The 144,179-nt window shown below is 45.0% G+C and overlaps 1 protein-coding gene across 1 annotated transcript; it reads right to left on the bottom strand.

Annotated features, from left to right (window-relative positions):
* Positions 1-22,970: 22,970 nt before the first annotated feature.
* Positions 22,971-88,564, bottom strand: SLFNL1 (schlafen like 1). Its single transcript, XM_078683381.1, has 3 exons — positions 87,254-88,564; positions 62,707-63,354; positions 22,971-23,536 (listed from the first exon to the last, which is right to left on the bottom strand). The coding sequence occupies exons 1-3, from the start codon at positions 88,562-88,564 to the stop codon at positions 23,363-23,365; spliced, it is 2,133 nt and encodes a 710-aa protein (XP_078539507.1). The 3' UTR covers positions 22,971-23,362.
* Positions 88,565-144,179: the final 55,615 nt, after the last annotated feature.

Below are 144,179 nucleotides of genomic sequence, written 5' to 3'. Positions count from 1 at the left end.
GCCTCCTCTGCCATTGCTGCAGTGAGATTGGTATTCCAAGTTGGCAGGTGTCCTTGCAGGAGCTCAGTGAGTCAGACGTGAAATTAGATAGCATCTAGTTTCATCCCTTTTGGGCACACTGGTTATATGTCTTTTATTGAGAAAAAAGACTTCCTCTCAGTTGTTTTAAGTTGCATATATAACTTCTTTAATGCTTTTGTTTGAATTTTTGTATTCACTTCATCAACTTCAATACATTTACATTTTTCATGTGACGTATAACTTTATACATTTCAGGCATTTGCAGGAGCTCACTCAGTTGCTGCCTCGAGGTCTGCCTCACTGTGGTGAATGGGGGTGGGAACTGGCTGCTTCCTGGTTGTGATGTCATCACTGTGCTCAAAAAGCGACTTCCCGTTTTCCCGATCACGTGTGCGAAATCGCTAATCCTACACGGATGTTGCCGAAAATAGCGAATAATCAGCGATTTTCGACACTCGCTAACGCTTTTTGCGGCTGCGTGCGATTCGCTTTTTTTAATCGCAAACAATCATGAATGCCGATCTGCGATTTCTAAAATGCGATTCGCAATTAATCGCAATTGGGAAATCGCAGATTCCGGTTTTCATGAATCAGGCAGCTAGAGAGGGAACACGTGTTGTGTATGTTACTGATTGAGAGACCGTGCTGTAGAACGTGGGAGAGTGAACCCTGTAATTAAGAAATGAACTGTACGCCTGAGAGGCAGGCAGACCCTGCCCCTAAGAAAGTAGCTGGACCAGCACTTCAGAAAGAGCCAGTATTTGAGAGAGATAAGAGAGGGAGCCTGTGGCTTGTACCTTAGAGAGGAAGAGAGCATGCGCTCTGCCTTAAGAGAATATAAGGTGGCTGGAAGAGGTGTGATGGGCCTTAGAGAGAAATAATAGTCAGTCTTTTGATAGAGAGAGACAACTTGCACTTTAGAGAGAGAGAGAAAAAAATATATGTGTGTGTATGAGAGAGGAAGAGAAAGAAAGAAACTGGGAGTGTGGTCTGTGCCCAATGAAGATTAGAAAGAGAGGTCAAGTGTGTATGTGTGGCTCCACTTGGGCTACAGAGGCGCTTTGGCTGTCAGACAGCCTCGCCAAAGCAACAATGAGCCTGTCTTTGATGAGTACCGGCACTCTCCTTGGCAGCAGAGAAGTGCCGGTACTCAGAGCGGTAAACATGAGAAGTGCCGGTACTCAGTACCGGTGAGTACCGCCCGGCCCATTTAAAGCACTGAATGCACTAGTGTTTCTTACAGAGTGGAACCGTGATTTGAACAGTGACGTAACAGAATTCAATGAATAATCCAAACAATATTAAGGATGTTTAAGGAGTGCGAACGTTAAGGCTGCGCTTAGTATTATTCAAACAGCCTGTCCACGTAGGAAAAAGCACATTCTTTTATTTCTGCAAGAATATAAATATATATTTTTTCCTTTGTTTCATAAATAATTATCTTTTTCACAGCGGGATGTGACCCAAGATTGAAGTAGGAGTGTACACACTAGTTATAGAGTACTCCCATTTTCAACATTCTCTGATCTCTGGACATGCTCGAGTTCCCTACAGCGAGACAGAAAGGTACGGTCTAGCACCTAAATTGTGGACTTGCGTTCTATAAGCTGCTTCCACACTTCACATTTTCACAAGCATTTTGTGCTATTGGTCAGATTACTCTACCCTCTGTGCCTTGTTTCATTAATTGTATATAGTTATATACCACAACCAGAAACGCTTAGAAACGGGCCGAATCTAGTGCTGTGCGCTATGTGAATACTTCCATGTCTGAAACCCAGAAAGTGGACAGGTTGCTGGTGTACAAAGCAGACGGTAACCTAGCCTAATGAAGTATGGTTCTCCGCTCCGGAAACAGTAACCGGGTGCCCGCAAGTCACATGATCGCCCCAATTCGGTTCTGAAAGTGCTCTCCTAAATCCTAAGGACTTAACTAGGGATGAGACGTTTTTAGGATGTTCTTGCCTCTGAGCGCTTGATAATGACAAACACGCGGACAAACAAAACAATAACCCTCAGATTGATATCCACTCGCACAATACAACCCCTCAATACATCTGTGCCCTGCCAAACAACCCCCATCAATATTCACTTTTCACAACTGCCCCATCCCCTGCACTCACCGCGCCAGCCTCCTTCATGATGAATGATCCTCTTAACCTGCATGATGCAGGCTCCGGGGCTGCGGTGCTTCTTGTCGGGGCTCATGCTACCAATCTGACTTACAGCAGCTGAAGACGGCCTAATGTGTAGAACTGTTGAGATACTACCTAAAAAACAACATCCTACAATGGTTCTGTGCTGTGTTGTTACCTCGACTGTCACTACATCAACCAGTCTGTTAATGATATCGAAAGGATCATAATTTTGACAAGGCCGCTGCCTCGACCTCCCTTGATGATACCTGACCCCTGACCTGGCAATTTAAGTGATACTATCTACATCTTCACTAAACGTATCTAAGATGGAAAAATATAGAGACAATCTCGCCTGTGAGAAGTATTGGCTTTCTCAACGTTGTTTAGCCATGTCACACAGCAGCGTGGCTGCAGGGCAGCATGACTGAAAGTAAAAAGAAAATAAAGCAATACGACATTGCTTTTATTTTTGTGAGAGATAGGGCAGGAAGTGAGACAACATGAGGGAGGAAGGATGAGCATGGAGGGCAGCATAGACAATGCAGGGTGTGAGAAAAGAGTGATATGATACGGGCAGCAGCGCCAGCATTATAGTGCCTTTTTTTTGTAATTGTGGGTGGAGGAGCAAAACAGACAACGGAGGAGCAGGCACAATTGACAATGGAGGTAGAGCGGGTTATTATGGCTAACGTGCAACAGAGAGAGGGCAGGTGAGGGGTTGAGACATGGACAACAGAGTGCAGTGGCAATACAGAAAATGGATAGGCAACACAACCATCAGAGTGGAGGGTGTGTTGGGGGTCAATACGGAGAACAAGGGGGTGGTGGGTAGAGGGCAAGCAACACAGACTGAGATAAGTGAGGGAGGGTGGTCTGGCGCAGCTTGGACAATGAAGGGAGAGCAGGTGGGATGAACATGGACATTGGCGGGCGAGCAGGTTAGGGCAACATAGGCAGTGGACAGAGGGCGGGTGGGAGGTCAACACGAATAATGAAGGAAGGGCAGGTGCACACATAATAAAAATAACGAAATGTTAAGTTTTGAAATAGTACATAAAACAGCAAATAATCCAATCGATTTTTTAACATCGGTTAAACTATGAAATAAGATCTGTACCGTTGCTGATCCATCCCAATATATGATCTGTGCAAATCACAACCCTGGGTTGTGTTACAAAATTGACTGCACAGATGGATCTGTTTATTTTTCATAATACCACTCCTTTATCGCTGTAATTGCAAGCACAAGGTCTGGACGTACTGCAGGCATATCGAATGGTGACTAAAACCATTGACTCCCTACAGCAACAGGGTCGGGATTTCAGCAGCATGATGGATGCTACAAATACATTCATCAATTGGGCAAAAGAAACATTGGTTCAGTGTGATAGCGACATTTGGATTCAAGTTGACTCCCCAGAGGTTCGAGTACGCAGGAAGAAGATGATGCCCGGCGAAACTGCGACTGATGAACCCATCAGGTCAGCTACTGATAAATACTGGATAGAAGTTTATAATGCTGCAATGGAAAAAGTAGTTACCAGCCTGCAAAGTCGATTCACAACTCATGGCCAGTTGTTTGCAGATTTGGCATGCCTGGACCCCAGAAACTTTAGAGACATCCTCCAGAACTTTCCACAAAATGCTCTTCAACGACTAAGTGGCTTGTTAACTAGATTTGATCCAGAAGCTTCTGTTGAAAAACTGCAGCATGAGTTGCTTGATTTTGCATCTTCTAAGTGGAGCAGACTAAAACTCAGTATTGAAGAAGAGTACAGTATCATCCAAGAAGTTGAAGATGAGCAAGACTTAGACACACATTATCTCAACTTTGATGATGAGATTGTACAGTCCGCTAATGTTGGGCAAAAAAAGTATAAGTGTAAGACTTGCAGGGACTGTATTGCTCGCTGCTATAGTTTATTATTGCGTTATAACCTGTACAGTAAAGCCTACTCTTCTCTCTTTAATGCCTATAAGTTGGCATTGACTCTTTCCTCCTCTCAGGTGGCTTGTGAAAGATCTTTTTCTAAGCTCAAGTACATCTTGAATAGGCTGCGTAATTCTCTCTCTGTCATGTTTGGAAGCCTTTATGATTATGTCTGTGGAAAAAGATGCTTTAATGCGAATAAGCAATGAGAAAATCATTGATCTTTTTGCCTCCAAAGGCAAATTGATGCAAGGGATGTTAACACTTTAAAATGTGAGCTCAAGTTACCACATTTCTAAGCTGAGCACTTCTAATAAAATATTTTCTTTGTTGGTTGCACTCTGGACATGAAAAGCATTTGACTTTTGCACGTTACCGTCAACATTTTGAGGGCCATTTATAAATATCAAACAATGCAGTGCAATAACCAGAGTTGACCTCCTTGCGTTGGCTCTCTTTGAGCCTGCTTTACACCACACGCACACCTGTGTACCATAGTGAAAGGCTGTGAGGATTATGTCTACTGTCTAGCATAGGTTTTGCACTGAAACAACAAGTAATATCCATCCACTACAAAATCCTATGCTTAGGAAAACTTTAAAATGTTTACTGAACTGTATTTATGCTGTACTTTAGAGCATACATGCATTCTTGGAAAACCTCAAGAAGGTATCAGCTTTTGTCTTAAATCCAGGTCTACTTTTGTTAGTAGGTAGGACTTTACATCAAAACCCATGGGTGGTTACTTGGGGACTTGCTCCGACATCTCATCTGTGAAACACCCTCTTGACACAAATTAATGCAAAGTGCAATTGAATATAACACTTGTTTTAGAAGAAGTACGTTGTTATGTTTTATAGTAAATAATATCATATCAAGGATTTGCTACTACAGGCAGGTCATATTAGCTGTTTACAATGTCAATATGCCTACAGTCATAATTTTGTGCACTGTTGCACTTTACATAAGATCCTTTATTTAAGCACTGTTTACAAAACTCAGGGTATAAAAATCATTTAATGTTTGCACATTGTCTTGTACACTTTTTACTCTGAACCTTTGCACAATTGTTTGAAGTTCAGTGCGTTTTTAAATGTCTTTATGCTAGTGTTCTCTGTAGGAATGTCTGTGATTTATGACCTGGTATCCTGGTGCTCTATAAGGTAATCATTTACTATGCATTAAAAGTGAATACAATCTAATATGTAATGAAAAATGTGTTGAAAAATGCTTTGTTTTGGCCTTTCTGTCTCCCAAATTTTCTTGGGGGTGGTAGTCCAACCCCCCCAAACTCCCCCTAGTGGTTGCTCACGGCGCTTGCTCGCTACACACCATGTGGGGGCTGGTCTCACTTTTACTTTGTTCTCTCTGATTCACTACTTGTGTCTATTTTTGGTGCTCTCTGAAAGAATCCCTATGGGTACATATGACTGGGTGGGTAGCCTTATGTTCTTTAAGGTCATCATCTACTGTTTAATGTGCTTTGAAAGTTGATACAATTTGAATATGTAATGAAAAATGTGCTGTAAAATTCACCATTTTGGTCTGTCGTTTTCCAAACATTTCTTGGGGGGAGAACCCCCCCCAAACCACCCTAGTAGCTGTCGGGCTCGCTCGCGACGCGCTGGACGGGGGCTGGTTTGCTACGCGCCGGACGGGGGCTGGTTTGACAAAATTTGCCAGGGCTGCTTTCAGTTCCCAGTCCGGCTGCATGTCAGTGGACAAGGAAGATATTCAAGAACTGATAGAAAGTCTGTCCTCATTTTAGCTTTTTAGAGCATTAACCACAATTTCTAATATTATGTTGACAGAGTGTTAGAAGTGTTCTATTTCCCCCCCCCCCCTCTTTTGCTTGCAGGTGTGTATTGGTAGTTTCCCTGTTTTGTCCTCATGTATAAATAAATCCTATGTACTGTCATGGGGCAGTAGTGTGCACGATGTGCAGATCATAACAGCGTGTCTGAGTATTCTATGCTGCGCAGCCTGCTTTGGGCCTGACACAACAACTTGACAACTAGAAGTTGGATAAGCTGCTTGCCCCTCTCCTGGACCTGCTATGGACAGGTCTACTCTGTCAGCCTTCCGCATCTGCTGATCCTGTCCATGCTGACAGCTGTTTCACTGTAGATGCGTGGTTGCTAGAAATGGAGGTCCACCGCCCCATAGTGGTGAAAAATCAGTACCACCATCCCGGAAGTGTGCTACACGCTGAAGATGCTACATGCCACTCCACCACATACAGATAGAGTAAACAACAACCTTCCAGCCCCAATTGCACCTAAACTGATGTACTACAACAGCCCTCATCGTGATCCAAAGATAGTGTCATGTACTAAAGGCATGGCAGCATTGCCTCTCCCTGGAGTAGGAAGAAATTAAAGGTGGGTGCTCCCGAGAGAATGCATGCAAAACCCCAGCAATGGGAAAAAAAAGTCCCACGTCTCAGAGCCTTATTGCGAAGAACTGGGAGCATAATTGTAGTGGCCAGATAGTGCAATAGATGGTGTGAGAGGGTTGCATGCAAGAGTTGAAAAGTGATTACAACAAAGCCAGGTGCTGAATCTCACTATGATGCACAATACTGCTGTAGTATTTTGTGAGTTAGAGATGATTGGACTCTTAGTTTCTGACGGACTTCCTAGAACAGTGGCGTAAGTGCATGGGTGTGGGTGATAGAATTCATGAGGTTGAATGTACAGTTAACGGTTACACGCTGACATGTAATACAAAGCTCTGTGTGTGGCAAGATACTTTGCATGTACACAGGCTGTGGAGGGCACAACAACTGGCGACAAGCTAGGGGATTACGTAAACCCTGCAACCTGAAGAACTGAAAGTGCTCTCCCGGAGAGTATGCTGTGGTCTAGCAAATTGCTCGTGCCACATCTGTGCCTCAGTCTAATTGAAATTCGACTGTTGCCATCCATATGTGGAGTCAAAGCTCCACTCCAGTCAGTGCAAGCCATGTAAAGAAAGTGAAGGCCTTACAGAAAGTTTGATTTGTCATCAGCTAGAAATTTGCTGGAGAAGTCGAGACAAGAGCTACTATGCCACAGCCTAACACGGAGCAGTCATTCATTCAGTATGACAACGCTAAAGGCAGCGACAACCAGGTACAGAGAGGCTCTAAAGACAATGATAGCCAAGTGCAAAGAAGCACTAAAAGCAGAAACATTTATGACGCAAAGAAATACTAAAGGCAGTAACAACCAGGTATGGAAAGTGCAACAAGCAGCGACAGCCAGGTGCAAGAGAATGCTGAGTACAAGCAGATAAATGCAGAGATGCATTACAGGTGGTGATAATCAGCTATATAGAGAGTACAATCATGCTTACCAGAACCTGAGTAAAAAGAGCCATCGGACCACAGCACCAGGTGCTGCAACCCAAGCAGAAGAACGGGGTTGTGCTTACAAGGCTGGTTAATCACATCGGACCAACTGAAAGGCAGTGAGAGGCAGTTGGAATAGTGACACTTTTCAATGGCTTATGAAAAGAGCCCAAAATATGGCGCACGGCATTCTTGAAACCACTGCCTCCTTTCAATACCACGCAAAAGCAAAACATTGGCAACAGAAGTAACTGACAAGAATATTACTTTTTTATTAGTATGTTGGGTTAACAGTAGGATAGGGTGAGAAGGTAATTAGGTTATAATTAATTACAATTTATTTTTTAGATTTTATTTAATTATATGATTGATATTTAATATGTAAATTAGGTAATACTGATTTATTTTTGCTATGTTATTCGCAAGCTGTTAGGTTTGTAGGGGTATGGGTTGGTTAGGTAGTTAAGTAATAATTAACAATTAATACATTATTTATTAGATTTTTAATGTAATTGACAGAATATTTATTTATTTATTTTACTTATATTTTAGTTGTGGGCTGCTAGGGTGATAGGGGTCTAGGGAGGGAAGTTAATTAGGTAATTAACAATGTATTAAATGTGAATTGATTTTTAATTATGTAAAGTATTCAATACTGATTTATTTTAATTCGATTTTAGTTGCAGGGTGCTGGGTTTGCAGGGGTATAGGATGAGAAGTTAATGAAACAATAACTAATTGATTAATATTTGTAAGTGAATTATTTAATTGAATATTAAATATGTACATTATGGAATAGTTATTTATTTTAATTATATTTCAGTAGCGAACTGTTATGTATAGAAGGGTCTCGACTGGGAAGGTGATGAAATCATAATTAATTACAAATGAATTATTAATTATTTAAATGATTTTAAATGTGCAAATTATGGAATGCTTATGTTTTTGCGGTATATTTTAGGAGTGGGCTGCTAGGTTTGCACGGGTATAGGATGGGAACGTAATAATTGAATAACAATTATTTATTAATTGATAATTATTTTATTGAAAAGTAATTGAGCAAATTAATTGTTTGTTGTTTTATTACATATAATTGTATTATAATACAATATAGTTATTATAATTAACATGTATTTTCCATGTTAATTATTAATTTTTATATTAAGAGTTTAATATTATTTCTACATTCATTGTGTTATTTGTACATGTAATAAGTTTAAAGTAAAGTACTCTGCCTACTCTTGTTTAGACTGCAGTAGAAATAGTAAAATTAACCTCTTTGCAGTTCAACACTTTCCCTACTGTTACATTGTTTGGAGTGGGAATAGTAAAGGTTACCCCTCAGAACTTCACTGTTCTCCATACTGTTCTCCTGTTTGGAGTGGGAAAAATAAATGTATCCCATCCAAAGTCCAATGCTTTCCCTACTGTTGAATAAAATAGAGTGGAAATAGTATATTTAATATTCTTAAACTACAACACTTTTTATTAAATTGGTAAGATAGAGTTTATAGCATTGTTTTTTATTTTACATTTTATATTATGTGTTTTTATTTTTTAATTTGTTTTAATGTTTATAGTATTTTTTGTAAATGTCTTATTTAGAGTTTTACACTTGTAATAGTCTATTTATTGTCTACATGAATTAGTATATTTTGTATCTATTGAATTGTTTATATTTTTTATGGTTTTATTGTGTCTGTAATATATATATCTATATATGTGTGTGTACATATATATATATATATATTTATATATATATATATATATATATTATCACCATACCACACTTTCCATCAAAGAAGGTGCTGACTCCGTGTATCTCAATTCAAACGTTTATTTCTCGATCAGTTTCTGCTCAGACGCGTTTCGGCGGCCTGCTCCCGCCTTGGAAATATATTTAAACGCCACCTCATATTACCAAGTGCACCCAAACGATTGGTTTGACAGATACTATCTTGCCGTGGATCGGCAATGGCAACCTTCATGGTTGCCTCAATGTCCTATTGTTTCCCTCTTTGACATAAGTTACCTTTCATAATCAACTGAGTATTAAAAAAAAACACTTTAACTGGCCATGTTTCATTGTCTCATAATCAAATTCACTACAATATCACATTACTGCACAAAGGAAATAGTTAAGCATTCAGCAATAGATAGTATTTATCAAACCAATCATTTGGGTGCACTTGGAGGTGGCGTTTAAATATATTTCCAATATAAGCCACATATCAGTGTTAACAAGATTTATGTAAAGAGTGAAATGGACATCGTTCCAAGATGGCGCTCACGATTTTGTGAGACGTGCGTAGTCCTGTGTTTGTTTCCATCATGTAAGAGTTACAAATGGCGCCGCACTGTGTGTTACGCGTTGACACAGAAGAAGGGAATTACTGAAACGCGTCTGTCAGTAAAATAAAGAGCACTGCTTTGTGAAATATTCCCGCGAGTGCTGCCCTTTTTTCCTGGGAAGTGGAGAAAATTTGGAGCTTGAATATCACGCGGTACACCAACGCGTGGTGGCACCCGTCTGGAGAGTGACTCGCTGTTTGGTGTATTGGAGCGGCAATATATATATATATATATATATATATATATATATATATATATATGTATATTTATACATTGTGTAACATAATGAAGAAAAATATTTTACATCATATTATTCTTTATAGTTGTAAATGTATTAGAACAAAAATATATACATATATGTTCATAGAAAATATTTAAAATATAAAAAGGTAATATAATGTAAAATAAATATTTGTTAATTATGGTTCTATATATATATATATGCACATATATGTGTTTGTGTGTTTATATAAGTACATAGTTATATATAGTATTAAATACTAGCGGAATATATTTAATTTCCATTAAATTGAATGTACATATTAAAATATTTTACATTTACTACTTTGAACTCTATATATATCAAAAAGTCGATATCTTTGTATATTTTTAGATGATATTAGTGTTAACAATAATTTGTTTCCGATATTTTTGTACTTCCCATTATAAGTATAGGAGCATGATATTATGGTAAACTATATTTTTGACACAATATTTTTGTCAACTATATTGTTTTCCACGATAATGTGTCCCTGATCCCACTCCACAACATCACTGACATTCTAAAACTGCACAACCCAAAAGTTTGTTTTTTTAGCAGAATTTTTAAACATAGGATTAGCATAGTACCATCAATGCCATTGAAAACGGATTTTTGATACGCATATACCTTTTGACCCCGTGAACCGATTTGCACAATATTTGGAAATCGATTAGCGTTGTCAGCAAATATTTGGCATGCCAAGCCTTATGATGATCCTTGCAGGGTGAGAAATGGTTACAAGGAGTGAAGAAAGGTAGGTTTTTCCATTTTAGTTTCTAAAGAAATTTTTGATCGTCCCCACACCCCAAACCACTGAATGTATTTAGACCAAACTTGACAAGAACGTTAAATCTATTCAATAGTTATTGAAGTGTAACCATTTATAAAAGATGCATGTGGGCTTGAAAGGGTTAACACTTTTTTATATCTGTGCCTTTTGGTATTTGGGGATCTTTGGAAGTGCAAAAATGTTAAAAAGCAAATCAAATCAATTGAACGAGAGAGTCTTTTCTCTCCATTTGTTTTGGATCTGGGGTTTCAAACTAGACACCTTTAATCTGAGACTTCTGATTGACTGCAGAAGAGAAAGATTTCTCTTACAGCAGTCATTTCTTGGTGCAAAGCATGGTCGAAGTGGTATGGAAAAAAATGAAAAGGCCATATAAGAGGGAAGGGTAGGTACACACTAACCCCATGCCTTAGTAAGGGACCCTCAACAGGCCTTCCCAGGGAGACAATGTTAAAAAGTAAACAAAAAGAGTCGCAAGATCTGCCTTTTAGAGAACTGCTAAGACGTTTGTTCCATGTAATTTTAGATGTCGGGGATCCATAGTTTCTAAAATGGGAACGTGGATTCAGGTCAAGCTTCATTCCCAGGTACAGCTGACCAACACAAAGATTCACTGACCTATTTATCTCTTATTAGGAGATTCATAGAACCAGAATGAAAACTTTTCAAAGGACCACATGGATCAGAGTCGCTTGCCCTCAGTTTGCAGTACAGGTATGATACTTGCTTTGGTTTTACTGTTACAAACTAGGATCTAGGAATCCAAAAACTAATTGAAAAAACTGGACCAGTTGTCCTGCTCTTTGGGCCAATTCCATCCTCTACAGTTTGGCTCTGGGGCCTGTTGAAGGCTATACATTGTGATCCAGGGGCTGGCCACCTATGGTAGGTTGATCACAAGGCCTGGTTGCAGGCAATGCCCAGTGGCCGATGTAATGTCACCTATGGTGGGTTGGGCACAGGACTCGGTGGCCCGGCAATCAATTCTAGCTGCAGGCAATGCCCTGTGGCCAATGTGAAGTTGCCTATGGTGGGTTGGGCACAGAGCTCGGTGGCCCTGCAGTCAATTCCCGCTACACATAGCCAGAGGCATGGCATAATGAGAGTTGGCCATCGATGTTTTGTTGGGTTGTGCAACCACCACTCATGTGCAACGAGGCCAACACAAGCCCACAACACACTCACACATCATACAGCCATGATCAAGACACCAGATTGTCAAAGCTACAGAAACAGTGAAGAGAGCTTATCAAGAGAATCATGTGGTGGGTGGCGCAAGTTGTGGCATATGTTAATTGCAGCAGTAGCTGTAAATGACGAATTTGAGTAATTTTCCCCATTTAAGCCAGAACCATAACTCAGTTTTTAACTGTGTATTTAGTGAAAAAAGCCAGATCCAGCCCTATATTCACAAATCCTTCCTGCCACAAGAAAAACGCAGCATACCATCACTGTGTAAATAAAAGGAAAGTTTCATTGACATGGCCAATGGGAGCACAGTGGCATTTATGTACAAAATCACCCCTGAACACTCGGAGCAACTTTATTATTAGTGTGGAAACAGAACTCTTTAGGACGGGAGACTAACGATGAGACTGAAATCGTCCTCTCCTGAGATCCAAATTATGAATGACTCTTTCTTCAAGTAATGGCTGATGGCTTTTGACTCAAAGGAACCAACAAGTAAAGGGAGTTGACGCAATTCCTTCTCTCTGTTGATGACATGAGTTTGGCAGACAGCTAAATCTTTATGAAGGCTAGCCTAAAAAGAATTAAAAGTCAATCTAAAGCAACACCAGGCCCTTTAATCACCGTACATTGCACCCTAGAGCATATTTTCTTTGGGCATGGTGCAAAGCTGAGGCTTTGTAAGAATGATGAAGCGTCTAATTGTTTTTCTCTGAAGAACAGTTGCTCGTACTCCTGCATAGATTTTGTATTTGTATGAATGTATGCATGCATGTGGCATTTCAGTAGTACAATTGAGCTAAAAGGCAGCAGGGTGACGTACAGGGTTAAAGGCAGGGGTACAGTCAACAAGTGATTTAAGAAGTAGCTGGTTTGTGGTTTGACATCACGAGTATTTCGGTTTATCTATACTGGTTTCACAGCCCTGAATTATTTGTTACAACTGTTAAAAACAAATATGCAAGGGAATGTGGCCAGCTAGAGGCCAGGATGGTTGTAATACTTGGGACTCCTGGCCGGGCCCCCTTCACCCACTTGCTGAAGCCTCCCAGGGGCTGCATAGAGCCCGCAGGAGTTCTGGTTGAGATGATGAGTAGCTGGTGGCCCTTTGACTACACTTACCACAGTCCTTAGGGGCGATCCCGCTGGTGTGTGAGTAGTGTGCGACCCCACCTCCAATTGCAATGTTAAAGCTCCCTCGAGCAGTTGGCTGACGAGCCTGGGACCCCGCACCTGCGCGCCTGAGTGGTACTAAACCTGGCAATATTTGGCAGCCACCGGCAACCCCAGAACATGGCCTAATCCCTGCTGATGAGGGGTAAATACCCCGAAACACGTCTCCAGGGATGGCGAAGATAGCGAAGATAGCAGAGAATCGAAAGAAGATGCATCGCGGAACACGAACTACACTTACCACAGTCCTTAGGGGCGATCCCGCTGGTGTGTGAGTAGTGTGCGACCCCACCTCCAATTGTAATTTTAAAGCTCCCTCGAGCAGTTGGCTGACGAGCCTGGGACCCCGCACCTGCGCGCCTGAGTGGTACTAAACCTTGCAATATTTGGCAGCCACCAGCAACCCCAGAACACGGCCTAATCCCTGCTGATGAGGGGTAAATACCCCGAAACACGTGTCCAGGGATGGCGAAGATAGCAGAGAATCGAAAGAAGATGCATCGCGGAACACGAACTACACTTACCACAGTCCTTAGGGGCGATCCCGCTGGTGTGTGAGTAGTATGCGACCCCACCTCCAATTGTAATGTTAAAGCTCCCTCGAGCAGTTGGCTGACGAGCCTGGGACCCGGCACCTGCGCGCCTGAGTGGTACTAAACCTGGCAATATTTGGCAGCCACCGGCAACCCCAGAACACGGCCTAATCCCTGCTGATGAGGGGTAAATACCCCGAAACACGTGTCCGGGGATGGCGAAGATAGCAAAGATAACAGAGAATCGAAAGAAGATGCATCGCGGAACACAAACTACACTTACCACAGTCCTTAGGGGCGATCCCGCTGGTGTGTGAGTAGTGTGCGACCCCACCTCCAATTGTAACATCTAGTTGCTGAAGTTTGTTCTGGAGGTTGTTGTCTTGTCTGTCAGTAAGAGGATGTCAGTGAGAGTATGAGTTAGGTGTCAAAGGCAATGAGATGATCGGATGATGTTGGCGAGCGGTATAATGTATTTGTTGAAAAGGGTGGGGCTTTGGGATGATTCATGTGAGACGCCGCATATTAGTTTCTTGGTCTCTGATGCGAAGGGTGGCAACCTGACCCTTTGGATTTTTCTTGTGAGGAAGGAACAGATCAATTTGAGAATGGATCCTTGTATGCCAATTTGGTGGGTGTTGTGGGAGACAGTATAGAATGTCATAGAGAGGTCAAGCAGGATGAGGGCAGCTGTTCTCAGTCGAAGATGGTGTGAATGTCATTGGCGGCTGCAATGAGTGCTGTGGTTCTTTCTGAATCCTGATTGATTTTTCTCTAGAAGAGGGTGAAGCTCGAGGTGGGCTGTGACTATCAATTGTTAGTCAATCGGAGGTCCTGCCTGCCCACACAACAGCTTTTGTTACTTTGCAGAGCCTTTATGTATGGTGGTCTGGCAGTGCCATTTCCCAACTCACTGCACTGGCCATACTTCTCAGAAAGTGGACAATCTCTTTGGTAATAAGGCAGACGCTCAACTATTCCATAGTTATTTCTTCTGACTGTCCCATCCTTTGGTAGTTGCTAAAAAAGCAACACACTTGTGTGAATGGGCCATTTTAAAACAACCAGCCCGTATTCATTACCAGAAGGTAGGAGCTAAGACTGCACGGTTTCTCTCCAATTTGAGTTAAGCATCAGGCTAAACACACGGAATCCTGTCATAGCTAGGACATGATGTAGGACATGATGTAAGGCTTGAGTCTGAGCAGCCATGATGTAGCATTACTCTGTAATAAAGTGTGGCACCACCACTAGGCAGGGAATGAGAAGTACATGTAAGACACTCAGCTTTGCTTACACAGTGGAAACTGCATGACACTCGTCAATTCTTGTGATGATGTGGGCATATTAGGCCAACCCAAGATGTATGGCACTTGGCAGTGTGGCTTTACACCAGTGAATGTTTATGTTGTTACTTCAGTGCCACAATATCTGTCACATTTTCACTGTGATTGTATGACATTTTCATGGTTCTCCTGTACATGTGTGGGATGTTGCAACATCTTACATTTGACGTTGAGTGACACTTTATCACCCGAGGTGTTAAAAAGTATGAAGATGTACATTACATGTGTGGCAGTAATTGGACAGTGGGGGCTCTAATTGGACAGCACAGCATGGGTCTTTGGTAAATGACGGCTGGTCTTGGGTGTGTGCTGCCTACATCCCTGACATGGTAGCAGCCCTGCTGGTATATATTTAATAAGTAGCATAGATTTGCACCTACTCTAAAAACATATTTTTTAATTTTATTATTCCTGGGCATATTGTTTAATTTTGCACTTATTGTGGTTTCTTATTTTGAGAGGCAAAGGTCATATGGCATCACTTCCTTTCATACCTCCAGCAGTGAGGTTATGTGATGTAACTTCCTGTGATGTAATCTGAGGTCAAAGGGCATGTGATGTCACTTCCGCTACTTATAGCATTCTGGTGAATTGACGTCCAACTAAGATGAAAAGAGAGCAGGAGGCAAAGAAACTGGGGCGCCAGTGGACTTTCCCGAGCAACTGAGGGTTACTTTCAGGGGAAGCAGTTCCTTTTACTCCAGGCGGAATGTACAAAATCCCTTCTGGATAATTTACCATTGGACACTGGTCAAGGATGTGGTCTAGTCTGTTTTTTGTGTCAAGATGAGAAGGGAGCACTCCTGCGGATGGACGGTGAAATTGAGAGTTTTGAGAATTTGGTTTGATTTTTATTTTCTGATGTTCTGTCACTCTGCGGTCTCCCGTTCCCCTCTTCTTACTCTGGTCTGCACCCCTTTTCTTACTCTGGTTTGCACTCGCTGGGTTGTCCATTTGGAATGTAATTAGTGAAGTATTATTGGTTGAAATGGATTTTGTTAAGTGTTTGCTACTGTGAAAATGTTGTGTAATATGTTGTCCCTGCTATCAACATCGCTTATTCTGTGAGTTGTCAATACCCAGATTCAAAATTAAAACAAATGTACAATTTGAAGAACATTGTATTCCTTCAACCTCTTCCCCCATAAACAGCAATGAAGGGGGCACACCATTATATGTTAGGCCACATCAGCTTTTTCACAACAGGCCCCAAATGCATCCAAGCAGACTTTGTCCACATGCCACTTCCCTCTCCCTTCGTTGAGGACCTTTTCATCTGCTAGAGGTTCCTTGTTTTAGGCATCCGTGTGACCGCTCACATTCAAGAAATACTTAGCTCCTTCCTCAGTTGTGGTATCAGCCAGTGTGGGAACTGAAAACTACACAGGCACACACGTCTGTAATTACTAACACATTGCACCCCGATAAAAGGACGGGACCACTGTACCTGAAGAGCAGGGGTACTTCCACCCCCTATGGACTCGCCCAGAGCTGCACAAGTGCAGCACTACATTCCTCACAAAATACAGAACATAATTTCAACAGTACCCAAAAGCACCTGTTGTTTCATTTACAGCACATTTACAAGGAAGTAGCGGAGCGCAGCTTTAGACTCCTTGGCTTATTGCCGCACTCCGCCACTTTTGAAATACAGGACTGCACCATAGTTACAAAAATACAGTGCAGCCTTGCGTTTTACCCTGTGCTGGCGCTAATTTAGCTGTCTAGCGCCAATGCAAACACCCTTGCACCATAGTGCAAGGGTGCCTGCCTTAAGGGGAATAATTGTTTATGTGCAGGAAGGTGTCCCGTACTGTACTAAAACAATCTGAAATGGCGTTTAGAAACATATATGTGTGTTTTGCTTAATACAGCACACACAGAAGTTGCAAAACGTAATTTTTTTTGTAATGATTGAAAGGACACCTTCCTTCACATAAACGATCAATGGCATGTTGCTGTTTCTATCTGTAATGCGAAACAGCAAAAACGAGGGAAAATTAAGAAAATTATCCTCTTTGCTGCAAGGTAAGACCAGGTTTTCCCTGGTCTTAATTTTGGCGCTGCCCCATATTTACACCACCCTTGTAAATATGGGGCAGTGCCAAAATCAATGGGTGTTGCGGTGGAACGCCCACCACAACACCCATTGCCTACCCCTTTCAGGCTAAGTATAGAATGAAAGGGTGCCTTATTCACAAGTGAATAAGGCGAAGCCCCTATCGCCACCACAACGTTGAGCAAAGTGACATTGTGGTGCGATAGGGTCTTGTAAATATGCCCCCCAGTCTCCGTATTTCTGAGACGTGTAGGATATGCTTAGAGACTGCTGAGCAGGTAGTTTCCCCACATACCAGTAGGCACAGGTGCTTCCCCTGTACCAGGATTAGTCTCACCAGCCGCTGGACTCGAGTCTGGAGAAGTCAGTCCCCTCACTGGATTCGATACTCTTCGGCCAGTCACCATAATGACATGTATCCAGACCACCTACCAGGAAGAAAGTTTTAATGGGAGTCAAAACTTGTTTAAATGCGAGGACCCGGAAACATCCGAACCTACCCAGTGCACTGCTGAGTCCCTGCGGTTTCCAATGTTTTTATCTAATTCCCACGGTTCTTATCCATATAATAAAATATTTACAACAATTAGTTTTGCAATTCTGTATTTCTTATTTCAATATCATATAGTTCAACTGAACGCAACAATAGCTGAGCATGTAAAGTAAATGGCTTTTCGCCAAGAATTATGTAACACAAACAACTTTTGTGCTATAACAATTTTTTGTACAACATAAGAGTTCAAAATGCGACCCAATGCATTTCGGGTTAGACAAAACCTTCTTCAGAGGTATATGCAATGAAATGTTGACAGTATGTTGATTGAAAGAAACAACTTCAAACCGCCTCTACAAAAACGGAATATGAAAATGTCTCAGTTTTTCTATGTACTTTGTAAAAGAATACACTTATGGAGTAGGATTTGCACACGACATGCAGTATCATTGACGTGAAGACATGCTGGTGAACAGAGACAGACTCAAAAGACGAGACCCAGACTGTGATATGAAGTTACACAAGCGTTACCTAATGTTACAGAAATTGACATTAACGTTTTCGGATCCTTATTATTGATTTCGAAATAGATTCAGCAGGTGTGCAGGTCTATTCACATACAAGGTAGTCAAAACTTGTTGCCAGGATAGTGGTCTTTTATCAATCCTCATGGGCATATTTACTAGAAACTGGCAGAACGTGTTGTTACGCCAAAATTGGTAATGCCTCTCTCTGTCAGTTTCAAAATGCAGGGATAATGTATTTACAAGAATGCGGCGCACCCCTGCGTTTCCCCCTTTGCTGGTGCTAAAGAAGCTGCCTAGCGCCAGCACAGGCACCCTTGTGCCATGTTGCAAAGGTGCCTGCGCTGTAGTGGTGATGGTTTATGTGCAGGAAGGGACAGCTTCCTGCACACAAACAATCTTTACAGGCGATTTGCTGTTTCTATGTGTGCTGCAGAATGCACCACAAATGGAAAGAGCAAAATGCGAGGAGAAATTAAACATTTCTCCTCGTATCGCCTACTTAAGACCAGGTATTCCCTGGTGATTTTTTTACCACTGCCCCATAAGCAAGGGTATTGCGGTGGAATGCCCACTGCAGCACCCATTGCATTTCCCTTTCACGCTAAGTACTGCATGAATAAGGGTATTATTTACAGGGCGGCATTCAGCCACATTAACCCTTCGCCGCGGGGCGCAAGCGCGGCGCTCCCTTACTCATGACAGCTCCACGCCGCGTGGGCAGAGCTGCAGTTGGATGACGCCTCCACGCCGTCATGACGGCGTGGAGGTGTCATGACCGTGGAAGCGCTTAAGTGGCTTAATGCCGACTTGTAAATAAGACGATGGACTTAACGTTACTAGAATGTCAAAAAAGTGACATTCTAGTGACGTTAACTCCTTGTAAATATGCCCCTAAATCTCCTACTTGCAGATCTCTCACTCTTGCTCAGTGATGCCAGCTGACATTGGCATTCTGACTTTTCTTTCTCTGTAGATGGACTCATCATTTGACATAGCAAGAGCCCACACAGGGAGATGCAGAATGATATTTACTGAACTGAAGCCCGGCTCGGCTCTTGCATAGCTGGCTCGGGAGCTGGCTGGTGGTTGCACAGAGTGCCTGTTGGTGCTTCCTGAGAAAAGCGTGGATTGCCCATTCTACATTTTGATGGTTGGCCTGTACAAACTACCAAAGTCTGTGCTGATTCTGACCCACAGTGATCTCATGATTTCACCTGTTCCACCATATTGTCCAAATGGGGGAACCATACTTTGTTCCGGATCCTGCTTTTGGTTGTTATCATTCCTTGCTGACTACAGTGGAAAGGGGGGATCACTTGCATCGCCTATTCCGTGGATCACTAGTCTGTCTCATCTCAACATACAGCGTTTTTCAGAGGCCACCAGCTCATGCCCGACATTGTAAAGAGATGATAACGTCTGTTGTCCCTCTGGGGTCCTTAGGAAGGCATGCAGTTTCAGAAGGCTCTGGTTTCCCTTTTGGACACCTTCAGGAGCCAACTGCAGACAATCATCTGCCTCAGTTGCACTTATTATATCCTCCAAAGCGCAAACAAAGGCAGAGAGTGGGTCTGCTTTACCACGAATCATATGTACTCCTCTGTTTTTCACTTATCCGATTCTTCTTCTGTGTCTGACCGGGCATGGCGTGATAGGTGGACCACAGGATTCTAAGATACTGGCTTGTATCCCATGAAAAAAGAGTACTCTTGCAGATGCATTATCCACATTTTGATCATGGGTGAAAGCTTGGAGGCTGATCTTTGGAATAGGAGGATGAGCTGTTTCTGGTTAGTGGGGACAGTGAAAGAGTGACCATACAACTGCAGATGAAAATGCTATCACTCACAGTGGGTAGTGATGACTTGCCTTTTGTGCTGGGAGTATCTTCGTTCAGTGGGGGTGAGAGTCCTGCTAGCATAGGCTATTGGGGCAATTTCTCCTCAGACTTGTCTTTGTGATAGAAACACCCCAGTCCTGTGAGCTTGGAATCCACCAATAGCTCTGATTCTTTCCTTGGATGAATGTAGGCCAGGGTAATTTCTGCCGACTGTGCTTTTTCACTATTTTGAAATAATGCTGCACGCTCTTCCTCCCAAATGGCAGAGTTAGGCCACTCCATCTGCTGAAAAGTGGTAACAGAAGATGCTGATGTGGAGGTCTCAGAAACTCACACTTATCTCAGTGGAGGGTAAGCCTGCAATCCTTGAGTCTCTGGAGTACCTTCCGGAGGCGACCATGGTGTGTCTCCACTGTTGTAGTGTAGATCAGTATGCCATTGCTTACATTGATGACCCCCATCAGCCCCAACAGGAGTATTACTGTGCCAGGATCTCGGGTCCAGTTAGATGTGGTGATATCCTGACCGAAGGCCCTTCTTGAAGAGCCAGTATGATCCTGTTATCACACTCACCAGAACCTCCACCATCAGGGTGATGTGCCTCTTGGTCCTTATTGCCAGATTTGGGAGGTGCATGCCAATGCAGAGTCTCAACTCCCCTGTTTTTTCTTTTTGTAAAACATTTTTTATTAAGAAAAAACAGACATTAGCAATACAATGACATCACAAGGGGAGCAATATAATAGGTATCGTCGGTACAGTAGGAGAATCACAGAATACAATCATACATGGTTGAAGGTCTAGGGCAAAGCTTTCCAAACTTTTCATGTTGGTGACACACTTCTAGACATGCATCATTTCGCGACACGGTAAAGCAGTTATTGTTACTGATGAGCCAACTCCTTTCTTCTTACTCTCAGAAAACGATCAGTGGTGAGGTGATCCTAGAAACACACTCTCCAACACACAAACTGCCCAGTCATCTTATTTAAGCCCTAGGTACATAACTATATGTCATCCATACAAAAACAATAATCAAAATGTGGACAGGTTACACACAAATATGAATTTTCATAAATAATGGCTAGATAACGATCTCATTTAAGGAAGGTAAAACTGTCTATATTTTAGAATTTTTTTATCAAGTGTAGGCATTATATAAAAGTAAAAGTAGCAATTGTGAATAATGCTAATTGCAACCTCCCATTGCCCTGTTGTGTAATTTAACGATTAATATAAAAGAAAGTAATCAAAGTACAGGCTTGGTATACTATTTTAAAAGAGTCAATTTCCTGCTATGACTACAGGACACAGTCTTTGAAACAGCAGCCTAAGTCACTATTGATGAACAATAGGAAACACGGAAAAACCTGTAATTGTGTGTATTCCCTGCTTTTCCTCAAGGACAGGCATCATGCAGGGAAAGAGTACTCAATCGATTGGGCGACTCAATTAACTGAATTCCTGCAGGGATTTAGCACAGCGCCAGCATGCAAAGCCGAAGCATTCTCTCAAGATAAAATACTTCTATCTATAGCACAGAATCACCTCAAGCACTCTGACTTTTAAGTAATTGTTAATGTTTATAAAATAGCTAAACTGTACTAGTCTGTTTGTATATTAGTGGCAGGAAACTATTAATGTGTTGACAAGATTTTAAATCAAGTAGCGGCTACTTGATTTAAAATCTTGGCAACACACCTTGAGGAAACAAAGAAAACAAAGAGCCCGGTTTTTCTGCTGCTGCTGCTTTCCTCAGGAGAAATTAGGGTGATGGGGGGTCCTCCATAGTAGGAGCCAAGGGAGGCTGACATATTTCTCCACGATAGGACTTCCCCGGGCCCCATACACGAGACAATTGTTTGGGACATCCATGTGACACATAAACAGTCTTTTCTCTGAACATTGCCCAGTCCACGCCTTTCTCCCAATCATGAACTGTAGGTGGGAGCGGCGCCCCCCATCGCTGGGCAATATTCCTCTTGGCCAGCATTAGCCCCAACATCACCCACTGCGTCAAGCAAACATTTAAATCAGTCGGTTCCTAGATGTTTAAGAGACACTTACGGGCCTCCACAGAGAGATGCACAGACAAAACGGTATTATTGATGTCATGAATATCGCGCCAGTGGGGTTGGATCTGTTCGCATTCCCAGACTATGTGGAAAAAGGTTCACAGCTGGCCACAACCCCGCCTACAGGCGCCCCCATCTGCCCTTCCCATTCGTACCAATTGGGAGCCTGTTACATAAATCCTGTGGAAAATTTTTAGTTAGACAAGTCGGAGACGAGCTGGTATCGCCACTACTCTGGGAGAGGAAACTGCCTCCTGCCACTCCTCGTCGTCCATTTCTATTTCCTTGGAGTTAGGATTGGGGCAAAGCCAGATCACGCTGTCTCAGTAAGTATGGTTTTGCAAAAAATTCTAAGGATTTTGTGCTGGGCTGCCTCAGATTTGCACCCTTGTATGCATTAGCAGGGAAATGGCGCAAAAGTGTTTGGTTGCAGCGTGAGGGTCAGTTGAAAATTAGGAATTGAAAGAACAAAAATAGGGTTTGTGTGTGAAAGCTGATCTATCTCCGCTGTTTGCAGCAATTTGAAATGCTTTGTGATTCTCTGCACCATTTAGATGTGTGCACCAGCACACACTCTTAGGAAATCTGACCCACCATGTCAAAAGTGTGATTGGGCCAACATGGATTAATCACTTTTCATTTGTCAGGCAAGAATTTCTCAGGTAATATTTTTTTCACAAGGACTCATTTTTGATAGGAAGATTGTAAATGGGTTACACAAATGTAGATATACCCGCGATTTAATTCCTATATCTGCGTGTAAAGGAATGTCTTAAATTTCGCTTCAGCTCAGGTAGTGGAGCCACATCAAATGCTTCAAACAGATTCAACAGCCTCAAGACTATCAACTATGCTTCTAATTGGCTAGGACAAATGGCTAAAGTGGATTTTGAATATAAATTTATTAATTTAATTATTTTAGCATTTATCAAATAAGAGTGCCGCCCTGGCCCAAAATTCTCGTCAAACCAAATACAGATAAGTATAACCAGTGCTGACAGCAACAGTGAAAATAAGGCAGTTGGTCTAGACAATGACGACATCCGGAACAACAAACACATCAGCTGCCAGGATTATCAAAAATATCCCAGCCCCTCAGAGGGAACTAGATACTATAGTGATTAACTGCACATTACAATAAAGAAACCTGTGAACTCACATATGAGTCACTGGGATCCATGATCCACAAGTTCAGAATACCTGCTATAAAATGCAAATATATGTGCCTAAAGATGAAAAAGACATATATTTGCAAATACAGTTTTATTTCTTTAACCCTTTTCATTCTTCCGGTCTGTGGCCCTTCACATGATGCGGCAGATCGTGGATTTTGCCTTCCTTTTGCTGATGGCCCCTGTCTGTTTGGGCTCCTGGAGGGCGTTCAGTGATTGGCTGTGCAGTGTTTCCTGCAGCTCCATCTTCTCGCTCAAAAGGACGCCTGACCGCTCCTCCAGCCTCCTCAGCTCTGCCATCCATTTCTGCAGACAAGCAAAGAAGCATGTAGGTCAATATTATGGAAATGAGACACCTATTTCTTAATTGACTGATTTTTTGTTCTCATATTTTACCTAAAGAGTTCATTTAAAGTTTATAATATTTTACCTAAAGAGTTCATTTGAAGTTTATAATTAGCAATGTTATTAGCAAAAATTATTTTGAAAAGCCATACTAATATAGAGAAACACAATCACAGCAATCTACATTATCATTGGGACAGGGAAAGATCCCCCATGTGGTTCTGCACCATAGCACACGTGACATTAATGTTTGTGCGCAGAAGACGTCTGTGTGACATGGATTCCGACCCATAGAATGGCTCTCTCTCCTGGTGGGGCTCACGAAGTGCACTCTCTTTATTGAGTGTGACTCTACCTGCTCACAAGATGTAGAGCACTCACAGCGGTGACAGCAATAAGATTCCAGTGGCAGAATAGTTGCCTACCAGTCTCTTCTGCATTTTCAAATTGATCTGTCAGACTGCTGCAACCTGCTCCTTCGCCCATCCTCCATGCGGGACATGGATGTTGCATGTCTGTGCATGCATTACTACTGTGAATAGTGTGTGTGTGTGTGTGTGTGGAGCATTTGGGACACATGCGACCTTTGCCATATTGGAATCCACTTTGTTTGTCATACATCCAAGTAGTACCTAATATGGGAAACATCCTTTACAACGCAACTTTTACCAAGCAGTGCCTTTACGACGCAACTTTTACAACGCAAACCATTCCAACGCATTGCGCTGGGGGGCGCTCTAGGATAGGGAATAGATTTAATTTACTATCCAACACCTTCCCTAGTGTCCACGGGGACTGGAGTTGGAATAGTAAATTAAACTATTCACTATCCAGCACCCCAAAGCGCTTTCCGTTGTAATGGTATGCGATGTAAAAACCGCGTTGTAAAAGCATGCGATGTAAAAGCATGCGTTGTAACGTCATACATCCACCTAATATGGATGTTTGAAGGGAGCTGCAGGCAACAATGTGATTCGTAGGGCTCCTCCAGGACATTTCATGGATCTTTTTTAGTGTGGAGAGGAGACATAGAGTCCCTTTGAACCTTAAGGAATTCCCTATTACCCTTCCTACCCCACTGGTCACTAGACGGGCTACCTGTTGCAAATAATTAAGTATGACAGCTTCCCTTTCTTTCAGGAGACTTCCTGCCGCGCCCCACATTTGAGCTAAAACGTGACAACAAAGACCATGCCTGGATCAGTCCTGAGTGGAATAAGCAGAAGGCTGGAACTACTCAAAATAATTCAGAGTCGTACCCGGGGAAAGCAGAGGCTCTGGTCCAGACCCCGCAACAATGGCGACTAAACGAAAGGCGCTGATAGAAGAAACGAGCAAGAATGAACCGGCCTGAGGCGATATGGCAAACAGAGCAGGTGGGCGGGGGTCCTGAAACGGAGCGGAGGACATTAGGATGTACCACACCACCCCCAAGTTATAGACTTTTTTTGCTGGTAAGGGGATGGCGATCCATTTGCTGTTCCCAACCCAGAGACTTTGGTTTACAATGGGTTTCGTATTGTGGTTTGTTTTTGGGAGCCTGCTAGTTAATTTGTTTACACACCTATGTTTCAGTCTGAATACACCTTCTTGGGCAGAGAACACGAGAGGGGGGCTCGCTATGTGGGGCATGGGATTTTCTCCAAACACATACACACATGGCAACCGTTTCACAAATTTTACACTTAATGTTAAAGGGCTAAATAACCGGACAAAGAGGAAGGCAATCTTTTCCTATCTTGAAAATGCGAAAGCAGACATATGCCATTTACAGGAAACACATTTACTGCGAGGGGACCGGCATAGACTTAAGAGTAGAGCTTTCCCACAACAGTTTTTCTCCTCATTAACTCAGAAAGCTGCAGGGGTACCAACACTGTTTTCTTGGTCTTTTTCAAGGGAAAATAGTAACAAAAATATCAGAGGTCAGTGGCCTCCTTTTTGGATACCGCATTCACATCGGCGCAAGCAGGCTACTGGTGGGGTCTATGTATATGCCACTAACGACACGCAAGAACAATTCATCCAGGACGCAGTAAGGGAGGTGTTGGAGGGTCAAGACAGTTGGATATTCCTCGGAGGGGATTTGAACTTGGTATTTACAATGACCTAGATCGCTCGACACAGAGGCAGGGAGTAACGGGGGCGATCAGTGAAGGAGGTGCCCAGTGGTTAAAGGAAGTAGGAATGAGAGATCTTTGTCGAGAATCCCACCCAGCGACTATAGACTATATATTTTATTCATACACACACAAACATATGCATGATTAGACCATTTTTAGGCACTAGGGAGGTGCAGCAGGCGGTGTGAACAATTAATATAGAGCCCCGATCCTTGTCAGACCACTCGGCGGCCCAATTGAAATTAGCCTTCCCGTCTCAGCAGTGAACTTCCTGAGTCTGGCGACTGAAGAGTCTATGCTCCGTCGTCCGAAGACGATTCAACAGGTAGGGAAGGCGATCATAGAATACTTGGAGCACAACGATTGCCCCAAGACGGCCTCCACAGTGGTGTGGGATGCCTTGAAAGCAGTAATTAGAAGGGTCTTAATACCAATTTCAGCAACTGACAATAAGGCCAGGCAAGAGAAACGTGAAAAGCTCCAAACCCGAGTGCAGGAATTGGAACTCATCCACCACCGCAACCAGGTCTGGAGGCAATTAGAGATAGCCAGAAAACAGCAGACGGGATGGGACTTAGACCATGTAGAATACTCACTTCTATGACTTAAACATGCCTACTACCATGGGGGAAACAAATGTGGTAGACTGTTGGCTTCTAAACTAAGGGGGCAATGCCAAACTAACACAGTAGAGGAATTTAGAACTGAGACGGGTGGGAAAATAACTAAAGATGAGGAGATCGAGAATAGATTTAGTAGCTTCAATAGGGATTTAGACACCGCCCAAGACATTTCCCCCAAATTAATTGACTCTTACCTAGAAACAGCTACAGTAACTAAGCAATTACACTAGATTGTCCCATTCAAATTGAAGAGGTCATAACTGCCAAATCGGAAGTGAAACTTAACAAATCACCACGACCGGATGGGTTCTCATCTCTATTTTTATAAGACGTACTACTCAATTCTGGCCCTCTTTCTTACCAAAGTCTTCAATACAATCGTCGGTGCGAATACACTTCCACCATCAGTGCTTCAAGCCTCCATAACAGTTATACCAATACCAGGCAAAGATACAGCAACCTGCGGGTCTTACGGACCCATTTCACTCCTTAATGTAGATGCAAAGTTACTCACTGGAGTATTAGCAGCTTGACTGGGCCCACTAATGCCTGGACTAAACGCAACAAACTAATCAAGCATCGTCCCTAACAGGCAATGTTCAGATAATACCAAGCGCCTCCTCCACTTGATAGACAAAGCTCCCCGCACACAACAGGAATTGATGCTACTAGCGATCGACACCAAAAGGCTTTCAGTAGAGTGCAATGGCCATACTTAGGGGGGGTGCTAAACCACTTCGGATTTGGAGAAAGGTTCTGCGCATGGGTGCTGAGTGGATACAAGCTTCCAAAAGCATCAGTACAGGTGAATGGCAAGACTTCGGGTAGGTTTCCAATCCGGAGAGGAACGAGGCATGGGTGTCCTCTCTCCCCATGACTTTTTGCCTTATATATGGAACCATTTGCTCAACGAGTCCGAGATAATCCCGATGTGCGAGGCAGTTGCTTGGGGGTGGGGGGGAGGACCACTGTATCACACTATTTGCAGACAATGTAATTGCTTCCCTAGATAACCCAAAGGTGACCCTTCCGTTTTTTTTAAGGATAAATCGAGCATTTCGGTCAAGTATCTGGTTTCCGCATCAACATATCTAAATCAAAGGTGCTGAGTTTGTCGCTCGCCCAAGAGACACAAATTCACCTATCTCAGACACACTCAATCACATGGCAACCAGCAGTCACGTACCTGGGGATAAGCTTAGCACCAACCATACAAGAAACTGCAAAGATTAACTATAAAGACCTAGGGCCAGATGTACAACTCTTTTTTGCCACCGCAAACGGGAGATCCTCCCGTTTGCGGCTGCAAAAAAGGGTAATAGAATGTACAAATGCTATTTTGCGAGTTACTGACTTGCAAAATAGCATTTGCGACTCTAGCTATTAGGAAGGGGCGTCACTTCCTAATAGCGAGTCAACATGCTATGTACTAATGTTTTGCGATATCATTTGCGGCCTCAAAACAATCGCAGTTTACCACCTATTTCAAGTAGGTGGTAAACCACTCGCAAAGGGGTCCATTGCCTGCCCTTAAAAAACTGAAACTGAAAAGTTTCATTTTTCTTTTTAAATGCATCCTGTTTTCCTTTAAGGCAGCGGCACCAATGGAGCGCTATGATTCGCTAATATTTTGCCAAACAGTTTTGTGCCCACATTCAAAAGCGATAGGGGCCTATAGGAGGAGCACTCCATTGGATGTTTACCCGGCTTCAAAAGTGTCATCATCAGTGCCTCCCTAATAGATGGGGGCATCTCACTGCCTTCCACCATCTCCTCAAACAGAGCAACTAGGTGTGGTATGAGTGGCTCCTTAAATGCTTTATAGAAGGACACAGTAAGTCCATCTTGTCCTGGAGCACTACCATCGCACATCGCGTTAAGAGCAGTGCGGATCTCGGAAGGGTCCAGGGGGCTCATAAGATGCTCTCTGTGAACATTAGTTAGCCACAGCATTTGTTTGTGTATTAGGTAATCGTGTATAGCGGCCTCATTTGGAATCACCTTGGAACTATAAAGCTCTGTGTAATATCTACGGAATCTCTCTACAATCTTTGAGGACTCATGTAGTACGTTGCCATCCTCATCCCTCAACTCAACAATTAAACTGGACTCTCTTTTGTGTTGGTGCAGGGCAGCAAGTGCTGAGCCAGGACGTTCTCCCTTGCCATATGTCTTAGCTGTAACGTTTTTGTTCATATGCTTTACCTCACTGTCCGCTACTTTTTGGTATTCTTCAAGGGTCTTTTTTAGTTCTCCGTGGATCTGGGCATCACCTCCCTGTAGAAGCGCGTGCTCCAAATGATCCAGCTGTCCCTCAAGTGTTGTCATCCTACTCCGCAGAGAACGAAGCACTCCCGCATGTTTGGGGATGACCGCCCCCCTAATAACCACTTTAAAGGTCTCCCACACTGTGGAGAAATAATCAACCATCCTAATATTGACACCGAAGAAGTCTTCGATGGTGGAGGCCAACTCCACTTTCAAAACTGAGTCTAGGAGTAGGGAGGGAATCTCCATGTGAATGGAGCACTGCTCTTTGTGGGAATATCAATGTCTAACAGCACTGGGAAGTGATCCGAATATGTACAGGGCAGGGGCTTACTGGAGATCAGCCAGTAATCAATTCTGATGTGTGAAGGGCTGAATAGTGGGTAAGCCCACCGTCACCTGGGGCTCTCACTTGCCAGACATCAAGAAGGTCCAGCTGGTCACTTATGTTCTTTATCGCTCTTGCAAGACACTGAGGGGCGCCTAATAGGGCCCCTTGAGCGGTCCAGAGCTGGGTCAAGGGTACCGTTGAAATCACCCCCCCACCCCCAGACCTGCGGTATGTCGAGATCGCTCATCATGCGAGCTGATAATTTATGATAGAAATGTGGATCGTCATAATTTGGATCATATATGTTAACTAAGTGCATATGTGAACCTTCCCTAAGGCACCTGGAAATCACAAATCTACCATTGGGGCAATTTCTAATTGTTCCAGTGTGATACCCGATTTCGGATTTACCCACGTGAGAACCCCCATGGCATTTGTAGTGAACCCAGCAGCGCTATAATGACCTTGCAAACGCTTACTAGAAAGCATGCTGCTTTTGGTGGGGAGGTGCTTTTTTTGTATAAACGCTACATCCACCATATGTCTCTTAAGAAACGCTATAACGTTACGAAGTTTTCTGAAGTCGTAGAGACCCCTAATGATCCATGTCACTAATCTGATTCTGTTGCGTGTATCGTGTACGCTGTTGTTAGAGGTCATTTAGTACGCCATTGATCAGCATTTGCCCACCCCACCCACTGCTGCATCATCCTTATCCAAGCATTTTGTATATCTAGCATGTATACTGTGCACTTATAAAGTAAATCCCCCCTCCCACGCCATGCTGCCCCCAACTTGGCATGGACGATACCATTCCCGCCATCCCGTGACTGAACATTGTCTAAATTGATACAATTACATCAACAAAAGAAAGAAACAGATCCCCTGTCATTTAGTGAGTAACACGCAGGGGCGGATGTTACAAGCAATACACTACCCCTTTAAGCTGGCTAAACGTAGTGAACAATTGAAGATACTTTCCAGTCGAAGCAAGATCACATAACAGTGCGGGACACGCAGAAGAGGGCTATTCGAGACCTATATACAGAGGTGGAGACATGGCAACCAAAGACGGTAGCCCAGGGTCCTAAACTAAAGAGACATTTTATAGAGAAACCACAGCTGTAACAACCAAGGATTTATCAAAGTCACACATTGTCCACATTAGGGCCATATTTGGCTCATCAGAGTGTCAGCGCCACATCAAGTATATCCCAGGTTACTCCCCCCTGCTAGGGTCTTGTTCCTCACTCCTCCACCAGACGGTATTTGAGAGGCTACCGTGGCAGCCCTCAGATGCGATGCCCACGCCACCTCCAAGAAGGGATTCCCTGAGTCTGCTACATTGGCCGTGGCGCACAGAGAAATCGCTGCTAATGGTCACCTGGCTCATCACCCCCCACATCTATGGGGGAGCCCGCTTTTCCTTTATGAGGATTGTCATTCTCCCTTTTTTTCTATAAAATGCAGACCTGCTTCAGATCCATGAAAATTTGCCTTTTCCTCTCCACCTGTATGTGTAATTTAGCAGAATACATCATGTTGTAGTCTAAATTCAACTCTCAGAGCTTCCTCTTAATCGGTAGAAACTGGCGACGGGTGTCTTGGACCTGCTGGGTAAAGTAAGAGTATATCGATATGTCCATGCCTTCATAACGCAGCGACTTATCGTCGCAATTCCTATAATTAAGCAGCTTTGCCATGATAGGTTTGGGATGCTCCAGGAATTGGTCTGGGAGTCAATGACCTAAGAGCCCTCTCAACAATAAATACCGTTGAGAAAGTGTCTCTGCCAAAGAGAGTGACTAGTAGGTGTTTTACAAAGAGTTCCATGTTCGGGATATTGGTAGATTCCGCAAAACCAATTAACCTTCTGTTGTTGTGCCTTGAGCACGCTTCCAAATCCTCGGCCTTATTCTGTACAATCTGTAGGATTTTGTCCATCTTTGTACAATCCTGCATACCAGAGGCAAGAATGTCTTCCGTAGCCGAGATCTTTTTCTCCACAGCATCAAGCCTATCAGTATGTTTGTCAAGGCGCTCAGACATTCTATCCATGCAAAATGACAGAGCATCACTTTTGCCATCTATCTTGGTCAACTGTGCTGCATAGCTGTCAAGATCTCTTTCAGGTCTGGGTCTGCCGCATTGTCGCCCGCCTCAGAGCCAGACTCTGTTGCATTCTTATCCATGTCCTGCTGTCTAGAGGTTTTGTGGGGTTCAAGATGGAGCTTCGATTGGGACTTATCTGTACGCTCCATAATAGACACGGTTTGTGCACTGCTTCCAAACACAGTGCACCCTCACCAGAAATGAAAGCGCAATATGACACTTCCACCACTAGCACTGAAAGCAATCAGATGAGGTGAAAGGCCCACAAGTCACAGATGTCTGCCCACGTAGCCAAATCAAAGAGAGTGAGGTCCTGTGCTATTAAAAAGAGATATACGCGATATGCCTCACCAGACCATTGTCGCTTTTCTCCACTCCGCACTCGCACATTTATATATAGAGAAGCAGGTTATGTAGGCCAGAACCCCTCCCTTAATACTCGTTGGTGGAGAGGCTCTCCCCATTCTGCAGTTACCAAGGGGAATCAGTGCAGGCCCTTCTCGATCTCCGCTTCTTGTGCACTGTGGTCCCCACACTACTTTACTCCAGAGCCGAAGTGAGGCCTGGGAGGGCACAGGGTCCGGGCTCACCTCCTCTGGATAGGCCCCGCCACCCGAACCTCCGCCACCGGGGGGAGGAGAGTCTTTCTGTGGGTAAGCAGGATGTTCCTATGCGCAGCCAACATCCACGATACCTCTTCAATGCAGGCACAATGCTCAGTCGGATATTGGCGGAGCTCCCAAGTTATCCCTCACCTGCAGCAGCGCACGCCAGACGATCCGAGCTCCAGTCCTCCTCCGCAGCTCACCGTATGAAGAAACCACCTGCAGCCTCGGCAAAACCACAAGCCATTCAGACCGCCGGAGCGGTAACCTCAGGACACAGGCAGCAGCAACACTCACCATAGGCTACTGACCACTGGGACCTCCGCACATCACAGGCCTCGCCCGTCTTGCCTGCTCGCACCGCGTCCCAGCTTAAGATGGAGGACGTGCAAGCCAGGCCGCTCGGATCCTAATCTGCTCACAGCGGGCCTCAGGACTCCAGAAAACATCGAGATCTGTGAAATTAGTCTTCCTTAGCGCATCTCAGTGGAACATGCCAATCCAGGTAGGACTGGAAAGTAGGATTATGCAGGATAGTAAGCCGTGCTCGCGGAGCACCTATAGAATGCGGCAATCTTAGATCCAGGCAAGCTCCATCCCCATGGGCGTAGGAGACACTAAATTTCTGGGGGGGACAGGGACAACCTTGTGGACTTTCCAGTGACCCCATACAAATCGCCCATTGTGCGAGACCGTACGCGCGTTAAACGTATACAATCGCATAGTTATGAAGAGAAATATTGAGAAAGGCAGGCAAGTAGTCACAGTCTTCAAGTATGCTTTATTTTTATTTACATTCACAATAAAGACCAAATGGGAAAAAAATATGTATATGAATCTTGCATCTTCATGCAGGGTCGGTGATGTCTGTGTGAGCGCAGGGTGAGCAGTGTGCCTGTGTGAGTCCAGGGTGAGTGATGTCTGTGACAGTGCAGGGTTGGTGATGTCTGTGTGAGCGCAGGGTGAGCAGTGTGCCTGTGTGAGTCCAGGGTGAGTGATGTCTGTGACAGTGCAGGGTTGGTGATGTCTGTGTAAGCGCAGGGTGAGCAGTGTGCCTGTGTGAGTCCAGGGTGAGTGATGTCTGTGACAGTGCAGGGTTGGTGATGTCTGTGTGAGCGCAGGGTGAGCAGTGTGCCTGTGTGAGTCCAGGGTGAGTGATGTCTGTGACAGTGCAGGGTTGGTGATGTCTGTGTAAGCGCAGGGTGAGCAGTGTGCCTGTGTGAGTCCAGGGTGAGTGATGTCTGTGACAGTGCAGGGTTGGTGATGTCTGTGTGAGCGCAGGGTGAGCAGTGTGCCTGTGTGAGTCCAGGGTGAGTGATGTCTGTGACAGTGCAGGGTTGGTGATGTCTGTGTAAGCGCAGGGTGAGCAGTGTGCCTATGTGAGTCCAGGGTGAGTGATGTCTGTGACAGTGCAGGGTTGGTGATGTCTGTGTGAGCGCAGGGTGAGCAGTGTGCCTGTGTGAGTCCAGGGTGAGTGATGTCTGTGACAGTGCAGGGTTGGTGATGTCTGTGTGAGCGCAGGGTGAGCAGTGTGCCTGTGTGAGTCCAGGGTGAGTGATGTCTGTGACAGTGCAGGGTTGGTGATGTCTGTGTAAGCGCAGGGTGAGCAGTGTGCCTATGTGAGTCCAGGGTGAGTGATGTCTGTGACAGTGCAGGGTCGGTGATGTCTGTGTGAGCGCAGGGTGAGCAGTGTGCCTGTGTGAGTCCAGGGTGAGTGATGTCTTTGTGAGCGCAGGGTCAGCAGTGTGCCTGTGTGAGTCCAGGGTGAGTGATGTCTGTGACAGTGCAGGGTCGGTGATGTCTGTGTAAGCGCAGGGTGAGCAGTGTGCCTGTGTGAGTCCAGGGTGAGTGATGTCTGTGACAGTGCAGGGTTGGTGATGTCTGTGTAAGCGCAGGGTGAGCAGTGTGCCTGTGTGAGTCCAGGGTGAGTGATGTCTGTGACAGTGCAGGGTTGGTGATGTCTGTGTAAGCGCAGGGTGAGCAGTGTGCCTGTGTGAGTCCAGGGTGAGTGATGTCTGTGACAGTGCAGGGTTGGTGATGTCTGTGTAAGCGCAGGGTGAGCAGTGTGCCTGTGTGAGTCCAGGGTGAGTGATGTCTTTGTGAGCGCAGGGTCAGCAGTGTGCCTGTGTGAGTGATGTCTGTGACAGTGCAGGGTCGGTGATGTCTGTGTGAGCGCAGGGTGAGCAGTGTGCCTGTGTGAGTCCAGGGTGAGTGATGTCTGTGTGAGTATAGGGTCAGCAGTGTGCCTGTGTGAGTCCAGGGTGAGTGATGTCTGTGACAGTGCAGGGTTGGTGATGTCTGTGTAAGCGCAGGGTGAGCAGTGTGCCTGTGTGAGTCCAGGGTGAGTGATGTCTGTGACAGTGCAGGGTTGGTGATGTCTGTGTAAGCGCAGGGTGAGCAGTGTGCCTGTGTGAGTCCAGGGTGAGTGATGTCTGTGACAGTGCAGGGTTGGTGATGTCTGTGTAAGCGCAGGGTGAGCAGTGTGCCTGTGTGAGTCCAGGGTGAGTGATGTCTGTGACAGTGCAGGGTTGGTGATGTCTGTGTAAGCGCAGGGTGAGCAGTGTGCCTGTGTGAGTGATGTCTGTGACAGTGCAGGGTCGGTGATGTCTGTGTGAGCGCAGGGTGAGCAGTGTGCCTATGTGAGTCCAGGGTGAGTGATGTCTGTGACAGTGCAGGGTTGGTGATGTCTGTGTAAGCGCAGGGCGAGCAGTGTGCCTGTGTGAGTCCAGGGTGAATGATGTCTGTGACATTGCAGGGTTCGTGATGTCTGTGTAAGCGCAGGCTGAGCAGTGTGCCTGTGTGAGTGATGTCTGTGACAGTGCAGGGTCGGTGATGTCTGTGTGAGCGCAGGGTGAGCAGTGTGCCTATGTGAGTCCTGTGTGAGTGATGTCTGTGACAGTGCAGGGTTGGTGATGTCTGTGTAAGCGCAGGGTGAGCAGTGTGCCTGTGTGAGTCCAGGGTGAGTGATGTCTGTGACAGTGCAGGGTTGGTGATGTCTGTGTAAGCGCAGGGTGAGCAGTGTGCCTGTGTGAGTCCAGGGTGAGTGATGTCTGTGACAGTGCAGGGTTGGTGATGTCTGTGTAAGCGCAGGGTGAGCAGTGTGCCTGTGTGAGTCCAGGGTGAGTGATGTCTGTGACAGTGCAGGGTTGGTGATGTCTGTGTAAGCGCAGGGTGAGCAGTGTGCCTGTGTGAGTCCAGGGTGAGTGATGTCTGTGACAGTGCAGGGATGGTGATGTCTGTGTAAGCGCAGGGTGAGCAGTGTGCCTGTGTGAGTCCAGGGTGAGTGATGTCTGTGAGAGTGCAGGGTGAGCAGTGTGCCTGTGTGAGTCCAGGGTGAGTGATGTCTGTGACAGTGCAGGGTTGGTGATGTCTGTGTGAGCGCAGGGTGAGCAGTGTGCCTGTGTGAGTCCAGGGTGAGTGATGTCTGTGACAGTGCAGGGTCGGTGATGTCTGTGTGAGCGCAGGGTGAGCAGTGTGCCTGTGTGAGTCCAGGGTGAGTGATGTCTTTGTGAGCGCAGGGTCAGCAGTGTGCCTGTGTGAGTCCAGGGTGAGTGATGTCTGTGACAGTGCAGGGTCGGTGATGTCTGTGTAAGCGCAGGGTGAGCAGTGTGCCTGTGTGAGTCCAGGGTGAGTGATGTCTGTGACAGTGCAGGGTTGGTGATGTCTGTGTAAGCGCAGGGTGAGCAGTGTGCCTGTGTGAGTCCAGGGTGAGTGATGTCTGTGACAGTGCAGGGTTGGTGATGTCTGTGTAAGCGCAGGGTGAGCAGTGTGCCTGTGTGAGTCCAGGGTGAGTGATGTCTGTGACAGTGCAGGGTTGGTGATGTCTGTGTAAGCGCAGGGTGAGCAGTGTGCCTGTGTGAGTCCAGGGTGAGTGATGTCTTTGTGAGCGCAGGGTCAGCAGTGTGCCTGTGTGAGTGATGTCTGTGACAGTGCAGGGTCGGTGATGTCTGTGTGAGCGCAGGGTGAGCAGTGTGCCTGTGTGAGTCCAGGGTGAGTGATGTCTGTGTGAGTATAGGGTCAGCAGTGTGCCTGTGTGAGTCCAGGGTGAGTGATGTCTGTGACAGTGCAGGGTTGGTGATGTCTGTGTAAGCGCAGGGTGAGCAGTGTGCCTGTGTGAGTCCAGGGTGAGTGATGTCTGTGACAGTGCAGGGTTGGTGATGTCTGTGTAAGCGCAGGGTGAGCAGTGTGCCTGTGTGAGTCCAGGGTGAGTGATGTCTGTGACAGTGCAGGGTTGGTGATGTCTGTGTAAGCGCAGGGTGAGCAGTGTGCCTGTGTGAGTCCAGGGTGAGTGATGTCTGTGACAGTGCAGGGTTGGTGATGTCTGTGTAAGCGCAGGGTGAGCAGTGTGCCTGTGTGAGTGATGTCTGTGACAGTGCAGGGTCGGTGATGTCTGTGTGAGCGCAGGGTGAGCAGTGTGCCTATGTGAGTCCAGGGTGAGTGATGTCTGTGACAGTGCAGGGTTGGTGATGTCTGTGTAAGCGCAGGGTGAGCAGTGTGCCTGTGTGAGTCCAGGGTGAATGATGTCTGTGACATTGCAGGGTTCGTGATGTCTGTGTAAGCGCAGGCTGAGCAGTGTGCCTGTGTGAGTGATGTCTGTGACAGTGCAGGGTCGGTGATGTCTGTGTGAGCGCAGGGTGAGCAGTGTGCCTATGTGAGTCCTGTGTGAGTGATGTCTGTGACAGTGCAGGGTTGGTGATGTCTGTGTAAGCGCAGGGTGAGCAGTGTGCCTGTGTGAGTCCAGGGTGAGTGATGTCTGTGACAGTGCAGGGTTGGTGATGTCTGTGTAAGCGCAGGGTGAGCAGTGTGCCTGTGTGAGTCCAGGGTGAGTGATGTCTGTGACAGTGCAGGGTTGGTGATGTCTGTGTAAGCGCAGGGTGAGCAGTGTGCCTGTGTGAGTCCAGGGTGAGTGATGTCTGTGACAGTGCAGGGTTGGTGATGTCTGTGTAAGCGCAGGGTGAGCAGTGTGCCTGTGTGAGTCCAGGGTGAGTGATGTCTGTGACAGTGCAGGGATGGTGATGTCTGTGTAAGCGCAGGGTGAGCAGTGTGCCTGTGTGAGTCCAGGGTGAGTGATGTCTGTGACAGTGCAGGGTTGGTGATGTCTGTGTAAGCGCAGGGTGAGCAGTGTGCCTGTGTGAGTCCAGGGTGAGTGATGTCTGTGACAGTGCAGGGTTGGTGATGTCTGTGTAAGCGCAGGGTGAGCAGTGTGCCTGTGTGAGTCCAGGGTGAGTGATGTCTGTGAGAGTGCAGGTTGAGCAGTGTGCCTGTGTGAGTCCAGGGTGAGTGATGTCTGTGAGAGTGCAGGGTGAGCAGTGTGCCTGTGTGAGTCCAGGGTGAGTGATGTCTGTGACAGTGCAGGGTTGGTGATGTCTGTGTGAGCGCAGGGTGAGCAGTGTGCCTGTGTGAGTCCAGGGTGAGTGATGTCTGTGACAGTGCAGGGTTGGTGATGTCTGTGTAAGCGCAGGGTGAGCAGTGTGCCTGTGTGAGTCCAGGGTGAGTGATGTCTGTGACAGTGCAGGGTTGGTGATGTCTGTGTAAGCGCAGGGTGAGCAGTGTGCCTGTGTGAGTCCAGGGTGAGTGATGTCTGTGACAGTGCAGGGATGGTGATGTCTGTGTAAGCGCAGGGTGAGCAGTGTGCCTGTGTGAGTCCAGGGTGAGTGATGTCTGTGACAGTGCAGGGTTGGTGATGTCTGTGTAAGCGCAGGGTGAGCAGTGTGCCTGTGTGAGTCCAGGGTGAGTGATGTCTGTGACAGTGCAGGGTTGGTGATGTCTGTGTAAGCGCAGGGTGAGCAGTGTGCCTGTGTGAGTCCAGGGTGAGTGATGTCTGTGTGAGTATAGGGTCAGCAGTGTGCCTGTGTGAGTCCAGGGTGAGTGATGTCTGTGACAGTGCAGGGTTGGTGATGTCTGTGTAAGCGCAGGGTGAGCAGTGTGCCTGTGTGAGTCCAGGGTGAGTGATGTCTGTGAGAGTGCAGGTTGAGCAGTGTGCCTGTGTGAGTCCAGGGTGAGTGATGTCTGTGAGAGTGCAGGGTGAGCAGTGTGCCTGTGTGAGTTCAGAGTGAGTGATGTGGATGGGTGAATGCTGGCTTAGTGATGTGTCAGGGAAGGGTGAGTAATGGGTCTATGAGTGCAGGGTGACTGTGCCTATGCGAATGCAGGGAGAGAGATGTATCTGTGCAAGTGCAAAGAGACTTGTCTGGCTACTCCCAGAGATGTATTGGCCAAGACACCTCTTTTTCAAATGTGCTTAAGAATGCACCATTTGCCCACTCTTTTTCCAAAATGTTCTCGTGGGAGAACCCCCGAATCCCCCATAGGGGGTTGGGCCTCGCTCGCTGTGCGCGCTCGTCACAGTGCAGTATTTACGCCCACCACTTTCAAATGTCACCAGCCGCCCCTGCCTTTTAAATGAAAATACACTATGAAAATTACAGTGTAGGCATAAGGTGATCACATATCATTTCACACACTGACAAATCTGAATACACAATGTAATACAGCAATGTCTAGCACCATCCCCTAAATGAATATTAAAAAAAACCTTTTGACCTAATGTCAGATGTGTCAGTACGAATCTAGTCATACTGAAAACATTGACAGTCTTAACTATCACAGTAGTTTAAGGAAGAAAGTCTTGAAAATTTCCAAAAGGCTTCCTCAGAGTTCTTAAAGAACACTACAGCACGTCAGCACAGAGCATTATACAAGTGTCCAATCTGCGGCTGGGCTGCGCCGCGCCGGGCCCGAGAAGAGACCTGCACCTGGTGTGCCCAGAGAACCAAAGGTGTGTGCGGAGCTGCGGCTGTGTGGGGTGACCTGGGGCCGCGATGTATACACTCACTGCACTGACTGCATGCCAAGAACAACGGTGCGGGACGCTGCTCACAAATGGACAGTGCCAAGAATGACAGAACAGAAGGTAGCGCTAGCAACCCCAGCCTATGCGTTAAAAACACACGAATGTCCAATTTCGCACAACAATCTCCAAAATCTTTTCCCATCTTCCTACCTCGCAGATATTTCATTCGCCCCTTGAAAGCCTTGTAAGCGGCCGTCTGATTAATTCCCAGTCCTTATGAGGTTAGATTTCTCACGTCCGCGCTCATAAAACTAAATCTACTTTGTAAGCCTCATTCAGATAATTAGAAAAATATCACATTTAAGCAAGCATATTGAGCCACAATGCCCGTGAATAGCCGAATTTAGAGACAGGCCTGCAAGCACTAGTCCGCGGTGACATTTACACAATTACAATCTAATAATTACAGGAACACGGCGTGAAAGGGCCCTTTGTTATCGGGAGTTATTCAAAGTGCGGAATTAAGACAGAACATACGTGGGCACAATTTAAACAAAATGCGACGAGGAGAGGGCTTTCACACACTATAAATAATTTTTTTTAAAAAAACAGCACTGGCAGCAGAGGTGAGGGCGAGGCTGCTGAGCCGAGGCTCATGCTGCACTCCAGACTCCACTCAGTCACAACTTGTAAACCCCACACCCCCACCACTTTCAAATGTCACCAGGCGCCCCTGGCAATGCAGTGTAACAGCCCTTGCCCCTACTTACAAGTTAACTGAGCGTCAGAGCGTGCTGCTGCCTGCAGCCCTTCAGTCTTCAAGCCGGCAACAGACACGGGACAAGGAGTCCGACGACGAGGTCAGGTCAGCCATCAAATCAACCAGAGCACTGGCTACAGGCAGCTGAGGTGAGAACTAAATAATTCCTGGAGCCTCAGGGGTGCTGCCCCACACAAAGAGTTCAAAAGGGCAGAGGCAGGGGGGCGAGTGGCCTCTGACGTCACCTTATACTGTGACTATCGGATCATTGGCAGCTCACAGACAGGTAACTGGAGAGGCGCCAGGTTAAGTGCAGGGCCATTAGGACACACAGCACCTCTCGCACTTTTTTTCGCGCGCTAATGGCCTGCCAATCTCCCTCTCAGGAGGTAGAGGGGAAATTTGTTTGACCCCTCGTCCCCCCCCACCCTTGTCCCCTGTGTCCCCCCCACTCCAAAATCTGGGGGGGATATGTCCCCCGCGTCCCCCACAGTTCCTACGCCCATGTCCATCCCCACAGGGTTCCAATATTACATACATATTATTCTATAAACAACAGCGAAGAAAGATATATGTGAATAGCATATTATAACCATCACACATCCCTCCTCCAACACAAATAAATAGAACAAAGATCAATGTGGATAAAAAAAAACAATGAAAAACTATTTACACAGAAATTATAATAACTTCTGGCACAGGATAAAAGATATAGCACAAAGTGCATAAGGAACAAAGTATGGACAAGGTTCATTTTATGATCTTCCTGTCAGAAAGGTTGCTTTGGTTTCTTTCCAGTAAGTATGTCACTCCTACAAGAATACTTTGAGCTGAGAGATTAAAGGAAAGGAAAACCTCACTCAGATCACCACCACTCATGTCACCACACTCAACCCTTTCAGGAGGAACACAGGATTTCAAAATACTCTTATTACACTTTACTCACCCTGACATGCTCTTTTTGTCTCCTGAGTCAACTGTGACAACATTCTTCTTCACCTAAACGATGGAAAATGGAACCATGTACAGAGTTACTCCCTTCTTTCCCCAGCCTAGTTTCTTTATCCAGACCAGGTCATTCACCTTCGACTTCATGTTCTGGGTAGCATTCTTCCTATCATATCTCTCTTTGTACTTCTGACAAATCATTCAATCCTTCAACCTTTTGTTGGGGCTTAAGCCAAGCAGGGTTGAGTTTGGAACTTGCCACTCTTTCCTTCAAATGATTAAATGGCAATTGTAAAATTATGTATTGGGTGTAGTCCAATGAACACACCAGGTCTCACTTGAGCTATCTCTAAAGGGCACTTTCAGAGTTAAAGCTATCAGAGCACAACACTATTCTCTTCTTCCATTCTGCTAAACGAATTGGCTTGTGGTGAATACAAAGCTGTTCTCTGATCAACAATGGCTAAGTCTTTCAGTAATTCTTGTATTTCTGAGACAAATTGCACTCCATTATCAGGTTACCAAGTACTTAGATCTTCCTTCATTGGCAAATTCATCTCTTAAGAGCTCCACAACGGTTCTCATATATACTACAGCCACACATTTGGTGGTAACCTACTTGATGGTGTAATCTACCAATAGTAAAACATATGTCTCCATCATAATAAATCAAACACTCCCATGATATCAAGTCTCAGTTTCTCCCAAGGTCGTTCCTGTATAGTCATGGGAGATAAAGGAGCAGAATGTGGGTACATGTCTTATCATTCACTGCACACATCACACGCTCCTTGACAAAATTCTCCACTTGGTGATCAACACCAGACCACCATTATTTTTTCTATCACCCTGCCTTTAGTGAGATTTCTCCCAAGATGTCCTTTGTAAGGAAATAGGCCATTAGTTGTGTGGCCGACAGCAGTAATGGGTCCACATTCGCCCTCCACTTAGAACCAAACACCCTAATGTAGCGCTTGACTCTCTCACGGTAACCGAGTAGAGCAGTCCAAGGCCTACTGAGGGAAGTGGTGTGAGACAGTAATCATCATTTGCTGGCACACAATAACACTCAAGAAATAATTGTCCAGTCTGTGCTTTTTCTTTGAAAAAGGAAAGTACTTATTTTACACAATTACTTCTCACTACTATGTAGTAATTTACATAAGACTGATACCTTTTGATACCATTGCATAATCACCTCTGACTCGCAAAGGGCGCATACAACCACATCAGGTAAGTATATTGACTTGGTGAAAGGTTTAAGAGCATCAAACCACATGTCAAAACATCATTTTCAGGGCAAATCCAATAATAAATAATAACCATATGTCAATGTACTTATTAATGTTAATAAAGCATATACACTTTGATATACAGTTACTGTCAGCACTAATATTTCAATAAAGCATTTAAAAATGAACTTAACATGAGTCTTTGTGTTTTTCATATACTTTTAGCTATTGAAATGCAAATATTAAAACAGCCCCTAAAGGGCATCACATTTTGATCACAAATATGTAACCATAAACGTCACCCCTAGAGGGCGCTGTACAAACTGTACATTATTTGTGACACCGTTAGGATTGTGACCATACACATTTTGATCACAAACATGTAATCATAAACTTTGTGCAGCATGTATTTTTTAGTTAACGACCTCAGGCCATAATTGCTGCAATCATTTGCTTAGCCTCTAGAGAGTGCCTCAAGCCTCGCTGTAGAGTACATGCTCCTGCATTAGGAATGCTTAAAAACTTGAAGGAAATCATGGGTTGGTCATCCCTTTTTGGAACTGGCAGACTTAAGGTCAGTACTGTTTAAATCCTTTGGGGGAAGGCTGCACCATTCTTGCAGCTCCCCTGCCCTCTTCAGGGCATCGATGGTGGTGACCCCTCCGTTCTGGGGCCACCAAGAGGGGAAAAACGTGCAAAATCCAAGCTCCATGCAGGGCATTATGTGAAGCTCCCTTGCGAGCAGTGAATATTTGATGAGCTGCTCTCCCACTTTTTCGGGGAGAGCCGATTCCTTTCATTTCTCTTTTGTTGATTCCTTGCCACGTGGCATTGTGCAGCCTTTTCTTTTTATTTGGGGGTGCCTGGTCTCACCTGGGCACCCTGTGCACTGTCAATGATGGGGACAGCTCGGAAGGCTCACATCTGCTTGCCCCCACCGGCTCCCCATGCGTCTGGCACTCTTCCATGCTGCTGCGGGAGCCGGCTGGGCTCTTCTGTCCCACCTGCTCCTGCGGGCAGGGAGCACTTGTCATGGCTGCTGCCCACTCCCCACAGGGAGCGGGTTGGGCAAGCCTCTACAGGCTACCTCTGCACCGGCCTGTTGCCGAAGCACAGAGATGGGCTCCTCCCAGGGGCGTAGCTAGAGCTTGTGGCGCCCGGGGCTATCCCTTAGATTGCCGCCCTTTGGGGGAGGGGGGTACTGGGGAAAAAGGACGGTGAGCACTTGAAAGATGTCCGAGAGACACGTAGTGTTGCTGCTAAAAGTTACCTCGATCATGCAAGTTACATGCACATACATGACACGGTCAAAGGCTACACAGTTGAATACACCAGTGACTGGCAGTACAAAAGAGAACACACAGACTGCATGATCCATCTGGGGACTTAGAAAAAACGCATTTGACATCCATCAGAGAGCTGTGTGAACAATTACCCCTCAGCACAATGCAAACATGCACATACATGACACTGTTCAGGGATCCATAATCTACAGCTGACATTAAATTACCATACATTATATTCCCCGCATTAAAGCAGTGGGGATCTGCACAAACGTGATGTGCTCTGGGGACCCAAAACCAACTTAACAGGTGCCTGGGCCCACAAGTGTGACAATTCGAACTATTCCAGGCCACCTGGAGTGCTAACGATAGACTAGGAGCACTAGTTCAGTCCCCCAACGCGCTTCGGTCATAGCCTTAGTCACAGGTCATGGGAGTGCACCAACACCTGAGGTGAAATACATTTGGTAAACATACACAGAGGGTCAAAACTTCACTCATGTTCAGGGTAGGTTTCTCTCTCACCTCTTTCAATTAGTCTGAGTCTGGACGCTGCCTGTGCCTCAGTGCCTGCAAGTATAAAGCTCTCTTACCCCTCCTAAGCTGTCAAGATCATTTCCTCTGGGGCCTCCTCTTCTCACAAGCACTGCCCCCTCCCCCTCTTCTCTGCGCCCTCCAGGTGCCGACCCCTTATAGCCCATGTGTTGTCATCAGCCTGCTGGAGACAGGTTATGCTCATGTTAACTGTTTACCTGCCAGGGCAGCCCCAGAGACCGGGGCGCAGGAGGCGCTCAGCAAAGCGCATAGAAAACTGAAATGGGGTGATGCAGCTGTGCAGAAAGAGCCGCCTCGTTTTAGCGATATGTTCATTCCGCTGATAAACAACATTCTTGATGAAATGTCAACTTAATGTTACGAAGGCAAACAGTAAAAACGCACAGACACAATAAGGAATTATCTCTCCAATAAGCTGCCCCATACATGACACTGGAGCACAGATAAATGCCCCGCTTCCTGTCCCTCCGTGGTCCTCTGGTCTTCAGCTCTGCCCCTCCCGGGGTTGCCTACATGTACTTCGGTCCCACCCGTTGACCCTGCGCTCTCACTGCACCTTCTGCCGCTGGCAGCGCGACACGAAGGGGAGCATGGGCGGGACAGCGCCCTAGTCCCACACGTCGGGCGAGCGGAACCTGCAGCGCGCCCTCCCCCCCTGAGCCGCCCCCCCCCCCCCCCGGCCAACAGCCAATGGGGAGGGCTCTCCTAGGGACGGGGGAGGCGCTTCCGGGGGATATGGCTAGGCCCAGCAACTAGGCTCGGCCTTTCTTTCCCGTGCCTAGTCCTAGGCTGCTCTGACCCGTTGACCCTGCGCTCTCACTGCACCTTCTGCTGTGAAAGACCCCACCCCCCAGGGGTGCATCTGTGTTCAGAGCTTGTAAGCATCAGCAGGGTAGCACCAAGTGTCACCCTAGGGCCGGGTGGGGCCTCAGGGGAGGAAGGCTTTCACACATTTGTGTCACAGAAACCTGCAGGCCCTGCACTGCTGAAGGGAGGTGAACCCTATTTCTTGCCAAGGAACTTGGGGGTAGAAAGCTGGTGGCAGCCCCTCCCTCCGCACCCAACCCTGACCTTCCATCACTCGCTGTGAGAATGATAGTCCGTGGGGCGCAGCCGGGAGCAATGCTGCAACCCACATCCTGGAACCTTTCCTTGGAGGTTGGGGTGGGGCAGAGCAAACAGCGGGAAGAACAAACACATGGATGCAAAGAAGACAAGGGAGCAGGTACAGCCCCCGCCCTTACCATTCAGCATCCCAGGGTGCCACTAGCATGCATTCAGGGCTCTACCATCCATTCTGGCAGGGGCAGTCAAGAAATGGGGCATGTGTAGCAGTGGTGGAGAATGGTATCTCCTCAGAGGATGGGGGTCTTACCAGCAAGTCTGTCTGGGTCTAGGCTTATTAAAGTGGGCCTCCCATAAATCCCCTGCATTCTTTCTGACGTGTGGGGTATAAAGCACTTCCCGCCGGCGCCCCCAGGCCAGAAAGGACTCCTCGACACGACGAGAGCGTAGAGGTGAGCGCGTAATGCGTCACTGCTACGTTCTGATCGCAAGGCGAGGGCTGGCCAAAAATGTCCATTACAGGGCCGTCATTGGTAGCGGTAGCGCGCGCACGCTACAAGTGATTGACGGCTCTGGCTGGACTCTGAGCGAGGCTGGGAGGGGGGGGGCCAACAACGGTCAGAGCAACTACGAGGACGTCACTAACGCGGCGGTACTTAGGCCGCGCTGCAGCCAGCACTCCTGACCTGCTTTCGGTAACTGCAGCAGGCAGCCACAGTGCAAACGCGGGACTTTCAATTAAATTGCCAAAAGTAAGTCCCGCGGTTGTGTGCACTGTGCACGCAGCCTGCAATTACCGAAGCAGGTCAAGGAGTGCAGGCTGGAGGCGAGCGCGGCTTTGCACAGTGCACTTTTACTGTCTGGGCGGCGGCGGCACTGGAGGTCCGTTGCGGCCGCCGTAATAATTTATTTGGGACACTGTGTTCAACAGACTTTGTTCATTCCCATCCCATCCCAAATAAATCATAAAGGCTGCCGCGGCCGCAACGGGCCTCATCCCAAATAAATCATAAAGGCTGCCGCGGCCGCAACGGGCCTCATCCCAAATAAATCATAAAGGCTGCCGCGGCCGCAACGGGCCTCCAGTGCCGCGCGGCCGCCTCAAAAATGGTGCCGCCTGGGGCGGATCGCCCCCCCCCCGCCCACCCCTAGCTACGCCACTGGCTCCTCCTTCCTTGTTGTGAGAGTACGACGGTGCCCCTGGTTTAATTTTCTTGCACGGGGGCCCAGAGTTGAAATTCCAGGCCCCATTGTTTTAGAGTGGCGGGGTCCGACGGTGCACCCATTTACTTTTTGCTTCAGGGGTCCAGCCTCGCAGTACCTACGACGGCCCGAAGCATGGGAACCCTGGGCATTACCGTCTCTGGGGAGGGGGCTCCACATACACCCCTTCCCACAGTAATTTGGTAGAAAGATTGCTTGCGGCGATCCCTAACCCTGGCCCACCCTGGGGGGTTGAGAATGCTAGGGCAGTCCAGCTCCTCATGTTCTGGGCCTTGCTGAGGAGTTAAAGGTCAAGATCCTTCTTCTGCGCATATCTCGGGCCCAGTTGGGGTGATTTGTATGCTTGTGGGCTCATTTTACTCAGGGCTGTGAGCCCTAGCCACCTGGAGAACTTTCCTTAGGCCTCCTGGCTTCTAAGGAGGCAAACTATGCAGGGAGCTGGCTCCACTAGCTTTCTGCGTCAGACTTTGTCCTTCTTTTCCCCTGGGCATCTCACCTCTGCGTCGAAGCCCTGCCTTTTCCCCAACAAGTCCTCAGGGGGTGTACCATTCTTGACCCTGGGGAGAGAGCCACTGGTCTTAGGGTCAACTGAAGTTAGAGTCCTTAGTCCAGAAGGCTATCAGGGGTTCTTCCTTCCAATTGTCCATGGCTGCTGCTTCCGGTAATAGTGTCCAGCAGAACGTCACGACCAAGAGAGAGAGCTCTCCCCCTTGCACACCTCTTAAGTGGGGGTGGTAGGTTCCTGAAGGGAGGCACCTCTGACCTATTCTGAGGTGCCATATCACCTCTTTGCCCCTGTTCCAACCCAGCTGCACAGCATGCTTGGATATTTTAAAATGGCATCACTCAGGAGTCACTTGCCACATATGCATCTTTATTCGTAAAACCGGATAAATATTGTACCTGAAAGTTAAATTTTTCCAATTCCTCACTCCTTCTCTTTATTACCGGGTTCAAACGTTTACTTCCTTTGCGAGAAAAAATCTGAACTAAGGGGCGATGCTCCATCCTACCAATAAAAGAAATGCCCCAAGGATAAAAAATGAAATGGTGTATTGCCTAGCAACACACTAATGCTTCCCTTTCAAAGGCTGAGTATTGTTCCTTTGAATGCAGAAGAAGTGAAAGCCACTGCTCTCTCTTGTCCATCTATGAGTTGCAATAAAACAGCTCCCAAACGTTACAGATTGGCGTCAGTGGTTAGTAGTGTTTTTTTAATGCATCAAAATGTCCCAAACGTAGGCATATTTCAAAATTCTTTCTTTACGGAACTGTAAGTATATTCACAATCATCGGACCAAAGGAACACTGCCCCCTTTTTACACAGCGATCTTTATTTATTTATTTATTTATTTTTTTCAGTTTATAAAGCGCGACAGGTACCCAGGTAGGGTTTCCCGGCGCTAACGGAGACAAGAGCCACAGACCAATGAATCATAGGTTATTGGTTAAACAACCAGGTTTTAACTGCTTATCTTATAGTTTGTACCGCAGTAGCAAAGTCCTTGATGAACATTGAATAGTATTCAACTAGGCCTAGGAATTATCTGATCTGTTCTTTATCAGTTGGAGTAGAGCCTCCTATTATACTTTATGTCAGCTAGTCTGTGGGTATTCTACGTTCACCAGATATTGTGTGTCCAAGATATGTTACAGAGGTAACATTAAATCTACAATTTTCTTTCTTCACAGTTAATTCATTTTGAACCAGTCTTCTTATGACTTGGCTCAAAATGTTGTAATTTTCGACCTCATCCTTAGAGAATACCAAACTATCATCCTGAAAAATTACCAGCTGAGGAATATCAGTCTAAACAATCTTCATGGCCCTTTGGAAGCAAGCAGCTACAGAAGCCAACCTTGAAGGCGACTCTTATAAACCTGAAAGTTCCCAGAGGCGTCACAATACAGGGCAGATGTCTTGAATTCTCTTGGACTTTTAAGTGGTGGTAAGCTGACAATAGATCTATTACACTGAACAGTTTGGCAACATTAAGAACAGCTGAGACTCACTAATTATATGTCTTTTACCTCGTTCTAAGATGCGCAACCTCGAATGTTGCACAGTTAGCCCACTCAATTCTCACCACAGTTACCTGGGTGAAAGCAGTGCTGCAAAAATGTCTGGATAGGAGTAGTATTTTTAAGCGCAGATTTATCAGTTTCTCATGGAGCGCATTGCAGCAGCTGCAAATGCTGCGCTGCGTGAGAGAGCAGGAGAGCTCCATATTTACAGAAATATGGCGCTCTTCCTAGCGCCGGCGCAGAAATATGCTGCGGTGCACCTCGGACACACCTTTGCAGTATGGTAACAAGGGTGTCTCTGTGAGTCTAGCATAGGTTTTGTTTTGGAAGGGAAGCCTTCCAGTACAAAATACTATGCTTAGACTAACTTGAAACCTTTTCCCACTTTGAATATGTGCTGTACAGTGCAGCAGACATACAAAGTTGGCAAAGAAAGCAGAAATGAAAACATTTCTCCTTCATAGCTCCTGTTTGAAATGGGCGCTATTTTCTCTCACTAAACCCTGACTTTTTTAAGTAAATAGGGTTCAGCATCAGAAACCTTGAGTGATTGCATGGGAACACCCATGCACCAACTATTGTATGAACCCTTGGCGCTAAGTAATGCAAAGCAGCGCTTTGCGCTGCTTTGCATTACTTTCAAGTGTTTTCCAGCGCTAAACAAGTTTAGCACTGGAAAGTAAATTAGTAAAAAAAAGATTTAGCGTCATTTTGCATCACTTTTGTGATGCAAACACGGCATTAAATCTTAGTAAATAGACCCCTATGGCCCAGATTCTCGTAGGTGTCAGGCAACACAGCGCAGCACCTAGAAATGCTGCGCTGCATTGCGTGACAGGGAAGGAGCAGGAGAGCGCCATACTCACATAGAAATGGCTCTCTTCTCTCTAGTGCCGGCTCTGATTGCATTTGCCGAGTGACACACCCACACACCTTGGCGCCATAGCGCTAGAGTGTGTGCGTGAGTCTAGCAACAGTTTTATACAGGAAGGGTACAGCATAGATTATGTACAAAATCCTATGCCTAGAAAAGTTTAAAGCTTTTCCTACTTTGTATGTGTGCTGCACAGTGTAGCATGCACGCAAAGTCGGAAAAGCACTGAGAAATGAAAGCATTTCTCCGTTAAACGCCTGCTTTTCAGCTACGTTCATTTTAGGCACTAAACCCTTTCTACTGATGTTTGAGAATTGGGTTTAGCATCAAAAAGCACGGGTGATAGAATGGGTGATAGCATGGGTACACCCATGTACCACCCATGTAATGCCCTCTAGATGCAAAGTAATGCAAAGCAGCCTTTTGCGCTGCTTTGCATTACTTTTCCATACAAACCAATGCAAATACCAATATACGTTGGATTGTGAATCCCCAAAAAAGGTTTAGCGATGGTTTAGCATTACAAAAGTAACGCTAACCTGGTGATAAACCTTTGAGAATCTGGGTCACTTTCCTTCTGTTGCCCTGGAAAGTTCATTTTTTTATATAAACATAATTTATTGGATTTTCTTTGCCAACAACATGCTCCAAGACCCGTTTTCAGGGCCGGTCTGGCCGTAGCGGGCACCGGGCGTTTTCCCGGTGGGCCGCTAGGACGGGGCCCGGTTTTGGGCCCCTGGGGGGCCGTTTTTGTTACCGGGGGTGGCAATATCGGCCCCCTGAACAAAATCGCCCTAAACAGGCCCTCGCAAACTGCTCGGCTGCACTCCCCTTACCACAGGGTGTGCCAGCCGAGCAGTTTGCCAGGGCCGGTTTCGGTTCCCAGTCCCCTGCCCATTGTATGCACGTACCAGTGAGATATAACATTGGCATATGTAAGCAAGAATAGCATTTTTGTATTTTAACACCATAAACAACAAAGAAAGGAAATAAAAGCAAACTAGCTGTGATCAAAGTGTAGAGGAGTAATATCCATAAGAAATGACCATGTCTCTGGGTGCTGTCCCAACAAACCATCCTCATCATCATTTCATTGGTAGTACACATAAACAAAACTTTAGGCGTGGAGCAAAGCCTCTAGTTTCAGCATTGTGGGCTGTGGAGTCGGTGGGGTCAGGACAATTCCCCTGAAGTCTGCCCACCATTGCCATATGTGTAAGTGTTTTTGGGAGCATCCCTGGGCCTTAAATACAGGCTCTTCCAATCCCATGCAGAAATCTAGTCCCCGCTTCCAAACCCCCAACAAGGGTGGGGAGTGTGCTTTCCAAAAGCTTTCTATGTCTCGTTTAGCCTAGGTCAAATCCAGGAACAGCAGGTGACGTTTGTATCGGTTGCCCCCGATGTACTCAGCAATGTGTAATAATGCTAGCCATGATGTACTGTGTATGGTCCACCCCAGTACCTCGGCCAGGCATCTGAGAATGCCTCTCCAGAACTTGTCAAGAGCCAGACATGTCCATACCGTGTGTATAAAAGTGGCTTCTTCTGCCCCACAGCGTAGACACGTTGGGGACGCAACAAGCCCAGTCCTATAAAGCCTAAACCTGGTATAGTAAACTCTATGCAGATATTTTAGCTGTATCAAGCGTAATTGCGAGGAGATGGCAGCGCTCCTGGGGGACTCCAGTGTCGATGCAGTATGGGTGATCAGTGTTTTGTATATTTTGGAAATTTTCAATCAATCAATCATATCACTTGTATAGCGCGCTACTCACCCGGAAGGGTCTCAAGGCGCTTGGGGGAAGGGGGCCGCTACTGCTCGAACAGCCAGGTCTTGAGTTGTCTCCTGAAGGCGAGGTGGTCCTGGGTCAGCCGAAGGTGGATGGGGAGGGAGTTCCATGTCTTGGCCGCCAGGTAGGAGAAGGATCTGCCTCCGTCGGTGGCTCTTCGGATGCGTGGTACGGCGGCGAGGGCGAGGCTAGCGGATCGTAGCTGGCGGGTGGGCGTGTGGAAGGTCAGGCGGTCGTTGAGGTACTTGGGGCCCAGGTCGTGGAGAGACTTGTGTGCGTGGGTGAGGAGCCTGAACGTGATCCTCTTGTTGACGGGGAGCCAGTGCAGGTTCCTCAGGTGGCCGGAGATGTGGCTGCGTTGAGGGATGTCTAGGATGAGTCGGGCGGAGGCGTTCTGGATGCGTTGTAGTCTTTTCTGTAGCTTGGCTGTGGTTCCGGCGTAGAGGGTGTTTCCGTAGTCCAGCCGGCTGGTGACGAGGGCCTGGGTGACCGTCTTCCTGGTTTCGATCGGGATCCATCGGAAGATCTTGCGGAGCATGCGGAGGGTGTGAAAGCATGAAGAGGAGACGGCGTTGACTTGTCTGGTCATGGAGAGGGAGGAGTCCAGGATGAAGTCCAGGTTGCGTGCGTGGTCTGTCGGCTTGGGGGCGGTGCCCAGGGCAGGGGGCCACCAGGAGTCGTTCCAGGCGGAGGGTGATGGTCCAAGGATGAGGACTTCCGTCTTGTCTGAGTTCAGTTTCAAGCGGCTGTTCTTCATCCACTCGGCGACGTCTTTCATCCCTTCGTGGAGGCTGGTTCTGGCGGTGTCGGGGTCTCTGGTGAGGGAGAGGATCAGCTGGGTGTCGTCGGCGTAGGAGATGATGTTGAGGTTGTGTCGGCGTGCGATGGCTGCGAGGGGTCTCATGTAGACGTTGAAGAGGGTGGGGCTGAGTGATGATCCTTGCGGGACGCCGCAGATGACTTCGGTGGCCTCGGAACGAAACGGGGGGAGGCGGACTCTCTGTGTTCTTCCAGCTAGGAACGAGATGATCCACTTCAGTGCCTTCTCTTGGATGCCGGTGTTGCTGAGGCGCTGGACTAGGGTGCGGTGGCAGACAGTGTCGAACACTGCAGAGAGGTCCAGGAGGATGAGTGCCGCTGTTTCCCCGTTGTCGAGCAGGGCTCGGATGTCGTCGGTGGCTGCGATAGGGCGGTCTCGATGCTGTGGTTGGCTCTGAAACCGGACTGCGAGGGGTCGAGGGATCCATTCGTCTCGAGGAAGGCGGCCAGCTGTCTGTTGACGGTCTTCTCGATGACTTTGGCAGGAAAAGGGAGGAGCGAGATGGGGCGGAAGTTCTTGAGGTCGGTGGGGTCCGCTGTTGGTTTCTTCAGTAGGGCGCTGAGCTCGGCATGCTTCCAGCTCTCCGGGAAGGTGGCGGTGTCGAAGGAGGTGTTGATGACGTCTCGGAGTTGGGGTGCGATGGTGGAGACGGCCTTGTTGAAGATGTGGTGGGGGCAGTCGGAGATCCGGAGTGGATGGTGTTCATCGTGCGGGCTGTGTCTTCGGTGGTCACTGCGGTCCAGGTGTGGAGGGTGGCGGTGGGGTGCGTTGGTTCGACGGTTGGTTGCGAGGATGGTGTGCCGAAGCTGTTGTGGATGTCGGCAATCTTGCGGTGGAAGAACGAGGCGAGGGAGTCGCAGAGATCTTGTGAAGGGGTGATGTAGTTGTTGCCGGTTCTGGGGTTGGAGAACTGCTTGACGATGCTGAAGAGTTCCTTGCTGTCGTGGGCGTTGTTGTCCAGTCGATCCTTCAGTGATTTCTTCTTGGTGGTGCGGATGAGCTGGTGGTGCTTGCGGGTCGCGTGTTTTAGGGCGGTCATGTTGTCAGTCGTCCGGTCGAGGAGCCAGGCTTCTGGGTTTGCTGGGGGGGTTCTTCAGTGGTGCGAGGTCGTCGGCGCAGGCGGTCAGCCACTGCGTGAAGTTGCGGGCTGCTTCATTGGGGTCCGGTGTGCTGGCAGGTGGGTTTTGGCTGAGGGAGGCGGTGAGCTGGTCGGCGGTGATCTTGCTCCAGCTCCTGTGAGGAACCTGTTGCGGGTGGTGGTGGGTGGTGGTTTTTCTGAAGCTGAAGTGGACGCAGCTGTGGTCGGTCCAGTGAAGTCCGGTGGAGTGGCTGAAGGCGATGTGCTTGCTGGATGAAAAGACAGGGTCGAGCGTGTGGCCGGCGTAGTGGGTGGGGGTGTTGACCAGTTGCTTGAGTCAGAGGTTGGCGAGGTTGTCCAGCAGGGTGACGGTGTTGCGGTCCTTGTTGTTCTCCAGGTGGAAGTTGAGGTCCCCTAGGAGGATGTAGTCGGTGGAGGGGAGGGTGTGTGGGCTGCTGAAGTCCGTGATGTCTTCGCTGAATTGTGTGCGTGGTCCCGGGGGTCTGTAGAGGAGGGTTCCTCTGAGGGTCGTTTTTGGGTCGGTGTGGATCTGGAGGTGGAGGTGTTCGGCGGCGGTGTAGGTGTCATCGGCGTCGGTCGTGATGCGGATGGTGTTCTTGTGGACGATGGCGATGCCTCCTCCCGTCTGGTTGACGCGGTCCTTCCTGATGATCTTGTATCCATCCGGGATGGCGATGGCGATGTCGGGGGCTGAGGAGGCGTTCATCCATGTTTCAGTGAGGAAGGCGACGTCTGGTGATGTAGTGTCGAGCAGGTTCCAGATTTCGACGGCGTGTCTGTGGACGGAGCGGGTGTTGAGCAGGATGCACTTGAGGTGGTTGCTGCTGGTGCTTGGCTTGGCGGGCGCGGTGCATGTTCGGAGGCAGGTGAACTTAAAGGTTGTGCAGGTGAAGGGTCCGTGGAAGCGTTTCGGAACGGCTCGGCAGCAGGTGGGCTTCCGGCCTGTATTGAGTGCGTTGAGGGCCGCTGTGTCGTATGTTTGTCGGGTCGTCTTGCGTCGGTGGGGGCCAGGGGTCCTGGCGCTGGGCGCGGTCCAGGCGCGGACGGGCGCAGACGGGCTTACCTTTGGCGCGCCTTCGGCGCACAATCGGCGTGACCGCTGCGCGTCCGCGCGGTCGCCATTTATGGCGAAGTGGGAGGGAGGGAGGAGCAGCTGGAAGGCGGGAGCGGGGAGGATACAGAACGAAAAGGGGGCGTGGCCGTTAGCACGGCGGCGGGAAGCGGGGCGGGCAGGCACAGGGGGCTAAGAACAAAACAAGCACAGCACTGACAATAACAGAAATGCCAAAAACTCAAATGGGAGACAATGAGAGATTAAACTGTACAAATGGGACACAATCAATACTTAGCGGCACAAATGGGAGACAAATAATATTAACGGCACAAATGGAGGACAAAAAGGTTAAAACAGCACACGCAGATACGGCGGGCAGGCACAGGGGGTCGGGATCAAATTTTATGATCAGCCTGGTCCCCCACAAGGAGTTTTCCCTCCAGCGGACTGAATTCTAGAAAGGCCATGAGGCCCCTAAGGTATGGAGTAAGTGCATGACGAAACTGAAGGTATTTGTAAAATTAAGTGCGAGGCATGGAATATTCTTCTTGTAACTCTGAAAAGAATTTAATATTGAGGCTCTGGAGAATGTCCGCCAGTGTGAATATCCCAATCAGATCCCATCCCTGGAAACCCTGTAAATGTTGCAGGTGTGGAAGAAGACAGTTGCACCACAGCGGGCCTCACCTGTGAGTCGATTCAGCCATCCGTTACGGCGGAGAGACTGGCGCCATACAGTCAGCACAGTGTTTTTTGCCGGAGGTAGAGCCTGAGTGTTGGTGCAGCCATACAAGTATGTGTGCAGTGACAGATCTCCAAGAAGCCGTCTCTCTAAAGTATATGTTGGTTCATCTCCTTGAGAATACCACCAGTCATTGAGAACCAGCAAGAAGGAGGCCGTATAGCACGACTGCAAATCGGCCGCCTCAGTGCCCCCACAATAGGGGGCGAGAAAACAGGTGCGGAGTGCCAGCCGGACTGCCCCTTCCCCCCAAAGGAACACATTAAGCATAGAGTTCATCTGTCTGAACCCTGTCTGCGGGATGAAATAGGGGTGATTCTGTAATTAATATAGGAGCCTGAGGAGGGAAATCATCTTGAATATACCCGATCGGCCGTATAAGGATAAAGGAATGCCCGCCCAAGACTTCAGCTCCGTTTTGACCTTGGCAAGAACCACGTCAATATTGCGTGCCCGAGAGACATCCTGTTTTGTCTATTATGAAGACCCCAGGTATTTCATGCCATCCCGGGACTGGGAGAGATCAGTGGCCCATCTGTAGTCGCCCACAGACCCTCACAGGGGCCACAGTGTGGATTTATTCACGTTCATAAAGAGCTCTGAGGTCTTGCCGAAAATTCACATAATTTGAAGGATTCGAGGGACTGACCTAGGATGGTCGGTCATGAAGAAAAGAACATCATCCCCCTATAGGGCTACTCGTTCTGAGATGTCTGCAGTCCATTCAAAGCTCCTGATCTGGGCGCCTATACGAACCCAGGCCGCAAGCAGTTCGATAGCCAAGGCAAATAACTGGGGGGAGAGTGGACACTCCTGTCTAGTGCCCTGGCTGATTGGAAATGGTGAGGACACGCTACTGGCTGTACGTACTGATGCGGTCAGCCCGTGGTATAGCATATATACGTATGATATGAATTTCAGACCAAAATGTAAGCATTCCAGGAGGATAAATAGTCCAGCTGACAGTCAAAATGCTCTGTCGATATCGGCGAGTAAAAGGGCCGCAGGCCGGCGAAGGCGATCCACAGCAGCAATGGTATTGTGAACCTGGCGACCATTATGTTATGTGGCGCAATGGGGCATGAATCCCGCCTGATCCGAGTGAATCCGCTCGGGGAGATGGGCTGGAAGTATGGTAGCAAGCGCCTCAGCCAAGAGTTTCGCTTCAACGTTTAAAAGAGAGATTGGCTGATAGGAGGCATGGAGCTCTGGAGGGAGCCCTGGTTTATGAAACACAACTATTTCTGCATGTCTCCAGTCAGGGGCATACATGTGGTCTTGGCAACTTCCTGTATGGCTGCCAAACTCGCTAGGAAGGCCATTAGGGCTGGGTGCCTTTCCCGTATGTAGATCAGCCATTGCGGTGGTCAATTCCTATAGGGTCAGAGGGCCTCAAGGGACTCCCGGACCTCCTCGGAGACGGCCCTCAGGGGGATATCATCAAAGAATTGCTTCATCACAGATAGTTGACGTTTTTTACCGTAATGCAGTCTTGTCCTATCAAACTCTTCATGATTCTATGTGCTTTTCCCTGAAACATGAAAGCTGTTTCTGCTGAATGATTGGCCTAGTCAACATTTTAATAAGTCAGTTGTTAAGTGTGCCCAATGGGCCATTTTGCTTAAAATCAAATGCCACTTGTGATCAAGCCTCGAAAGCTTTTGTTATTCTTATGTGGACCAAACTCTCAAACAAGAGCTTTAAAACAGATATGGTATCTTCCAGATCACAAAGATAAATATACATGTGTAGTTTTACTACAAGTACACTTACTCTTACACTTTTGAGTAACTTTACTACTTTTGGCTAGTCACCATTTCCGAGTGTAAAGTTACTCTGAAGTGTAGACTTACATATCCACATCCCTGAAATAAAGCGTAGAGTCAGAATTTTTTTTTAATTCAACTGTAAAGTTACTGATAGTGGTGACTTTACAGCCATATTAGATATTCCACACACTTGGTAGAAACCTCCTCCATCTGGGCGAACATCTCTATGGTAAAGTATAGGGGAAAGATTAAGAGTTTATTACACTTTTAAAAGATTAGGAAAAATATTTTTATGTTAAATATTAATGTCAGTCAGTCATTGAACTTTATTTCGATTCAACAATAGAATCATAAAAGTTTACAATTGTTAAAACAAATTTACACATAAATATTTAAAATTCATAATAAAATACAATCAATCAAGGAAAGAGGGGACCGTATACAATTAGGTGCTAACAAAGTGCAAGTGCTATTTAAACGGAGGACCATTTTAAATGACATCAGCTCATATTAATGTCAATTTTAAATAGTTATTTTAAATTCAGAATAATATAAAAATGTTTCAGCATTATTTTGAATACACTAAGTTCAAATAAAGTTATTTCTATGAAGTTTAAATTAAGAAAAAAAGATTTAAACGAAAGTTTTAAATTATGTATTAAAAAAATATTAAATTGATGTATAGAATTAATTAAAAAGAATGTAATTATTTTTAATATAAATAAATGTTACATTCATTAAATAGGTTTTTAAAAAGGTATTCAAATATTGAAAAATAAAATAAATACATTTTATTTATTGATGATTTTTAGCATTAAATTAAAGTTATTGACATTTTTGAATAGTTTAAATAATTTAATTAATTTTAACATACGTTCCTGTGAGGTTTTATTTTATGTCACTAATTCTATTATTTTCCATGGGAGGGTGTTGTAGTAGTTTACCATGCGTAGTGCTAGACATGCTCCACGAAGGCACATTTTCCAGTCAATTCCCTCTGTCACTAAAACATATACACAGATCTCTCCTCCATGTAGGTTTCTTTCACTGCCCCCTTCCCATAAGAGGTGCTCTACTCCCTCTGTTCAAATCCTTCCTGTCTGTCACTTAAGGGAAGTCTTAATACTTTTTTTTTTTTAAAATGTTTTTATGAAAATATAAGTTCCACATCAGAAGGGCAGAGATCTCACAGAGTGAAAGGAACACGTTCAAGCTGTGATTTAGTACCCCTTTAGTACCCTTGGTGAAAAGGGATGGGGTTAAGGTTTTGGCACGTGAGGGGATGTATTCAAGTATACTTTTATGTATAAAACTAGGACATTTTTCTTTTTAAGGTTTTGGTCTGAGCTAAGAAAAATACATTATATTATGTTTAGCTCTTACATTTTTAAGTGTTTTTGTACTCGCTGAGATGCATTTAAGCATATTTTAATTATGGACCAGGACGATTTTAAAGTTTTGTTTTGAGTCAAAGTAATATACATTACAATGTTTGTGTTTTTTAGATCATATTTTATTGTTTAAAATGTATGGTCTTATTTTGAATGTTTGAAATTGTCTGCTTTGATAGTTTTCTAATAACTGAGTAAAGCATTATTTGATTTGATTTGGAAGGAACACAATCCCACAGGCGGTAAAGGAATTAAAGAGAACGGGTTGATCTCACCCTGGAGGGGCTGTATGAGGTTGGCTTTGGGAGGAGTTAGGAAAAAGAGATTGGGAAACATTGCCAAGGTCAGTTTTACCGTTTTGTAAAACTAGACAAAAAAGCATTGTGATCTTATTATTGCTGTAAGACAGCCATGGACTCTAGAATCTGGATCGTACTGCCGACAAATAGAGGCAGATGTAAACACTTCTAAAAGGATTCACTTTAGGAATATACAAATTATCATTATAAAACACTTCAACGACCTCTCTCATAGCAGAGAGTTACTTTTGACTGAAAAAGCAGGAATCAAACTATGTGGAAGAATTCCTGTCTGCCTGATGAAAACCGAGGAGTGTGAATGAATGAATGAATGAATGAATGAATGAATGAATGAAACGGGTTTTGTAGAGCGCGACTGCTGCCCGAGAGCGTCCAAGCGCTAGATAGAGGGAGTAGAACACTGAGGGACAGAGGGAGAGAACCAGGAGGGGGGTATTAGTTTCTGAATAGAAATGTTTTTAACTCTTTACGGAAGGACGAGAGGATGGGGTTGGATCTTAGGGGGAGGGGAAGGGAATTCCATAGTTTAGCAGCATTGAGCGTGAAGGACCTGCCTCCTGCTCTGGGTCTTTTGATTCTAGGAACTGCAGCGAGGAATGCGTTCGTAGATCGAAGTAGCTTGCCAGGGCAGTAGGGGGTAAGAAGTGTGTGGTTGATCTCAGGGCTAGCTCTATGGAAGGCTTGATGCGATATGCACAGGGTTTTGAATTTTATTCTTTCCCTGACAGGGAGCCAGTGGAGAGACCCGATCCCTGACTTAGCCGATTCTCTGCGTGGAATCTGGAGTAGCGTACGAGCTGCACAGTTCTGAATACGCTGAAGTTTTTGCAGCACGTATTCAGGGGCTCCCAAGTAGAGGGCCTTGTTAAAGTCAAGTCGGGACTGGATGAGGCCCTGAATGACAACCTGCTTAGCTTCCAAGGGCAAAATTGGAAGGATCTTTCTCAGCATTCGGATGATCCCGAAGCAGGTTGCTGCTGTTTTAGTTGCCTGAGTATTAAAAGTAAGGGTTTTGTCCAGCCAAACTCCCAGACTTTTAATGTCCTCCTTCGGGGCTGGGGGTGGGCCTAAACTGGAGGGCCATAACTGATCGATGGGGGAGGGGGGGGGGGCGAGGATCATGATCTCGGTTTTGTCACCGTTGAGTTTTAGTGAAGATGCTGTCATCCATCTCCTAACATCCTCCATGCAGGCTGCCAGGTTCGATTGGGGGAGCCCGCTGTTCTTCTATGCCAGGGAGACCACCAGCTGCGTATCGTCCGCATACGAGATGATCTTGATACCATATTGGCGGACGACCTCAGCCAGCGGGCTCATGTACACATTGAACAGTGTGGGGCTCAGGGAGGAACCCTGGGGTACCCCGCAGTTTAAGGGTCTGCTGGTGGAGCAGGAGTCACCGTCGAAGACCTGAAAGGTCCTTCCACTCAGAAAAGAACCCAACCAGCCAAGAGCGCCTCTGGAGACTCCCAGATCGGATAGTCGACACAGCAGGGTTTTATGGCAAACCGTGTCAAACACGGCACTCAGATCGAGGAGGACCACTGCCACTGACCCCCCTCGGTCCAAGATTCTCCTGGATTCTTCCGTCACGGCTAGAAGAGCCGTTTCCGTGCCATGTTTAGGACGGAATCCTGTTTGGGTGGAGTCCAGTAGATGATTCTCTTCGAGGAATTTAGTGAGGTGGAGATTAATATACTTCTCCAGAATTTTGCTTGCCCAAGGCAACAGGGAAATTGGACGGTAGTTGTTAGGGTCCGTAGGATTGATATTGGGCTTCTTAAGCAATGCTCTCACCATTGCCTATTTCCAAGAAGGGGGAACCACTCCTGTTTGCATGGAGCTATTAAGTAGCTCCATGAGGGTGGGGAAGATGACTTGGTTGGCCATGTTCATCATCCGTGGGGGTGCTGGGTCGCGGGGAGAGCCTGATTTTATCTGTTGTGCAAGGCATTTGAGTGATTCCAGGTCTAGTGGTGGAAATTCATTCAAGGAAGCTCGCGGAGGGTGTTCTATAGCGCTTGGAGATGGTGATTTAGCGGTGATAATCTCTGGGCCGGGGGCTGCGAAGGATACATATATTTTATTAATCTTTTGAAAGAAAAATTCAGCCAGTTCGTTGCATCGAGCTATGGGATTGTCAATTGGGGCTGTGGGGGAGGGGATCTTAGAAAGGCTTTTAACTACTTGGTATATTTCTCTTGGCTTAGATCTAGCTGCCATGATTTTCTCTTTGTAGTAAATGGTTTGAGCTGTATTTATTTCGAGTTTGTATGCCCTAATAGCTTCCCTATACCTGTTTTTTTCAGTGATGACGTATCCTAGGCGCCACTTCCTTTCCAGCTTTCTGCACTGACGTTTTAACTCCCTAAGCTCCTCCGAGTACCAGGGGGCAGTTTCTCGTGCTCTTTTTAACATGGTCTTCCTGTTGGGGAGGATGGAATCGATGGAGTCCTCGATCCATTTATTGAATTTCCTGCTATCGGGTATGGGGCTCTGGGAGAGAGAGGGCTTTGAGGTGGATAGGAGGCTCGACCACTGCTCTGGCGGGAGTCTAGACCAGTTTCTCATCTTTCGTGATGTAGGGGTGGGGGGAGTGAATCTGTGGGTGGACCAGTTAAGGGGAATGAGAAAGTGATCAGTCCAGGGGAGGTGTGTGATAGTGCCAACCGTGAGGTTGGGGCAATTGCTAAAGACCGGGTCAAGCAGGTGACCTTTGTTATGAGTGGGGGACCGAATTAGTTGTTCTTGTTGGATAGCGGCTAAGCTAGCAGCTAGCTCCTTGGCAGTGCTATCAGTGCTGTTGTCGAAGTGAATATTGAAGTCACCCAGCAACGTGAAGTTGGAGGAGGACATAGCAGATTCGGCCACTAACGAGGGGAGTGAGGAATCGAAGTGGTTTAATGGGCCTGGGGGGGCGATACACAAGTGCCCCTGTTAGACTGTCGTTGGGGGTGAGTTTGAGGCAGAAAGACATGCTTTCGCAGTTTGGGATTGGATCCAGGATGCAGTGACACTGGTATATAGATTTATGGATAATTGCAAGGCCTCCTCCTTTTCCGCTTGTGCGGTCCCTGCGAGAAATCTGGTAACCCGGAGGAAGTGCTTGAATCACATCTGGGTCACAGTCTGGGGTTAGCAGCAGTTTTAGCTTGAATCTCTGGACATGAGAATCTTGTCTAATGTTAAGGAAAGCTGGCCTCATTCTGATCCACACGGTTAAAAGGGGACAAAGTCTGTCAAGGGGAGGCCTTGTCTGTTGTGGAACTTCTTTCCCGAAAAGGAAAGTGTTGAAGATCCAAGGAAATGAGACAACTGTTTCAAACCGGAGAATAAAAAAAACTTCAAAACCAGTGGTAACTGTGGTCTCAACATGCTGCTCAACCAATGGTCTCTTCTCCAAGGACAATCCATGGACGTTTTAGACTTTAGAAGCACCAGGGAAGAATTTCTGAAACATATGGTAATGTTTGGACTTGTAAGAAAGCTTCAAGTCTATGTGATAAAGACACAACCTCAGAGGGCATATTTTCAGGATTGTCCTGCTCTGAGATTTGCCACAAAGCCCAAGGCGCCACAGGGACTGCAAAAACAAGGTATCCAAGTACATGGAGCACTGTCCAGACCTTGGCTATCAGCCGTGCTCCTCTGAAGGATGTCAACCTGCAGGAAGATTTCAAAGATCGAATGTTTGCTTCAAGAGTAGGAAAAGGCATAAAAGTATATCCCTGCAAGAATGTCACCATGGCAGGTATGATTCCAGGTTTTGCCACTTTGAGCTTTTCATAGCGAGAGCTCGAGAATCCTCAGAGAAAAGGGTTTTACTGCAAGGTGCTAGAATGTTTTGACATTGTGGGATGTACGGCATGTAATGCAGTTTCAAAATCCTATGGTATGCCATACAGGTAACTCTGAAGTATTTGACGCATTCTTGGGATTATGATAATTTTGAATAACATTTCAGTGCCATGGATTGTAATGGCAAGAGAATCCTAGATCTTTATGGTACGGCTTCGGGACTCACGTCAGCTGTGACAAATCTATGATTGTCCTAGTGCAGGGGGACGCCTGGCCACCCATTGCCAATCAATACTGCAAGTCTAAGGATATCATTTTAAGTACTTGGTATATAAATCACAATAAATCCTCAGGCATGTTGGGACCTGAATAAGGCCCTTCACATAGAAAAGATACAGAGGAGCGTGCGCAGATATGGGATTTCCATCAATCTCTGCCTAGTCCATTCAGGATACTTGGGGAAGAGCATACCATCTACAAAAAAGCAAACAGTCTTCAATGTCTCCCTCCCTCTGAAAGGCTTGTGACAGCGATTCCCTCTACCATAGTCTTGAATGCCTGGGCAAGCAGTAATAGCGATAAAGGGTAACCCCCTCGATGGAAACGGGTGAGGATAGCATGCCATTCACTCACACTGGGGCTCAGCTGGGAGTTATGTAGGACCCCTCATGAGATAGAAATCTATGGCTGAATTTCATTTTTCATGCTTGAGAAAACTCCAGCTAAGAAAGTGAAATGCCTTCTTAAAATCCAGTAGGATGAATGCAATAGGACAGAGGATTTCTGAGTGCAGTCCAATGCCAATTGTACAAGTCCGAGGCAATCTTGTGTGCCCCAACTAGGCATAAAATAGTTTCTATGTTGATGTGCTAAGGAGTTTTTGACTTTGGTTAGTCTGTTGGTTAGTGTTTTGGCTAAAATGTTGGCCTTAGTGTTAATAAGAGCGACTAACTGAGAAGCACAGAACTGGAACCCTTCCTGGCCTTAACAAGACCAAGAGAGACAGTCTAGTCATGGCCGCTGGTAGAAGTCTGGTCAGTGAAACGATGGTATTCATGTCTAAATGCATGAATGACAGGAGGGAAGGGAAGAATTCAAGGGAGGGGGGTGATTTTGGGGGTGGGGACATACCCGGTTGAATCTTAGTCCATGCTAAATTAATTATTTCAGAAATGATTCCTAAGAAACTGTGGTTTTCTGTAGAATATAACATAATGATACAATATAATATGTACACAATTCCAGGAAGTGTTCCTAAGAAAAGTACCTATTTGCAGTTTGCCCATCACAAAATAAATTTTTGTAATATAAATACCACTGCCAACGTGATTACTATTTGAATTTAATGTCAGAACAATAAAAAGCTGGCACAACACAATGAGAATACAAACTGCAGCCCTCACATAACACAAACACATCCAGGGAGGCAAAGTAACCTGCTAATTTAACTTTATGTGTATGTTGTGTTTAAAAACAAATATTATTGTGGTAACCAAAGGAAAGCAAAAGTAACTTAAAGTTTCTTACCTGCCGGCACCATTCTTGTATGGCGTTCCCTGACAAAGGTCCTTGAATGCTGCCGTCTCTACGCAGGTAGACTTCTCCTTGGTCAGTTTCATAAAGCAGAGGCTCATTTTGCTCTTTGGGGCGGTGAACCGTTAACCTGATCACTTTCAGAAATAGCCCCGTGTCTTCAGCTTTTAACACAGGGATGAATGCCAACGAGTAGGCGTCTGGAAAGAGAGGAGGTTTAAATCCTTTTAAAATGGAGTCCACTAGCAGGCGCAGGCGGTCCTCTTCCTTGTGGTTACAATGCACACCTAGGACAGCACCACTGTCCTCAACTCCAACAAACAGGCTACCACCTTCACTGTTGAGGAAGCCGCAGGTGTACTTGCGTATGTGGTGCTTGAAGGTCATGATCAGGTACTCCCCTCCACCACGCTTGAATTCTACGTTCCTTGTTTCGCTGCCCAAGAGGGCGCCATAGTAGAAGTGCTCCTTGCCCTTGATGTGTTGTTTGACTATAGCACTTTCTGACTTTGTGCCAGCCACAATCCCTGACATTTGGTCTGTCCATTCACCCACAGGGAAGCTGGTTCCACTCCCAGACAATTTTAGTGACTCTTCTCCCATTTTACTTTTTTTAACCGATTTACGTTTAGATGATGTTGTCTGTGCAAAACATAAGAAAGAAATAAGACATAAGGATCAGCACCCAACCATACAAGTTACAGTTTGATGAAAAGTAATAGAAAACATTCTAACAGAATAGTTACTTATATCAAGTATCATTCTTCAAAAGTATTGGCTGGGGTAAGGAAGAGTAATGGTAATATTTGGTCCCTTTCAGACCATGAAATATACTACCATGTTATTTGACCTTCTTCGATTCTAAGAACTTTAAAGCAGTATAACATGAAGCAGAAATAATACACACACTTTAGTTGTACTGATTAAGTTAGAAATGTGTCTAGACAGCATGAACAATATACGCCATCAATGTGTTTGACCTTCTTCCACTTTCATTATCATTTCCTAGAAAACTTTACCATCATTGTTTCCTTCTGGTTTGCCTTGCCAAATTCAAACTGGCTCAGGTATGTTTCAAGATTCTGCTATTTTTCTGCAATATCATACATTATTTATGCATAATAAATTAATAGGATAGTACTGTACAGTTCAGTAACATACATCAGTTTAGCTATTGTTTGTGAAAGTTTCCTACCGATATTTATCTCATTGAGGCACTTCTATGATTTTCTGTGTGACAGTAGAAGCCTAAGTGGCTTCTACATAAACCACAGACAATGAAGTTAACCTATTGCTGAGTCTGTTGCTTGGACGTTGTTAGGAATCTGTCGGGGTAAGAGATTTAAAAGTATTCCCAGCAAAAAACAGAATGTTCTATTCCCCATTTTTGTCATTCAGTATTACACATTTTTAAGAGAAATTTTAAATAATTTTCTAGCAACATGGTGATTGCGTTGATTCTGAAGATTTGTGGGTTTTCGTTTTTCTATTTAATGAAAGCACTCATGCCAAATAGAGAAAACTGGGAAGAATGAATTAGCCTAGTTTAGGGTTTATTGGGCGTACCCCAATCTACGGTGTGGCAGATGTTACCACCCTAGAACACTGTGAATTGTGGACCATTGTATGTAAACTTTCCTGCTTTTGTAGCATGGCTTTTTAATCAAGGCAGTTTCCGCTGTCATGATGGGATCCATCATAGGCAAATTTGTCCTTGATAAATACCTGTCCAGATCCATCTCTTTAACTTCACTCCTCTGTGACTATACACCATTTCCTGGCAGTTTCTCCACTCTCTACCATGATTCTGGTCCTTTCCCCATTGCTTCCCACTTTGACCTCTACCTCTCCTTGAAACAAATTTATGTCTTGTAAGCTAACCATCAAATTAAAAGTGCATGTTGATGTAGGTTTTTTACTAAAATGTATCATAAACGCAATATGATTGACATGTAGGTTCTGATTCACATCAGTAACTTTCAATTGTGAGTAAGTTTACAGATTTAAGTAAGCTACTTTTCGGTATTCACAAACTGCACTTTTGTAGTCACACACATTTGTAGTCACTTGGGGTCTGATTCATGAAGGTAACCATTTTTAGCAATTCACAAAGGGATTTTACGAGCAGTATCTTTACAACTGCAGGGTCTCTGCACTTGTGTTAGAGACTCCGCACATAAAAAAGGCAGCCATAAAGATACTACTCGTAAAACTTATTTGTGAATTGGGAAAAATCATAAACTTACACAAAATTGTGAATTTACCTTTGTGAATCAAGCCCTTACAGTGTTGTAGTAAGTCAAGCGCTACGCATGGCCACCACTTGTGCTGCAACACCCTTGCGTAGAAACTAATGGTGGTAGGGATTTACTAGAAAAGTGTAAGTCACTACACAAGTGCAGTTTGTGAATATAGAAAGTAGTTCACTGACTCAGAAGTGTACGTTTCTACAAATGTGCAGTTTGTGAATAGCACATTGTAGTACGTTTGGTACTACTGTAGTACTACAAAAAGCACTACAATGTGCAGTTTGTAAATCGGCCGTTATTATTTGACATATTAGACTTAGTCATATTTGTGTTCCCTTCATATCATGCTCCCAGTACACGTAGGCAACTTTGTACACAATGGGGCATACTTACAAGCCCCATTCCCCACCAGAACGTCACTTTTGTTAACATTCCAGTGGCATCCTGCCATTTCACATATTTACAAGTTGGCGTCAAGCCACGTTTTTAACGTGACTTAACGCAATCAATTGTCGATTTGGACTTATTCTACTTGAGGTGAACTAAAGAAGTTTTTCTGCTCTTTTAATATTGACATGTTCTTCTGAGCATCGTGTTTTATATAGCAATTATTTATTGATTGGCTTCTAACAATTTATTTTGCTTTCTGAGTGACTGAAACTTTTAATAAACCTTTATGGTTTGATAATAATACTTGTATGTCTTTACTGTGATGCCTAATGTAGTTTACATTTAATTTTGAAAATTGTATTTAATATTGAATTGTTTTTAATGACCAGACATGGTGAAGAGCAACTAAATAATTTGGGGATTAACACCGCTTCCAGTTCATCAGAGACATTTTGATTTGACATACCCAGAAAACAGCATCTTCAGTTACTAGCACACAACTTTTAAAGGCCCCTGACAGGCTGGGATGTTTTCTGTGTGAGGCCGCAATGGTTCACAAGGAGGTCTTGCACAGAAATGCTCTGCTGGAAATGGTGATGAGTTGGCTGGCTTGAACCCACTGGACAACTTGCTCCAGCTCCCATAATGGTTGGGTTACCCCAGGTTGGGGCTAATAGGGCTCTGATACCGGGAATTCTGCTCAGGACCGGCATTTGCGCTGGCGGCGCCCGGTGCGACAATCATTTTTGGTGCCCCCACACCCCATGACCGCCTCCTCGGATTCTCTTACTACCACAGGACAAAAGTGCCCCTCATCTCTCCAATCATAAGTTATTGCTAAACACAGTGCCCCCCTCCCCACCTGAGGAGGGTGCCCCTCCACAGTTCAGCGCCCAGTGCGGCCGCACCAGTCGCACTACCCTTAAGCCGGCCCTGACTCTGCTTTCTTGTGCACTCCTAATTGGGGTGAGGAAAGTAGAGAAGAGCACACGTCACCGCTGTCTGCTTTCGGCTGAGAAGATGTTACCATCCTCCTCAAAATCAAACCCTTGTTGGTTAAAAGTAGCTCACCATGCAATGAGCGTCTTTGAAAGCAGTATAAATATAATGTAGGCGTGATAGATCTGCAGTTTCATGCCACGGGTTCGCAGCACTGACAGAAAGCTAACAACACCAAACAATTTCGAAAAGTCCACATCCAAGAAAAATAAAAAAGTGGTTATTTGCACTGATGGCCAGACAGTCATCGACACGGAAACCGTGCAAACTGCAGAAGGTTGTGTTAAACTCTTTACTTCATTACTTACAAATGAGACAAGCATTTGCAATGCAATAGGTCTCGCATTTGCGAGAGTTTATGCTATTGGTATTGTAAATGACAATGCCTTTGATTTATCTGTTTTGATAATTAACACTTAAATATAAGGCATTGTGATTTACAATGACAATATCTCAAACTCTTGTAAATGCAAGACCTATTTAATTTCAAGGAAGCGGCCGCCATTGTCCCGGCCTGCTTGGAAAGTGAAAGCGCAAACGGCTCGCTGAATGTTGCAGGAAAGTATGTTGTGAAAGAAAATAGTGCTTACAGACTAAGACATACCTTGTAACAACGAAGTAAAAGAGCCAGTCCTCATGGGAGGTTACAAATGAAAGACAAGGCGGTACTCAGGAGGGACTAACAAGCCAATTAACAAATCACAAGCCAACATTTATTGAGTTTCATAAAAAACAAAGGACATATTTTAACCCCCCCAAAAAAACCTCAGACCATTACATTTCTGCATTCATTATCCATGTGTAATCATTACATGTATATAAATAAATCAGACATAGTTAAAGGGTAATCCGTAACTTCCATTCGCTATGTAGCAGGAGAAAGACACATTGTTAATTACAATTGCGCATTCATTTCAGTGTCACGTACATAATCTATCTCTACAATAAGTCATGTCATGCTTCCATTGTTTAATACTAGGGACATTTGCCCCACACCATCACTGCGATATTTGACGTTTTGCTAATAATAATGAGATTACACAGAATTTACGCTTCACCGCTCTCACATTCGTTAGAAGTCCCAATGGACAGGTTTTTATAGTGCAGACAATTTCTGTTCCTACCATAACTGTAATCACAGATGTTACTCCTTCCCAGTATTCACGTATCTTCGCACAGTACCAAGCAAGGTGGATAAAATCAGCCCCGTCCACCCCACACCTTTTGCATCTCGCCTCTGCTTGTAACCCATATCTATGTAGTTTCACCGGCGTGTAATATGTTTGATGCAGATATTTGAAGTGCAAAAGTCGCAGATTACCATTAGGTGTAATCAGTTGAACTAATGCGCACGCGGTTTGCCATTCCTTCTCAGTGAGCGTGTCTAGGAGCACCTCATTCCACCTCGCCATAGCTTTAGCAGTGGTATATGGGATTTCCTTCTGTGCTACCGAGTATAACCTTGAAACTAGATGTGTAGTATTGGAGGATGTCAATACGAGCTGGAGCGTATTTAAGCATGCGGGCTCAGCAGGATAGTCGTGATATAACTGTTGAATGGCTCTTTGCAGCCTATAGTAGGTAAAGCGGAATAGCATGGTCTGATTTTGAATGTAGGAAAGGTCTCGTAACTGACGAAAGTGCCCCTCGTGATATAGATCCCCAAATGTGTCAATCCCTACCTGATGTTAGAGGTCCATGCCCACAGTCTCCCCAGTAACCGAAAGCTCCGGATGATAGTGTAGCGGCAATGCCCGAGCATATAGCGGTACCTTTTGAGCCAGTTGTCCTAGCCTCCGCCAAGCATTCTCTGTAGCGTCAATGGTATTAATGTCTTCTGCATGCAAGGGCGGCCGCTTATGCGTTAGTATGGCTGTCAAGGGTACTGGTAGTGCATCCCTCTCTTCCACTGCTGTGTGCGTCAGATAAGGTATCCTATGGAACCAGTAAGCGGCATATTGTGCCTGTGCACACAGGTAGTATAATAAGAAATCTGGTACACAAAAACCTCTCCTGTCGTAAGGCAGTGTTAGTGTTCTGAGCTCTATGCGTGCCTGTTTACCCGCCCAGATTAATTTAAGCACTAATGACGTAATACTTTTAAAAACGGCTCTCGAGGGGGGAATGGGAATGTTATTGAATAGGTAGAGAAATTTAGGTAGGATGTTCATTTTCACAATTGCAATACGGTCTGTTAAGGAAAAAGGTAGTTGTATCCACCAATTGATTTTTTCTTCTAAAGCGGATATTACCCTCCCATAATTCGTGCGAATGACCACTTCCGGATTTCTATGGTACCATACCCCTAAATATTTGATTGGGTCAGTCTGCCAGTCTAAGGGAAATTCCGTTGCATGCGGCTTAGTGGTGTTTGTCACGGGGATAATTGATGATTTGGACCAATTTATTTGAAGGCCAGAGTGTCTGCCGAATTTGATGTATTCCCTCAACAGCGGTGCTAAATTCTGTTCAGGGTCGCGGACATACAAAAGGATATCATCCGCATATAATGATATATGTAGGGGCCTAGATCGGAATTGTAATGCAGAGTGATTATGTTTTTGTCGTACAAGGCAGGCTAACGGCTCTAGCGCTAGAGCAAATAGCAAGGGCGATAAAGGGCACCCCTGCCTTGTCCCTCTCGCAATAGTGAACGTGTCTGAGACATACCCATTCACCCGCACCCTCACTACCGGGTCCGTATATAACAGCTTCACCCACTACGTGAACATCGGGGGAAACCCCATCCTTTCCAAGATCGCTAGTAGGTAAGACCATTCTATCGAATCAAAAGCCTTCGCAGCATCTAACATGACCGCCACAGCCTTAGTGTTACGTGAACATTTAACCTGATATTTCTCTGAGTGGTGTTCTATTTACAGTCGCATTAGGCTCCAAGTCTATCCCTGTTGCCATCCACACTGTAAAGGAAACATACAGAAATTGACTTCCACTATATAAATAAACAAGTCTATGGGGTATATTTATACGCAGATTTATTTGCTCATACCGCTCTGGGCACTGAACATGTTCACATATAGCACTATCAGGCTGTGACAAATCAAGATTCAGCTTAGTTCCTACTCGAAGCTAATCCTATGTAGGTGAAGCTATACAAAAACTGCATAGCATAACCTAAAGCAATATAATACCTCCTCTGAATCCAAAGTATTCAAACCACGGGTATAGTTAACCTATAGTTAACCTATCCTGAACAGTGATGTTGCATTGAAGTCTGGTATTTGCTGTCTCCAAACACACATTGATGATGTCTACATGGTTGTTTTATGAGTTTTGTAATACATGTTCTAGACGCAAACATATTTATTTGCAATGAGGGGTCTAATCCAAACCTAGATGGCTTTACAGGTCAATTACCATTTTAGAGTGAGAATTCCAGACATTTCCTGAAATACTGGTTGATGGTGTAAGTATAATAGATCCTTGTGCCATTAAACAAGAGCAACTCACTGTCTTATGGGTGAGGACATATGTATATATAAGCAACAAAGGAGTGACTGATGGTACAAACAAATCCAGAGGGAAACTAGTGTTTGCAACCTCAAGCTAAAACCAAAACAAAAGAATGTGCACAGTGTTTGAACAAAAAACATTTAGTTTTTTGGAAGAACCCTCACTCACCCCTAGTGGGTGACATGCTTTATCATCGGGTCCCCACCGAGAAGACCGAATGTCTTCTCGGTATGCTACGACACCTGCGATTGCAGTGGAGCTGGTTTTCTGTGAATGATGGTGTATTTGTGAAAAAGTGAATTAAAAGAGAGCAAATTTTTTCAAAATACATTTTAATAAAGAAAAAGTAAGCAATCGATTAAAATCAGTGAGACGGACAAGAGGATGGCTATTAAATAGAGCCACCTATGTCCTTAGTGTATAAAAGGTCAAGACTGATTTGCATATGGCTGGGTCTGAACTGGAAAGGCATGGGGAGCAAACAATGTAATTAGGCCCAGATCTCTGTACTGGGTTGAATGTTTGACATTGTGCAGCATTTGGTCCATCAATTGTTCTTTTTGTTGTAGTTGCATTTACACACCTAGGGCAGATGACAGCATTGGCCTGCTGAAGAAAGTCTGATGCTCATTGCTGTGTTCAAAAGCCTGTATGAGTGGGATCCTCTCATCCCATCACTGCACTGACTCACTTGACTCTAGGGGTATACTAGGGGTATATATTAGCACTGGCTATCCTGTGGTGGGACAGTGCATAGGGCAAATCCCAGCATTGACTGTTCACCGGGCCAAGGTACAGTGAGTGACTTCTGAAAAGTATCAAAGGTAGATACTCCTGTCTAACACGCTGGTGTCCCGGAGCACAGGGTACTATGTGCTGCAACGGGGGATCAAGTTCATTTATTTGTCTATTCCTCTCTCCAAGGGTAGTGAGGGACAATCAAGGTTTACTTTGGGAACTGGAAGAGGGGTTTGAATTCTGAGACTACATGGCACACATAAATACACTTACTAACCTCAAGCTCTAGTCAGACCTATATTTTCTAAAAGTTCTGTTCGTTTGTTTACAGGTTGGGAGGTATGGCAGTTGGAATAAAGACCAGCAGAATGTACCCAGCTCAGCTAAGGCCTCCATATGCCACTATCCTCTTTGTACATGGTCTCCCATTTCTGACAGAGGACACAATAAGGCCCTTCAACAAGTGGCAATACCCTGGTGACACTTCCTCCTGTGGACACCACAAGCTGCATGTTACTGTTCATTAAAGGCTGCCTCCAAAAACCTGCAGATGTCTGGCAGAGTTCAGATATTTACTTCTGCCAGCCTGCCCTGGTGGAAATATGTTCTATTAGGGTGCAATCCACGTTCTCAGGACCATCTGAGGTAAACGCGGGATAGAACTAAAAATGCAACGCCTTGGTTCTCGAGGGAGCTTCTACAGCAAAAATTGCTTTGTAAACGCGCGGAGAGAGCATGGAGAAAGCAATACCTTGAATCTGACAAACTTCTCTTTAAACAGGAACTAGCGATTTATAAGTCGCAGATTAAGTGCGCTAAAGCTAAGTTCCTAGAAGAGACTCTGTTGTCAGCTACAAATAAAGCTCAGGCCCTGTTTAAAATCGTTAAAGACCTTTCATGTCCGGCCTGCGTCATAACAGATACTCCAGCTTCCCAATTGTTATGTGACGCGTTGGCCAAGGCCTTTGAGGATAAAATTGCGACTATCCTGAGTAACTTGAATCCTCAGGTATCTGTGGCTGCCTCTCTAACCACTTTGCAGAGGGAGAATGGGAAGGCCCGGTTGGACAGCTTTCCTCTCCCTTCCCTTCTGGAGTTTTGCTCTCTAGCGGATGGAGTAACCTCTGGCTCTCCCCCTGATGTGCTTCCGCATAAATTCTGGAAGCTGTTTAGGGATGAACTTTTTCCTCCACTCCATGCAATTTGCTGTCAATCTCTTGACTCTGCCCTGGTTCCGGATAATTGGAAACTTACGGTAGTCTCTCCACTACTGAAAAAGGAATCATTGGACCCTTCCTGTCCAGGAAATTATCGACCTATATCATTGCTCCCTTTTCCGATTAAAATCCTGGAAAGACTGGTTACAAAACACCTGTCCAGTTTCCTGGAGACAAATGATTACCTGGACTCGACGCAGTTTGGCTTTAGACCAGCCCATGGAACGGAATCAGCCTTGGTGACTGTTTTGAACGACCTGCGGCATTTTTAGTGCTGCTCGACAGGTCGGCAGCGTTCGATACGGTCAGCCATGGTATCCTGATCAGGAGACTGGAAGAGGCCGGGGTGGCAGGCCGGGCCCTAGACTGGCTGGCTTCGTACCTTGCCGATAGACATCAGGTGGTTGCCCTGCCTCCCTTTAAGTCTTCCATCAAAAGGGTTGAGCAGGGCGTTCCCCAGGGCTCGGCCGTCAGTCCCATCCTTTTTAATCCTTATCTCCGCCCCCTGATCAGGCTTATCAAATCTTTTGACATCGCAGTCACCAACTACGCCGACGACACCCAACTTATCTTCTCCTTTAAGGGTAAGGATGCAGTGTCGCTGGAGACCTTCCATCAGTGCATGGTTAGCACGGCGGAATGGCTGGGTAACAACGCTTTACAGTTTAATAGTTCCAAAACTGAGGTGCTCCACTGCTGAGTAGATCGCATCCCGCGTCCTCTCCCGCAAGATTTCTGGCCCGTTTCCTTCCAGGGCACGGTATCAGCATCCGACTCGGTCCGCAATCTGGGAGTGATGATGGAATCCAACCTACAACTGGATGGTTTTTTAAATAAAACCGTGTCCATCTGCATGGCGCTGCTGCGCTCGCTGCGGAAGATTCTCTCATTTCTCCCGACCCATGCCAGACCAGAAGTAGTGCGGAGTATCATCCTGAGCAGACTTGATTACTGCAACGCACTGCTTCTGGGGCTCCTATCACCTTGTTGGGCAAACTGCAGCGGGTTCAGAACTTTGCTGCAAAACTGGCGCTTTCTCGACGGTGCCTTGACTCTTCTTCAACGGCACTTAAAGATCTACATTGGCTTCCCATTTCCCAGCGTGTGGAATTTAAAGCTTTGTGTCTGGTCTTTCGGGCGCTTCATGGCCAGGGACCGATTTCTCTGCGGAAATTGTTTTCCTGGTATATCCCTACCAGACCGCTGCGTTCGGCTGCGGCTTATTTAGTGGTAGGGTATACAACCTTTACAACGCAACTTTTACAACGACCTACCATTACCACGCATTTTTTACAACGCAGGATCCATTACAACGCATACCATTACAACGCATGTATTTACAACGCAGGTACCTTTACAACGCATACCATTACAACGTAAGTATTGGTAAGTATATCATTTTATTAAAAATATTATAAGTTTGGGTTTTTGGGTAAAGGGGTATTTTTAGGGTTCAGGGTCAGTTTTCAGTTTTTGGGTAAAGGGGTATTTTTAGGGTTTATGGTCAGTTTTCAGTTTTTGGGTAAAGGGGTGTTTTTAGGGTTCAGGGTCAGTTTTCAGTTTTTGGGTAAAGGGGTATTTTTAGGGTTCAGGGTCAGTTTTCAGTTTTTGGGTAAAGGGGTATTTTTAGGGTTCAGGGTCAGTTTTCAGTTTTTGGGTAAAAGGGTATTTTTAGGGTTCAGGGTCAGTTTTCAGTTTTTGGGTAAAGGGGTATTTTTAGGATTCAGGGTCAGTTTTCAGTTTTTGGGTAAAAGGGTATTTTTAGGGTTCAGGGTCAGTTTTCAGTTTTTGGGTAAAGGGGTATTTTTAGGGTTCAGGGTCAGTTTTCAGTTTTTGGGTAAAGGGGTATTTTTAGGGTTCAGGGTCAGTTTTCAGTTTTTGGGTAAAGGGGTATTTTTAGGGTTCAGGGTCAGTTTTCAGTTTTTGAGTAAAGGGGTATTTTTAGGGTTCAGGGTCAGTTTTCAGTTTTTGGGTAAAGGGGTATTTTTAGAGTTCAGGGTTAGTTTTGGGTTTTTGGGGTACAGGGGTATTTTTAGGGTTCAGGGTCAGTTTTGGGTTTTTGGGTAAAGGGGTATTTTTAGGGTTTAGGGTCAGTTTTGGGTTTTTGGGTAAAGGGGTATTTTTAGGGTTCAGGGTCAGTTTTGGGTTTTTTGGGTAAAGGGGTACAGGGTAAAAAGTAAATATAATTAAATTTAAATTACATTAAATTAAATTGATTACATTAAATTAAATTACAATAATTAAATTAAATTAAATTAAATTAAATTAATTAAATTAAATTAAATTAAATTACATTATATTAATTTTAATTAAATTACATTTTAAAAAATATTATATACTTACCAATACTTACGTTGTAATGGTATGCGTTGTAAAGGTACCTGCGTTGTAAATACATGCGTTGTAATGGTATGCGTTGTAATGGATCCTGCGTTGTAAAAAATGCGTGGTAATGGTAGGCGTGGTAAAAGTATGCGTTGTAACGTCATACATCCAGTGGTAGTCCCCAAAATCCGAAGGATTCGGATGGGCGGCCGTTCCTTTGGTTATGCCGCATCCAGGCTGTGGAATGCGCTACCATTGTCCCTCCGTAGCCTGGGAGACCTCTCTTCTTTTAAAAAGGGATTAAAAACTCACCTGTTTTCAAGGACACTGTAGCAGACTGTTAATGTAAGTTCTCTCGTGTACAGGCCATGAATGATCACAGCGCCAGGATACCCGTTGGGTGACAGCCGCGCTTTATAAGTGTGCCATACATACATACATACATACATACATCTGACATCCCTTCTTTTTTTTATTTTTATTTTTTAAATCTTTTTATTTTTGCATCAAAGGGGTACATCAAACAAATGAAACAATTGATACAACAAGATATAAACCTAAGTTACAAGAGAAAGCAAAAATGACACACAATTTTTTTTTATTTTTTATAAAAGAGCAAAAGAAGAAAAAAAAATATAAAATAAAAAGGAAATTAGTTTTATAATATAATCGATCCCCATATTCTGTCCACTTTCAGTTTAGCCTGTATACCCCTAGTATTTGCCAAAGCATATTCCATATTATGTATCTCTTTAACAAGACTCCACCACTCAGTAACCTTTGGTGGATTTTGTTGAACCCAATCTCTAGCAATAGTCAGTGTGGCACAAGTAATTAAAATATTCAGTAAATCACATAACACATTATTTTCCCCTGACGTTCCTATAAATACATCTTTTAACGAGAGCATAATAGGAATACCAAGTTTAGTAGAAATAACTTTAGTTACTCCATTCCAAAATTCAACAAGATTTGGGCACGAAAAAAGCATATGAATAATATCAGCTCCTTTGAGATCACATTTGGGACATTTTGTACGATCGCTGAAGTTATTATTCGATGCCCATTTGAGAATCCGATCCGGTGTGTGATATAAGTGGCATATGGTTTTGAATAACTGTAATTTAAGATTTGAAGATTGAACAGCAAGATTGAGGCTATTTAAAGAGGAAGAAATAAAGTCTGGTGTTATTTCCATTGTAAGCTTATTAGTCCATTTTTCAGCTAATTTTGGTATGTCATTAGAGTTATAACCAGAGAATATTTTGTATCCTATACTAATCAATGCCTTATCTTCTTCCCTATACATACAGTTCCATACTTCAGATTCAGTCAGAGAAGTAAGTTCTATCTTCCTCAAAAAATAATCCCTAATTTGAAGATATTTAAATCTTGCCCCTTCTTGCAGTTTATAGCAAGCTTTCAATCTTTCAAACAACAAAAATCCCCTGTGATCATATAAGTCTCCAAGTAAATTAATGCCAGATTTGGTAAATACACCGCCTATTGTATCTTGAAATATTCCCGGAAAGCCAGGATTAGACCATAGAGGGGTTTTATCATGGAATAAAGATATCTTACTTTTAGTAAGAATGGAGCGCCAAATGTAAGTGGTATCCCGCACCGTCTTAAATTTAACTCGTTTAAAGTAATTGGGGTCATTTAGTCTATAAAAAAAACATAGTTGCATCTGCTCCTAACAAAAACTTATGAAAATATAGACATTTATCAGGAATCAACAGGCTACGAAAGCGGGTCATAAAAGAGGACCAATAATAATATCTAATATCTGGAAGGCCCAGTCCACCTTGATCATAAGGAGCTTTAAGAAGAGATATAGCTCGTCGTGCTTTCTTGTAGCCCCAAATAAAGCTACTAATAACACCCTCAAGCCTACAAAAATAAGAATTGTTTACCCTTAAGGGAATAGAACGAAAAAGGTAGAGATATTTAGGCAATATTTTCATTTTAACCAAATTTATTCGGCCAATAATACTCAATGGAAGCTTATGCCACTTCTTAAATAATATAGCAGTTTCCTTTAATAGCGGTTCGTAATTTAATGCTACAATTTCATCTATATTTGACGAAATTATAACCCCTAAGTAAGTTGCTACTTCGCATATCCCTGTCATCGATGATGGTAACTGATGATTCAGGATAATTTGAGTTTTACTGGTGTTCAAGCGATAGCCAGACACTAAGCCATATTTCCCCGCTTCTACCAAGATTCCTGTCATAGTTTCAGGAACATTCACGGAAAAGACGGCGATATCATCCGCATATACAGTTATATCAAGAGAGTTTAAACCGTTTACATAAGGTTGTATAAGAGCTTGGTTTTGAAGTGCAATTAAGAATGGTTCCATACCTAAGGCAAATAATAAGGGTGATAGAGGACACCCCTGTCGCGTCCCTCGCCCAATCTTGAAAGTAGAAGAACATTTGCCCATATAGGAGACTTTTCCCAACGGCATATCATATAATGATTGAATCCACTTCAAAAATTGGCCCTTTATGCCAAACGCTTGCAGCACTGCCCAAATAAAATCCCACCCCACTCGGTCAAATGCCTTCTCTGCATCTAATAAAATCATACCGAGTGGGGTGGATTCCGTTCTTGCCAGGTCAAACGCAGAAATGGCCATATTGATATGTGCCGTGGTGTCTCTTTTAGGTATAAACCCGTGTTGTTGGGGTGAAACCATATAAGACATTAATGGTGCAAGTCGGGTTGCTAATATTTTTGCATACATTTTTGCATCGCTATTTATAAGCGAGATTGGCCGATAGGAACCTCTCTCCTGTGATGGTTTACCCTTCTTTAAAAAAAAGATAATTTGGGTGAGGTTCCACGATTTTGGTGCCTTTTCTCCCTTACCAATTGCTTGTATAACTCTGATAAACAGTGGGGTTAGCTCTTCCATACAGTTTTTATATAGCGCTAATGGGATGCAATCCTCTCCCACAGCTTTGCCATTTGCTAACGAATTAGTTGCTGTTTTAATTTCTACTGCTGTAATATTAACCCCCAGCTGATCAGATTGTTCAACCTCCAAAGTTTTGACTTTATTTAATGTTATGTAATTTTTGATATTATCTTCTTTAGGTATGGCTTCTGGTGTATAAAGCTCTTGATAGTAGGATGCAAATTGTTGTAATATTAGTTTAGAATCCTGAAACATCTGGTTGTTATCCCCTTTAATTTCTTTAATAACATTCTGAGCACGGTCTTCAGCTACTTTATAAGCTAGAACTTTACCAATTTTCTCCCCATTTTCGTATTGGTTAAGTTGATATTTTTTTAATTTGATAATACTTTTTTCCCTAAAGATATTTTTCATCGCTACCTTTAGTTCAATCAATTTAAAGTTTAGAGCTTCTAAGTTTTCAGCCCCGACTAATAGAGTTTCAGAGATTTGATGTTCAAGATTGAGAATTTCAGCAATCATTTGTTCGTTTTGGGACCGGAGTTCTTTATTTTGTCGCCATATATATTGCTGTGCAAATCCCCGTATGCTGGCCTTACATGTATCCCATACTATTGAAGGTGAAGCTGAGCAAATATTTATATCTATAAACTCCTTTATTTGATCTTTTAGTTGCTTAATAAAATTAATGTTTGTAAATAAATGTCTAGGAAAAGAAAAAGAGCGGGGTAGGGGTCGTTCTGTAGATATCTTGAAGGTCAAAATAATTGGATTATGATCCAAAGTGACTCTTGGACATATTGTAATATTGCTAGTTTCCAAAATAGAATCTGTAATCCATATCATGTCTATACGTGAGCATAGTTTATGTGCTGCAGAGTAGTACGTATATCCCGGTACCCGAGGGTGTAAGCATCGCCACGCATCTTTAAGTAAATGGATTGTAGCTAGGTCTAGAATTGCTGCCCTAGTCTTCTTCATTCTCTGAAATAAGCCTTTTCTAGTTATATCTAAATCATAATTCATAATACAATTAAAATCACCAAGTACAATATATTCCCCATCCCATGACAGCAATTCCAGATTCACTTGATCAATAACATGTGGTTCATCCTGGTTTGATGCATACACCCCACAAATAGTAAGTTTGTGACCTTCCCATATTATCTGTACTATTGCCCACCTACCAGCCCTATCAGTTAATGTCTTGTTTATTTCTACTTTAAAACGTCTATGTTTTAATATTGCCACCCCCCGGATAGAAGCATTAAATTCCGTGCAGACCATAGTGTCATATCCAAGTTGACTTAGTAATTTTTTATCTTTATAGGCTATATGGGGCAGATTTATGATAACTGGCGCATCCCCAGGGATGCGCCAGTTATTTTACGCCGCTGCTCCGCCACCCATGGTGCGCCGCATTTACAATGCGGCGCACCATGGGGCAAAAACGGCACAGATGCGTGACGCATCTGTGCCGTAAAGGTGGCGCATTGCTGGAGTTGCGCCGCAAGCGCGACGCAGCTCCAGCAAGGCTCGGGGGTGCCCCATCTTTACAATGCTGCGTCAAGACCTACGCCTGCTTCAAGCAGGCGCAGGGTTTTGACGCAGCATTTGCCTGAAAGTGGCTGAGTGAAATCTTATAGATTTCGCTCAGCCACTTTTGCGAGGCGCACCTGGACCGGAACGCCCACCCTGCGCCGGAACGCCCACAAGTGGCGCAGGGCTTTACAACGTGACGCATCTGCCTAGATGCGTCACGTTGTAAATGGGTCGTAGGGATGCGCCACGTGACGCAAACGTGGCGCATTCCCAACATAAATCTGCCCCTATGTGTTTCCGTAATGACCACGATCTGTGGATTGTACATCCTAAGTTCTTCATATACAAGATTTCTTTTATTCCTATTATTTAGGCCTGCCACATTCCATACTAAACATTTTATTAAATGCATTGCAAAAAGTATAAATTCCTATTCTTACAGTATTCCCAAAAAGTTTTTTTCCTATCCATCTTGTTGTACCTCCAAATAATATAATTTTTTAGCCCCATGATGCAATTTTTTTCCCCAAAATAGAGCACCCCCCCACCCTACCCTTACCAGGTGTGAACCTGACCCAGCCCACCCCACCCCACCCCTACTTACAGGTCCCCCCATGTGAACAGCTGCCGTTCTATTTGGCAGTTTTAGCGCGGAGTTAGCCGCCTCGAGGTCTGGGTATTCAAATATTAATAAAAAATTATTGAAGGCCATGTCTAATTTTAAGTAAATTTTCTCTTTTTTTCCCCTTAAACATTTCTGTCTTATCCATTATATCAGTTAAGACCTTGTATAAACATTCCTGCTTTGTACATTGATCCAATACAGTTTCCTACATCTTTGTTATAGTATAGTCAACAAAGCAAGAGAAAAAAAGAGAGTTATTCAGTGATAGCTTTCTTCTCCAATTTCCACTCAGCCAATGCTCTTTCTACTTCATTTTCTTCCAAAAAATAATATGTTCGGCCATTTTTAAGCACTTTCAGTTTAGCTGGTTCTTGCAGATAAGCTTGGCCACATAGCTCTTTTATTGGATCTATATATTGCTTCAGTTTCCATCGTCTTTCCATGGAGAGCTTACTTAAATCCGATCTCACAAAAAAAGTAATTGAATCAATAGTAACAGGAGTATTTGGTCTTGCTTTAAGTGAAATAGCTTGGCGTAGCAAAAAATTACCAATATATATCAAGAATGGGCGAGGATATTTACTGTTCTTATTTCTTTGAAAGAGGGGAAGTCGGTGGGCACGTTGTATTTGTGAATCCCAATCCCAGTCAGATAGATCAGGAAATGCTTTCTGAAGCAGATGAACAATAAATGCCCTAGCATCAGCACCCTCAGCTCCTTTCGCAATTCCAAATAAGCGTAAATTCTGTTGTCACTGTCTATTTTCCAAATCTTCAAGCTTAGCTTGCATTTGGCACAGTTGAGATTCATGTTTATTTACAGCTATCTCGGAACGGGTTGATTTTTCCTCCGTTAACACAACTCTTTGCTGAAGCTCTTCCATCTCTTGAGAGATAGCGCCAAGTTTACATGACATTTCCTGCAAGGAAGACTGGGTCTTATTACTATCTTCCCTCATCTGTTGGTAATGAAATTGAGCCTCTTGCTTTTGCTCATTCAATAGCTGTAAAATCATCTGAAATGAGGAGGATACCTCCCCCTGAAGGGTCCAATCTGTTGCAGAAGCATTATTATAAGAAGTACTGGCTGAGTGTTGATCATTAGAACTCTGTGATTTGGCAGCTTCAGTAGTTACCGATTCATTTAATAGTCCTATGTTTGGTGTTATCTCAGAAGATACTGCTGATGAGGCAGATATTATAGTTGGTGCTTTAAGATTCATTGCAGTCTCTGTATTACGAATGGAAGAAGGGGGGGATGAAATCTCCCGTGAAGAATTCAACTCGACAATCCCTTCCGAAGCAGAAACAGAGATGCAAGAGGGTGGAGTTGATATAATTTGTGATGTCTGTGATATAGTGCCACCATCAGTTGCCCCTTTTACTGGAATTTTATTAGCAATCACATCCATCGTAGTAGTAGAGTCACTAGCAACTGCTGGAGCAGAGCTTAACTCAGCTAGGCTATTTCCAGATAACCGAAGTGCCATTGATTTCACTCCACCCTTAGATTGTACCCATTGTCTTATTGGGCTATTTTCCGCAATCGATTTCATAGTAGCAGGTTTAGGTTTATTTAATACCTTTTTAGTTTTGTTCTTGACTTTACCTCTTCCTTTCTTAATGCTAGTTACTTTATCTTTAACAGAAGGCGAGGTTTTACTATTACCCATGTCAGAGATATCATAATATTCCTCATCAATTTCTCCCCACTTGGTCTCGGCCGACCTGACTCGCAGCCCAGCCCAGCCGCGTCAAGCAGTTCAGTCCCGCTCAGCCAGCACAGCCAGCCGGTAAGTTTTCAGCTTCTCGCTTCTCGCTTTTAAAAAAAAACTTTTTTATCAGCTACTCCGGCCGCTCCGTCTGCTCCACCAAGACGTCCAAATCACCCGGTTTTCGGCCGCAAACCATTGATAGACATGGCCCCTACTCAGAAAATAACTCCGACCTCGATCGGCGTTCCTCCACACAGCGGTGTCAATCCGCCATCTTGGACCCACAATCAATACATCTGACATCCCTTCTTGGCTTCTAAAAAGCCCAGGGTAGACAATTCTGTGAGATGAACTCGGGCCTGAAACCAAGTGTTAAAGTTTTAAAGGGGGCATCTGGGGAATGATGATAGATCTCAAAATCCAGGCACATGTCATTAAACTAAGTATCATTCTGGAACTCTATTGTTGGTCATTATTAGAGGGGGAACATTCTTTACAACGCAACTTTTACAACGCACTACCATTACAAAGAATCTTTTACAATAGTATGCGTTGTAGTGTCATACATCCTTATTAGAGAGGCAGATCGGGGTAAAGAGAAGAGATTCTCTTTCTCCACGCTAGAGATTCTCTTTAAAGAGAGCTTCACCTTTAGCTGCAATACCCCCGCAGCAAGACAATTAATGACCTCATTTACCAAGTAGTTTTACTTCAAAAAGACTACACAGGGCAACAATTTGCACCAGCCCAGAGAGGCAGCTTTTGGGACCAGGATGCTGGGAGTAGGTGTTTTCTTTAAGGCTAGGGCTTGGCCTAGGACTCTGGAGAACCTTAGTTTTGCAGCCTTCCTTGAAGAAGTGGAAGCAGTACTGCCTGGTGTGAGGAGGAGAGCTGAAGAAAAAAATAGCAATATCAAGTTATGAAGTCCAGGCAAAAGTCCTCTCAAGGGAGTGAACCAATCTGTAGCTTTGAGAACCTTCTAGTCCAGCTGGTTAGACCCCAACCCATGAGCATCTGTGAGATCAGAAGTCTGAGGATCTAGATATAAAATTCAGCACTTCCATTGTGGTGAACCTGCATCATCATTATCCCAACCAGTGCCATTCTTGTTCTAGATGACGTTAATATTACCTGTCCTATGGTTGCCCTGCCAACAAATATTCTTGACTGTGTCCAGAGTCTGTCAAGATAAGAGACTTTGAAGTTTGATTTGGCAAGGGTGCATACTCTGGGGCATACTTACAAGCTCCTATGGCCACAGGAATGTCACTTTTAATGACGTTCCTGTGGCAATATTGTCTTTGCCTTATTTACAAGGCGGCGTTAAGCCACTGTAAATAAGGCACCCTTTCATGCTATACTTAGCGTGAAAGGGGCAGGCAATGGGTGTTGAGGTGGGTGTTCCACTGCAACAGCCATTGATTTTGATGCTGCCCAATATTACAAGGGTGCCGTAAATATGGGGCGGTACAAAAGGGGGTGGTGATGGACGGAGCATCTGAGCCAATCAAACACTCACACCCAGTCAAAAGATCTGGGTCTGATCCATCACCGTTCTTTAGCCCACTCTGCCACCCCAGTTCAGACATGGCTATATGCAAATCAGTCTGACTCTGTGCCTCATGGAACTGCCAAGCCATGTCTTCCCCGGACTGGAAACAAGCTTCTGAGGACCGGTTTCTGGCTTTCCAGCCGTCTTCAGCCCGGCTTGCTTGAATCCAGTGGCAAAGTGAGCAAGGGACTCACGTCTGAGCATACCCCGCCACACCCATGGCGGCCAAAGCGGTACAAAAGGGGGTGGTGATGGACGGAGCATCTGAGCCAATCAAACACTCACACCCAGTCAAAAGATCTGGGTCTGATCCATCACCGTTCTTTAGCCCACTCTGCCACCCCAGTTCAGACATGGCTATATGCAAATCAGTCTGACCCTGTGCCTCATGGGAACAGTCCAGCCCGAACTGCCAAGCCATGTCTTCCCTGGACCGGAAACAAGCTTCTGAGGACCGGTTTCTGGCATTCCAGCCGTCTCAAGCCCGGCTTGCTTGAATCCAGTGGCAAAGTGAGCAAGAGACTCACGTCTGAGCATACCCCGCCACACCCATGGCGGCCAAAGCGGTACAAAAGGGGGTGGTGATGGACGGAGCATTTGAGCCATAAGTGTGGCAGGGTATGCTCAGACGCTTTGGCCGCCATAAGTGTGGCAGGGTATGCTCAGACGTGAGTCCCTTGCTCACTTTGCCACTGGATTCAAGCAAGCCGGGCTGAAGACGGCTGTAATGCCAGAAACCGGTCCTTGGAAGCTTGTTTCCGGTCCAGGGAAGGCATGGCTTGGCAGTTCGGGCTGGGCTGTTCCCATGAGGCACAGGGTCAGACTGATTTGCATATAGCCATGTCTGAACTGGGGTGGCAGAGTGGGCTAAAGAACGGTGATGGATCAAACCCAGATCTTTTGACTGGGTGTGAGTGTTTGATTGGTTCAGATGCTCCGTCCATCACCACCCCCTTTTGTACCGCTTTGGCCGCCATAAGTGTGGCAGGGTATGCTCAGTCGTGAGTCCCTTGCTCACTTTGCCACTGGATTCAAGCAAGCCGGGCTGAAGACGGCTGTAATGCCAGAAACCGGTCCTCGGAAGCTTGTTTCCGGTCCAGGGAAGGCATGGCTTGGCAGTTCGGGCTGGGCTGTTCCCATGAGGCACAGGGTCAGACTGATTTGCATATAGCCATGTCTGAACTGGGGTGGCAGAGTGGGCTACAGAACGGTGATGGATCAAACCCAGATCTTCTGACTGGGTGTGAGTGTTTGATTGGTTCAGATGCTCCGTCCATCACCACCCCCTTTTCTACCGCTTTGGCCGCCATAAGTGTGTCAGGGTATGCTCAGACGTGAGTCCCTTGCTCACTTTGCCACTGGATTCAAGCAAGCCGGGCTGAAGACGGCTGTAATGCCAGAAACCGGTCCTAGGAAGCTTGTTTCCGGTCCAGGGAAGGCATGGCTTGGCAGTTCGGGCTGGACTGTTCCCATGAGGCACAGGGTCAGACTGATTTGCATATAGCCATGTCTGAACTGGGGTGGCAGAGTGGGCTAAAGAACGGTGATGGATCAAACCCTGATCTTTTGACTGGGTGTGAGTGTTTGATTGGTTCAGATGCTCCGTCCATCACCACCCCCTTTTGTACCGCTTTGGCCGCCATAAGTGTGGCAGGGTATGCTCAGACGTGAGTCCCTTGCTCACTTTGCCACTGGATTCAAGCAAGCCGGGCTGAAGACGGCTGTAATGCCAGAAACCGGTCCTAGGAAGCTTCTTTCCGGTCCAGGGAAGGCATGGCTTGGCAGTTCGGGCTGGACTGTTCCCATGAGGCACAGGGTCAGACTGATTTGCATATAGCCATGTCTGAACTGGGGTGGCAGAGTGGGCTAAAGAACGGTGATGGATCAAACCCAGATCTTTTGACTGGGTGTGAGTGTTTGATTGGTTCAGATGCTCCGTCCATCACCACCCCCTTTTGTACCGTAAATATGGGGCAGCGCCAAATTAAGACCAGGGAAAACCTGGTCTTAAACAGGTGAAACGAGAAGAAATGCTTTATTTTTCCTAGTTTTCGCTGTTTCTATGTGTGCTGCAATGGGCAGCATACATAGAAACAGCAAAATGCCATTGATTGTTTATGTGCAGGAAGGTGCCCCTTCCTGCACATAAACAATAATTGAAAACATGATGAGTTGCAACTTCTATGTGTGCTGCACAAAGCAGCACACATAGAAATTACAAATCACCATTTCAGATAGTTTATGTGCAGGAAGGGGCACCTTCTATAGCCATACCTCACATAGTCCCATTAACTTCAGACCAACATTTTTTAATTGGCCAGTTGAGCATTTGGGACAATTATTCTTGTTTTCGCAGTGGGTTTTTAGATATCCTGAAATTTGTGGCATTTTGATGGAAAATCAGTCCCTTAAGTGAAAACTGGCTGAGATGTTCAACATTACACCCAGGCAAGCTGAGAACTAGGACAGGTGGCAGAAATATTATGGCTAACCTGATAGACTGTAACTTCCCATCTGGATCTTCTGTCCCATCGACTGGTTCTTGCAAACAGACTGTATTAAACCTTACTATTTAAGCTCAATAAGAATATTTGGAGTCATATCATATCCTACAAGGTGCCCAAATATGCTTTTGGTGCTCACCAATACTTCTACCTTTCCTACTCGTATAGGAAGACCGACTCTTCTTTGAAGATATATCTTTGAATATTGTCTTTATTAAGTGTAATTTATTTTGCTGTACACCATATGAGTTCCAAAACTGTGCCACCTTTTAGAGTTAAGACTGGTTATTGCTTACCAAGTAGAGTCAAGTGTACAAAGTGAGTATCTTGGTTATTCAACCAGTGAGCACTCAGTAGGACCTGTAGCCATGCAAGACCAGTGGGCTAATGACAGTACTCACAAGCTATTGTATAAGTACTTACCAGCTGATACCGACAATCAATCAATCAGTGATTGCACTAGGACCCAAGAAAAGAGCTCTCATACATGCACTCTACTAATTTAGAGCCTCATTATTCCCTGTGGGTGTTTCCACGCAGCACCCATGGAATCTGAAGCATACACAGACTTACGAGAAATCTAAATCCTGGGAATGGGCCAGATTCTATTGCCACCACAGCGGTGGAAAATGGAATTCACCTGAATTGATTGATTTTGTACAGGGAGATGTCCCTTCCTGTACAAAATCAATCAGCCCCGCAACACAGGCACCCTTGCACCATGGTCCAAGGGTGCCTGTGTTGGCGCATTGCAGTCCATTGTGCGCCAGCGCTGGGGAAAAGGGCAGGAATGCGGCGTATCTTATTGATACGGTGCTTTCCTGCACTTTTCTTTTGACGCAGGACAGCTCAGTAAGATTCCTTGCGGCGCTGCCCTGTGACAAAACCTCATAAATGAGGCACTTAGGGGCATATTTACAAGGGAAGTGGCGGAGTGAGGCGTTAGCCTTCTTGGCTTAACACCTCACTCTGCCACTTCAGAAACGCAGGGTTGCACCATATTTACAAGAATATGGTGCAGGCCTGCTTTACCCCCCGCACTGACGCTAAACTTAGGAGCCTAGCACCAACGCAGGCACCTTTGTACCATAGTGCAAGGCGCCCAGGGGAACATTCTTTATCTGCAGGAAGTTCCCCTTTCTTGCACATAAACAATATTTAAATGCCGTTTTGTAACTTCTATGTGTGCTGCTTAATGCAGCACACATAGAAGTTTCCATGTGTGCTTCACAATGCAGCACACATGAAAACAGCAAAAACGAGGAGAAATTAAACATTTCTCCTCGTTGCGCCAGGGTAAGACCAAGTTTACCCTGGTCTTCATTTTGGCACTGGCTCCTATTTACGCCACCCTTGTAAATCAAGGGTGGTGCAGTGGAACGCCCACAGCAACACCTATTGCCCTCCCCTTTCACTCAGAGCATATCGTGAAAGAGGGCCTTATTTACAAGGCAGCGTTAAGTGGCTTAACACTGCCTTGTAAATAAGGCAAAGTCCCTATTTCCAGGTACATCGAAAAAGTGACATTCTCGTGGTGATAGGGTCTTGTAAATATGCCCCTTGGTGTTCAATTTATCTCACCCACTGTCATAGCCTGCAACAGCCTGCGTAACAACATCTGTGCAGCATCTAATCCTAGCAGGTCTCCCTTCCATGGATACCTCAACAACACTCTGGGTCGGATTACGAGTTTGGTGGACAGGGTTAATCTGTCACAAATGTGCAGGATATCCCGTCCACTGTATTACAATTCCATTATTTCTTATGGAACTTGTAATATGGCAGATGGGATATCCATCACATTTGGAATGGTGTATCCCACCCACCAAACTCGTAATCAGGCCCTCTGTCATAATGCTTTTCTGTCAGCCAAAACCCAGATAGGATTTTCAATGTTTAAGTCAGCAGTGTTAAGAGCAACTTTAAGCATTGTCATCCTTCATTTTCGCAATAGTTGTCATTTTTTCAGAACTGTGGCCTATAAATACGAAGTACTGGATCCAAGCATAGATCAACAGATTTTGGAATGAATTACTTAGGAAGCCTGATTGTCTTCAGTTTGTTGGTTTGTCCTACTATTCACACTATAATGAATCCTACAAACATCATAAAGTAAAGGTTCAAGCCTTAACAATAAAATATAAGATAATATGGATGATTGTTTTGACACACACATACCCTCTCAGATTGATAGTATAGTTTTGTGACACACACATTTCCATCAAACATGTCCTGGGTGGTGTATTCAACAGAAATGTTTACTTGACTGTCAAGTGCTCACCTCTGTTATTGGAAAATTACTCTTGACCTCGGATACCTTCAGTGTTTTCCCTTTCTTAACTAACTCCTTGAGCAGGCTTTGCTCCAAGTTCGAAGGATTGTGGAACTGGGTCATGACAGTTTGGTAACTGCTTTCGTTCTCCAGGTGGACAAAGGCATAAGCATTTTTTCCCTTTTTTATGATCTCTATGTCGTGCCTCTGCAGGTTCACACTGATACCAGCTAGTATATCCTTTAGCATACAAGTCAGGACCTCTTTAGAGAAACGGGAATTCAGATTGCCCACATAGAGAGACAACGCGCTTGGCTTGTCTGACAGACTTTCTATGAGTAATTCATCTGTCTGTGGATCCTTTTTTGGCAGGAGATTTGCTGATGTGTCCTCATTTAACAGCTCCTCGCTTGATACATCTTCACTGGGTGAATGATCTTGTTGTTGGGCTTCCCTCAGCAGAATGTCTGTCTTTAGTTCCTCCCATGACTGTTCTTCTTCATGAAGATGATTCTTAGTTGACTGGTGCTGTTGCATTGGATCTACTTTTAGCACTTCTTCTGTGGAGAATACTCCACTCTGTACAGGGATGTCCTGCTCTGAAATATCTCCTTTCGATAAGCCATCTTGTGATAGGTTATAGTTTGATAACTCCTCTTCAACTAGGTCTCTCTTTAGGGTTTCTTCATTCTGTCGGTCTTCCCCGAGTAGATCATCGGTTTCTAGTTGTTCATTGGGTAGGCCTTCTTTTGTTAAGTCTTCCTTGGGTACTTCTCTTGGTTGATGCTCCATGAGTATTTCTTTAGCTAGGTCTTCCCGCAGGAGGTCTTCTTTTTCCGGATATTCATTGGATAGGTTTTCTGTTGCTAAGTCTTCCCTGGGTAGTTCACTTACTTGATCTTTCTGGGATAGGTCTTTTGCTAGGTCCTGCCTGAGTAGTTCTTCTGTTGCCAGATGTTTATTGGGTATGTCTTGTGCTGCTAAGTCTTTGTTGAGTTGTTCACTTGCTTCTTCTTTCTTCAGTAGTTCTTTTGCTAGATCTTCCCTGAGTAGGTCTTCTTTTTCCAGGTATTCTTTGGGTAAATGTTCTGTTGTTACGTCTTCCTTGGGCAGTTTTCCTGCTTGATCTTCCTTAGCTAGTTCTTTTGATAGGTCTTCCCTAAGAAGGTCCTCTGTTAGGTCATCCTTGGGTAAGTCTACTTTTGGAAGGTTTTCTTTGAATTGGTCTGAAGCTGATGGATCTACGTGGTAGACATCTTCTCTTGATAAGACCTCTCTTTCCATATTTTCCATGTTTTGCAAGTCATCCAAAACGTCCATCTTTTAATCTAATGCAGAGAAATAATAAATATCTCTGAATTTGTTGATATTATTTCAGTCTATTATGTGAAACAGATTAAATTGTCTTTTTCAATGTAAATGTGTGAATGACTATATGTGTCACATGGTGACATTTTCACACTATATTTAACTGGGACAACCCCTGTCCCACAGTGAAATGGGTTAAATTGAAGGTAAAGCAAAAAAGAGAATCTCTAGGTTTAGTTTGCAGTTGTTTGGCACATTGACCAAATGACCCTATATACAGACACAGTTGGAGGTTAATGCTTACCTTGCATTCCTTCAATAGGAGATGTATGAATAAAATATAACTCATTCCCCATTGAACACACAGGAATAAAGCAAACTTTCAGTTCACAAGCATTTGTATTGCTGTTGAATGGCAATAATGTGGTTAATACAATATCATACATAGGTATTGATGGGATGTCTAAGAAATTATCCTAAATACTGATGGCATAGTGCACAGAGGAAAATGCACAAGTGAGTCAATATGTGTCAAACACACTATGTGACAAGCTGAATCCAAAGGCAAGGGAGCAAAAGGTAGTATTTATCAGTACGCATATTTGATTGTTCAAAAGACTTAGTTCAATGTGATAGATATTGGCAATGTGTCTCTTGTGGCAGACGTTCATGTGTCTCATCAGGACAGGGAGTCATGCCAGTGAAATACCCATCTTACCTGAGAACAAATAGAGGGAGGCAAATATTGTCCAATTGGTCAATCTGTGGACACAAATTAACAGTCATATACAATCACAAAGCTATACTGACTTAGAACAGCCACTCAGAACCAAAAAGTTCCCAATCAGAAAGAGGATGGCAAGGGAAATCAATTGTGAGTCCCAAGTGAAAAAGGCAACAGTAATCTTATCACCACTTTTCTGTCATGTTAAATGAACAGAGTCACACTGTATCAATCAATCAATAGTCACACCGTAGTGCTAAAGATTAGAAATATGTAAACGTACAAAACAGTGCTTTTCCTTTGTGGCTTACTCCATGAGTAATTGGAACCACAGAAGACACAAAGTCCGTCATAACCAGCTAAAATAGAGGGAAAAGATATGCCAGTTCCTCATTTTGATATTAAAATGGGGCTTTAAATGACTGAAACTGGAAAAACACATCCTTAAGAATGGCAACGTGTCACTCCTGTCACTGAAGAGGAGAGGTTCTTTGTCTACAAAAAATGTCATCACTGGTAATGACTAGAGCATCCTCATTGGGAAGGTATGGATCTGAAAAATGGTTGCTATTTGAAACTGAAAGTCAGGGATAAACTATGCCATGGGAAACAGTTTGTGCATGGCCAGACTGGCCCACAGCGCATATACAATGCATGCCTTTACCATACATCTTTACCACGCAATGCCTTTACAACTCAAAGCTTTTACCATGCATGCCTTACCACAAATATTCCTTTACCATGCATGCCTTTACAATGAAAGGTAAGTATTTTTAAGGGTAGTTAAACCAATATATATATATATATATATATATATATATATATATATATATATATATATATAAATCTTCTTTGATATGTTTCCTGATTGCCGCCGCACACCAAACCAAAGGACGCATCGCCTCAACGGACTCAGCAAAGTCCGTACAATTGCACCAAACTCCTTCGTTCGCAAAGGATGGCGACGCTGTGTGTGGGTTGTTCCAGTTTATTGATGTCTGGCTACCATCAAAAGCGTTTCAGCTGAACACAGCCTTGCTCACCGATGCCAAGGCACCATTTGTAAACCATTTTTCTTTTTTACAACTGTGACGTATAGTAACCAGAAGTGAAAACACACTTCAAACCTGCCTTCAACACAACACATGGAGTTACATGTGTCTTTCTTCCAGCTGCTAGTCAAAGAACTGAATAGGGAAACTCATAGTTAAAATTAAAATTGCATCATGAGTTAATCTCGGCACAACATCACATACCAAAGTATACAAAATAATTTAAGATACTTTTAAGTCATTTAAAATCATATTTGCCAAGGAGGCTGAAATATGTTTGCCAATTATGTATATCCTATTCACATACTCAGGATAACACTCATTCTTTGCTTTAGCCGGGTATTGGGCATAGTCAGGGCATTTGAGAGTAAAAAGTTTCCGACACTGAAATTATATAGAAAATATCATTGAATGAATTTTGTCATACTTCAAAGATGTGCATCGGACTAATTATACTTATACCGTACTCCTGCACGAGAAAGTCAACCTTTCATCTGCATAGCAAAACTCATATCATTTGCAGTATACATGCACTGAAGTTGCTTTGACATGTGATTAAGCCCCACTGGGCATATTTACTCATTTCTGTTCCAAATAACCAAGCCAGTGTTCCTTTAATACGTGTGTTGTTGCAGGACTTAATTTCCCTATGTAAAGTGCACCATGGTTCCCATTATCTGGATTAAAACCTTGTTAATCTCTGTATATTTTTATTTTAAAACTTTTTTATTTCTCAACCGTATTGGTTACGTGAGGAGTGCTGGGATATTAATGGAGTCAATATCTTATCAGACTGCAGGTGTATGTTTAGGTCCTCCTCTGCATTGAGGCCCCCTGGGTACATGGTATCTAGTTCAATTATATAGCGGGACTCAAGTCTCCTCAATTGCTTCTCTCTGTTAACTCCCCAAATGTTTGCGGCCACTGCATCTATTACACACTATGTGAGGCCTGTCGCTTGTCCATCATGAGTTTCTTCGAAGTGGCGGGCCACTGGGTGGGTAAGTTCTGTTTGGATTTCTTATGGCCCTTAGCTGTTGGAGCATTTACGTACGGACTGCCAAAATTACACTCCCAACAGAGGATAACCCACATGGGCATTCCAATAAGTACTCTGCAACGTCTTACATGTATAGTTGCCCCTGATGTTTCTGGTATAACAAGATTGCTTCTCACCAATAATTATTTTTTTTTTAACTTTATTTTGACATTCTTAGGTACATTACATTGGTAAAGAGTGCATTGATTCGTACACAGTTCATAATCCACAGAGCATGCATATATCAGTTGACCCATATTATAGAATGTCGCAAATAAAAAACATCAGAAGAACAGCAACTAGTCCTGAAGTATATGCGATAGTTGCGCATAATATAGTCCAGCTTCTCATACCGACAACTCATTGCCCCAAATGGAGACTCGGCATCAGTGAGCAGGTCCGATGGCCGATGCCTATCGTACTCCCCCCCAGGTCACACACCCCAGCAGGACAGTGAAATCAACACTTGCTTATGTGGCATGCAGTTTCATTTGCCTAGTAAAAGGGCATCCCGGTTTCCCATGCAACCATTAAGACTCACATGTTCAATTCCCACTTACATATATGCGCACCAGGGGAAAACCCAAAAAGACCCCCCCACAGAGTTTCAAGTGGTCGTCACATCAGAGGCGTCATCATGCACCTGAGCTAAGTAGCCCTGTAGTGGGGCCCATATATCTCTAGGCCGTGAGGCGAGTGGTAGCAGCTCAGAGTATGTATTAAGCTGTTCCTGGCAATATGTAAGATCGTGAATCTAATCCTTGAACTTGGGTGCTCTGCCTCTGCCCCATCGACATGCCACTCCACGTTTGGCCATCAAGAGGGCTAGAGCAATAAATTTGTGGTACGCTGCCTGTAAGGGCTCCACATATCCCAACAAAGCTAAGACAGGGGAGGGGTCTAGGTCAACATGAATCATTTTAGACAAAGCTGCGAATACTTGGCCCCAGTACCGCTGTACCTCCTCGCATCCCCACGCTAAATGCAGAAAATCAGCTCCTGGGGCGTTGCATCTATCACAGGTGTCAGTAGCATGAAGTCGGAATCTATGCATTCGGACAGGAGTGTAGTATAGTCGGTGTATATATTTATAATGGAGGATCCTAAACCTGCTGCTGGCAGAAATGCGCTCCGTCTGCTGGAGACAGAATCCCCATTGTTCGTCTGTTAGTGGAGTCTCTAATTCCTGATCCCATCTCAGTTTAGCAGCTAAACCTGGGTAGTCCATGTGCGCGTGTACTGATCTATAGAGCGTAGATACAAGTTTAAAAGGGGTGTTATTTTGAAGCAAGAGCTGCAATGGAGGGAACGTCGGGGGCTCATGTGGAAAGTCAGGTGTGAGGGCTTTGAGACCCTGGCGAAGTTTAATGTATAGGAAGACATCCAGCGGGGTCGGCTGTATGCCCTCATAGAGATGATCCATAGATCGGAATGTGCCATTATGGTATAGGTCCCCCCATGTTGTAAAGTGTATATTATGTAGCAGTTTGCGAAAACCAGCTTCTTGTAGCAGGGGCAAACGCGGGTGGTAAACCAGAGGCAGCAAAGGCGCATAGAGCATCGCTGCCTCCATTTTAGAAGTAAGTCGAGACCACGCTGTTACTGTGCTCCTTACTGTCGTAGGTGTCTAATCTCTACCTGGTACCAGGGCATAGAGTACTCCTTCTATGGGGATAGGATGGGCCAGCCAGTGTTCCACAGCTAGTTGGGGCATATAACGAGGCTGGTGCACCCAGAAATAGGCATAATGAGCTTGAGCTGCTTGGTAATACAATTCGAAATTCGGTACGCCAAACCCACCCTGAGCATAGGGTCTAATCAAGGTTTCCCATTTTAGGCGAGGCGACTTCCCTCCCCACACAAGTCTGATGAGTTCCGTCCGAAGTTGCTGGAAGAAATATCTGCCAGGGTAATATGGGATATTCAAAAATAGGTATAATAATTGGGGGAGGATCACCATTTTGATTAAGGACGTCCTACCAGCTAAGGAAAGGGGTAACGTGATCCATCTCGTTATGTTATCAGTGATACGCATCATAGTTGTGCCATAATTAGCTCTAAGTAATTCACCCCTATCCTTCTCAATGCTGATGCCCAGATATTTAAAGTCTCCTTCGCACCAAGCAATGGGGTAGTCAAGACTGAACTTAACTGTGGACGCCGTGAGTGGGAATATGCATGATTTACTCCAATTAATCTGAATTCCAGAGAGTCTACCAAACCTTATAAACTCTCTTAGGATGGGGTTCAAATTATCGCACGGGTCGCGCACATATAAGGTGATGTCGTCTGCATACATTGATATCAGCAATTGACGCTGAAAACAACGTAGGCCGTTGTCCTTGTGATGTTGCCGCAATTTTGCAGCCAGGGGCTCTGTCGCTATGGCAAATAGAAGCGGCGATAGGGGGCACCCCTGTCTAGTTCCCCAGGTAACCGGGAATTCTGAAGATAGTTTGCCATTTATAAGAACTCTAGCTACAGGACGTTCATACAGGAGCCGAATCCACGAGATGAATATCGCTGGAAAACCCATTCTCTCAAGGACACGGAAAACATAGTCCCACTCCAGGGAGTCAAAAGCCTTAGTGGCATCAAGAAATATGTCAGCCATAGGTAGGTCCTCATGGACCGAGTCCAATACAGAAAAAAAGGTACGTAAATTATGCGAAGTGGCTCTGCCAGGTACAAAACCAGACTGGTCAGGCAAGATTAGGGCAGGGAGCAAGAGGCTGATGTGAGTGGCTATGAGTTTTGCAAGTATTTTTACATCGCAGTTCAGGAGGGATAGGGGCCGATAAGAGTCACATTTGATCGCAGGTTTCCCGGGCTTTAGTAGTGATGTTATAAGTGCAACACGCATCGAGGGAGGTAAGTGACCCACCTCAAGAGCGTCCTCGTATACCTCCTTCAGTACAGGGGCCATAAAGTCTATGTAAGTCTTGTAAAATTCGATTGGGATTCCGTCTAGTCCCGTAGCTTTCCCGGACTGCATGCTCATGATTGCATCACGCACTTCATCCACCTCGAAAGGGGCACTTAAGAACGCTCTCTGTGCATCACTAAGCCAACCAAGGGAAACGTCAGCCAGATAGTCTTGTAAACAGAGGCTACCAGTTCTAGTGGAGGTGTACAATGCGCTATAGTGCTCCACAAATGCATTGAGGATCCGAGTTGTGTCTATACACACTTCTCCGGGTGGGTTCTCGAGTTCTAGGATAACATTAGGTGTTCTGGCCAGTTTCATCGTCGCAGCCAAGGCCTTCCCCGGCCTCTCGCCTTCGCCATAGCGCCTAGCAGCCCAGTATTTGCCTCTAAATTTCGTTTCTCTGGCAGCCTCCTCAGTATATTCAGAGACCTTCTCGCGGATAGTCAAGAGGGTAGCATCGTCAGCGTTCATGGCCAATGATTCCTCAAGGCGTGTAAGATCTGCCTCAAGCGACCTCAAACATGTCTAGATGCTCCTTAATACTCCGGAGCCCTTGGCAATGCAAAGCCCTCTCAAAGTTACTTTAAATGCGTCCCAGATTGTTTCAACGTCATTGACAGAGTCTTTATTTCTCTGAAAAAAATCTAAGCATTCACAGCGTAATTCTTCCTGGAATATCGCGTCAAGCAGCATCGTAGGTTGCATCCGCCATGCAGTTGTGGGGGGGCCTAGATCCGCTGAGCGTATCGTGATTCTCACGGGGGAGTGGTCAGAATACGTCCTGGGGAGGTGCAGTGCCTTAGTAAGTGAAGTAGAAAGTTGTGGCGTCAGGAAGATATAGTCAAGCCGCGCCCACGAGCGTGCCTGTGCCGTGAAGTGCGTACCTTCCCTGGAACCCGCGTGCAAATGCCTCCAAGTACCTACTAGACTATACTCATTGAGCACCGATCGTAGTGTCAACCTTGCCTTAGTGTAATGGTGCGGGGATGGATGAGACCTATCCATGGTAGGGTCAAGAGTAGTGTTGAAGTCACCCCACCAAATAATGTGTTGAGGACCTGTTCCCACAACTGCTGCCCATAGCTCCGTGAAAAACTGCGCATCATCAATGTTGGGGCCATAGCAACATACCAGTGTCATAGCAATGTGCCCCAATCTACCCCACATTATACAATAGCGCCCCTGGCTATCCACTCTCGTACCAGTCATAGCAAAGGGCGTACCTGTTTTAACAAGTATCGCTGTACCCCTAGCATAGTTAGAGAAGGACGAGAACACCGTGTGTACTGGCCATCTGGTGGCGAAAGTGTGGGAAGTGTGTGCCTTGAAGTGGGTTTCCTGGAGAAGGGCCACGTGCACCGAGTGACTATCTAAGTATGATAGGATTTGACGTCTCTTCCTAGGGTCCCCCAATCCCCGCACATTCCACGTTAATACATTTAAATTAGTGTCTCCGATGGAAAAGGCAATGTTTCAACATTTAGCAAGCGATGTGCTAGAAGCCAATGGGTTGTCATTCCGGGTCGTGTATGAACATACATGCCAATAGAAGCCTGTGGGGTAATGCTCGTGTGTACACAATGCCGTGCGAGAGAACATTCCCGCAGATAATCTACATAAATTCCTGTCAGATTAAAACGTAAGAACTCTTTGAAAGCTTTTTCAGTTAACAACGTACTCCAACTCGTAAACATCCCTCTCAACTTGCCCCGCCCAGGGACCATCTCCAACATGCTAAAGTAAAACAGTTCAAGCATTTGAGCAATAACAATTCGGAGGTGATAAAACTTCTCCCTGTTCATACTGGTCCCTACCCTCCCCGCCTCCGACTGAAGCAACCCAAACTTGCCAGAAATCCCTTCCCACCCACCTCCCACACTAATGAGTAACCATCCCAACAGCTGCAACGCAGCAACCACATCCAAGGGGGTTCACCCTATGGGGGTCATCAAGGGAGGCACAGAGCCACCCCCCATAACCTTGCCCTTCGTCCTGTACGGTCTGAAGCGGGCACGGTCTTCCCGCTGCATATCGTCAGCGATCCTGCGACCGGAGCGTGCATGGCGCAGAGTTTTCAGAAAATTGCTCACTTGTTGTGGAGTTGTAAAAAAATGTTGCTTGGCTTGGTGAGTCACCCTTAACTTGGCCGGATACAACAATGCATAATCAATTTGCAGGTCTCGCAGTTTCCGTTTGACATCAATTAATTTACGACGTTGTTCTTGCACCACAGATGTGAAATCCGGGTAAATAGAGAAGTTGACCCCCTCATATGACAAGGTGCGGTTGGTGCGTGCTGCCCTTAGCGCTGTGTCTCGATCTCGGTAGTTTAGAAGCCGCGCAATGATGGGTCGTGGGGGAGCTCCAGGCTTGGGCTGCGGGCCCAATGAGCGCTGCGCTCTTTCTACGATAAATTGCTTGGAAAATGCATCAGGGCCTACAGCCGCTAGAAGCATCCTCTCCACGTACTCCTCCATGCACCCTGTGTTGGTGGATTCTGGCACACCCACCACGCGAATGTTGTTTCGATGGCTTCGAGCTTCCAATTCCTCGTTCTTAGCCGCAATAACTCTAAGGACATTGTCCATCCTGGAGAGTTGCGCAGTGTGAGAAGCTGTGGTGTCGTCATTAGTAGATATTCGCCTCTCCGCTTCCGTGATGCGTTCCTCATGAGCGTCCATCTTCTGCGCGATGGCGTCCATCCTGGAGGAGATCCGGTCGACTATATCCACTATCGTGGCAAACCCTTGTCGCATCTCCTGCATCAGTTGGTGCATATCCGCCGGAGCAGAGCCGGAGCTAGTTCCAGATGTCGCAGCGCCGTGGGGTTCCCCCGTATCCAATGCATTTTTCAGTCCTTTCTTGGGGGCTGCAGAGTCGAAGTACAGCTTAGATTGTCTGTTATCGGGTTTCCCCATGGCGGAGTGTGGCGTGTGCACGTAGTTTTTAGCACAATCACTTCCTGGAGCGGCGATAGGCAATTGTGTCTGAGCACAGCACAAAGCAACAGGATCTCCTTACAAGTGATGTGAAGAGGGGTTCACGCCAGGTACAGCCAGTGCGATACGTCCCGATACAAAAGGGGATGATGGACGGAGCATTTGAACAAATCAAAGACTCACCCCCAGTCAACTGATCTGGGTTTAATCCATCACCATTCTTTAGTTCACTCAGCCACCCCAGTTCAGACAAAGCTATATGCAAATCAGTCTGACCCTGTGCCTTGTGGGAACAGTCCAGCCCGAACTGCCAAGCCATGTCTTCCCTGGACCGGAAACAAGCATCCTGGGACCGGTTTCGGATTCATAATCCTCATCAGCCAGGCTATCTTGAATCCAGTGGCCAAGTGAACAAGAGACTCACGTCTGAGCATACCCTGCCACACTTAGGGCGAACAAAGCGATACAAAAGGGGATGATGGACGGAGCATTTGAACAAATCAAAGACTCACCCCCAGTCAACTGATCTGGGTTTAATCCATCACCATTCTTTAGTTCACTCAGCCACCCCAGTTCAGACAAAGCTATATGCAAATCAGTCTGACCCTGTGCCTTGTGGGAACAGTCCAGCCCGAACTGCCAAGCCATGTCTTCCCTGGACCGGAAACAAGCATCCTGGGACCGGTTTCGGATTCATAATCCTCATCAGCCAGGCTATCTTGAATCCAGTGGCCAAGTGAACAAGGGACTCACGTCTGAGCATACCCTGCCACACTTAGGGCGATACGTCAGCGCTGAAGGAGGGAAAGCTGTGTATGTACATGCAAGGAGGCACAGTCTTTCACAGCTAAGTGAGGTGCAAAACAATACCAAGAGTCAGAGGAAACCAGTGGGACAGTAAGCAATATGTGTCTTAATGAGGCAGGTAGCAATGGAGTCCCCAGCAGTGCGGTTTCAGGCTCAGGAAGGCCGGTAGGGTCAAGATCGGCCGGCACCCGCAGCAGCCGTCTACCATGCACACGATTGTGAGGGGAGGGTGGGTCAATTACCGCAGGCCAAGAGGGCCAGCGCAAACCTCCAGCAGGAAACACCACCTCCAACAATAGTGACTGGTTTCTAATCACCTCCGATATCTAAAGTCCAGTATGCACCCTTCATCAGCACCAGGTCTCAGGCGCCCCGCATCAGTGAGATAGTTCAGGCTAATTATGACGGTCCGCTTCGCAACCCCAACCAAGATGTTGAGGGCCCAAGGACAGACCTCATGCAGCCCACAGCAGCGCAGAAGCAATATTCCAGGTAGGGTATGCAAGCACCACCACAGTCTCCCGGTCGGAGAGCTTCGAGGTGCAGTGCATGAGCGCTGTGCGGGCAGCTGCAAGCCCGGCACTCTCCGGTGGGCAAGGCAAGGGGCTCGTCAGGGACGCGATGTGGCAACCAAGTGTCCCGCGCCAGTGGTGCGAAGGGCGCGCATTCAGCCCCCTCTCCTTACCGCCCACGCTCAGGTCCGTGGTCCGCCGCCGATGCACCCTCCGCCAAACGTGCCATTGCGGGCAGGGTCAGCAATCATCCGCCACCTCCAGAAGAAGCCTCCGACAGTAGGGCAAAGACCGCAGGCAGCCGAGATGAGCTGGACCGGGAGAAGGCGCCAAGGTACCCTCGCCACTGGGTAATTCCGTTATGGGGGGGGGAGTGGGGTCTTTCCGACGACAGCCAGCGGATTCCCAGACATATGACAGTCCTCCGCGGGTCTCTGTTCGTCCACTCCTCCCTCCCGTATATGGTGCTCTGCGGTACGTAGGGTCTTAACAGCAGGCAGAGTACTCACGTAGCTCGCCGTCCAGTGTGTTCGCCAGCCGCCTCCGATGATGGCAGTAGGGCACAGGGCTGCACAGGAGGCCAGTCAGGCCGCCAGGGTCTGGGGGCGAGGCACCACAAGGATCACCGCAGTTTGTCGCCTGGTGAGGCCTATACGCCTCGTGGGCAGCCGCGGACTCTCGTAATCCCCGGCTCCGGGCAGCGTAGTCAGACAAACTCCAACCCAGCTCTAGGTTCAGCGTTGCCACGGCTGTAACTCCAAGCCGGAGTCTCCGATCGTCGTCAGATTTTCACTGAGTCTGCATGACAGGATAACCCACAAGTTTATCGCAGTTTCAAGAGTTTTGGCGCTGGTGGCAAAGGATTAATATAGGATCATGCAGTCAGGCAGCAGGAGCCTCACTACAGTGCGGCCATTCTGCGTGTGCGCCCTCTAGCGCCCCCCCTGCTTCTCACCAATACTTGCCGCATCAATTTTGCTAATCTAAAATGTGAGTCACTCATTGAATGTTTCTGTCTCTTACTTTGTTTGAGCAAGATTTTCAGTCTCACCTGGGCCTTGGTAGCCGCCTCCTCTATGCAAATGTGTGTGTAGCCGCCAGCTCTAAATCAGATTTTTAAATCATTAATGGCACTGCCGTCCCCCTCTAGTTCACTACAGTGATGTTGTATTCTTAAAGTCTCCCTGTAGGGGATACTTGTGATTAGATTTTTGGGATGGAAGTAAGTTGCATGCAACAGTGTATTACCTGCTGAAGGTTTTCTAATTAACTTTGTCTCCAGCCTCTTGTCCTTAACATATAACTATAATGTCCAAAAAAGAGACTTCTTATGCACTAATTGTACTCGTAAAGTGAAGATTGAGATCATTGACCTCTATCAGATCCAATAATTCTTTGGCACTGGCTTCCAACCCTCTCCAAACAATGAAGATGTCGTCGATGAAACAACACAATTGAATGATGTGTTCATCCCAGATATAATGGTATTCAGCGTGGATCACCTGCTACTCCCACAAGCCCATATGCAAATTAGCATAATTGGGGGTGAAGCAGGTGCTTATCTACCACGTTTGATGAAAGATTTCCCCAATAAAGATGAAAAAGATGCTGGTAAGATATCTTTCCACCATCGGAAGGAGCATCTGCGTGTGTTGTCACAGATTTAGTGACCTTGCCCCTAAAAAAAAATGTCTGCCCGCCCTTAGGCCCTCCTCATGCTTTACACTGGTATACACTGTGGATATGTCAATTGTAAACAACAAGAAGTCATCTTCCCATGGGAGATCATAACTCCTATGCATAAAATCACCTGTATCCTGTATATATATGAAAGTTTTTTTTATAAAGCTTCCTAAGAAATGGTCAACATACTTTCAAGTGTTTTCGGAAATGCTACCAATTGCTGATATGGTGGGTTTCCCTGTCTTTGTGCCTCAGACATATTTTTTTTTTATCCCACAGGACGATATTTGTACCCTTATCAGAATTCCTTACTATATAGTTTGCTTCTGCTTGCAATTTTTTTTTATCAAGGCATAATATTCGCTTTGTCTCTGGCTACGGGTAAACTTTTCAATATACAGGTTCTTTACTTCATTGGTTACAAGATCATTGAAAACATCAATAGAGTCTCTCGTCATCATTGGCATAAATGTAGATTTTGGTCTAAACTCTGTCGGGCATATAAACAGCTTAACAATAAATCCTGTTACAGGAAGGTATTGAAAGATTACATGGTAGCTGTACATCAAAGCTTCAGCTCAGAGTTACAGGTATGGAGGGATAAATATTTGCTCAGCCACAAGGGATATATGTTTCTAAGTGCAGACCATCCAGTTACACCAGTACTATATTTAATCCTGAAAGTCCACAAAAGTAGAGAAAACCCACTGAGACGTCCCATCATATCAGCAATTGGTAGCACTTTTGAAAATACTTTGAAGTATCTCGACCATTTCTTAGGAAGTTTGTAAAAACCTTCAATCATATATACAGGACACAGGTGATCATCAATATCATCAATGTAGCTGAACCATAATCCTTTGTGGTCCCCCCACTGTGTTAACTCCTCTCCATTGAGCACCTGCTCCTCCCACCAACCCATATACAAATTAGTATAGCTAGGGGTGCAGCAGGATGCCAACGCCGCCCATGTTTATTTATTTTCCCCCTCTACCTGACAAATGGGAGCAGCATGTGTCCCTACCACCCCTTCCCATGTTGCTGCATGCCCACCCCGCTGCCTCTTTCTGTTGTCTTCCTCCTCTCAGAGCTCCAATTTCAAAGCACATTCACGGCAGCTCCCTAGGGACTGTGAGGCATTTTTTATTATATAATGTGAACTCAAGCAACCTGAAGGTGTTGGAGCACTTTACTGGAGCGCTAGTTACATTACACAAGGTCAGAGCAATTTTTGGGGGCATTTTTATAGAGCGCAACTCGACTGACCTGAAGGTATTGGCGCACTTTACAAAAGCGGAAGTTACATTACACATGACAGGTCAATTGTTTTGTTTTTAGGTGCGTGGAGATTAAGTGATGTCAACACCGTCCCTGTTTATTCTTATTTCCCCTCTACCTGACAAATGGGAGCATTTTATTGTTGTTGCTATGTCAAGTTCTCTTATGCACAGGGGGCTGGGACAGAGGGCGGGCTGGAGGCTTGCTGGTAAACGGATGGTGCGAGCAGTGTGTTCAATGGAAAGCTCTGAAGAAGGGCGTCTGGTGAATAGAGGCCTAGGAGAGGAGGGATGTGACGTTTCCCATTGGAAAGTACTTCACTGCTTTTTTCATAGGCTGTTCAATACTCTAGTCATGCAGTCTCACACAGAATGTTATAGTGCTGTTGACTTACATCGAGGCACTTGTCTTTCTGTCTGTGAGTTAAAAAGCCTTGGAATGTGTCCACACATTTTTTCTGAGGCGAACATGTATTCCTGAATCAGACTGCATGTCCCAGTGTGTACTAATTGTATAGCTCTTCAATTCCTGGCGGCACAGCACCCAGTATAATGTGCTGCACGGCTAAACACTTATAGGGTCCCAAAGGTGAGAGCTATTGGCTATGCCAATGCTTGTCTCAATTTTTTCTTGAGTGTGTGTGTCTCTTTCATTGCCTCTGTGAGAACAACAAATGATTAGCAGTACCCTTGGATAAGTCTGCCACAAAAGGGGGCATTTAGTATTATCATTTTTGCCTAAGTAAACCAATAAGGGTTGCCAGGACACTTTACACAGTGTACCTTGTTTTGGTCCACCATATAAAGAGCCAGCTTCCTACACAAATATGTTCGCCTCAGTTCCATCCTGGAAAGTTTTGGTGTGATCTGTCAAGCGGTGGCTCAGAAAAAGGGGGGGGGACTTCGAAACCCCATCTGCAAAGGTTGATGTGTAAAATGAGGGAAGGGGGCACACAGCCCTCTCTCTGACACCTATTAGTCCACAGGGAACCCCATCCCTTTGAGGTGAATCCCCTAATAAAAGGGGAGACCGGCTGTCCTCCCTCCTTGAGCCTTATTAGGTCCTAGGGACCACATTCCATGGGGCCAAATTTTATTAAATTTATTAAAAAAAGAGTGGCTCCCTTCCCAATCCCTAAAAGGCCCTGGGGGACCCCATCCCCGGGTTTGAATTCCACAAAAAAGGGAATGGGGCCACATGGCCCCCCTCACCGAGCCTTAAAAAGCACAGCAGGCCCCATCCCCTGGGTCCGTCTCACAGACTGTATCTCGAGTAGACCATCCCCAGGACACAGTAAGCTTCCCGCCCATATTAGCGCATGTCAGGAATCATATGTCTACACCCACCATATGTACTCAGGGGCCCACCCTCGGGACATCGTTGTTTTCTTTTGCTTGGCAGGAGCTTTGGCAACTGCCATCAAGCGAGAGCAAACAGTAAGTCCGCTTCCAGCGGGCAAGAGCAGGAAAACTGCTTCTGCCCACTGGGAGCGGATTTTTCATTTGTTTCCCAACCCTCTGTCAAGCAGGCAGGAAAACAGATGAAAAAATTGTTCCCATAAACAGGTAGCAGCATTTTTTGCTGCTCCTTGCATGCAGGAGCAATGCCATCTCACACTGGAGGTGAGTAGCCGGCAGGGACTGTAGGGGCATTCAGGCTCCCCCCGCCGCCCCCAACAGCACACACTGGGTGCCCTGGATAGGGCCAGGGCACCCACCATGAAGTGACTAGGCTCCGGGGGCACGGGGTCCATGGGCTGAAATCAGCCCTGGGAGGGGAGTCGCCTCGCCTTTGTGCACTAATTGGCCAGGCCCCTGGTGAAGTGGTCTTCAGAACCAAAATCGGCCCTGGATAGGGGACTGGGTGGCCCCCCTCTGCTTCCACTAATTAGCTAGCCCCGGATGGTGAGGTCCTCAGGGCCAAAATTGGGCCAAGGATGTGGCAGCATGGCCCGCCTCCCATTTTACTAATTTGCCCTACCCCAGGGGAAGGGGGTCCCTGCAGCCAAAATCAGCCCAGGGAGGGGCGCCTTAGGGTCCTCTCCCCTTGCATTAATTGTCCAGGTCCCGGGGTTATATAGTACCCAGGGTTGAAATCGGCCCAGGTAGAGGGGTAGTGCGGTTCCCCTCCACATTTAGTAATTGGCTGAGCCCCGGGGATGGGGTCCACGGGGCAGTAATTTGCCCAGGGAGGGGGGGCTACATGCCCCCCTCCTGGGTTGCCTACATATGGAGGGTTGAGCACAGGGCCTGGTCACAGGCCAAAGGCCATGCGAGGCGCGGGTGCCTGAAGGGGCGGCCAGCCCTGCAAATGACCCACCTCCACGCATGGCCGAAGGCAGTGCGTTACATGGGATCAGGTGCCTGTAGGGTGATCACCGCAGTGGCCAACCATCGCTGTGCACGGCCAAATGTAGAGGGATTTGGATTAACGTACGGTAATTAAATATTACTAACATTAAAAAAACTATAAATTCACTGGAAAAAAACAAAGGTTACAAGGATGGTATCGTTAGGAAATAGAATTAAAAATACCTTTGAAATGCACACAACAAAACAAAGGTTACAGTGACGTTATAGTTAGGTTCAGATTTTACACTCACAAAACCATAGAAATTCAACAGTCATAGATAAACGTTTCTCAAGAAACTATTGGGCACATGTATCAAAATACAAGTTTGCGAGTCCTTAATAGCGATTTTTTGCGAATCGCTATTAAGGACTCACAGACTGCTATGTAGGTAGGAATCTGCTAATATTTAGTGATTCCTACACATTTCTTATTTGCGACTCGCAAATTGCGACTCGCAAATAAGGAATGGCTTCCCATTTATTCTAATGGGCCAAGAGCCCCATAGGAATGAATGGGAATAGCGTGCGCAATTTGCGAGTACCCAATAGGTACTCACAAATTGCTCAGGCAATTTCAGGGCTGCAAGGATTCCTAAAGGACACCCTGTTCCACCCCTGAAATGTGCAGGTGTGCACATGTGGCGCATATACATGGCCAAAGGGCATAACTTTTCTTTTTTATAAAGGAAATCTCAATTTACCACCAACCTGAAGTTGGTGGTAATTTGCAATTCCTTACAGCAAAATCGCAATTTGCGATATCTCCCAGAATAGCATTTAGGGAATCATAAATTGCGATTCTCTAAGTGCTTCCGCAAAATAGGGAATCATAAATTTTGTGATTCCTTATTTTGCAAGTGGGTATCAACTTACCTGCATTGCACACAGCTGAATTGCGATCTCAAACCCTGAAATTCTGCGAATTTCAGCGTTTGCGAACGCAATTTACCCTGATACATCGAGCCCTATAACTTGTGCCCTAAGGTAACTATAACTTGCGCCCTCAACATGCACTGCTTCCTACCCCACATATGACATCCCTCATGACATCTTCTATGGCATCATTCATAATATTACTGCAACGTTTGCAATTAAATTACTGAGGAGAAAAACATGCATGGCGGGATGCAAGTTACAGTTATCTTAGGGCACGAGTTGGAGGTTCTTGAGATACGAATAACTATAACTGTTGAATTTCTATGGTTTTATTCATGTAAAATCTGAACCGAACTATAACATCCCTGTAACCTTTGTTTATTTAGTTGATATAAATATACATACATACCCACACACACACACCTTAAATATACTTACCTTTTGTTATAGAGGCATGCGTGGTAAAGACATATGTGTGGTAAAAATATGAGTAGTAAAGGCATTGAGTGGTAAAGTATGCGTGGTAAAGGCTACAAGGTAATGGTAATGAATTTGAGCACACTGCAATGCACCTGACACGCTTAGTTGGTCAGTCAAGTGCTGCACAACGTAGATTAGCACATTGTACTGTCCTCGAAGGTAGTTTTGCCACTTGGTTGGTAATTTTAATGGAAGATCAGTTAAAAAAATAGGGAAAGCTGTATTTTCTCCCTTGGAAATATGAACTTCAAACCATAAACACATGAAGAAATCGTTTCAGCAGTATTTGATAGCAATCTAAATTATTTCTAAACCATTTTGAAAGCAAACAGGAATAATTGCCATTCTGAAAAAAAGAATATTGATGATTTTACTTAAATTCGTATTCCACTAGTGTTTAATTTGAGCGGGGGTGTGCATAACATAGATTAGCACATTGTACTGTCCTTGAAGGTAGTTTTGCCACTTGGTTGGTAATTTTAATGGAAGATCAGTTAAAAAATAGGTAAGGCGGTATTTTCCACCTTGGAAATATGAGCTTCAAACCATAAACACATGAAGAAATCGTTTCAGCAGTATTTGAAAGCGATATAAATTATTTCTAAACCATTATGAAAGCAAACAGAGGAATAATTGCAATTTAAAAAAAAAAGAATATAGATGATTTTACTTAAATTCGGATTCCACTAGTGTTTAATTTGAGCAGGGGGATCCGGTGCTGAGCACCAGAATATAATTACCAACACCGCATTTATGAGGGTTTACCACATGGTGGTGCAGTTTGTCTAATTTAGAGATAAGCACAACTACAGTTGTTTGTCAATTCAAGATACCTTAAAACGATTAATACCTGCCTCCCAAGCCATTCTAATTGCTTGGGGGGCCTGGATTAGTCTGATTTGTCACACTTAGAGGAGTGTGATGCTTAGAAGTGGTGCTGGTACTGTCACTGGCAGCGCAGTGGGTAGTGCAAAGTGCAGTGGCCTCCTGACCACGGTCCGACACTTATTTTTTCACAAATTAGGCATTCTATACCACTACCAGCTCTTGGCCTTTTCAGGACAGAAAATATAAATAAATGGCCAATCTATTTCTCTGAGTAAGGAGCAACCATATTCGTATTCATATTCGGGATAATAATTCTATCACTGTGAATATAGTAATAAAACTGCAAACCAAACATGATTTTTGTACATCAGATTGATTTGCATGCATATTTGAATAACACAGCACCTTGTAATACGGTGCCTGTATTAAATGAGTCTGCATATAGAATCTGTGTCTTGTGTGCCTATATGAAACGAGAATCAGGCAAGTACGAGCTAATCCTACGGAACCATTGTTTGCTTGTAATACACAAAAGGAGATAAAAAAGAGCACTGGTGGGTTCATGCCTGCCTGTGCTCATAGAATCACAACACAACAATTGGCATGACACCCTGTGTTTGCTCAAAACCCGGTTGTTCACAAGAAAACACACATTAAAGTTTTCGTAGCTCCCTAATAATATTCCAACTCCCAGAGCGAGGGCAATTCCAACAATTGGACCAGGTAGGCTCACTCACGTAATGTGACGTGCTTCATCATTTGCCACCTCGTCCCATCCTGATAAGATGGTACTACCAGGATGGACTCAACCTCTGCAGGGGACTGGCTTGAGGGAGTTCTTAAAAATGTTTGGTTTTTTGGGGATAAAATTCTTGGATCCGATTTCAAAGTTAAAAACCCTTAGGATAAACCACATTGCATCCTTTATTCTAGGCTTGTTTAAAAACACCAAGAGATATTATCAGGAGGCATATACGGTTATGATCATCTATATGTCACTGAATTGATAGCACTATCATTCCAACATGTTTCTGCCTATAGTTAGCCAAACGGTCTCAGGCATTTGTCAGGGCCAAATCTATGTGTACCTACACCACAGTAACATCAGTGCAGAGTCACATAGAAGGTATGCAGAGAGGACCTGCCGCTCTAATGAAGTTTCCAGGTTATTTAACCTGAAGGGATTACAGAGGGAGATACCAAGCAGAGATACATTATGATCATGGTAGCAGTTCGAAAATCATTGAAGATCATTGTGAAGCTCATAATGGAATCAATTTCCAATTACAAGAGAAATGCAGAGGCTTGTGTATTGACAGCCCCCATACATTAAAAGCCTTAGCTTAAAAGACAATAACCAATGATATGTCACAGTGATATTTAAAAACAATCTATCACAGTACATGCATGGGGGACACACAAGACAATCGTGTACAGGGAAACACATGAATCTCAGAGGTTTTTCTTTTTACCTAGTTTTAAAATGCTGGTCTGTTTGGGTTGGGCGTCTCCTGTTGTAATACTCTGATAGGTGTGATCCACAATAGTCAGGGAGAAAAGGAAATAAGGGAATATTGAGTGAGAAACAATACTGTTTTAATGTTTCGACTTCTTTTGTCTAGGAGACCCTTTCGTATATCCTATCGAGACTGTGTAAGTCTTGTTTGCTTGACCTGTTCACAAAGGCATGATTTTGTATATATAATGGTTGTAATAGGAGCTACTGGAAGCTAAACAATTAGTGTAAAAATCTTAAGGGTAAATATAAAAGATATGACAGAGATCTTATCCTATTTGACGTAATAGTCTTAATATGTCTTTGCCTGATATTGACAAAGGTTATTTATATCTAAAAGTCTTAATATGTCTTTGCCTGATATTGACAAAGGTTATTTATATCTAATGAAATTGTTATACATGGTAAATCTAATATTAGGAATAAATGATGTTTAGGTGTTATATATTATCCAAATCAGTGTTCCTTCTTGTATTACACTTGGAGAAAGAAGAATGAAATTTGACCATCAAGTTCAAACCGATGACCATCACACACAAACCTTGGCATAAAACATTTTATCTGCTGCATTACTTTGCAGCCCAAATATAAATCTGTGACCAGAGAAAATGCATTAGATTATGCTTTGCTTGGCAATCTATTCTCTAGATAATTGGGAGCCCAGGGGCACCTTATCATATTTTTATAGAATGAATGTATTTCAGAAGCTGCCAGATGAAGATAGGTAGAAGTGATTCACTCCTGTCCCGCTCCCTCATCTACCACCCCTTCTGAGTTCTTTGCCCACCACTCAACGGTCACTTTGAAACAGAGCCATCACTGGAAAATCGTCAACAGCGCATGCTAGGAAATGCCTCTTTTTGCAAAGTACTTAACTGATGTGCTGGTTTTTAATTTGTGACAGTGCAGTGAGGCTGCTAACCAGACCTCGGTGGCAGTCTTCTAACCCTTTACAAACTATGGGCCTCATTTACAAGAAGCCTGCACCGCCGCAGCATCACTTTTTTTACTATCCGGTGGCACAGGTCTCGCAGTCATAACCATAAGGCGATGCAAAGCCCCACTGCCTGGCTTTGCATGGCCTTATAGATATGGAGTAAGGCAGCACCTAGTGCTGCGTTGCCTTACTCTGCGTCAAGGAGGCGTTCCATGGGTGTTGAGGTGGGTCTTACAAAATCACGTAAACCTGGACCAATTTAAGACCACCAAAAGAAATGTTGCATATTCTAGACATGAGTGAAATTCTTAATATGCTTTACTTATTAATTTTGCTCATGTGATATACTTAATGTCACTAGAAAAACACCAAATAATCCTAGATGCTATTGATAAAAGACAATAAGAATTATACTTCTAAATACAGACCCACATTCCTCCAAGAACCAGCAGCTGAATTTAACATTGGACTGGATTGAATAATGGTGAGGTGACCCACCTTCTGTCTCCGATACCCACACTACGGACTATCAAACAGGGTATGCATTTAAAAAACCCAAATAAAAAATATGTAGGCTTAAGATGGATCCACTGCTTTTAGTGGAACTGAATGTGACAATCAGTGGGTGGAGAGAAATCAAATATTAGCTGACATGGGAATGGGATTCTTGACTTTGCGGAATACAAATAGTGTATTCAGATGCATTAGAGCATGTTCATGATGTTGTGTAATTTTTTGATAAAACATTTATATAAAAATGGCACCAAAGTGAAAAGGGTATATTCTTGGAAAATATTGCAAGATGACTTCATGATTTCGCGAGAGCTGCTGTAAAGCATATTGAAAGAAGTCTAACAGCGCCCCGTGCACAGCACATATCTCTTACTTAAAGTAGACATTTCTTACTGTTGACTTCTCTTATTATGGCGTAAAAAGGAATAGGACAAACCAATAACCCCTAGCGAGCTTCTTAATTCATATTATAAAAACACTAAATACTCCCTGGTCTTTTCAATGGTTTATTTTTTTGGATATGCTCCAGTTCTTTTTGATGATGACAGTATTTCTAATGAATCACTTTGTGTGATTGACTCTATAGGCCATTGTTCAGGACTTGAATTTCGTTTAAGGAATTTTAAGTGTGATTATAAATGTGCAATTTGTTGGCAATTTACCTGTAGTCCATTTCTTTCTTTGGAGCACTGCCCAATTCCCCCCACCAAAAGCATATCACATAGGAGAGCCCAGTAGATTACAGACGCACCAAACAGAGAAGCTAAACATTTGTAGATCACAAATAAGCAGCACAAAACGCCATATGCAAAGATCCCTCATACAACTTGTTCTATGATCCAGTGACTTTCATCGAACACACTACGGTACCACATAACACACCTTACGGGTTACAAATAACAGCATCTCCTGGTGCATGAGAATTAGCATTAGCCAGAATATGAAAAGACAGGGAACCTGCTCAATGATAACAAATGTAATATCTCCCTGTAGGTTATATTCTCAGCACCAAAATGCATCCACACACTAACTGTTCCTTTAGACACAAACTAATCAATCACAACTATTGCACATATACTACAAAACAACAGCTTTGGTAGAGATTGAGGAGTTGCTTTAACCATCATCCAAGATAAAGACATCTAATTTAGCCATGGCGCGATGCTCATATGAAACAATTCCTCCATTGCCTATTCGAGAGAGCTGTGGTATAGTAAACGCCTTTCTTTCTACAGGAGTTTTTTTCTCGCCTGCTAAAACACAACCCAATCACCCAGCACCTTAAGAAAACATCAGCAGACCCTAATAGTCTTGCAAACTTAATGATGGAAAGGAAATTTAAGAAACAAATGTAAAATATACATGGAACAGAATCATTTGTTCCAAGTATGTCTGGAACTGCCATGGCATGGGTCCAATCCTTTGTTTCTAATCGCATTCAGAAAATATCAATTGGATCATTGGAATCATCCTCGCGGTTGGGTTTAGAAGGTGGTTTTCAGTGGTCACCTATCTCTTGCTTGCTGTACAATATCTAACTAAATCTACATAATACCAAATTAATTTTCACATATACACCAATGATATCCATATCCATTTCAAGCTGGAGATTAGCAGAATGAATCAGCCTATCATCACAGTATTCTTGCATGACACTTTTGACTCTGCACTCTTTGCACCAAAATTAGTACTGTGGTAAAAGGGGTTAAAATGCAACTTTCTTGCGTTCACAAATTGTTCCTCTTCTCCAGACTGGCAGTCATGTAGAGGTCAACTGGGATGACATTTGGTGTTTTTACGACATGCTTATCTATGCAGGCTCACAAGGAACTTGTTAACAGTAACTGCTTATCAGTTTCTTTGTGAGCCTGAGTAGAAGAGATTGAACTAGATTGCAAACCCAGGCTGTCATAATGTGCCTTAACCTTTGCAAGCTTAAACACATCAAACTTTCATTGAAAGAGCTCCGCACCTGAATATTTTCTCACTAGCTGCCACTGGATACAAGGATGAAGTTTGAGGTCTTCTCATTGTCCACAAAGCCTAAAAGAGGGAAGGACTAAAATATCCCCATCCTTAACCATCATCCACCTTCCATATTCTTCAGCATTGAGGAACCTTCATTCCACAACTGCGTACCTTATCAACCAATGGTCCTTTAAATGGTGGAAACATAGAGGCAGATCCTTGGGCCAGGAGCTCTTGGCCTAGGCAATGGAACTCTTTGTAACCACACCTCAGAGCTGAACTGAACTACATGTCACACATGTCATTCAGAATATTTTTGGATACAGAATTTTTGTAATTTCCCAACCTCTAATCCGTCTATGCATCATACTTCGACATGATCAAAGAAGTTCAAAAATAGTTCTTCCTCACCAATTATATTTTATTGACCCTATGGGCACCTGCTGCTGAATTTATCTATTGAGATTTCTCATCACTGTGAAAGAACTAAAAGGAAACTCTATATAACTCTCTATATAACTCCCTAGAAAATAAATACATAACAGAAGTAAGTCAAATGCCTGAATAACTCAACTCATTGCTGTAATGTGTCTGAATAAGTATAAATAATGTCGATAAAGCAATCCACGAAGCCTTGAGCTGGCACACCGATAAGCAATGGGATTGATGAACCACTACCAAAACTCAGTGACGCTAGGTCATGTTCTGCACAAGACTGTCATCTGGTGGCATGATTCTATGTAAAGTAAAATAAACATGAACGTTCATATAGAAGCGCAAACCTTCACTAAGATCAACTTGCCAAATCCATTTGAAGACAGCACAATTTTATTGGTTATGCTCTGTAAACGTCCTCCTCTGAGTCTCTTAGTTACCATTGACATCAGAACCTGCGGCGAATGACTTTGGTACACATATCATTTTTTGTCTCATCCTCAAAGTTCTTCACTGTGAGCACCTTCTGAACTGATCTGTTGCCATTGGACTCTCTTCAGACACTGTCTCAAGACCTCCCAACAACTGAAAGAATATTTTCTTAGTAATCCATCTGTAAGAAGCTGCCCAGCCAAACTTACTATATTGAAAGTTGTGGTGCAAAGATCCGCCACAGACAACCACCATGACTAAGACAAACAATGAGAAAGGATTGATGGACTAACAATGGTCATCTATAGGCACCCCACCTGCACTGTGGTAGATATCACAGGTGGGCTGGTTGCCTAGCTGCCTGTTTGTTAGGTTAGTTGCTTGTTAATTTGTGTACCTGCATACCACTTTCTCACTGTCCCCATATTCTTCACCAATGAAGAAGGCAGGATGATGAGGGGAAGAACAAGGAAAATGTACGACCGCAAATGTCTTACTTCTTTCCGTCACATTTACTCGACCACACAATGTACCCTCATTGTTATATCGCTATAATACACTGTACTTTTTCTAGTTTGGCCACTGCCTAACCTTAGGTTTCGTGGAGTTCTTCAGGTCAAATCGGCTTCACCAAGAATTTCCAATAGGCCAATCAGAGATCATGGAACACCCTTCAAAGTACGCATGTGACCTGCTCTCCCTGAGTTAACAAATGTCCTTTCATTTACCATGTTCTATGTGTTTCTTAGTGGACCCAAGCAATATGGTACAAGTATATGTTGGAAAACGAGGCAGTATCTGTGAGGCCTGCACAAATAACATGACTACATTTGTCCTTTACTGGGAACCAAACACCCCATTGTATCGCTTGACTCTTAGAGGGTAGCGTTGCAGAGCAGTCTAAGGCTTACTCAAGGGTGGTGGTGTGGGCTAGTAATCTCCATTTACCAGTATGCAGAAATAACACTCAATAATTGATTGTCCCACATCGCTAAAATGGTTTTAAACCTTAAAAGGGTTTCTGGAGTGATAACAAAGAATCAGCGGCTTTCTACCAGCAGGCCCATAGCTCGTACTTTGGCAGTTTATGAGGGGAAAGCGTTAGCAGCGGCAGTATACGGCTCTGAACTTTGGGGTGCGGAGAACACCAAAGCATTGGCAGTGGCTGAAAATAAGTTTATAAGAGACATAGTCTCGCTGCCTTTATCAACCCCTCTGAAACCATTATTTTTAGATTTGGGTAAAAGAACGATCTCTGACTTAGTCCAAATTCGCCCCTTGTTATATTGGGTTCGGCTAAGAAGGACCCCCGAACTTTGCAATTATGCACTAGTATTGGATGAGCTAATTAGTTTGAATGTAGCTAATAAAATAAAATGGCTCAACAATTTAAAAAAGTTGGTGGTATCTATAGGTCTAGGGGATTGTTGGATTTCCCAAACCCCCCGCCAAAACTAACTGTTAAAAAACTTTATTGGGATTGGGTTGTGGCAAAGGAACTAAGGAACCCAGAATGGGGCCCCTTGACTAATATCTTCCTCGACCACAAGCCCCTCAGACAGTTAGAGCCATTTTTGGACTTTATCCAGACCCCCCGTGACAGAACTTTGTTTCTGAAACTAAGATATGGCATCCTACCCCTTAATTCATTTAAGGAAGGGTGGAAGGGAAGGAGAGAAATTGACCTAAAATGCCCAGGTTGCTCTTGCCCGAAAGAATCGCTGGGCCATTTTTTGTTTGCATGTGTTGCATATAAACAGACGAGAGCAAAATGGCTGAAACCTGTTTGTAGGGAGCTTGGGGTTAGGGACCACAGATCTGCAATGCGTGTCATTCTAACCAACGCTTCTTCAATGTATATTGTTTGTGGGGTAGCCAAATATGTGGCGAATGCTTGGTTCATCAGGTCGAAATTGTTACCCGATGTTTGATTATTTTCTCCAAAAGAATCGTTTAATTTGTTCTTTTAATGTTTCATGGATCAATAACATTTGTAATACTGTTTTATGTATTTGTATGTTGACTTGTACTTTTATGAAATATTTTTTCGAATAAAGTATTACAACGATTGTCCAGTCTGTACTTTGCTTGATAAAAGGAAGAGTACATTTATACACGCACCCACTACTCAATACTATGCAACAATTTAAAAATATACATAGGCTGTTGGAATTACTTTGTGACATTGTGTAACATTCTCACCCCTCCCACGGGGGGGGCTAGTCCCACCACTCCCATGTATGCACATCATCTTGCCCCCAAAGCAGTAGGTTTACCATAACCTGGAGGGAGGGCCTGGCTCACTGGCCCCATCCCAGTGGGAACCAACCCCCTTTATTTCAACAAGCATTTAAAATGAGCACACCTGCCATGGTGACACATAACCCTGACTGAGCATCTCATACTGACCCATACAGTATACACCTCTACATCTTAGGGGCTAACAGTCTGGGTTGTTCTTCACCTAAAGCAGAATACATGTTTAGGCATCACTTACAATGACAGTACTTATCGTAGCAGATAATCATCATAATGCATTGCAATAAAAGCCCATAAAAGGCATCACAGTTATAATCACAGTATTAAGCATATACAGCCAGACACCCTAGTAGGAATGTCCAGCAACATAACCCCACTTTGCGTATGACTTCACATTACACATGTGACTTTCAGTCCCTATATAGAAATAACCTTGGTAAACACACTTCTTGTGCAATTGTACCTCTTCTCCTCCAGGGATGCCTTGCTCCAGACATCCCCAGCTCAACCTTCCATACCTTGGTGCAGTCCCTACCACACCCCACCTGTAGAACAAAAGTTCCAGCCCCTGGATGCTGTTGACCACTGACAGAGCCCTTGAGGGGTTGTTTAGTTTAAGTCCCCCAGAGACTTAGGGAGGGACTTCTCCTCTTCGTGCTGGGGGAGACTGCGTAGCTCCTGCGGCACCCCCTGCACCTTTGTAGGCACTTAGCAGTGACCCCGCCCTCCTGGGGCCACCCCATGCAGAGCACCATCTGCTTTCCTTGCAGGCCGGTCCGGGCCTGCAGGGCATTATGGGCCGATTCTCTTCCTGCCCGTGCATATTAGAGGAGAGGCTCTCCGCTGCTCAGGCAAGAGCCGCGCTGCCCAGCTGACGGCCTCACGCCGTGTCCAAGCCTTGTTGGGTGCCCGGTCTCAGGTGAGTCCATTACAACACGGAGAGCCCACCCCGGCTGCTCCTGCCTCATCTTGGGGGCCTGGTCCCATCCAGGCACCCCGCCTCATAAGTACGCTGCAGGGCAGCTTGAGGAGCCCACCTCCAGCCTCCCTCGCCGGCTCCCCGACTGGCCAGCACCCTCGCGTGCTGCAGCGGGATCCGCCACCTCTCTTCTGGTCTGTCCGCTTCTGCGGGCAGACATGGGGACTCCTGCCGGTCTGGCTGGACCTCGGGGGAGTGCAACGGCACTCCCCTGCCTTACCGCAGCCGCGGGGCAGTGCGGCGGCACTCCACCGTCCTCCTCCTTCACTTCGGGGCCCAGAGATGGGGTCCCGTGCCCCTGTACAATCCTTTATGGAGAGCACAATGGCGATCCCTGACTTCCACTCTCTTCATGGCCCGAAGTTGGGGGTCCCGGGCCCCTTCCAATTTTCTCAGGGGGGCCCAACGGCGCTCCCCTGCCTCCGTTCTGCTTGGGGGCCAGGGAGGGTTCCTGGCACCCCGCTTGGCCAGTTTTATGGGGAGAGCGACAACACTCCCTGACTTAGCTTCTTTGCTGGGTGTGACGGTGCTCCCCGACTTCAGCGGGCCCTGATTTGGGGGTCCCGGGATCCTCTAACCATTCCCAGAGGGGCACGATGGCGCTCCCGTCTCCAGATTCACAAGGGACCAGGTTGGGCCCCTGGCACCCCTTTCTGGGCCTCTTCCCAGGGAGCGCAATGGGGCTCCTCAACTTTGTTTTTTGTGGGGGCAGCCCCTGGGACCTGATCCACGCCGGGGCACATCTTGGACTGGCCGCGGAGCCCCACGCGCTTTGTCGTCGGTCCTCCCTGAGGTCAAAGGTCGCCTACTTTCTGGGGGGCATATCTCAGCCCCAGGGGACCGATCTGCACCATTTTGGACTCTTGTTGCTCCTGGTGGCGCGCCTCAGCCACTTGGTGCACTTTCCTTTGCCCTCCTGGTATCAAGGAGGGTGAACTCAGCAGGGAGCTGTCTTCACTGGCTCCCTGCGTCAGCTTTTCACCTGGCTCTCCTCCTGGGCCTCTCTTCTCCTTGCGCAGAGGCCCAGGCTTCTACGCACTGGTCCTGGACTCCCCTTTTGGCGCAATTTAGGGTCCTGGAACAGTCAGGTGGTTCCTCATTCCAACTGCCCATGGTGCCAGGCTCCAGCACCAGTCTTCCTTAGCAGACCACAGCCCAGAGAGAGCTCCTCTTCCTGTGCAAGACCTTTTAAAAGAATTTGGAGGTGCTGGCAGGGGGCTCCACTGACCTATCCTGCAGCGACACATCACCTCTCTGCCCCTGGTCCCTCCTTCCTGCCCAGGCCTCAGTTTAAAATGTCGTCGTCCAGGGGTCTCATGCCACATGGTCTCTGAAAATCCCCCTTCCTGCCTTCCCTCCAGAGCAGCTTGGTGCCTGGCACCAGGTGACAGCTGCTGATGGATAACCTGCAACACCACCCACCTTCTCTCCCTTTTGGAGAGGAGACCCTTGCCCTTGGAATGCTTGCAGTGGTGGGCCAGGTCTCTAATGCTACACCTTTGGGAGGAAGATCATTTATCCAACCAGGCAGGGCACACCCAGCCAGGCTCTGGTTATGAGCTGAGTCAGTGGACTTTAGTGTGTGTCTGGAATTTATAGGTTGTAGTGTAGCTCCTATCTTCCCAATAGGCTCTGCGCATTGGAATAGTACCTACAGCAGTAAAGGCCTAGGCCAGACGTTAACTAGGTCTACTACTGTCGATGCTAGACTTAATTTTTGGGTTTGCCAGCTAAGCTCAGAGTTCGCTAGAAACTTTCTCGAATGTTCAAGGAAGGAATTAACTCCCCTGATTAGACAAGAAGGGATTTAGTTTCTGACAACCATAGAACATGACAACTTTGCTCTCCCCTAATCAAGAGTCAATCTCAAGAGTCGTGTGAGCACAAGGCAATTATTTTACTCAGTCAGTACGTGCATTCTTAGTCTCATCAGAATGTAGAGAAAAGGAAGAGACGGGCGTGTTCAATAAAAGATGTTATTTATTGATCAGTCTCTTTTCTCGTACAAGAGAAATGGATCGATATTATTGCAATACTTATAGTTAAGTAAAGTGCATACATTAGAAGCAATAGTATAAAATAATACTGTAAAAACATTGATATGGTTTCTGAGCCATATGATGTTTAAAATGATTAAAATATATTTACATACACATATACATTTGACTAAATGTACTCAACTGGTGTTTCTAAATACGCCTACCCCGTGTACCTGACCTAAGTCTAATGCGTGGGCGGGAATAGAAAGTTACAGTTTAAGTTAAGTTTGTTTTTGCCAAGTGAATAACTAAAGAATTCTCTGTGAGGGGTTATTCAGTTCTGTACCTGGAATTTAGGATGGATGAGGAATGGTATCTCTTTCTCTGCTCTCGATATTCCAGGCTGCCTGCGAGGGCTGCCCAGAAGCGCCGGTGCTGGGTCTCTCGGCTTGAGATAGCAGCGCGTCTCTCAGCGCGTCAGGAAGGCGGGGCTGCTGCCAGCGGGGTCTGCTTCTGCTCTCGGCTTCGGCAAGTATGGCTGCTCCGTCTTGTCACCACGCGTGTGTTTGCATAGGGCAAGGTCGGCAATATTTATACCTTAAAGGTGCCGAGATTGACGTAAGGATGGACATAGGTACGTCAATAAAGATGTCATACGACTTGCTCGTTAGCACATTCTTTTGCAAAAGTTCTCTGTGAAATCAAAACAATGGCCGCACGGATTATCCAGGTTGTCATAGGTTTGATTTGTTATGAGAACGTCGTATGCCTTATCAGGGGCTGGAGGAATGTCGCTTGTCTAATTAGATCTCAAGCGTTATGACCTAATCAGATAACACGTTCCTGTGCCGTAGTGTGACTGCGTCAGATAACGGTATCTGCATCATGGGGGATTTCTTGCCTCATGGGCTGACTGTTAGTTAACTTGATAGTTAGTTTAACCAGAATAGGGTCAGGAATAGGGGGACTGATTCAGAACCTATAGAAATACACGACACCCACTCCACGCTAACTATGGTCATATCTACTAATCTATGCATAGTATAACATAGTACAACATACTATAGAGTATAGTGTATACCTTACCACCCCAAAATACATAAATGCATTTCGAAATTTTCAAATATACTGAAAAATTGCAGTCATATATATTGTATGCACTTAAGCTATGAATTAAATGCAAAAGTAAACACGCATTGTTATGCATTATTGCTTTTTGGTATATGAGAAATACACATGAAATGGCTCTTAATATGGCTATACAGAAAGGAAGTCCGAGACCATTTCATCACATAATAAAATATTTGTGAACCTACCAGCGGGCAGCTAAAGTCTATAAAAAGTATCTAAAAATAGAAATCTTATTTCTCTAGGAATAGTTTCTTACTTTAAGCAGAAGATCAGTGTCCCGGGAAAAAATATGTAGAAAAATATTTTAAGGGGCATGCTGAAAAAATTGCTGTCCGTGAACTGGATGGTAATTGTTCATGTGACTTTATTTTTAAAGTTGAAGGCCGAATTCAGGGAACGCCGTGTGCGAGTTTACTCAAAAGTCTCTATTTCTGTTCCGGAGAGAACATCATATCATTCAGGCTTTCGAAAAAACTGTCAACAGCTTCATGGGAAAGTTCCACTAAGTCGGAAATAGGGGTAACCATGCATTCATGCGCATGATTGTCTCCATTGACATTCTGATTTGCATTGCTGACAGAAGGTCGTACCTGTTCGATGTTGCTTTCATCTTGAACTTCACTACTCTTCAATCGTAGTGGTGAAGATTCCAGGAATGCCGTCATCAGGATTGGCAGCCTTTGAGGGCAGCACAAAGCGTGAACCTTGGTAGGAACCAACAGTGTATCTGCATCCACTGGCGCATCCGATTGTAGCGTCAGACAGGTGTCTAACACGCATTCTTCTCCGCATAGCAGACACCTTAGTACAGGTAAAACACACCTTTGCCACATTGGTCGAAATGATAGAAACCAAGTCATGTTTAGGTCTCTAAGCCGGGAAAGTCCCAGGATTTTTGATATCCGGTCCCGGTATCCAATGGCTAGGATCGTATCTTCCATTGTCGCGAGAGTTTGATCTGTGACATGGGTTGCCATAATGAAAAATAAGGACTAGGAATAGGATTCCTGCAATTAGTCCCAGGATCAGGGGAAGTCCGCCAAAAATCGAATGGACGAAATCTGGAAAAAAATACCCAGTATGGCTTTGAATGGTGTTAATGCCATCGAAAATACTGTCTTAAATACCTTTGAGACCCCAGTGGTATCAGAAATATTTAAGATTTCGCTCAGGATTTCCGCGAAATGTACGGGGGAATTAGTTGATAATAATGTATGTATCTCTGCAGTCGTCCTTGCGACTTGTAGATCATACGTTTCTTTTGATGACGTGAGCCTTGTAGGCGTCTGAAGAAGCACTGTTTTCATTCTGCTTAAAGTGTCTATTCGAATAGAAGTAATTTTCAAACTGGGCCATGCCCTTGCCTCCCTGTCTGGAAAGGAGCTGGGGAACAAAGAACGTCCACAGCACTTGACCTTCGCTGTTGTAGTTACTAGATAAGGAGTCCCGGGCATAAGACTGCAACATCTGCGGTCTACAATAAGAATGTAACTCCCATTATAGAGTCTTTGAAAGAATGGTTCTATTTCAGTTGCAGGTGCGCCTTGCTGGTGACATGAAAGGTTGTAAGAATTCCCTTCACAGGCTCCATGCAAACTAATTCCGTTACACAGAAGCGTGCCGCTTAGTGACATTGCACAATTGTTGCCACTAAGAAACACTTTCTGTCCTTTATTACTGACACATGCATGTGAATAGGGCAGGTTCCAAGTTGTTTTAAGGTACCCCTTTCCCAATTTCTCGTACATGCCAGCCTGTATATATTTTTGGCAGTATTGAAACCTGAAGGTTGAGATTGGAATATTTATTATTCCGTGGATTATCCATTCACTGACAGGTCGTTCTGACATTGTCATTGGTAATCTTTCTAGTTTTTCAATGCTCAAGATTGTATAATCAGCACCCTTTTGCGCCATACCGATTTGTCTATCAGTAAGGTTAAAGATTTGGAATAGTGACGTTGTGTTGATTAAACGCCAAGGCACATAGCCTGAACGCAGATTTTGTAACGTCCAGCCAAGCTGTACAATGGAACGCAATTGTGACTGACCATGTTGTAATAACAGTAAGTCTTGCGATAATATATCGATTGCTGAAGACACAATGCTGTCCAATGAAAAAATTCTGGAGGACAGAGTCATTAACCCATTGTCCACTACAGAAAGTGATTTTTCCAAATTGATACGGTCAATTTCCCGTATTCTTTCTGCTGTTTCAATTTGAGTAACCTTCCAGGCCTCATTGTATGCTGCATATACAGAGGCTGCTATGAAACGCTTTTGACGCTGTTTGCGTGGTCCCAGTATGAAATCACGCAAGTCAGCACCATCAGTAAGTAAAGTTAGGTGTTGCTTAATTTCAGGCAGTGTGGAAGTCTGTAGCCATTGAAGGCATAATTTGCCCACACTGTAGGTTGTTATTATCCCTGGGTGATGTCTTTGGGGATATCTAGGGTCTGGCCTGGTCATTTTGAAACCCTGTGTTTTATTCAGGAATCTATCTTGACAGTTATTTGTATCTGTGGGCCAGATCAACCATTGTTTCCAATCAGGATGTGTTCTGTTTTGGTTAAGTATATGGTTTATGTCTATTCCTTCATCTGTATCAGAGTTATTGCTAAACATTGTTGGCTTTGGAATAGACGGGTTATTTAAATCTTTGATTTTGGCTAAGCCAAGACAGGTGGTTTGTTGAACAGTGTCATTTAAAAATATCATTTGTTCTGGGATCATGCAGGCTCTAAACAAAGCTTCTATACCCTGTACTTGCCATTCTTTTGTACCCCAAACACTTTTCAAATCAACATTTTTGTCCCAATAATCAAATCCAAAAGTATTCATTTTTTCAAAGAATGAATCTGAATATATCAATTTTGTGTTGGTTATCATGGTTTTCATCCCTGTCTTGTTTGACAATTTGTAATAAAATGTTTCAGCATTAGTTATGTTAAAACCTGAAAAATATGAATATTTGTCATAAACGGTTCTAGAGCTCCCTTTTGGAGGTGTAGCACAATGTTCCCATTGATTATAATTTAAAACATTTCTAGGTTGTGCAGATTTATGCAAGAAATGGTTACCATAATGGTTATAGCAATACATACTATCATAATTTGTAGAACCTTGCAAATAATCATGTTTTGTAAATTTAGCAGACATTACTAAGTCAGACATCATATTGTTAATACTTTCAAAGTCCCAATCATCAGCAAATGAGTTTGGTTTTGCAAAGTCACTCAAAGAGATCTTGATTTGGTGTGGATATTTCAGGATCTCGACCGGACCATAAATTTCATAGTCAGTGTTGTCCCAGGCTACCCCACCAGGTATCGGATTGGCTGTGAAGTTGGCTGAAGAAAGTTCTGGAGAAAGTTCTCTTTTCTCGACGTGTGAAGATGTGTGTGGTTTGAGGACCAAGTTGATGTTCTGACTTGCTGTGTCCATTTTAGCATATTTTCCCTCAATGAAGCGTCCCAAAGTAAATACCATGATGAGCCAAAGTATGAGGATAAATGCACCAAAACCCACCCAAAATTCAATCCATGGAGAAACCAGATATGTTTCTTTCAGTTGTTTCAAAAGTTCCTTAGCTTTGTCTTTAAAGGATTTTGATGATGGCTGTGTCTTTGGTTCACTGAAGCCTTCAGAGGAATCATCGAAGTTGATGAAGTAACCAGATGCAGTTCTGTCAATTGTTCCAATTGGTTCAGGATTTTTGTTTTTTGCATTGTCACTTGGTACTTCAGTATAGATAGGTGTGTCTCTGCTAAATGTTTTTATTTGGGTTTTCAGAGGTCTTAGTTCTATTGCATTGTTGCATAGTCCTTGTTGTTCTTCTGTAGGCGTTTCGAATGTGATGAGCCTCTTTGATAGGACCTCTGTACTGGTAGCAAACCTTGGTGTTCTGCTACTTATTGGGAGTCCACTTGGCCTACTGTTTGTTATCGGCCACATGTTGTGGTTTTACCAGGTCGATGGATACAACTCGGTTCTCCTTTTTTCCAGCAAGTGGCGGTAGTACAACTGATCTTGTCCCGTTGACAGACAAGACAGGAACTGCTTTTCTGTAAGAAGGCCCAAATTCCTTCTTTACCGCGATCTTCTCCCTGACTAGATCCCCGACTTTTGGAATCCAGACAGGTCTTGCTGGGACAGGTGGTGATTCTTCAGTGGTTGTTGGCTGTTGTTTCAACTGTATGTTGCTCAGGTCTTTTCTTGTTTTGTTTAAGTCCTGCAAAATAGCCAAACGGTCTTTGACATCAAAGCTTTTTTCTATTACCACTGAAGTCTGACTATCAAGGTCAGAGATCAACATCCTAGTTCCGAATAATAATTCGTACGGACTGAATCCCTTCAGAGAATTTCTTGGCAAGTTATTTAGACTACGTTGGACACTTATTAGATGTTTGACCCACCCAGCTCCCGAACCTAATACCTTTGCCGTTATAGATTGCTTTATGTCACGGTTTTTTCTTTCAACAATTCCGTTCCCCTCAGGGTGAAATGGACAAGAGTACCGCAATTGCACGCCCATGCTGACCATGGCCTCCTTATAAGCCCGAGAGCTAAAAGCAGGACCATTGTACGAATGCAGAATGCCAATTGCGTATGTGCCGATAAAGACCCGCAAATCTTTTATAACAGTTCTGGCGTCAGCCGTTCGCTGGGGCCACATCCATATGAATCTCGTGCATGAGTCCACTGCGACCAAGATATATTTATAGTTACCATCCCTTTGTAAGGGACCGCAGTGGTCTAGATAAACACAGGCTAATGGTTTATCCGAGATTAGAAGGGGCGTCTGTGCTGGACGTCTCACAGTTGATACTTTCATTTTTTGACATATTTCACATGCTAGAACATAGTTCCTTGTTTGTCTTCTCATTTGTGGCCACCAGTATCTCTGTTTTAATAATGATACAGTGGCTGAGACGCCAGCATGGGTAGAAGCAAGCCCTTCGTGTGCCGCTATTATTAGTCCTAACCTATGTTCCATGTTTGGAATTGCCCTATCCCCCACTCCAGGGATTCGAGCAAAAGGAACATTGTTTGCATCAGTTATGTATGAATATTTTACTGGAAAGCCTTTAGGGAGTGGTTCTATCGAATCCTTTTCTGAAGCGCTGACAGCTTGTAATATTTCGCTGTCTATTTTTGTTTTTGACCGGGTGACGGCAGCTACGGAAGCCGTTTGCACAGCTGCCTTCGCGGCCTCATCAGCCAATGAATTCCCTGCAACGTGAACGCCATCACGTTGATGACTCAGTGTATGTATCACGTGAGTCTTTGGTAGTTCTTTTTGTAAAAGAGCTACTTGTTCCCATAGCATTTTATGCTTGATTGTGCCACCTTTTGCATCCTTGAAACCGTTTTGAAGCCAGATCTGCAAGTATTCATTATAAGATTGAACGCAATAATACGAATCGCACACTATGAGTGTGGGGAATTCTCGATCGGTATTTTCAAGCGCCATCTTGAATGCTAGTAATTCAGCTCGCTGAGCTGTGCAATCTCCTAGAGATTGGGTTTTAGTGAGGGTTGGTTTAAATTTCCCTTCGTGCCAACGACCTTTAACAATCGCGCACGCAGCACTGTAAGCTTGTTTACCCCCTACTGCGGGTTGTGCTGATCCGTCTGTATATATTATACAGCCGTATTGGTCTAGAGGCAGAATTTCGGTTGGCGGAGGACATTCAAATTCATATTGGAGAAATTCTTGTGTTTTTAAGTAAGGATCAAATTCGTACACCACGTCTGTTGCAGCAAGAGAATTAGCCCATTGTATCCATCTCGGATGGAGTGCTTTAGCATTTGGAATGCTTGCCTTTGTTACCGCCTCTAAGGCTGGTATTGGTGTCACGATTATTATTCGTTTACCTTGTGCCAGGGCTCGTTCTTTTGCTATAGCTGTCTGTGTTGCTGTAAGAATTTTTTCCGTCGGGCTAAATTTCATTTCAGCCTTAGTGTACAAGTGTGATTTGAATGCAATTGGTACCTTTTCTCCCTCATTAGAGGTCAGGTATGTGAATCCGCATCTCCCTGGGATGACTCGGATCACAAGATTGCGTGTGTTATCACGGGTTTCTAATTTTGTTTTAATTAGCATGTCTGTTTGTAAGGATCTCAAAATTTCTGTGTGTTTTTGAGTCCAACTGGATCTTTTAAAGTCTGGTTTAATTAGATCGTAAAGGGGTTTGACCCTTTCTGCGTAATTTGCAATGTATGTTCTTCCGAAATTTAGGAAGCCTAGAATTGACTGTAGGTTTTTTAGTGTTTTAGGAGCTTGGATTACGGCACATTTCTCTAGGAAATTGTCTGCCAGGCTTTTACCTTCACTTGATAACTCATATCCTAAGAATAGGACCGTCAGATGGGCAATTCTGGACTTTTTGAAGTTGAATTTGTAACCCTCTGCAGCAAACCCAAGTATTATGGTGTTCACCCTTTTCAAGTGAGTCTCCAAGTCATCATCTGTTAAGTAAATGTCATCGACATAAGATAATGCTTCATCATCATATAGTTGTAGTAATTCTGTTACTCTCGCTGAGAATACCCCTGGGCTGTTCTTGTACCCCTGGGCTAACCGACAGAATTGTTTTTGAGTGCCATTTACTGAGAATGCAGTTAAAGATCTGCTCTCCGGTGCTATGTTTTGACAAAAGAATCCATTGGAAATGTCCAAGGTAGTTTTGTATTTTTTGCGCACTATGTTATTCATTAGTGCAGCACTGTGTGAGTTTTGCACTGCAAAGGTTTTGCAACATGTGTTAAGGTGTCGGTAATCCAAAACTAGACGGTACGAATTGTCTGGTTTGGAGACCGGAAACAAAGGATTGTTCATTTGTGAGGTGCAAGTTTCAATCACCCCCTGGTATTCTAGCTGATCTAGTATTTCATTTACTTGTTTTTTAGCTTCTTGCTTAATTGGGTACTGCCTTTGTGCAGTTGGTTGTGATTTTAACTGGATTTTGTGAGGAGGAGAATCCTCATCCCATCCTACATGATTTTTATATAAAGCAGGTGCTAAGGCCACTGCCCACTTTCTAGCAAGTGTGTATTTTTTATGAATCGGTATTTGATTCGAGAAGGCAGGCATAATTACTTCTTCGCCATGAGGGCACTCCCTGACAAACTCTGGTGGCCAGTCTTTTTCAGCTAGAAGGATGTCATAGCCTTTCGAGAGGTTATCCCAAAATAGTCCCCTTATTTTCCTAGTCTTATCTCCCTCTATACGTAATGTTATCTCGTATATCTTGTGGGGCTTGCTAACTCTGGTGTCTGCAGTTTCCACTTGAAGGTATTCATTCGTGTCCACTGTCTCCAGATGATTCATAAGGACTTTGCGAGCGATGCTCACCTCTGCTGCGCTGTCTAGCATTGTCTGAGCCCATTCTCCGTTTTTCAGTTGTGTCCTCAGTATTCTCGGCATTTTTAACTACCTTGATACTGGCTACCTTCTTTTTTGGAAATTGTAATTTCTTTTTAAGTTGAGCAGGTTCCTTGTCTTTGGACTTGGCGTGCTCTTCTGATCGTCCTCTTCTTTCCGATTTCTGCGAGGAAGTCTGAAAAGATTGAGAGGGACGTGTATCAATGTCTTGATATCTATCAGGTTTTTTAATATTATCCCTATTTCTAAGGTTATATCTATTCCCAGAGGGGTCACTCTGCGGTGACCTCTGTCTTTGGTTTGGAGATTTCTCTCTTCGCCTAGGAGACCTTCCTCTGGACTGGAATTTATTTTCTTTAGGATTGGATTGTTTGTTTCCATCCCAGTTCTTTTTTGGTGAATTATTATTATTAAAAAATATTTTTTCTGGACTTGTAGTCAGTTGCGGTTTTACTGGTATTCCACCTAGACTATCTCTGCCTAGTTCTTCATAGGATTTTTCTATGATTCTGGCTATTTCAGCTGGTTGGTCTGCTATATCTGTCTCTTTTAACCTCTGGCGGATCGCCACGTTTGCTGCTTCACCTTTTATGTTGGCTAGTAATATAGCCGAAACCTGTTTGAAGTCTTTTAGTAATTTCATACCAAGAGTTAAAGCAGGTTCTGGACCGTATTCATCTTGAATTTGTTTTAGCACATCTGGTATCACCGAAATGGATGGGACACCGTGCGTTTTTGTGTAGATGGAAGCAAAGACTGTACCCCAAGTGTCACAGTCCTCAATGTGTGGTGCGATTCCCATTGGGAGACATATAGTCAGAATCCTGTGTTTTTCTAATGGGGTGGTGTCAGGAAACACCGCCTCTATTTGGGTAATTTTCTGTGCCAACCAGAATGGTATCTGTTCCCGTTTAGCTGGAACTTTACCTAGGCAGGATTGGATGTTCTGTGGTGTAATTTTGTTTGTGTTCCCCTGGTGAGGGGTCAGCTGTGGAAGTTTAATCGCTGGCTGAATTGTTGAAGTCCGCATTACATACTGAACTAATTGTCTATGAATTTTTAGTAGTTGTTTTAGCTGTATTAACAGCTCTGCTGCAGGCATTCTTTCGATGTCTGGATGTGGTGTGTATCCGGCTAAGACCGGCCACGTTGCTCCTGGTCTTCCTAAAGGACCGAGCCTTGTAATGTGATTGTTATGTATTAGGGCGCCATCAAATAAGAGCAAATGCTCTTGGAATTTGAGTGGTACTTCCACCTCCTCGAAAGGAGTGTAAATGTCGGGTGGAACCTCTATTTTGTAATAGTGGAAGTACTTTGTTACAGCATTTGCTGCTGGAAAATGTATCCATGTATAGTATACCTCTGTCTGCCGATATTCATGTGCCTCAATTACGAATATAACTGTGCCACCTCTAGGTGTCAGTCCATTTTCTATAAGTTTTAAGGTTATAGATCTTCTTTTGCTGACCGGAATGAGTATTATATCCGCGTCTGCATCCTTTAGTGCAGTATCTGCTGCTGCTATTTCAGCTGCTAATCTAACTGCCTCTCTTTCTTCATCACTGTCTCCCATTTTACAGACAGGATGATATTATGTCTATTTGCAGATCAGGTTTCTTTATGGAACAAAGATTAGATGCACAATATTATGGAACTGTTTTTATCCTTCAACGTTGACTTGACCAAGAACCATACATCGGAGTTCCCTCCTGCGAGGTTTTGGAGGATATAACCTTTCACCCACTCCAGACGTCTTTGGAGTATTTGGGAAAAGGAGTCTGAGTGAGAGAGCACGACTGAGTTACTCTAAATGTCTTACGTTAGTTTTATCGCCCTTTCCAAACGCGTTGGGCGCCATGTAGTGTAGCTCCTATCTTCCCAATAGGCTCTGCGCATTGGAATAGTACCTACAGCAGTAAAGGCCTAGGCCAGACGTTAACTAGGTCTACTACTGTCGATGCTAGACTTAATTTTTGGGTTTGCCAGCTAAGCTCAGAGTTCGCTAGAAACTTTCTCGAATGTTCAAGGAAGGAATTAACTCCCCTGATTAGACAAGAAGGGATTTAGTTTCTGACAACCATAGAACATGACAACTTTGCTCTCCCCTAATCAAGAGTCAATCTCAAGAGTCGTGTGAGCACAAGGCAATTATTTTACTCAGTCAGTACGTGCATTCTTAGTCTCATCAGAATGTAGAGAAAAGGAAGAGACGGGCGTGTTCAATAAAAGATGTTATTTATTGATCAGTCTCTTTTCTCGTACAAGAGAAATGGATCGATATTATTGCAATACTTATAGTTAAGTAAAGTGCATACATTAGAAGCAATAGTATAAAATAATACTGTAAAAACATTGATATGGTTTCTGAGCCATATGATGTTTAAAATGATTAAAATATATTTACATACACATATACATTTGACTAAACGTACTCAACTGGTGTTTCTAAATACGCCTACCCCGTGTACCTGACCTAAGTCTAATGCGTGGGCGGGAATAGAAAGTTACAGTTTAAGTTAAGTTTGTTTTTGCCAAGTGAATAACTAAAGAATTCTCTGTGAGGGGTTATTCAGTTCTGTACCTGGAATTTAGGATGGATGAGGAATGGTATCTCTTTCTCTGCTCTCGATATTCCAGGCTGCCTGCGAGGGCTGCCCAGAAGCGCCGGTGCTGGGTCTCTCGGCTTGAGATAGCAGCGCGTCTCTCAGCGCGTCAGGAAGGCGGGGCTGCTGCCAGCGGGGTCTGCTTCTGCTCTCGGCTTCGGCAAGTATGGCTGCTCCGTCTTGTCACCACGCGTGTGTTTGCATAGGGCAAGGTCGGCAATATTTATACCTTAAAGGTGCCGAGATTGACGTAAGGATGGACATAGGTACGTCAATAAAGATGTCATACGACTTGCTCGTTAGCACATTCTTTTGCAAAAGTTCTCTGTGAAATCAAAACAATGGCCGCACGGATTATCCAGGTTGTCATAGGTTTGATTTGTTATGAGAACGTCGTATGCCTTATCAGGGGCTGGAGGAATGTCGCTTGTCTAATTAGATCTCAAGCGTTATGACCTAATCAGATAACACGTTCCTGTGCCGTAGTGTGACTGCGTCAGATAACGGTATCTGCATCATGGGGGATTTCTTGCCTCATGGGCTGACTGTTAGTTAACTTGATAGTTAGTTTAACCAGAATAGGGTCAGGAATAGGGGGACTGATTCAGAACCTATAGAAATACACGACAAGGTCCTAGGTACGTAAAACTACCCCATGTGATCCCCATCCTCATTGGGGAATAATGGAGTGGTCCTTCAGTGAAAACAGTAAAGCGCACTGACATGTTTCTTCCCATTGTATAAAGCCTATTCCATGTCACCACCCAGCTCTGCATAATTTCTGCCACACCATTCAATTTGTACCTGCTCCTGGGCTGCGCACACCAGGAATCTTCCCTGCCCAGCCCTACACGTGTGCACACGCATGTACACACGTGTCTGCATGTAACCAACCCAGTGCCCCTTAGTCCGGCTGCAGCGCAGCAGCCTTCTCTCACCAGGGGGACACCGGTAAAATCCACATGCAGTCTCTTTCATCATGATTTCACTGTGGGTGAGTCCCACCGTATGAGGCTCTCCCACAGTAAAAGCTCAACAGTTAGGTGTTCAAAAAGTGAAAAATCAGGCCGACTCAGATGGTCAGAACCACCTTCTAACAAATATCATTATCAGTATATCAACTAATATAAATATTGGATCATACATATCATTTACAAAAATATCACCCCTTTCGAGTGAATAATGGAAAATCTACACTGAATGGGACAATAGTTCTGTAAATAATATTTAGAACACAACATTTATGCCAGATGATATTTTTGTACAAGATATTCTGACACACCACAGGGAAAAATCCACTAAACTGCCCTACTATAAAACTACTCACAGAAACTAAGCAATTTTTAAAAAACATTTTAACCACATCAGATTTTTTAAAATTATATATGAATTAGCCTGTGGCAACATACAACTAATAAATTCAAAGAAATCTGCGTTAATAAAACACCCCCAAAACTATCAACAGAGTTGCCGATAAACATGATGGAGTCACCAAACTATTATGGTTCAAATTGGGAACCATTAGCACCTCTAAGTAAAAGTACAAGACTCTAGAGAGCAAAGGAAACGAGGACTTACATTATGTGCGTCTTATTAGAGGAGCAATAACCTTTCAATACCAAGGAGTGGAGGCAGCAATTGATCCTTAATAGCCCAATGCAGGAATCACAGCCCATGTGAAAACATAGCCCAAACCAGCTACATTCAGCCAATTTGATCCTGGGGGTATCTCAACTTCCACCTGCTACAATGCGAGGAACAGAACGGAACACTGCTATTTACCACCAGGTTAATAAAGGTTCTTTGCAGGTCTTGAAGACGACTCTTAATCCATGCCTTAGCTAGACTCACATCTAGAAACACAGTTGTTCTTTTTTTTGCTTGGCCTTATGCCTCAGAATCCATTTCCTCACACAATAATATTGCAATTCCTTCAGGGCTGTACCAAGCTCTTGCCATCACATTTCGACTGCCAAAGATAGAATGCTGGTGATGGAGAAAAAAGTCTACTTGAGGTTTCTGTTCTCCAGAGTCCTCCACAGTAGGCCAGCTAGTCAGTCTCAGATTCAGACTGTGAGCTGTTTTTGCTCAACACTTTCAGCACTGTTGACATTCTGATGTCCTATTGTTGGATTCTCGCTGTTGAGCGATGTCGTCTGTAACAACCGTGAAGCGTGCTTGAAGCCTCTACAATACCGCTTCGATTGCAGGGATGTAGTTTGACATCAATTCAAGTCTTCTTCCTATTGCAGGGCTGTTAGCTTCAAAGCTGTCAATTTATTTTATTGATGCTTTCCAATGAGGGCATCAGGCAAAGAGAGCAGCATTGCCCAAACTGTTCTTTGTCACAGTCTCATTTGAAGTACATCACTCTGTGGATTCCTCAAACTTGCTTCCTATATGCTTTTTCTCAAAAGCTTCTACCTGTTGAGGCAGAATGCCCCACTAGGTTGCCCATCAAGGACAGTCTGCCTCGGAAGCACCGAACGCACCCTGTAATATATACCTAACATAGCAGATCGTGCTCTCCCCTATCGATGGTGGGAGAGCGGGAAACATGGAACTAGAAGCCCCCATCCCTGAATAATCCTCACCCTCCCATTGGGCTCCTGTAGAGTTGTAACTGTGGTTGTCTGATCGGCCACAGCACACTTTCCATGTTTGTCGACACCAGCATTCACGGGTGAGGGATGTCCCCAGCAGGCTGTCACCCCTGCCAAAGCGTTGCAAGGCACTCAGGAATAGACAGTAAATGCTATGTTGACCGCACCATGTGCAGTAGGAGTGGAGGCAACAGTTCACAAACATTTAGCTCGTCAGGGCATTGTTTTATTTCCCAACGCGCTCGACGGAAATTAGTACCCCACAAACTCGCTTCAAAGCCTGCAGACACACTTTGATCAAGAACATAACCAAGGATTCAGTAGCCATCCTCCTGCTCATGTGGCCATGCCCCCTGCAGAGCAGATTTGAATGGACCCTCAAGATGAGCCTTGATTGAAGTGTTGACTTTCTTTATTTCTTGTCAGCTGCAATGTTCAACTTTGCCCTTGTGTTAAACTACAGTTCTGATTGGAGACCTGAACTTCCACCTCGAGAACACCAACAACAGCAACTCCATCACCCTGCTCGACAACCTCGCCAACCTCAGACTCAAACAGCTCATCACGACTCCCACCCACTCCACCGGACACACGCTTGACCCCAACTTATCAGCCAGCAACCTCGTCACCTTCAGTCACACCACCGGTCTCTACTGGACCGACCTCCGCTGTGTCCACTTCACCTTCGAGAAGCCAACCATGCACCACCGCACACAATGGGCCCCCCCACCGCAGCTGGAGCAAAGTCACCGAAGACCATCTAGTCACCACCCTTGCCCGAAACCCACCAACGGACACCGACTCCGCCGTCCACAACCTCAGGCAATGGATCGACGACTGCGCCAACACTCTCGCCCCAATCAAGAAACCCTTGAACAGACGCACCAACAGAAAAACCATCTGGTTCACCGCCGACCTCCAGGCATCCACGCAGGCTTGCCGTAGGCTCGAGAAGAAGTGGCACCACAACAGACACAGGACAGCAACACAGCCTATAAGAGTGCCATCCACAGACACCACCAACTCATCCGAACCGCCAAAAGGACCTCCTTCAAAGAGCGCATTGACAACAACGCACACAACAGCAAAGAGCTCTTCAACATCGTGAAGAAACTCTCCAACCCCAGCTCCAACTCCAATGACATCCCGCTATCACAAGACCTCTGCAACTCCCTAGCCACCTTCTTCCACCCCAAGATCGCAGACATCCATGACAGCTTCAACAACCAGACCCCCCAGACACTGACACCTCAGACTCACCGCCCCCCAGCCACATCAACCTCCTGCCTTCCTGGACCCACGACAACGACAATAAAAACATAAAAATCATAAACACCAACCACTCCGGCACACCATCTGACCCCTGCCCGCACCACATCTTCAACAAAGCAAGCTCCACCATCACACCCTACCTCCGCAAGGTCATCAACAGCTCCTTCGAGACCGCCACTTTCCCAGAGAGCTGTAAGCACGCCGAGAACAACACCTTACTCAAGAAACCCAAGGCGAACCCCAAGGACCACAAGAACTTCCGGCCCATCTCCCTACTCCCGTTCCCGGCGAAAGTCATCGAGAAGCTCGTCAACAAGCTCCTGACCTCCTTCCTCGAAGAGAACAACATCCTGGACCTATCCCAATCCGGATTCCGCAGCAACCGCAGCACCAAAACAGCCCTCATCGCTGCCACTGACGACATCAGGGCCATGCTGGACAACAGAGAGACCTCATCCTCCTGGACCTTTCGGCTGTCTTCGACACCGACTGCCAGCACACCCTTTGCACACGCGTCCACAATGCAGGGATCCGCGACAAAGCCCTGGACTGGACCACCTCCTTCCTCACCGGCAGAACCCAGAGTGTCCGCCTACCCCCATTCTATTCTAAAGACACCAAGATCATCTGCAGCGTACCCCAAGGATCGTCCCTCAGCCAAACACTCTTCAATGTCTACATGGCACCACTCGCCAACATCGTCCAATCACACGGCCTCAACATCATCCCATACGCCGGCGACACCCAGCTGATCCTCTCCCTCACCAAGGCTCCCACCACCGCCAAATCCAATTTCCACGAAGGAATGAAGGCCATCGCAGACTGGATGATGAGCAGCCGCCTGAAACTGAACTCGGACAAGACGGAGGTCCTCATCATTGGATCCACCCCCTCCACCTGGGATGACTCATGGTGGCCGGCTGCACTGGGCGCTGCACCAACGCCCACTTACCACATACGCAACCTGGGAGTCATCCTGGCCTCCGCTCTGTCAATGACCCAGCAAGTGAACGCCATCTCCTCCTCCTGCTACAACACTCTCCGCATGCTCCGCAAGATCTACAGATGGATCCCCACCGGTACCAGAAAGACAGTCACCCAGGCCCTCGTCAGCAGCAGACTGGACTACGGCAACACTCTCTACGCAGGAACCTCAGCCACACTCCAGAAATGAATACAACGCATACAGAACGCCTCTGCACACCTCATCCTCGACATCCCCCGCCACAGCCACATCACAGCCCACCTGAAAGACCTGCACTGGCTCCCCGTCAACAAGAGGATCACCTTAAAGCTCCTCACCCACGCTCACAAAGCTCTCCACAACACCAGACCAGCGTACCTCAACGAACAACTCACGTTCTACACCCCGAACTGCCAGCTTTGCTCCGCTGACCTCGCCCTCGCCACCGTTCCCCGAGTCCGCCGAGCGACCGCCGGCAGCAGATCGTTCTCTCACCTCACTGCAAAAATCTGGAACACCCTCCCCATTCGCCTACGACAGACCCAGGACCTGCTGGCCTTCAGGAGACCCCTCAAGACCTGGCTGTTCGAGCAGTAGCAGCACCCTCCTCGCCCACTCCCCCCCCCCCTCCTCAGTGCCTTCAGACCCTCACGGGTAAGTAGTGCGCTCTACAAATGTACTGATTGATTATTGATTGATTGATCAGTTCACTCATACCCGTCAACTCCCACGCATTCTGCAGGGACCATCTTTTTATTTCTATTCACCCACCTGACAAACAAAATTCCTTCATAGACTTTGATGGGGGGTGGTCACCTCGCTTTCAAACCTATATCACACTCCAAAAAAGTGTTAATTCGCTAAGCACCTTAATGAATCACCTGACTTCACCCACAGTCAAGAAGGTGTTTTCACTGAACTGTATGCTCTTACACCCAGTATCCCTTGCATGGTTAAGCTGTGAAGCTAGCCAAAGTATTGTTATTTGGAAGTATAGGTTAAATTAGAATGTTCATTGTTTTCTCTGGTTGTGGAAAACTGCATTTAAATGTTCTGGGGCCTTTGCAGAAGCAAATCTAGTCCTTACCTTCTCCTTCTGCTCTATCGCCCATGACTTTCTCCCATTGACCAGCAGGCATTTACATTTGGCATGACTACACTTTCTCTTTGCTAATTCACGTACAAATAATATTGTTATGCTAAGTATGGAAATTATAAAGTGCATTGAACACCTAGCGGTCTCTTATCGGTAATGTCTCCAATGAGAGAAACCTTGTGGTATTCATTTATTGATATTGGATTCTGAGCCCTTCTACCAAGTATGCAGACTAAAGGTGCTTGAGTGCCAAACAAGTGAGTTTTGAATTGGAGATGTGTGTTGCAGTCGGAGAATAGACTGGGAATCTACAGAGAGAGAATGGCGTTATCACAGAAGATGTACCACTGGTACATGCCCTGTGCCTTACGTACGTGAATACAACCAGGAGACTATTGTTTAAATAGATGCATGTCAACATGGAGTTGATGCAGTTTTGACTCAGGTAATTCAGAAGGTATAGGTAAAAAAATGGGTTTATGAGTAGGAAGTTACAATCTAGATACCAGAAATTGCCAGCCATTGAGGAAAAGTGACAGTGGATATATTTACTACTTTTGTGAACAAAAGTAAAGGAAGACAAGGGTAAAATAACCAACTGGAAATTAACATAAATAACCTAGCATTTAAAGGAGACAGCCATATAATTGTACATTTTTTGCTTCCCAACATAGGAAGAGCCAGAGCAATCCAGAGTCTCCTATGAGCCTTCTTATTTTTACAAAGTCAGCTATGAGGAACAGATAGTTAACATAATCTATGTTGTGATGTCTACCGATGTCCCACCAAGGAAACACACGCCAGCCAGGTACAATATACAGATATCTTTATTGCTTCTTCTTGCAGACTCTCATCTGCAAGTCCATACTCGTTCCCCGCTCGTGGCTCTCTGCCCTCCGCCCCCCTGACCGGATGTGGTGTCCAGTGTCCAGCTCCTCAGGGCACGTGACCCTGTGGGTCCTAGTGCCCCACTTGTTGGGTCACGAGATCTCCCCCTTAGTTACAAACAAATGTTTTCACGACACGTGCTGTGACTGCCACTGGTGAGTGCTGAACGCACTAGTTAGAGATAGGTAGTCAGGGAGAGATATAGAGAGAGATGTGGAGAGAGAGAAAGAGAGAGAGAGAGAGAGAGAGAGAGAGAGAGAGAGAGAGAGAGAGAGAGAGAGAGAAAGGAAAAGAGAGAAAGGGAGAGAGAGAGAGAGATCTGGTCACTTTACATCTCTTCAATTAGTCTCTGCGGTTTCTTGCACGTTCTTCTTGGTCTTGTTTCATTTCTGTTTCGTTGTTCATCAACTTCCTCCTTCTCTGCTGTTGTAGCTTCTGTCGGCACTTCTTCCCTTTCGGTCTTCAGTTCCTTGAAGTGTGAGCTATTTCTTGTTATTCTGTATCGACCTGCCACCGCTGTTATCATTGGTCCTTTTACTTCAGTCACATTCAGTGGTTCTTTGGAGAATGTGCTGTCAGACTTTCTTTGCTGCCTTTGTCGCACCACTACGGTGTCTCCTTCTTTTATTTTTGGATCAGAGGCATGCCTCCGGCGATCAGCATATGCTTTCATCCTTTCCTTCGCCTCTCCATCTTTGACAGCTATGTCACTTCAGTCTGCACTCATTTTTGTTCCTACTTGTGGCAGCCTGGTCTTGCTCGACCGTCCTAGAACTAGTTCAGCCGGGCATCAGCCCGTGAAGCAGTGAGGGGTATTCCTATAGTCCCTCAGTACCTGGCATAGTGCCTGTCCTGTTGATATTTGTGTCAGTGTAGCTCTTTGAACTGCTTTCTTTATGGTCCCCATGAACCACTCCGCCATCCCATTCGCTTGAGACCAGAGTGGTGTTATCTTCCGGTGCCTGATCCCGAGATATTCCATGAACCGTCGGAATTCTTCTCCCGAGAATGGCGGGCCATTGTCAGTTTTTAGTGTTTCAGGCGAGCCCCCTGCCGCAAATATCTCATCCATTATCGGTAAAGTGGCGTTTGCGGACGTGGATGCCACTTGCCTCACTATTGGAAATCGTGAAAACTCGTCTATGATGACAAGTAGGTGGCTTCCTGTCTCTAGTGGTCCATAGAAGTCGGCCACCAATTCTGTCCACACTACCTTTGGTAGTTCGGACATGTGCAGCGGCTCTGGCTTTGGTGGTGGTCCCGTCACCTGGCAGATGTGGCACCACATGACAATTTCTTCGACCACGCTGTCCAGTCCCGGGAACCACACTTTTTCTCTCAGCATTTTCTTAGTTGCCACTATACCTCGATGTGGCTCATGTGCCAGCTCTATTGTTCGTTTCCTCAGCGTTCGGGGCATCACAATCCTTGTTCCTCTCATCAGGATGCCTTTTTCAGTCTCAGATAGTTCTTCGCTAATTTTTTTGAATGCTAGTAGTTCCTCCTTTATTACTCCGTGATCCAGAGTGCTATTGTTGTTTATGTGCCTCCACCTTTGTTGTCTCGTCACTTTCTGAATTGCCTGCATGGTGTGGTGTCGTTTCGTTTCTTGTTCCAGCTCTGACCTTGTTATGGAAGCGGCGTGTTGTGTCTCAGGATGAAATTCAGATATTCCTCCGCCATTGTCGTGGTCTCAGCCTTGTGTGGCAGAGGATGCCGGGACATATAGTCAGCTGGGTTGTGTTCTTTTCCAGGCTTATGTATTATTTTGAAATTGTAGTCCATCAGCCTTATTCCCCACCTTTCTATCCTGGGTGGTATCTTGGCGTTTGGATTCCCATAGATTGTTATCAGTGCTTGGTGGTCTGTTACTATCGTGAACGGCTTCCCGTATATGAACATGTGATAATGTTCGCATGCCCACACAACTGCCAAACTTTCTTTTTCTGGTTGAGAGTATGCTCTCTCAATGTCCGATAAGCTTTTGCTTCCATAAGCCACTATACATCGTGGTGAGTCCTTTCCTGGTCTGTGCTGGGCCAATATTGCGCCCAATCCTACTGGGCTTGCGTCTACTGTTAGTTCAGTGCACAACAGTGGGTCAAAATATGCCAGATGATCGACCGCTGTCACAGACTCCCTTATTTCTTCAAAGGCCTTGCTGCATTCTTGTGTCCATGCAAAAATTTGTCCTTGCTTTGTCAGCTCCCTCAGCGGTGCACTCACTGTTGCAAAGTCCTTGATGTACCTTGCACAGTAGCTGGCAAGGCCAAGGAATGACCTGACTTCTGCCACATCGCTTGGTTGTTTAGTTTTTTCCAGAGTTTCTACCTTGCTGCGATCCGGTCGCATTCCCTTTTTTGAGAAAATGTGCCCAAAGAACACCAATTCATCTTGTCCCAATTTACACTTCTCTTCATTTAGTGTGAGTCCGGCCTCCTCTAGTTGTGAGTATACTTCTCTTAGCGCTTTGTCGTGCTCCTCGTCTGACTTTGCAAAAACCAGGATGTTGTCGCTATAGTTCAGACTGTTTTTCACTGGTCTTATCACTTGCCTGATGGTCTCTTGGAATATCTCGGCTGCTGACGATATCCCAAAGCTCAGACGCTTATACCGAAATAGGCCTAGGTGTGTGGAGAATATCGTTATATATCTTGATTGCGGATCTAACTCTAGCTGGTGATATCCTTTGCACAGATCTAGCTCGGAGAATCGTCTTGTTCCTGTGAGGCAGTTGATCATGTCATCAAGGTGAGGTCCAGGGTGTCGTTCTCTTTCAATGGCCGTGTTTGGTATCCTCATGTCGACACAGATCCTGATTTTCGATGTGTTCTTCTTCGGCACAGCCACTATCGGCGACACCCAGGGTGTCGGTCCTTCTGCTGGCTCTATGATATCTTGTTTCAGTAATGATTCTATTTCTTCCTCAACTTGTGGTTGCAGGTGTATCGGCACTCGTCGGTGGTGTTGAGCTACAGGTTTTATTGTTTCGTCGATGTGGAGCGTGATTTGTCGCCCTTTTAGTTTTCCCAGTCCTTTTAGTAGTCTTGGATACTCTTTTAAGATGCTTCCCTTTTCTGACATGTTGTATGTCATCGCAAGCAGGCCCATTACTTCTGCTGTGACATTGCTTAGTAGGCACGGTGCTGGAATGTCCCCTCTCAACACATGAATCTCTTCTGTGATCGTCTGGTTCTTGTATGTCAGGTTGTCTGTAAATTTTCCTAAGTTTGTTACTGGCCTTCTTGAGCCCCATGGGAACACTTCTACTCTTGATGGTTGCAGAATTGGTTTTATTTCCATCTTTTCGTATTCCGATGTGCACATTATGTTGCACGTCGCACCGCTGTCGAGCACGAACCTGGCTCTGTGTGGCCCTATGTCTATCGCCACAGACTCTGTCTTTTTGATTGTTTTCTTGTCTACCAGACAAATGCTTTCTTCGGTTTTATCTTCGTTCGTGGACATGAGGTAGAGTCGCTCCACCTTTTCTTCTTCTTCTTCTTCACCTCTTGACTCCAGTGATGAGCTTCTGGTGGTTGTTTCAATGCGCCTTACATGTCTGCTTGTCGTCATCCTTGGCCTTGCTGGCCGCCCTCTTTCGTTTCTGAACTGTACCCCTTGGCACATACTGGCGAAATGATTGCTTCGGTTGCATTTTCTGCAAGTCTGACCTAATGCTGGACATGCACCTCGGTGTGGAAATTCCAATCCACATTTATAACATTGTGACCCTTGTTGTTTCTTTGTTGTTTGGTCACTCTGTCCCTTCTTCCAGTTGCCAGCGTGGCTGTTATCTGTTATGCGGTGTGCCTGCTCGACAGGCCTTTCCATTTGTTTCGCGTGCATCTTTGCTCTTGCTTCTGCTCTCGCCAGTGTTAGAATGTTCTCTAAGGATGTCGGTTCCTTCAGTATCCTTGTGCGGAATTCTGTGTCGCAACACCCTTCAATGATCCTTAGACGGATTGCTTGTTCGTTGTCGTACTTGTCGAACTCGCAGTGTGTTACTAGCTTCCTTAGTCGCGCTGCAAAGTCATCCAATGACTCGTCAGGCTGTTGGAATGCTATTGTGAAGGGGTATCTTTCGAAATCGACATTTCTTTGAGGATCAAACTTGTTTGTCAAACACTTGATGAGTGTTTTGTATGTTGATGTCTCGCTTGCTGGCAAGGTCACTAACAGCTCATCTACTTTCTCACCCACCAGGTTTAGGAACAGGCCTAACTTCTTTTCTTCTACTACGTCGGTTGCTTCCATGTATCTCTCAAATCTTAAGATCCACCGCTCCCATCTTATTCCCACTTGCGGTTCCGATACATTGAATGGGAGGGGTCTGCGGTATTGTGCACTTTGTCTTGGTTCTGACATTTCTCTTTTCTCTATGTTTGGCCTTATGTGTCTCTTTGTATTTTTTTTTCTTTATTTCTTTATTCCTTCCCTCTTTGTGCTCTTTCTGGCACTTGTTTCTTTTACTTCTTGTCTTTTCTTTTCTTTGTTTCTCCCTTTTTGTGCTTTTTCTTGCTCTTTCTTTATTCTCTCTTCATTTCTTTCTTTGAGTCTCTTTATTTCTTTCTTTGAGCTCTTTCTGGCTCTTTATTTATTGTTTCCTTTTCAATTATAGGCTTACTGCAGCTCTTTGTGTGCTTTCAGTCCTTAAATTCGGTCTCTTTTGCCTTTTTTCGTCATCGCCTGACCTCAAAATGGCCGCCGGCTTTTCTCGCCCTCCTATTGGCTTGTTCGCCTGACCTCAAAATGGCCGCCGAGGTTCTCGTGAGATTTCTAGACCAATCGGCTTTTGCCTGACCTCAAAATGGCTGCTCCTCTTTCTCGCGTGCTGATTGGTCAAATCCACCTGACTCCAAAATGACCGCCGAGACTCTTGTGAGAGATCGCGCCAATTTCAATTTCTTTCACTTTGCGTGCTCGCACACAGCGCTTACCAGGATCCAACGAGTTTCCTCTCGCAGCAGTCGGGGTGGGCTCCCGCGTCGCTGCTCTTTATTCACGGGCAAGATTCTTTCTTTTCCTCGTCGCGATGTGATCCAGGGTGGGCTCCTGGTTTTTCACGATGCAGCTCGATGTGGACAACACGTCGATTCATCAGGACCTTCGTCGCCAGTTGTGATGTCTACCGAAGTCCCACCAAGGAAACACACGCCAGCCAGGTACAATATACAGATATCTTTATTGCTTCTTCTTGCAGACTCTCATCTGCACGTCCATACTCGTTCCCCGCTCGTGGCTCTCTGCCCTCCGCCCCCCTGGCTGGATGTGGTGTCCGGTGTCCAGCTAAATTAAATTTTCTATTGGAAGCAAAGAAGCAGGTTGTCCAAATAGTTAGATTTTCAAATTAATGTCTAGGAGTTGCTGGGCGTTTGAAACACTAACCCAAATTGCTAGCTCCCCAAACATCACCCGCAAATCCCATTTTGGGATCATGCAAAAGTTGATATAAGCTTGTTTAGAGAAAGGCACAGCTGGACATGATTTTGGGAACAACCTGTCTAGGCGCCTGTTACAGCTTTCTTCCTTTCACCATTATGCACACTTGGACTGAAGTTTGCTTTGTTTTCAAGAAACTCTACTAAGGAGATCCATAGATCCTTCTTGATGGAGACAGTTTCCACCTTGGCACAGAGGCCTGGCCAAAATCTACAAGTTACTTTAAGCAAGGAAGTAGCTAAAAAATGTAAATACCCCCCAATTTAAACGAAAGCTCTGATAGCATCAAGGAAACGCATGTTAACTTAAACCTTCCTGGAAGTGTCCCCTTGTCTCTTGCATCCAGGCATCTATCCATTCATCCTTTCACTCTTCCATCCACCCTCTGATATTCACCATCTCACATTTATCATGTCATCCATCCATTCCATCCATCCACAGAGCCACCATCTATGCATCCATCCATCCACCCATACATTCATCCTTTGACTTACACATCGATCAATAAAGGCTTTCATCAGTCAATTGTTCCTTTTTGCTATCCACCCACTCAGATTTCCATTTACTCTGCCATTCTCTCACCAGTTCCTCCATCACCCGCTCAGATTTCCATTTACACTGCCATCCTTTAACCCATCCATCCACCTCTCCATTCACCCTTCCATCTATCTATCTATCCGCTCATTCATCCACCCACACATCCGTCGTATCACTCTTCATATCTTTCTTTCACACTTCCTTCCTCTTACCTTTCCTTCCTTTCAATTGTTCATTCCTTTTCTATTAACACTTGTTTCTTTCTTCCTTAACTGAGAACCTTTGCCTGTCTAGGTGCAGGCTGAAGAGGCCCATTAAGAATCACACCCGCTGTAGCTGCTAAAGCGGAAGGTGGGGGGTCACAACACCCCTGACTTCAAGTAATACCTATTGCGGTTATCCAATTTTCCAGATGTCCTTTGCTTTCCACTCTGAGCCTTGCACTTTTTAAATTATTTAATTGGTAGATTTGTAGCTCTTGTGCATTTCAATACATTCTTCCTTGCACCTCAGTGAGCACAAATGCTTTTCTCAGCAATCTTCGCTAGGACCTCCTCCGCCTCGCATACAATTGACTCCAGTTGCAACATTCTTTCCTGTAGCCCAGGATTCTCCAAAGTCGGTCCTGGAGTTCCAGAATCCATGCCATATTTTTAAGATAACTACATTCATCTAAATGGGGATATGCTAAAAATCTGGCATGGATCCAGCCCTCTGGACGGGCTTTGGAGAGCCCTGCTGTAGGCCCTGAAAGGAGCCATTTGAGAAGAGAAAAAACAGCTCTCTTTACCCAGGCAAGCATTTCTTAGACATTCCAGAATGTTCCTCGGTAAAATGATGTCTGCTTGGGCTATGAGACCTATTGTGACACCATTCTTTGGATGGCCCATCAAATACTGCTGTCCAAGACCTCTTTCTCTGCTAAACTGTATTTGCTAACGCTGGGACCTATTTCTCTACATGTACCACCCTGCTGGCATTATATTATCCACTCAACAAGGGATGCAATGATTTATAGTCTCACTGGCAAGCTGGTCTTTCCCTAATGGGGAAAAATGGTTCATGCATGCGCCTTTAGCGATAAAAGCTAGCTCCTGCTCGGCTGACTTCCTTCTCCCTCATTTCACCAAATTCCCTTGCCTAGACACTAAAGAAAATAAACTAGGAACAGTATTTATTTTGGGTAATTCTTTACAGGTGCTTTTCAGTTGTGTAGCTGACAGTCATTTTTTGGTTAATTGTGGTATGGAGCATGGAACCAATTGAGCGATGGTTGCATTTAACACTTTAAAGAGCAATTTAACTTGTGTAAGTTCCACCATTCGTGAACACGCCTTTCTTCAAAATTGTCCCAGTATTTCTTTTTATAGATTTAGAAGACCTTATTAAAGTATTTTTACTTAATACTAGGAGTTTCCTTATTTTAGATGAAGCAAAGGAGTTATTTGTTGATTTTTTTGAAGCATGCAATAAAGCAGGGGAAGAGGTAGCCTTTTACTTTAAAGGGAGATGATACCCAAACAGAAATTACTCGAAGAAACTGGTTAATGAATTTAAGTGTACCTACTACTAGGACACCCTTACACTTTGAATAGATTTGTAATTGCCACTAAATTACAACGACTAGTCACCAGTACCAATGAATACAACATTAAAATAATTAAAAAAAATAATATAGATACCACATGAGGAGTAAAAGTAACATATTAAATCAAAGAGGCCTTAATAGCTTAAAATATGCCAAATCTTTGTAAAATATTTAACTATGGGGCAAAGAAACTATTAATCTGGTCTATAGTATGGTTGGGTTCCCTTGTACACATCCACAAAGTCTTAGAGGGGTCTTCAAAGGCTTGACATCATAATTCATTTAAAAGAGCAGTGTACCTTAGGTCACAGTTCTGTCACCAGTTCTGTTTCAGTACTGTCAGTGGGAATCCCCTGTGACATATAAGATGGGGTTATCAAGTCTGAGCCCCTGTTCAGCACACAAATCATAAGCAGTTTGATGGTCTCCCAACAGATTGTCCTCTGCAAGAAACATTCCCCTCTTTGATCATATGCAACTCCTTGAAGCAGGTGGCACCAAAGTTTGATCAGGAGAAGGCTGAAATCAATGGCACTCTAAGGATCACAGTAGCTCTACTGTCTTATGGGAGTTCCAAATTTGTGCCCTCTGCCGCAATAAGCACCTAGACAGTTAGCAGCTCTGGGCTCGGTTTTACCCTGTGCCGGACTAAACATTAAATATTGAAGACAGCTTTTAAGGGAGCCTCTAGATCAATTCCGGTAGGTACAAAAAGTACAAACATAGGTGCAGTATTTTCTCAATCTGCTTTTCAGGTGGACATGTTTACCGAGCAGGCCTTGAGTTTCTAGGGAAAGGCAACAAAGGTCATGAAATGTGCCTCCTGCTTCTATATCATAAAGATTTGTGTGGGTATCTTTCAAGAGATTCTGCTTGGTGACTTGAGGGTCTAAACATTCCACTAATCAAGATTAAGAATACACATGTACACAGCCAATCTGTGGGCAACTATGAAGCTAAATTAAATAATAGTGGAGTTCCTCATGGGATCTAAGCGGGTCTTTGCCCTGTTCAATTTCACATGTTGAGCTCTCTGTGGAGTCAGCTGTGTCTATCCATCGATATGTGGGTGACACACAACTCTCCAAGAAATTGACCAACTTCGATAAGGCCCTTACTCTTAAGGATACGCTTACCAGTATTCAAAAGTGAATGTCTGTGACCTTCCAGAAATTAAATCCTCCACATTATCCTCAGCAGCAAATCACCACCAAAAGTACACAAGTATACACAGACTAGATAGTTATCTAAAATTAGATGATTTTATACTCAAACTAACCCATGTCCTTAGGCTTTTGAATTGACGCTACATTATCCATAAAATGTCACATCAATTATACTGTTAAGTTGGCTCAAGCAGCTTTCTTTTCCTTAATATGCCTCAAACCTCTCCTGAGCATCTGACTTCGTACATAATGAAAGTCATTGTCATTTCCAAAACTGATTAAGCAAATTCACTACTTATATCATGTACCTGTTTTGTTGGAAAGTGCTTTGGCACCTTTGAGGATAATCAGTGTCATATAAAAAACCCTTAAATAAATAAATACTTTAGTGAAGACTGCCCATGTCCCAGAAGAACCAAAGATTGTTTCCAGGGC

This window comes from Lissotriton helveticus, chromosome 3_1 (genome assembly GCF_964261635.1).
Source record: "Lissotriton helveticus chromosome 3_1, aLisHel1.1, whole genome shotgun sequence".
Classification (NCBI taxonomy): Eukaryota; Metazoa; Chordata; class Amphibia; order Caudata; family Salamandridae; genus Lissotriton; species Lissotriton helveticus.
The sequence above is the reverse complement of the archived record's forward strand: the minus strand, read 5'-3'. Positions and strand labels throughout refer to the sequence as shown.

What these genes read in the sequence shown, in the direction of transcription:
- SLFNL1 (XM_078683381.1), bottom strand. Translation starts at nt 88,564, where the DNA reads ATGGACGTTTTGGATGACTTGCAAAACATGGAAAATATGGAAAGAGAG. An exon ending in GTAATTTTCCAATAACAGAG is followed by an intron (nt 63,355 to 87,253) that starts GTGAGCACTTGA and finishes TGTTTTGCACAG; the next exon opens with ACAACATCATCTAAACGTAA. An exon ending in TACAAGAATGGTGCCGGCAG is followed by an intron (nt 23,537 to 62,706) that starts GTAAGAAACTTT and finishes GCTTGTCTGCAG; the next exon opens with AAATGGATGGCAGAGCTGAG.